Raw genomic sequence first — 144179 nt, 5'->3', positions numbered from 1 at the left:
TTAATGGCTAAGAAATGGACGCTTATGAAAAAGTTGAGGACAGAAAAGACCAATGCCCTATTCAGTGGGTGAAGTTTGCACCTATCTAACTAGGGTTGTCTAATTGCTGTTATTTTTGGTCCATTGCCCTGCCTACCAGATCGAAAGTTTTTGTTGTTCCCATGTGTATTCCACGTGAATGGTGGAGATTGAGACAAGTAAGCTTCCATCTCCAAAGAGGCCGTGATTTTGTCCAAGAAACCTGTGGAAAGGAAACGGGAAAAACTACAGTTGCACGTTATTGTTGCTATTATGCAGTGCTGTCTATTAGAAATTTGAATGATTAGCTATACTTTTTTAAAAAAAACACGCACTCACACCCCACACACACCCATGCACTCACACTGCAAGGATTAGTTATACTTGCTTACCATTAAAAAATGAAAAGCTTTTTAAAAGGGATTACTCATGCATACTTGTTGTATGGAGTGATTTCTCCCATATGAAAGTACCCACTTGCATTACTCATGCACACTTGTTATATGAAGTGATTTCTCCCATATGAAAGTGCCCGCCTGGCACCTGCATTACTCATGCATACTTGTTATATGAAGTGATTTCTTCCATATGAAAGTACCCACATGCCCATTTAATACACCTTTTTAAGAGAGATGCCATCACAAGAAGTACCATCATCAAGCCCAAACATGAATGCCCAACACGTGCCAAAGTGACATAGGTTGTTACATCTGGGACATTCATTAAAAGAAGTTTTAGGGGTCATTTGAATGCATGGAATCATAAAGGGGTGGAAAGAAAGCTTTTCCTCTAATCAAAACTTTGAAAGAAAGCTTTTTCCTCGCATCAAAACTTTGAAAGAGAATTCTTTTTATTGCGTTTGGGTGACAGGGTTGTGATTAAATGGAGTCACGAGTCACATTTGATTGAAGAGGAGGAATGATACCAGCATGAATGATCGCAAAAAGCCAACGATGAAGATGGGAGCCCCAAAAGGCCAATTTTTGGATCCAATGGCTTGTCCAGCGGGCCCCACTTGTTAATTTGTGGTTAGAGATTTTTAAGAGATAGGGATCCTTTGTATTTCTCTAGCTTGTTTCTTTGAGATTGTAAAGATTTTGAAGGATCTTCAAAGGGATATTGAGGCATTAATGGTTTTCTGTTTTGAGATAATTCTGTCGTAGGAGATCCTTGATAAGATATATGAATTAAATATCTTCGGGGATATTTAATAAGAGTCTTGTTAGGCCTCAAGGATGGTTGTGAAAATTTTAGCCCAACTTTTCTAACTCGTCAACTTAATTTCTCATATCATAACACTCCTATTTTGAGTGGACCACCTTTACCACTGGGCAATCTCTTGTTTAATTTGGTTCAATCCCTCCTTGAAACTACAAATCACATTCTGGTGATGTTCCAATGTGATTTGTTGTACTTAAATGTTATGGGCTGCATTTACCTCATTTGTTGTGAATTGTGACATGTGACAACCTTTTCTTTTTTAGGTGCATCTGTTACTGGCTGAAACTCTCTCTCTGGGGTATCTTTTTTGGGTAATATCCAATGGGCCCTTCTTGATGGATGTCTTGGATCTCTCACATGTGTGCCATGTCGGCATTGGTGTCATGATTCATGTCTTCAATCTTTGTTCATCTTAATACTGATTGCCATGGCCCAATCTTTCCTCTACATCACTTGAGTAGCTGTCTGCAAAATTCATGCAATTAGTTTTTGAGATGCCTGAACTTTGCATTATTTGAGAGTATGGGAAGAGTTTTTGGCCAAAGGAAAGGCTATTTCTATAATTTAGAGGTAACTCAGCCATATGTTTCCTAAGGGTGGGACCCAACTATATATGAAGTGTTGTCCCCAAATTCAAATTAATTAGACAATCCTGGTCTTTTATCACTGAACATTTGTTGATTGAATTTAAACTGTTGACTATTTTGTGTTTCACCATCCACTAGATGTTCAATAACTAGCTAGCTAGAATCATACCTTCGATCATCATACTTTGGCACTGCATCATTTTGTCAATTTTCTTGTAGACTCTCTCTTGGTTGAAAACATATCCCACGGCAGCATCAATTTCAATATGCATGGTTGCGACATGTGTATTAATGATCATAATTATTTAAGAGGTGGGCTCCACCATGGATAGGTTTGGTCTTTGTGGTCACACCAAGAGAAGCCAAACATATGTCATGATAGAAATGCCATGACTGACAATTAGAAGCAAAGATATTCAATGGGTTACATTCTACTCCATTTTCCCAAATGATTAGATCTTCTCTAGGTAGTGGTGTTATGATCATGGCCTCTCCATGTTGGACTGGCCAATTGAACTGTACCAAGCACCCATGCACATGCCCCAAGACCATGGGAGTAAACATCAGTTGATGATCCCACATCAGGTTTTTAAGGTAGAGGAAAGAGGACATGTAAAGGAAGAGCAGTGCTCCTCTCCCGTATATTTAAGATTGTATGCCTTCATCAGGTTGGTTCCACCATGCATGTTTAGTGCCAGTGGCATGCAAGTCAGCCTGGTTGACTCCTCAAGTTGGCCAATTACGTACACTGAATGCAGATTGTTGATCAATCTTTTTCAATATTTTCTAAATTCTAAGTATCGTATTTTCTCATATGCATGTGACCCAATTGATGTCTAGACCAACCTACTTTTGGGGCATGGCCACACATTCCCAATCCGTGACCCACATCTTACACGTGCTACATTTGCATGTTTGAGGAGAGTGATGGCTACTCCTAGTAGCTCCAGTTCTCCATGACAGAAATGTGTCCACCAAGTAAGACAAACAGCCAATTTTAAGTTGGTGACCCTCCACTGTATACACGATTGTAGTGAGGATTAATCCATACCATTCATGATGTGGACCCTGTCATGGATGGCCCCATGGTACAAAAGCACACCGAACATGGTTCCTGCTATCTAATTTTTCACCTGCAAGTGAGCAATAAAAAAGAAAGGGGCCAAGGTTATCCAATAGGCGTGTGTTATTGATGTTGGGCAATCATTTGCAGGGCCCATCAGATGGGAGAGTCTAGATTCATTCTAGATGCGTGTTGCAGGGGCAATGTATAAGACTGATTTGGTCTGCAAGAAACCTGGAAAAAAAGCTTCAACAAAATGGTAAGTGCAGTGCATTTTGGATGGCAAATGAGACTTTGACTAGGTGTACAAAAGAAGTCTTTCTGAAATTCAAGTATATATGTATTATTTTATTTGGATTGAATGAAATGTGTAGGGGTAAATAGCACTAAATTATCGATGCACACCTGTAGTAAAAAAATTTCATTCTACATCACTAACATGGTCTGGCATCTTCTTTTTTTTTTTGTAGAAAAGAGTTTTCTAACCTAACCATGGTTAGTTTTTCTGTCCAAACAATTAATCGCAGGGTGGTTTTTGACCCTATTTGGAAAACAGGTCTAATTTGGGAAACCTCACAAGAGAGGATGTTATTTGTCTTTGGGCCAAAAGGCTGCGCGCTATATGTTAAAACCTCTATTTTCTTTCATGGATTCCTTGACCAAATCTCAGGCTGCGTTAGAAGATGTCTGTTCTGAAGGATCATCCCTTTTCATGATTTTCTTGTCTGCATCTGTTGGAAATTTCCCCAACTCCATCAGAAGAAAATTGTTTTTTGGCTGCGGTATTGAATTGAAATGCAATATCAATATCTGATGAAATAGAAATAACTATATTATGATATCCTAAGCATTCTTATGGAGGGTTTTTTGGCTGCGGTATTGAATTGAAATGCAATATCAATATCTGATGAAATAGAAATAACTATATTATGATATCCTAAGCATTCTTATGGAGGGTCTGGGCCCGAATTGCAATTGCATTACTTTCAAGTCAGATGTATCTTTAACTTCACTACATTGTTGTTACTTCCTCTTGATTGAAATTAATGTTCACAATCACCTGTGCATCCAAACATGGCCAAATATCTTGAGATGGAGCAGAGTCTGATTCTGTCCCTCCTCTTCAGTTGCATTATGAAGAATCTGAGGCCATGGAAGTTTGTTCCGGGAAATGAAGGAGAGGCAGCGCTGGAAAGCTGAGGAGGACGCTCTCTTACGTGCATATGTGAAGCAGTATGGCCCACGGGAGTGGAATCTCATTTCCGAGCGTATGAATGTCCCTCTCAACCGGGACGCGAAATCCTGCCTAGAGAGGTGGAAGAACTACCTTAAGCCCGGCATCAAGAAAGGTTCGCTTACTGACGAGGAGCAGCGCCTTGTCATCCGTCTCCAAGCCAAGCACGGCAACAAGTGGAAGAAGATTGCCGCCGAGGTCCCGGGCCGCACTGCCAAGAGGTTAGGCAAGTGGTGGGAAGTCTTTAAGGAGAAGCAGCAGCGGGATCTGAAAGACAGCAAGGTAATTGAGCCAATTGACGAAGCCAAGTACGACCACATCCTTGAGACATTTGCAGAGAAGCTGGTGAAAGAACGGCAAGGCCCATTCCTCATGGCCACCTCCAATGGCTTCCTTCACTCCGACCCACCCCCTCCACCGCAACCGTTACTTCCCCCATGGCTGTCAAATTCCAACGGTCCATCCTCTGTTAGGTCGACATCGCCTTCGGTTACTCTGACTCTCTCACCGTCGACTATTCCTTCAGCTCCCATTCCGTGGATTCAGCCGGAAAGAGGATCAGATAATTGCTTGCTCTTGGGTAGCTTACAGCATGGTGCAGCCCCCACTGCAGACAGTCTGATGGTTTCTGAACTGGTGGAGTGCTGCAGAGAGTTGGAAGAGGGGCATCGGGCCTTGTTGTCGCATAAGAAGGAAGCAGCCTGGAGGCTGAGGAGGGTGGAGCTGCAACTGGAGTCAGAGAAGGCGTCCCGGCGGCGGGAGAAGATGGAAGAGATAGAGTCGAAGGTGCGCGCACTCAGAGAAGAGCAGAAGGTGACCCTGGACCGGATTGAGGTGGAGTACAAGGAGCAGTTATCGGGCCTGAGGAGGGATGCAGAAGCAAAGGAGCAGAAGCTAGCAGAGCAGTGGGCCACAAAACACCTTCGGCTGGCTAAGTTTCTTGAGCAGGTGGGTTGTCGGCAGCGGCCCACTGAGTCAAACGGCCGGTGAAAGAGATCAACCGTTTAAGGCTTTAAGGTTAGTTCATATGATATTTCGAGCTTCTTTCTTTCCCCCCCTCATCTTCCATCCTTCATCTTCGGTGTCATCTTATGTGTATTCTTATATGCTGGTAGAACTCGAATTATAGTGTATATTTTTGCTGCCTTGATAATTACTCCCAGTATTAATCTTTTGCATTTTAGCAGTTTTTGTTAGTGGTTGAGATTCACCATGCTTGCTCGCAGATGAGCTTTTCCACGTCAAGGAACGGGTCTTCTGGCTTCATTGCCATGTCACCTCCCTCGATGTGATCATACAATCGATGACCGGGGCTCTACTGTCTATGAATTATGGTATGAAAACCAACAGGGCTGCAACTTGGGTTCAGGTCAGCCCAAGCCCAAACCAAGTTTGGGTCCGGTCGTCTTATGGTCTTCGAGTTAGGTCAGTCAGTTCAGATTGGGTTGAGTATAGAGGAATTTGGGTTGGCCACCTTGGTTTGGAATTCAGGTTGGGTCTTCTTGATGTCAGATTGGTTTTCTTTGATCCTCAGCCCGACCCAACCCGCCTGAGTTGCACCCTTAGAAACCCCTCAGCCTGACCCAATCTGCCTGAGTTGCACCCCTAGAAACCAATGCTGTTTTTCCCGTTTGAATGCCGCCTTTTGGCATGAAGACTGCAGGTTGGACCGGTTATGGAGTGGGACACTATTACAGTTCAGTTCACAAGATGAACGGTCATTAGTTGTTCCACGGTTAAGATTGGTTGGGCAATGAAACAAGATGTTTCATTGCACTGAGTTAGGTCTAGGACTTGAAAACTAATGGTAGTTTTCATGTAAATGGTTTTGTTAAACTTCAACATGCACATTTGGGAATGTCACCCGTCTGATCTGGGCCATCCATAAGATAAAACTACTATTGCTGTAGTGGCCCCAACCATGCAAAAGCAGCTTATGTTGTCCATTAAGTGGACGGATGAGATTGTATTGACGGCTATTAGGCCATCCAATAACATGTGGGTATTGGGCAGCGAAATCTCCAAAGAGGTGATCTGTAGAACGAACGGACCTGGATCAGTGGCCGCATTCACAAATGAGCGGAACTAGTTTGTTGGATGTAAAAAACTGCCTGGGTTTGATTGTTTGAGCTTTGAATGTATACACACTAGCAAGGGGAAGGGATTCGGCGGTGATTGAGAAAGGGATTCTGGGTCACACGTGTGACATGTGTAAACATCCCCAGATCCAGAAAACAGACCAAGGTCAACCCACTCCCCAGACTTGCTGCACGCATGGGAAAATGGGGAAGCGGATTGCCTGCGTCTGATGTGGGCCCAAAAAATGAGGCAGATCCAAAACTCAAGTGGGCTACAGCCTACAAGACAGGAAACAGTGAGGATTGAACGTCCACCGTTGAAACATTCATGGGGCCACAATTTTTGGATAAGCCTGGTGTTTTCGCATTATCAGTTCATCCTAGCATGAATGACCTTATGAACGGTGTGGATGGCATATAAACATCATAGGGGGCTCCAGGGAGGCACTTCGCAACCCACCTTTTATTATTATTATTATTATTATTATTATTATTATTATTATAGATGGGTGGATTTCGCACAAACATCATGGTGGGCCCCACCTAGCTTCCTGTCACAGGAAGTTCGTGCAACGGTTGCCGCAGGCAATCTGTTTCCAGAAAATGGACGATTCCTGCACCTGATGATTGGCCTGGAGGAGCCAGGTTGGCATGGGTGCAGTCAATCTGATAAGCCTTTCTTCACTTTGAGGTTCTGCCCAAAGCCCTTATCCTCAGGTGCACTCCGGGTTTGGGGGTCTAGGCTCGGTATTTATCTCATTGTAGGATGGCCCACAAATTTCCCATCTTGGAATATCCTAATCCTTCTAAATAGACGGCTAAGATGGGGAAAAGAGATTAAATCCGCCGTTGGCATTCAAATCTGGGTTACAAAATGGTATGTGGTACTACTACCCTTGAATTCAGTTAATATATCCTCATCGATGATTCTTGATATGTGAGGCCCATGGTCTTGCAACCCAAACGTTGATCAGGTGGGCTTTATCATGTATGGTGTTGCACGGAAAAATCTCGGATGTCTTAAAACCATTCCACGAATGGCTGAGAAAAATAAGATGAAGTTGAAATGGTGGTAGGATCTTCCAGTCTAGGAGGTTTTAATGTATTCCCTATCTAGGTCGTTGTCAGTCCGATCAGATCAATGGTCTGTATAGCTGAACCACAGATCTGGCCCCTTAACAAACTGTACTTGAGAAAAAAGAGAATTAAAATTTTAAAAAAATAAAAATAAAAACGATAGGTTTGGAGTGATAGTTGAGTTGCCTTCTTACCCATACGGATAGTGTAACTTATACATGGTTTGATAACCACCGTTGCCTTATACAACACTACTTGGAAGTTGATTTTAACCTTATATTCCCTGAGGATGCTTGGAAAAGCTCTGTGAGCCCCACCATGATGTATGTGTTTTATCCATGCCATCCATCCATTTTTTTGGAATCATTTTAGGGCATGAGCCCAAAAATGAGGCAGGTCCAAATCTCAGGTGGATCGCGCAGGTATGAAATAGTGGTGATTGAACACCTACCATTAAATTCCTAGGGCCCACTTTAATGTTTATTTCCCATCCAGCCTGTTGATTAGGTCACACCGACCCTGTATGAAGGGAAAACACAAATATCAGCTTGATCTGAAACTTTTGGTCCTAAGGAAGTTTTTAATGTTCAATCACTAGTGTTTCTTGTAGTGTGGCCCACCTGAAATTTGAATCTGCTCCATTTTTGGGCTCATCTCCTAAAATGATTTGGCAAAATAGATGGAAGGCATGGATATAAGACGCATACATCATGGTGGGCCCCACAATCAAGGGTTCACCGAACGTGTTCATGTACTTGCCGTCAAAACTTTTTTAAGCGGATTCCCAGGGACGTGATTTCACGTATGAAGTTCTAGCGATCAGAAGCTATGTGGAGCCCTCTGTGATGTTTTTGAGAAATCCACGACGTCCATCTGTTTTTTTCAGCTCATGTTACAACATGGGCCTAAAATGAGGCAGATCCAAAACTCAAGAAATGAGTAGGAAATGGGAAAGGATCTGACGATGAAGACCAGTCGGAGAATGATAAAATTCATAAATACTACATAAGAAAAGATCTCAGTCCAAAAATAGTATTCTCATTTCACAGTCAAGATAAAAGATTTTATTCTCAAAACAACTGGGTTAATAAAAGAAGAATCATTCATAAGATGTTTTCTAGTTGCATGCATGCTAGAATTTGGTTTTGTCATAACCCTGGATTATTTTTTTTAATACATTCATGTATGCTTGCAACCCGAGTCGCCTTATCTAGTTCTCATTTTATGGGAATCTGAAAGCATTTTCGTGGACCCTATGGGGTAGACCCCACAACAATCTCCCAAGTCGCAAATAACACATTGTGCTTCGAGTGCGTAGAAACCGACCTGCTAATGTACAACTGTATTTTTAAACTCCCATCTTCAAAAGAAAATGTGGTTAAGCAGATTGTGGGGGAAATGCTGCATGAGTGTATAATCCAACCAAGTGCAGGCCCTGTGGAAAAAGATGGGTCATGGTGCATGTGGATCACTTACAAGGTACTATTTATTATAAGTTCATAACCATCAAGAACATATTTCCAATTTCAATCATCAACAAGTTATCAGATGAATTGCATGGTGCAAAGTACTTCTCCAAACTGGACCTTCAATCTATTATCAGATTCATGTCCATGAGGAAGATATTCAGAAGCTGTGAAACAGTAGTCGTTAATTCTTAATAATGCTATTTGGGTTTACAAAAGCAACGGCCCTTGTTTAGAGTCTAATGAACATCTATTCAAGTAGAGCCGTGCATTGAGTCGAGTTGGACCAAGTTAGGGTTGACCCGACTCAATCCGGTTTTGAAATAGACCTGACCCAAACTCGACCCGACACAGTACCAAGTACAGCATGCCTGACCTGCTCCGAGTTCGGGCCTAGCCTGGACTAATCCAGACCAAGTCCAACCCTGTCACAGATACCGAGTTAGGTCGAGTCAGCACTAAATCGGGTCGGGTGCAGTGGGTATCCGTGGGCTGAAATCATAACTCAGAACCAAGGTGCAGCTGCCGGAATTGCAGCCTCTCCATCAGCTACATGGCATAACCTCATTAAACCTCCCGAGCCAAATTTTTACTTTGATCCAAAACTTTGGTGGGCCATGAAAAGTGAAAACGGTTTCCTCCATTGATTTACATTTCTCTTTGCTATGGCCCACCAGAATTTTAGATGAGGATGAAAATTTGTGTCTTGGGATATCATGGGATTCCGCATCACATGGACCGTTCAGATTAGACGCCTATGACACGTATGCAAAGGTGCACGCGCACATGAGCGTAACTCATATATATATATATATATATATATATATATATATATATATATAGAGAGAGAGAGAGAGAGAGAGAGAGAGAGAGAGAGAGAGAGAGAGAGAGTCAGGTTTTCAATGAGTCGAGTTAGTACCAAGTTGGATTTTGAGTCAAGTCGAGTTAATGGGTGACCCCAACTGGAATCGGTTTGAGTTTGGATCGACTAACCCACACGGTTCGGGTCGAGTTGGACGAGTTGAATCTGCGAGTGCAGTCGTCCCATGCCCAGCTCTATATTCAAGGCGTGGTTGATACATGTTTATTGATCATGAATTGTTGGCTCGTCTGAGTCAATGCAACTCACCTGAGTTGACTTAGAGTCCGTCAAGTCCTGTCCGATTAAGTATTCGGGAGCTTGGATAGGCTGAAGAATGCTTTCGTACAGCTAGTTATTTTGATGAGTGATTAGGGTCAATTGACACACACAAACACAAAAATGAAAAGAATGAAAGAAGCAATGAATGAGATCTTAAATATTCCAATGGGTGATGCTTATTGGGCAAATGTCATCGAGGGCCTGTTTGATTTTCCAATTACATGTAACTGTGTGGTGATATCACTTACATTGGACTGCAACAATGATTTTGCTACATTGTTTCTTTCACCAATAAATCATTATAAAAATGGCAGTTTTATAATATAAATATAATAATTATAATTTAATTTACCTACTTTACAAGTGTATTTGACTCTCGATTTATAAGCCATAATTCCTATTTAAACAACCACTTAGAAATGATAATGATGGCTCATTTACTTTACATTTCATAGGAAATTGGAAAACCAAACAGGCCCCAAACTTCTAGTCCTTAGTTTGATGGTAATACAAAACCAACTGTGCCCCATTAGTATGAAGCAATGGAAAGAACAAAATAATCAATCAGGCATAGGAGCTGAAACTATCAAAGACTGAAAATTCATTGAAAAACATTAACTAGCTGAGTGATTCGCTCAGGTTGCATCGAGTCAACCTAATATTTCGAATCTAAGTCAAGCTTGTCATCTTGTTTCCAACAGACTCAGCTTCAAATCTTGTAGATTCGAGTAAACTCAGCCAAATTTCAAGTCGAGTCACCGAGTTTTAGAACTATGCTTTCTTCAGCTTTCACGAGTTGCTGCTATCTGACCATGGCCTTCTCATGCAACATACTTGGGAGCTCAACACAGTTATCTCTTGGTTGGTTAAGCAAATGCATGAAGGGATGTTCTTAACTACCTACCTACTATCTCACTTGGAATGGTTACTAAGACAAAAGGGTCAGCTAAGCCTACTGTAGACTACGATGAGTGTAGCTCTAGGAAGGTTGAGAACATCCAATCATATCAGTTGTATGAGGATGCTTTCTACATGTATTACTGACTCATTTCTTTTATAGCTTTTACTCAGTTGGACAATTATGGGGATGATGCTCCTAATCCCAAAGAAGTGCCAGTGAACGTGGATGAAGGTCTTGAGTAAAACGTGTTCTTCTCTTCATTGGATTGAGAGGAATTGAAGGACATTCTCACCAATTGACACCCAGCCAAGAAACAAGCTAAAAATGGAAAAAGTCGAGAAGTTAGTGTGAGTGATAGTTTCATGAAAAATTACTTAATTGTATGGGTCCATGCTTCGATCATTTTTTGGCTTATTAAATGTTATTAGTCAAATACTTATTCAAAATATTTTCAACACGATGGGTTGATATTTATTATAATTTATGTCACACGTTAAGTAAATTTTATATTGAAAATAGAGTTGGTAGTTCTTTATTTTTTACAAAAAAATTTCTACATTCTATTACCTTTTTAGTGTTATAAGAAAAAGGGTGCGACTCAACCCAACTTGATCGAGTCACCCACAGCCCGTCCGGTACTGGATTTGAGTGAGTTGTTTTGAGTCGCCAAATTTGACATGCCTTGCACTCATAGTGCATGCATCCAAATTCCAGCCCTAAAATCAATTAGGACAGGGCAGCCCTTTCATCACGTGACCAACACATCACTGTTGATTTATTATTTTCCTTACCATCCACTTCTGCATTCATGCAGCTGACCCGCTAAATGGATTTTGCACTGAGGATCGGTCACATGGGGACCAACTCATCACATGCCCTGTTGCATTTGGTGCATGAAGATGGTGCATCAGGAATTAGTAGTCATTTAAGGACAGTTTCAGCAAGCAGTAGAGTTTCAGTATAATGTAACCCTTTATTGATTTTGTATAACTCATTTAACTATTCCATCTTTTTTTCTAACCTGTCTAAAGAGACAAACCTTTCTACAAAGTTCTCCTCCAAGGATTTCAAGAACTCCAGAAACTCATGATCGTTCGTCATCGTCTGCCTTTCGAGGCCTCCTTTTGTACTCTTATGGTGTTTGATTGAGATGTTTTATAGGATGCACTGACCTGCAGAAGAACAGACTCCAGATTTTTGCTCCAACCTTCCATTGTTATAAGATTCAAGCATTTTGCTTCCTTTGAGTCACCTGCAAAACCAATGATCTACCTTAGCCAAACAGGAGTGATAGAGGAATGCTACTTCCACTTGAGATATGGAATGCTACTGACAGTAGAAGCACATGTACAAACACCAAATAAAAACACCCCAAATATACAAAAGAGGAACACATTTTAGGATGGCTCATTCACCGGCGAGCCTGAGCTCCACAGTAAATGTGACCGCATCTGATGGCCCACGCACATATTTCCAATGTGGAATAATGATATTAACCTTTTTTCAATGGCCTGTTCTTTTCTCTACACATGGGCTGCCGGAGAAGCAAACCAGCTGGCTTTTGGGCTACAAAAAATGCACAACCGAGGACCTCATATGATGAACTGAGCAGATCTCGTGTGCACGTAACTTGTGGGCCATTTGTATTCGATGTTTACAGGTTGGTGCTTCCAGGCAGCATTCTCTTGAAAAGGTTAAAAAAAGGTTATCATTGAGAAGACATCTCTCTAAAACACTATTTCAGAATTCATATTACAGAAATAACTGGGTAGACAGGAAGATACTCTTGAAATTTGCCAGCACCACTGCTGAGGTATTCAAGGGCAGTTCCCCATGCTTTCTTACTGGAGTCCGGCACCTCCTCGCCACAGATGAAGGGCTTCCATGACCCTTCAGCAGCATTGCTAAGAACCCATCTCACCTTTTCTGGACAGTTGACAAAATCAAACCTCGAAGCATTCTTCTGTTTCGAGCTAGAACGATCTCGCTTACGAGGCCTAGAGCTGGGAGAAGGCTACAATGCAGAAAAGGAAAACAAAGGTAAGCCTCACAAAAATATAAAATGAAGTAAAATAAAACCAACTGCTAGATCTCTAATTGAACAATTATTGAACTCACTGTATTATTTGTAATGTTTGCAACGGATTCACCAGTCTTTGTTTTAGGCGTATTGTTGGTATTTGTTATCAGCATATTGTTCGCATCAGATTCACCAATCTTTGTTTTAGACTTGTATCTTCCAAGTTTTCCCGTCTCTAGAAAGCTGAACACCTCTTTCTTCGAGCGGAAACGGCGGCGTGAAACAGGATCATAAAAATACTGCACAATCCACATGATACTCCTTATCAATTATGAACTGTGTCATCAACAGTTCTCCATTTAAAAATCTACAGAAACTACTTATTAAGCCATTCCCAAATTCAGCAGATCGCATGAGAAATTATAGGTACACATTAGAAAGAAACAAAAAACACAGTTTGCTGACACAAAGGATTTCTGAACGTGGGGACCATGGAACGGTGATCCAAAATGATAATCTGATGGGCTTCGTAATGGATGAGGAATTCTCTCATCTCTGTGACAATCCCCTCCAGAAAGAAACAATAGGTTACCAGTATCTTAAAGATATCTAAGACCTTGTGCGTTTAGAAACAACCCAGGAACCCCCTCATCCTTCCAAATGAGGAATGCTAATATGCAGAGCCCACTGCATGACATTTCTTAGCACCCTCCTTGCGGTCACATTGCAAACATCCGGTGATCAGAACTGTTGTTGTAGTGGACCAGCACAGGGATAGGCAATCTCCCAGAGTCAAGGAGATTAGACTTTTGTAGCCATCCAATAAGTAACCTGCAAAACAAATAGTTAGAACAGCAGTCCACATTCAATTTTTAATCATGGCAAAATGGATGCTTAAAATTGTCCAATCACAGCGATTTTTGTCTATAGACTACCACAAAATAGCTTAACAAATCAACAGTCCCAAAAGTCATATATTTAGGGGTGAAAGTTGGCTGCTGGCCTGGGCACAACCCATGGACATTGATCTAGGCTAGGCTGAGGTTATAGGCTGCAGCCAGGGTTTGGGCATGACATTCAAGGTCCAATAAATAATCAGGCCAGGCCTGGGTTTGGATCTGCATGAAGGCTCAAGAAGAAAGCCCAGTCTAGCAACTTTTTAAAAATATTGGAATACATTCTTATGTAGCAGTTGAGGCAGGCTTGACCTAGATGTTCATCTTGTCGCTGAGGCTAGCCTGGGCTTAGCCAAGCCTATGAGCTGGCTCATTTACGCGCCGATCAGGCCCACATGATGGTACAGGATAGCTTATGCCATTTGACAACATCGTTTACGCTGATATGTATCCATCGTTGAGACATAGCATGAAAAATCGGCTAAACAAGGAAATTTTGATTAATCAACGTGGCATTTCACCTCACACATTAGGAAAAAACATGAATGATGTGCAGAAGCTTGCTAAAATGCTATTAGATCCTCTCATCAGATGTTAGAAAACACAAAGAGAACTAGCCGAATGTGGCATCTCAGCTCACATCTCTATTATGTATAACATGAGCAGTGGGGACAATTTTAACCGCGCAATTAATTTTCCAAGATTGCCTAACTTTGAATATTGAAAGGATATGGAAAGATATTTGAATCACGCAATTAACTTTCCGAGAATGCCGAACTTTGAATTTAAATAGTTTTCCAAGAATGCCGTACTTTGAATATTTAAAGGACATGGAAAGAGATTTGAATTAATGATAAGAGTATTTTGGTCATTTGGATAGTGTAGCTGCTTGGAAACCTATGCGTAAGATTTCCCACAAAAAATCCATTGATGGCCAAAATTTACCCACTCAATCTTTCTATGAAAATAGGCTGCAACCTTTTTCTCTCTTCGCATGTAGTCAACAAACCCATGTTGTGCACCCCCTTTTGACTCCATATCTGTCTCCTTTCCGTCCTCTCCACGTGCATTGCACGTGCCATTTCCCTAGTAAGGAAAAAACGTGCAAGGCTAGACATGGAAAAATTGACTAATTGACGTGGCACCTCCCCTTGTGTATTGGAGAGAGATAAATGATGTGCAGAAGCTTTGCTCAAATCCTATCAGAACCTCTCATCAGAAGTTAGACCCAAGAAGTCGAATATTCAATCTCTGCTAAATGTAGAAAAAATTGGCTACGTGTGGCATCTCAGCTCACATATTAGAAAGAATGTGAATGGCTTGCAACAGCTCACTAAATTGCCATCAACTCTCAACGGATGTCAGACCCCAAATTTCATCCATTCCATCCTTAACAGATAGCATGAAAATTGACAAAACGTGATAACAATGGCAAGGCATGGCATCTCAGCTTACACATTTGGATAAACACCAAAGGCATGCAGAACCTTGGGAAGATGAAACTGAATCTTTTTGGTTCTAGGCTTTGAGAAAAGTATTCACCACCGAAAGTTAGAGATGAGTTACACCCTCAAGTCATCAAGGTTCAACATTTCTAGAAAGGTGATATCATATTAATTGCCAAGATTCGACCAAAGATTCTCAAAAGCACTCTTAATCCTACATTCCCACCAGTTTTGGAGTTCTACAGGAACATTTCTCGATTCCTTTCCTACTATATGCAAAGGACCCCGCTAGCATGACTTGCGTCCGTGCCTAACAAGCACCATAATGGTGGTGAACTTTTATGAGATCCACCCTGTCCATCAGGTAAGCTACCTCATTCTCACCCTAGAACCCAAAAATCATGACAATCCAAAACCAAGGTAGGCCCCACCATAGAAAACAGTTGTGATGATCATGCCCACCGTGGTGACTATATCCCATCCAATCCATTCATCTCACATGCCTCATCAGGATGGAAGCATTCCCCATAAATCAGGCTATTCCAAACCTCACGCGAGCTATATCACGTGAATTTAGACGTTAGGCATAGATTTAAACTGTTCCCTATGGGGTGGCCCACCTGAGTGTTGAATCAGACTTCGTTTGGGGAACAAGGCCAAACAAGGGTTGTTGTACCTGATGGACGGGAGGTGGATCTCGTGCACGTAAAAGTCACCTCCCCATTTTAGCAGCGGGCGCGTGACATGCATACCTGCGCGAGTCAGGCGAGAGATTCGATATGTAAATGACATTGCTACTTATGGCATCTCGAAAAGAGACAACAGCAGATCCGACAAAGATGCGATCATAGATAATCACATAACTGAAGATGTGTTGTTGGTAACTATCATAAACAGTTCCGACTTCCCATTTTAGCAGCAGGCACGTGACATGCATACCTGCGCAGGCAGGAGATTAGATATGTAAATGACATTGCTACTTATGGCATCTCGAAAAGAGACAACAGCAGATCCGACAAAGATGCGATCGTAGATAATCACATAACTGAGGATGTGTTGTTGGTAACTATCATAAACAGTTCCGACTTCCTATTTTAGCAGCAGGCACGTGACATGCATACCTGCGCGAGTCAGGCGAGAGATTCGATATGTAAATGACATTGCTACTTATGGCATCTCGAAAAGAGACAACAGCAGATCCGACAAAGATGCGATGGTAGATAATCCCATAACTGAGGATGTGTTGTTGGTAACTATCATAAACAGTTCCGACTTCCTCACTCATGAGTTGCCCATCAACACTCAGTTGAATTCAGTTTGCACTGGTAACTAAATAGGCATAACCAGATAAGATTCCAGCAACTCAAAGATCAAATACATCCTCCATAAACAATTTTGCACTACCGAGACCAATTACAATCATAAATTACTCACATGCTGATACCAGAAAAGAAAAATCAGTAACCCAGTCCTTAAAACCCTTCCTTTTAAAAAGATCTAAAACTACTGTCATACTAATTCACCAATATCAAGAAAAGAAGCCAAATCTCATTTGAACTAACTTCTACAAACAGTAGAAATTCTTTCTCAACCTGAAATTTCTCACATTTCCAAAAATTCCAAAACCTAATCATAACAACAAAGAAAATTTAAACCAAAAAATAATAATAATAATAATAAATAATAAATCATGCAGACAAAACAACAACATCCAACTATAAATGTACCAACCTTACCATCATTCTGGAGTTCTACAAACCACAACAAACATAATCATCTACAAAAATTCCACGCATTGGATTTGAAAGGTTTCAACTTTCAAATAATATATTATATGAGCAAGTTATTAAGAAAAAATGCAATCTTTAGGTTATTTCAAAAGCCACAAACGCTAGAAACACAAAATCATCTCCAGAATTCCAATTCAAGAGTTCCAAATTCGAAGAGAGTGAAAGAAGGAAGGCGAATTACCTTATCTTTCGTTCCTGCGGTCACACCAGAGGTCCTGACCTTGACCTCCGTCAGCCACCCAGGCGGCAACCAATCCGGCGTCGATGACGGGACGACCGCCAGCTCAAATCCCCTCTTCGGCTCCTCTGAGGCCTCCTCGGCGGCGGGCGGGGTCCGTACGCCTCTGTCGACGGAACTATCAACCCCTAGACCCGGCTCGAGCTTCACGTCTGCTTCCACAAACAGATCTTTCCGCGGCGGAGGCGGAGGAGTAGGTGGCGAGCGATCTTCGACGCTTTCTGACTTCACAAACAAATTCTTCGCCTGGCGTTTTTCTCCTTCTGCTGCTGCTGCTTCTTTGCCCGCCATAGCTTCGAATGGGGCTTTTCCGTCGGGGACGTTGGATGACGCGCGGGCGTCAGATTCCGGCTCGGGGTCGGACGGGCCCTCAGTGAGGTTTCCGGCGAGTAAGTCAGATTCCGAGGGCCTCGGGTCAGATGGAATCGGCGACGGTTTTCGGTCGGGAGTTTCGGAGGCAGACATTTCCAGTTAGAGGGAGTCGTTGAAGTTTCAGTTCTTTTTTATATAGAGGAAGGGGGGGAATTCTAACATGCGCCGGTGGGTGGCGGGTAAGAGCTCAGAGGCGGAGGGATGTTTTATCGAAGCTTGGGGTTTGTAATGGTGGGTGTGGAAGGTGCACTACCGGCGCATGTTATAGAGGAAGGAAGAGAATGACCGGTAGAGTGAGCTGCGTTTGCTAATTTTGGAGGAGTTTCAGCCGTTAGAAGCTTCAGATGAACTGTCTGTATGTCTCTAGTCTTGTGAAGAAACCGAGATTAAAATAGCTTTCAGAGTCCCTGAACGTGGCATGCTTACCCTGACTCGTGTATGGGAAATCTGAATCCTACAAAGGTGGCCACGCGTGCTTAAGTGTCCCAGGTCTTACAGCACCTGCACCCAACCTCTGTGAGGCCCACTAAGTGATACGTGCAAATCCATACCGTACATCAGGTTATGATTATTATTTTAACCGTACGTACAAAACATCAACCTGATAGAGAACTCTGATGGGCCACACCAATTAGAACAATGTAAAATTGTTCTTAAAACCTCTAAGTTCACGTGTGGCTGCACAGGACCAGGCCAATTTTTATATTTTCACTTCATCCTGGTGAGTTACACCTGATAAACGGGTTTGATGAAAGATACACACCATGGGCCCCACATGAAAATCTATGGTTGGCATCCTATCCCCGTTATTTCCTTTGGTATGGCTCGCCTGAGTTATCTATACGGATGATTTTTTATATGAAGATCTAGAATAAAATATGGAATGTGATAGACGGAGTGGATTTTGGATATACATCATGGTGGGCCAGCATGGCTTCGGTGTTTTACGCACTGCATAAAACAGGTGCGGTAGACGACACCGGTCCGGGAGCTTCCTGGACGCGGATTGGGGGTCCCTAGCTCCGAACGGGCAGGTCTGTGGGCGGACCCACCGTTATGTATCTGTACATCCAAACCGTATATCCCTTTTCTCATATTATTTTAACGCATGAACACAAAAATGAGGTAGATCCAACGCTCAAGTGGACAACACCAAATAATAAGCTTGGTTGCATCATTAAATGTCAGTTGCATTAAATGCAAGAGTCATCTGTGGTGTGGTCCATTTGATCGTTGGATCTGCATCATTTTTAGCTTTTTACTTAAAATAATCTGAGAAAAGTGATAGACGGTTTGGATGTACAGATACATCACGGTGGGGCCGCCCACAGAACTGCCCGTTCGGGCGGGGGTAGTACGCAATCCGCGTCCGAGCTTCTTTGCTCGCTCTTTTCTTTTGCATGCATGGTGACTCGCCTACGAGTCGGACGGCCTTGGATGACTCGATGAAACGAACGGCCTGATTTGTCTCCAAGTCATCCTGTGGAGCCCCAGCACGGGTCAGGTATTCCACACGTGCGCCAGATGTAGAGGAGCTGAGAGACGTTGTAGTCTACGACGGTCCGCTAGAGTGCATCTCGGTTTTCAAGAGTCTGTACGGGTGGGTTTTCACCCGGATTGACTCTTAGAGGATGATCTGAACCGTTCATGTTCTCACTACTGCCTGAAGTTAGGACCTTATTACCATATTTCATTGATGATCGTAACCTTTGACTCTTGAATTTGAATATGAGCCATTAAAACTTTGGTCATCTCCATGTACAATCATCCGTTCACCAAATGTTCTCATTGTGGGCCCTGCGGCATAGAATCCAGAATATGAACGGTTCAGATCATCATCTAAGATGCAGTAGGGGTGAAAACCCTGGGCGACGGATTGGCTGCTCCCCCTGACACCAGCCCGGTGGCTGGTGGTCGGTGCTATGTGGGCCCCACCATGATGTATGTGTTTAATCCATTCCTTTTTTACAGATCATTTTACGGCTTAATACAAAAAAATGAGAGGTATATAAATCTCAGGTGGACCACACCACAGGAAAACAATAATGATTGGATATCCATGATTAAAATCCTCCTAAGGTCCAATGTGCTTTTTATTTGACATCCAATCTGTTTATTAGGTCATAAAGAACTAGATGAAGGGAAAAAAATAAATATCAGCTTGATCCAAAACTTTTATGGGCCCAAAACGTGTTTGAAGGTCAACATTCATTCAACACTATTTCCTGTAATGTGGTCCACTTGAGATTTAGATATATCTAACCTTTTTTCTATAATACCATTAAATGATCTATAAAAATAGATGGACCTAATGGATGAAACACATACATCATGGTAGACAATCCGTTTACCCCCTACTGTAGCTGTGACACGTTTGGCACCGTATCGTAATATGATATAGCTATCTCTGCTGGCCTGGTGAGCCTAGAACCATGCATGCATCGAATTTTCCCAGGAGAAAAAAATCTAGCCATTGAATGTTCGGCCCTTTTTCGGCTAAACGTGAACTCCTGGCATGATTTGTCTTTAACTTCCATTTAGCAGCCAGTTTTGAACGGTTATGATTTTCCTGATCTTGGGGGGTTCTCGGCCATCAATTGTTTGGTGATTGAAAGATGGGTCCCACTTTTAGTGCAAGCTGAAAGCCCGAATGATAGTTTCATGCATGGGTTCCCACCCCCTCATGTGTCTACCAGCTGGGCGAGGGTGACCCCCGATAGGCCATCCACATCATCTTCTTCTTCTTCTTCTTCTTCTTTTATTTATTTTTTTATTTTTTTTATTTTTTTATACCATAAGTATGATCCTAACAGTTAGAAAAAGAAAAATTTTTATTAAAAAAAAATACTTAAATGTAAACTATTAAACATTGGATAATTTTATTTGTACATTGACATTATACCTGCTCATGTTCAATATCTTCATAGAGTATAAATAAGTAAAAATAATAAAAATAACAATAACAACAACAACAATAATAATAATATAAAAGGTATAACAATAACAACAACAATAATAATAATAATATAAAAGGTATCAGGTGCAACTATTTTGACCACTGCATTTAGAGTTTAAGGATTAGGGTTTATGGGAAGTTTAACGTGTGAATATGGAGAATTTCTAAGTTGTTAAGTGCATGTGATATCTAAACCCTTCTAATGCCTTTATCCCGTGACGAAGATGTACTTAGTGCAAAAATCAGCTTTATTCACTCATCAAGTGGATCATATTAAAGAGTATAAATTTTATCATTGATAAACAACAAAATACAAGTGTAGTCCACTCAGTGAGTGACAATGGCTGATTTTTATATGAGAAGAACCTCGTAATGGGCTAACTAATTGGATGGATGGTCCGTGTAAAAGGTAGGAAGTTATCTATGTGGTGAACTGTAACTTATGGTCCAAAATTGATGACAAGAACAACAACATAAATTTATACAACTTACCAGGTGCTTGCGAAAAACTATGATGCCTTCAAGATATTCTTGCATGTAATTATGGCGTGATAATTAATATATATATATATATATATATATATATATATATATATATTCATCGATCTAGGACCCATAGTCACCATAATCTATTGACAAAATTATCAATATTACATTTATGTTATTCATAGACAAATTTTAGAATTGATTTTTTAAGCCCGAAGCCAATATAGATCCATTATTATGGGGGAGAAAAAAAAAAGTAAGACTCTACCAGCTCATTTAATCATTGAGGAGGACTTCTTTTTTGGATTCATGTTATGATTAATTGAACATTTTTGCAAAATTTAGGCTTACCTACGCTATTCAAAATCAAATTTATACCGATCTTGGGCTAGAGTTGGAGCTTACCAAGCTCGCTTTGATGTATCACAAACAAAAAGCTTACACTTATCTATTATTTGGCACTTTGGAGGATCTTTTATCGCATTGCTAAGATGAAGCATAAAACAAAACTAAGTAAATGAATGTGGATGGGAGGTTGAAATTGTTCCATTATTATGATTTTTTTAAATATAACCTACTTGTATTTGACACAGGGAAGGGTGTGAGGAGGAACATTATCAACTACCTCAAGTTTGTAAAACCCTAAATTTATAAGGTTATTCTTGAATCCAAGAAATAAAAGAAATTTTCAAAATTTTATTATTCAATAATGCTCAAAGTTCCCAATTACATCACTTATAAAGGGGGAAAAAAAAAACCCCTCATTATGAGTCCTAATCCAACTAAATTAGAATTTATTCGAAATAGTAATTTTTACTAAAAATAAAAAATCCTAAATTAATAATGCTATATAATTCATAGCATAATTAAAAGCAATTGATCCTAAAAAGACTACATATGCTGAATTTTTAAAACGAATGAGATACGTCAAAATTAAAACTTATTAAAAATAATAAGTTTTTCCTAAAATTATGATTTTAAATTGGAATAAGGTTTTTTTTTTTTTTTTAATGAAACATATTGACGAGGCTCACTATGGGGTCAATTGACCCCGAATGACCTATTACACTATAAATTTACGGGTGTACGTCCCATAGAGATATCCTGATCAAATGTTATGACCAATTTATGGTTTATACTTCAAACAACAAGTTCTCCTTATCTAGAATGAAATTCTTCAAACTGGATGCCCTTGAGGCCCAATTACGTCATGCCCTATGTAGGACTGGGCCTAAATCTGATAGACTACATCCACTTCCATTCAAGCTTCTTTTTTTTCCAATTGTGCCAAAAATAAATCTGTTACACGCTCAACATCTGTATTTACGGGTGCGGTACTCTAACAATTACTTATTTCATGCCTACCATAGCGGTGAATCTCATTCTAAGTAATTTCTTTTCTCATAAATTTTTCAAAAATTTTTAATTTTTAAAGGATTTCTTGAAATATTAGTAAAAAAAAATCTCGTTACAAAAAATCTCGTCAAAAAATTTATTTAAAAATAAGCATTATGGTTTATACATAAATTAAAATTTTAACATAACTACTATATATAACGTTAGGAGCAAGCAAACATTTTTGTCATTCTAATTAATTTTAAGAGAGTTGCAACTTTTGAGATTTTAAGTAACATTAAATGAGATTTTTAAGATAAATAAAGATATTTATGCAAAATTTAAAATCTAAATGCGTATAAAGTAATAACTTAAATTTATCTATGTAAACAAGTAACTTTGAATGGTCCTACCTTTTTGTGCATGAGTAACATGCTCTTACACACGACATCCTTTCCCTCAATTATTTTTATCTTCCCTTTGAAAATTTCTCTTGATTTTCTCCCCCATGCCACTACCTCTAGTGTACGTCGATATATGAAAATTTCCATAAGGTTCCCATGTTTTTTCGATTTAATATGAGATTAAAATTGATTGAAAATTTTAAAAATCGTGATAATACAGTTCGATGTATTTCATAATCGTGATTTTCAAAATCTCAGCAACAATTGTCACACTATGTAACTAGAATTATACTGCAAGAGTGGGGCTATTAATGGCCAAGGCTGTCAGGTCAGGCCTATTTAAAATTTTGATTTTGGTAGGCCTAAGCCTGGCACTGTAACATCCTGGATTTTCAGTGTTTTGGATTTCCAAAAAAAATCCTTGAAATTTTTTTCTGTTAGTTAACTTATAATATCACCTAATGACCATTAGCACTCAATGTTAGTTTATACAGAATTGGTACCAGTAAAGAACGGCACAAGTCCGATTAATCAACCGTAGGAAGCCAACAAATCCGCCGATCACTTGAACATCAGGTGTAGCCCCATGATTTACTCACATAGGACTCAAATCTAACTGACTCATCACTAACCAATTAAGACAATCATAACCAAATTAAAGATCTAACCGAAGCCGAGTCAGATAAGGCCCGGATCTTGGCTAATAGACCAAATCAACCCCGTTACTCTTTTAGCCTAAAATCGACGATTTAGAGTAATCATGACCAAATTTTCACTTTTACTAGTTATAAATAGACTATACTATGAACATAGTTAATTCAAACATTAATCATTGCCCATGAGAAATCTCAATACCTAATTCATTCTAAAAATGCCCCGATTTTCCGAACAAGTTCTAAACCGCTCGTTGGTGGGCCACTAGTTACAAAACTATAGAATAATGTACGTCTCACTGGGCTTGATATCCATCGCGGGAGTCAAACTTGGGTACTGTTCAGAACCGCTTAACTTGAGCTGAAGGACGAGTGCATGAGAAGTGCAAATGCCCTAAACAAAGAAGCTGAAACTTAAGTGAATTGAGTCGTCCACTCTTATGCAAAGTTGAGGATTTCGGACCGTTGGTTTACAATCAAACTTCACACGTGGAGTAAGGATATTTTCCTTCTCATATCCGTATAGTCGCGGGCTCGATCGATAGTCGGTGACCATTAAACTGAATTCTGATCCTACCCATCGATCGACACATCCAAATGACAGGACGTTTGTATCTATGGGTAGATCATCGCTAGGGCCAACTATCCAATGGTGGGTGTCGACTCCCACGCCCCCATAGTGGGCCTTAGAGCCTAGAAAAATTCTCTCATACGCCTAGTATAGTAAAAAATCCAACACTTTAGGTCATTTGCACCAAATCTGGCATTATAAAAGGGGCTTCTTTTGGGCACCCCTCTCCCCATACGAATTTGCCCTATAAAAGAAAAAGTGAGAAGAGAGAAAATGGAGAAAGAAGAAAGGAAGAAGAGAGGAAGGGAAAGTGAAGAAGGGAGAGAAAGTGGGTCATAGTTGAAGGTGGGGCCCAAGGGAAGTCGATCCTTGCAACTCCTTCCTTCTTCCTCAAGAGATCCCACACCCACCGCTCTAAATTCGAATTCCAACCGATTGGAGAGGTAAGCACCCATCTTCTTGAGATCATTTGTGTTGAGTTAGATGTTGCATGTAATTCTAACATGCAAAGTTCCTTTGACTCAGGATCTCTACGAATCCACTGCGAGTTTGGCAACCCTAGATCATTTCCTAGAGCTCTCAACGATTCATAGGTGCGGACTATTATGCTTAGGTGGCCTAACACCAATTTTAGTATGAATTTCATGATTATGAGTGTTTGGGTGGAATGTTTGAGTAGCATAGGGAGAACCTAGTCAAACCCTCACATGATAAATCATCCGAATGATATGAATGATTTTGTATTGCTTGTGTGTTCCTCAGACATGTTTGGGCATGAATTTGGTGAGTGCATTGTCATCTCATATATGTATTCTTATTCCATGTTTCCTTGTAGTAGGTATGATACGTTTACCGTTGTTATATTTTTGTGCTATGAAATATATATTCTTGATATCTCCGCTAACCCCTCACAATACACATGCACATTCATTTCGTAATATTGTTAGTACTTATATTTATGAAAAAATATGGATTCCTATGTTGATGTATGAGTGCATAATATTATTTGAGTGTAGATGGTAAACCATGAATTGTTGAAGTGTTATTGAATACCATTAAATTTCTAGGTTGGTCAGAAAACTGAGGTGAGAGGAGGTGGCCCCATTGGTAGGATTGCCTTGAAGCTAGGCCGGTGGATTTAGGCGAGTACGGATGGGCGACAGGAGTTGGGCTACATGAGTCATTGTACCCGATGTCGTCTGTCTTGTACACACCCAGACTCGCAAGGTCTAGTCCACGTGCTGACCAATCATATTTGTTAACCATGTTTGCCCACACCTGTATGGAACCTAGAACACCCTTCAACTATTGGAGCCCATTGCCAACCATTTAAAATCGATCCACTGACTCGAGAGTCGGGCATGGTGGAATGGGACACTATGTTTGAGCTGTCGGCTTACGTTGGGGTGATGCGCCTCCCGTAATGACCGCGAGTGTGGCCTCACAACCAGTTTAAGGCATTGATACGTAGGGTGTACCAGTTTCCTCAATCTGCTTGATAAACTGAACTAACTAAATACCCGGTTAACATTTCTCATGCATTGTATTAGTTAGAATTAGGCGACTCGGTAGTCGAGGTCGCAATGAGGGAGTGTTGGTCATAAGTGTTCGTTAGATGGAGTTGCTTAAGGGAGTGTTGTTGTGAAGGCATGCATCATATCATTTCTCATGCACCTACATTAACAAGATTAGTTAGGTGCTCATGAATGTATTGTCTTTCATTAAATTCATATTATAATTAATGATTGAGTAACTTAAGACTAATGACACACACTAAGTTGATCACTCACTCTCACTCTGGGACGGCGTTTTAAAACACCAACCAGACTTTTCAGTAGTTGCAGGTGACGTTGAGTATGAGGGGCCTTTCGGCGCGAGCCTGAATGAGGAGGACGAGCTATCCTACTTCCAGTTGATGGGCGGTTCTCCATCGGCTTAGGAGACTAGATCCTGGATCGTTGAGTCGTGGACTCAGCTCTATTCTTTTGCATATGATATTCTTTTTGTGATTTTGTCGGGCAACGCCCTGTACGACCTATTTACATTCTTTTGGACCTGTATATATTGATCTCTTCCATTTCAGTATACTAGTTGTGGTTGTGTTCCATGCTCCAAGTAATTCCAAGTTGTGCATTTAAACCTGATTAATCATAAAACCATAAAATTAATTATAAGTAATACCCGGGAACTTGGGAGTCGAGTCTATATGTGACCTCCGATTTCCAGGGCGTTACAGGCACATTGACAACCCTGTATAAAGTATGTGACATGGCTTTGAAATATTAGGACGGTGTTTGGCCAATGACCTAATACCACTGTGTTGGGCCTCATCACAATGTATATGTTTTATCCATGTTGCCTGTTCATTTTGCTAGCTCATTTTAGAGCATAAGCACAAAAATGAGGCAGATCCAAATCTCAAGTGTAGTACACGACTGAATTCCCATCATTAAAAACTTCCTAGAGCTCATTACAATGCTTATTTTCTATCCAATCTGTTGATAAGGTGTCACAACTCAGAATTCAAGACTCGAGCATGTGTCCCAAACTCCAATTATGTGTTGCGACTCATACACCAAGTGTACTCTAACCAGTAAGTGGCACAACTATTCATAGACAATAATCATATTTTATGCAACCAATTTAAGTTTCATATATCACCATTCACACATAGTATATCAATTTAAGTCTTAATTCACATCCATTCACATACATTAAATCAGTCTATCACCTATTCACTTCCAACACCACTAATTATGAAATAATATTAACACCATAATTTCAAGCAATACATAACTACTCAAAACTAATTCTAAGAATAATGAGCGAGAATTGAAATGAACAATGGAGATCAATCCAAGGCAGTCAATTTATCTTTCGTTACGTAAGGCCACGTATCCCCGTGGATCATTAATTGGCTCGGTCGCATCTTCACGTCCTTATACTAAGGGTTCAACCTCAATAACATTTTTACAGGTTTTCATCAATAAACGTAAGCTAGCTAGGACTGGTGAGAATTCCTAACATGGTTCTCCACGTTAAAATTAAAATAGTATAATACACGGGATGCACAAAATAACTAGCAAAGCTATGTAAGTGCAGGAAACGAACGAATGCATCAATGTCGTGCAAATGCATAAAATGTATGAATGCACTAAGTTGAATAATCGTCCACTTGCTTGAGTTGGATGACCGTCAACCAGCATATACCACTTGGGCAGGCTTTTACTAGTTTGGTGGGCGTGGGCAACACCTGCATCCGTCGCTTAGGCAAACTTTCACTAGTATGGTAGGCATTTGGAGAGGTTCACCGGGATAAACTCGAGCATGTAGTGTGTATGCAAGAGATGAATGCTTAATTGCAATAACCCAATTGCATATCAATTACTCATATATAGCATTAAAATCACAAATTAGAGGCAACACATATTCATATAAAATAATGATATCATCAACTAAACAATCCTAAAATTACATGAATCAATTCATGTGTTTAACAAATAGTAGATCTGATAATTTCAAATTAATCAAACACATAACATTAAAATGAATCAAGAAATTGAATCAAACAAAAACATAAACGCTATTTTTATTTTAATAGAGATGGAACATGTTGAGATTATTTACCTGTAACTTGATGATGTTGATTCCACTATGTTAACTGAATTAGCATGAATTAGAAATCCCTAATACATTATATAAATGAAATCATTTCGTTGATCACATTAATTCATAGGGTGGGGTCCACCTTTGATTGATCAGTTTTCAAATTAGGGCCCCAACAAAGGATTACACATTGTTTAATTGGGTTACTTCAAATCCAACCCTTAACACAGGTTTGTGATCACCACAACTTAATATGAGATCCACCTAATCTAATCAAAGTGGCTAACCACCATTTAACGACATTTAAATGGTCTGAACATGTATAATTTATTTGAAAATATAATTATAATAAGTTTACCAAATCAGATTTTCAATTATTAATGTTAGTTAGATCCAAACCGACCATTGGCTCTCTCACGATAGATTAAGAGAGGGGTTCATTGATCAGTTTGATCCAAAAGCTCCATGGACCACATCATTCTAAACTAGAAGTTTTATTTAGATTTGTCATTTGATCAGTATGACTCATCTTATGGTCAGATCGATATGATATTTGGGCTCTCAATGTATTTCGACCTTGAGAATCAAATGATCTGTGTGGATTTAATCCCACGCGCTAAGGTTACGAAACACAATTCTATGCACCAAGTCGCAAAGCACTTACACAGAAAATTGTGTTTTTTACTAGATATTCTAGACACATCAATATAATGAATGCATGACTGATCCAAACCATTTATTGTGTATATCTGATGAAAATAACATTATTAAATTATTATTTTTTTAAGAACAATAATCAGATTATCGTCGATCAATACAGTCCATTAGATGATCAGATTGGCCTAATCCTTAAGGTCTTTGCCTATTTCAAACAGAGCTTGTGGCAAGCAAAAGCGGATTGTGACGCCCCGTCACTGTGTGGTCACATGTGGGCGGGCACACATAAGCGGATGCTGATGTGAGCGGGGCTTGGCGAGCCTGAGCGAGCTACCAGTGGTTGGCAGGCTACTGTACCTACAGTGAAGGTGAAACTTTGTCCCACATCGGAAGAGTTGTCCGAAGTTATGGTGGTTATAAGTTGGGTTCCTCCCGTAACATACATGACGCGTTTTAAAGCCGTGAGCTTCGGCAAAGCGGACAATATCATGTGTTGTAGGGGTGGGCCTTATACGGATGATCCGGATTTTTTATTTTTTATCTTTGTTCTCTCATCGGATGGATGATGATTTGGGTCGGACCTCATTTTCCTGACCCCCCATGGGAGAATAATATATTAATAAGACATATTTGTTACGTACTATTGAGATTTAAACATAGGACCTTCTGATTTGATACCATGTTAAACAACCATTTACTCCAAAAGCTTAAGTTGTCAGAGTGTAGTGTATCAATGTATATCACGGGACTTTATCACTTCAACATTACATGCAGCAAAAAATAATTAGGTAGGGATGTGCCTATATTAGTAAAACTATCAGTTATGCATTCGTTGTGAATGAAGCAACATGAATTTACTTAAGATTATCTTTTATTGCAAACAATAAAAAATAAAAAATTGGAATGCGTCGTGCCCCTACCTAGAAGATAATCCATCTAGCTAGAGGCTCTATAGAGCCCACGGTGATATATTTATTTTATCCATGTCTTCCATTCACTTTCTTAGATTATTTTAGAGCATGAGACAACAAACGAGGCAAATCCGAAGCTCAAATGGACCACACAAAAGGAAACAGCAATGATAATGACACTCACTATTGCAACTTAATAGGGGCTGCTGCAATTATTGTTTTCCATTCAACCTGTTCATAACTTCCTAGAGGCCTCGTTGGAAACACAAATATAAGCTTGATCCAAAACTTCTATGGCTCCCAAACTGTTTTTAATGGTGGGAGTTAAATTCCCTTTATTTGATTTACTTGAGCTTTAGATCTTCTTCATTTTTGGACTTGTATTAGAAGGAAATGAAAAAATTAAGATTGTAAGCCCCGTGCACCAGCTCGCTCCCACTAAGATGTTACTAGAAATAGGCATATTCAAAACTCAAGTGCATTGCATTATAAGAAACAGCCAGCATTGAGACACACTCACCATTTAAGCATTCTCGTGGCCCACTTGTGAGAGTTTCGGATTGGGGTGATACTGACTTTGTGGCAATCTTCACGTGAACGGATGCCATAACATATACCTAATGATAAATCTCATTTTCGTCCGTCTCTTGGCTGAAAAATTCTCATAAATCATAAAATTTGAGGATTCTCTCAATATATTGAGAGAAAAATCTCATCAAAAATAAAAATATATATAGAAGTATTTTTTTAGTATTGATAAGTTAATTTTAAATTTATGTACATATATCTTATAATACCAATGGCACAGGACATTTTTGCTCCCACAAGCATTGGTAACTTCATTTATTTAAGGGACATGAAAAAGGTCACAAGCATTTTGAGAACTTGAAAATGTGTGTGTGGTTAACAAGGTGCTAATATGACTTCACTTTCAATTTCAACCATTGAATCCAAAAATCATGATGATCCAAAATCAAGTAGGCCACACTTGGAAAGAATGCCCACCATTAATTAATTTTGTAGAAGGCCCACCACGGTGTTTACATGCCATCTAATCCATTCATCTAATGTATCTCATCACAATTTAAAAAAAAAAAACAATAAAATCACTATTCAAATACTTAGCCATGCCATTTAAATTTAGAGGTTTTAGATATAGTTTTATAAAGTAGAATTTATGCTTATTTCACATGTATTATCTTCCTTTCTTTTCAGGTAAAATGCACATGTCATATACCTTATATAATGAAAATTTTAAACTTTCTACTATTCTCGTGGTATCGCAAATTTATTATGATATTTTAAAAAAATTTAAATTTTGAAAAAATTTGAGATAATATCACAATAATATCATTTAGTATGTTTCAGTGAAATTATTATAAAGTATCAACAATGGTGTATGTGTTTTATCCACTCCATCTATCCATTTTTATAGTTCATTTTAGAATCAAAATAAGGCACATCCAAATCTCATGTGGACCACACCACATGCAAAAGTGACAATTGAACGCCCCACCACTAAAAGTTTTTTAGTGCCCACAAAAGTTTTGAATGAGGATGATTTCTGTGTTTTTCCTTCATTCAGATCTTTGTGACATAATCAACAGTTTGGATGGCAATTAAACATTAAAAGGTCCAGAAAGTTTTAATGGTGGATGCTCAACCACCATTGTTTTCCCGTGGTGTTGTCTACTTGAGATTAGATCTTCTCAAATTTTAGGTTCATGGCATAAAATATTATGAAAAAATAGATGGATGGTATGACTAAAACAAATACATTATATCGGGTCTCATAGAACACTGTCAAGTAGCCACCAAACTATGATACGGCCCACTTGAGTCCTTGACTTTTGATCTGTCTCATTTTTTTTATATATCCTGACTCTTGATCTATCCCATTTATCCTCTTAACAATAACAGTAACTTGATAGTTACAGATCTAACGGTTGGGATCATATGATCTATCCGGCTTCTGGCCATGGCAATACTTTAACCGTTACATGCACCACCTATGTCATGGATGCGCGCGCCAATACCATAAAATCCGGAGGCGGATTGCGTGCTGACAGCGTTATTGGTGCTTTATGGGGCCGCATGATATATATGTATTTTATCCAAACCGTCCATCTATTTTTCCATTTTATTACAAAGCATGGTATCAGAGATCCAAATCTCAAGTGGACCACATCACAAGAATACAGTGGCAATTGAATGCCCACCATTAAAAACTTCCTAACGGTCATTATACCCTAAGAAGTTTTTAACGGTGAGTATTCAATCACAAATCTTTCGTGCGGTATGGTCGATATGAATTCGGATCTTTCTCCTTTTTTTTTGTTCTCATGCAATAAAATGGTATGAAAAAAATGGATGAATGGTGCGGATGAGGCAGGGAGGCGCACAAAGTGCTTTCAGTAGCCACCTCTCTGTCAGTAAGCAATCTGCGTCCATAAAATCCTCGGCACTTTTCTATTTTTAGACAAATGCAATTAACACACCTTCACCCTATGCCTTACACTTGGCGGGCGAGACTGCAGAATCGGACCGTCCGTCTGATGGCTCTTATCCGTGGATATCCAATGGCTGAAAATACACGGATTAGATGCTCTTAGCCATCATTCTTTTGACACTAGGAGTGGACCACTAACCATTTTCATTACTGCCGTTCATTGAATGGCCAAGAATGAATAGAATTGGGATAATCATATTCTTCAACTGTACAACATTTAACGACAGGGCCGACTAGATCAACGGTCTGGATGCACCGTATCACCTATCAACTGTAAGGTACTGATAGATTAACACACGGGATGAGAATTACACGCGTTTGAGCCGAGATTACAAAACCAGTTACGAAATTCATAATCGCGCGAGACGTGATTGAAGAGGCTATTCGCGGCGCGTGTGAATCCTTTGTGGTGGCTCATATGAGGTTTGGATCTGCCTCGTTTTTTAGCTCATATCATTAAATAATCTGAATGGAAGGTGGAATTCGTGGATAGGATACATAAATCGTGATGGGCCCGCAGAGCACTATCAGTGGCCACCTCGCTACTGATTACGTCAGTGCGCAATCCGCGTCCGCAACGCGAGCGCCAACGTGGCTAGGGTGTTCGGGGAGTGGATTACTGCGGTCCGGCCTCACCAAAGACGGTACATCTCATACCATGGGACCTAATCTGATGTGTTTATTCTATATCCAAACCGTCCATTCGTTTTTCTAGATAATTTTATCTCACAGGACCAAAAATAAATTAGATCTAATTTTCAGGTGGACTGTAACATAGGAAACAGTGCTGATTGAACGCCATACCATTAAAAACTTTCTAGGGCCCACCATAGTGTTTCCGTAAATTTTATTTTCTATACAACCTGTTGATAAGGTAACATGAACCTAGATGAAAGGAAAAAATAAATATCATCTGATTTTAAACTTTTGTGGCCATTAATGGTCAATCACCATTGTTTCATGTGATATCTTCCACACTAGAATTTGATCTGCTTCATTTTTAGGATTATGACTTAAAATGATCTTTCAAAACGGATGGACACTGCCGATCAAGATAGGACCTTTCACATGCCTGACTCACGAATCAGGCCGGCCTTTTAAATGGTGGAGCCGCGGTTTTACGAAAAAATCAGACGGTTGGTTAGAAATGACCAGTAACTCACATGTCATGTACACGTGTGGTACGTATGCTGAGTGGAACAGCGTTTTATCTTGCCAGGCAGTGGGTCTCGGTGTAGTCACCTGATTGTATCACACGTAGGGCTGCTCACGAGCCGAGCTAGCTGGAAAAACTCGAGTCAGCTCGGATTGACTTGGCTTGAATGGCCGGTTGGGGCCGAGTCAAGCTAATTATTTGAAGTTCGAGTTGAGTTCAAGCTGAGTTCGACGAGCGGGCATTTCAACTCGACTCGACTCGAAGCTTGAATTCGAGCTCGACTCGGCTCGATTAATAAATATGTTAGAGTTGTGGGGAATGCAGAGAAAGTTGAAATAGGATCTCTTTGCTTTTACCTCAATAATGAATAGTTGGATGTTAGTGTTGACAATCTCTTGAATCCAAAATGGTATATTGTATAAAACACTCACATGAATAGACATATCCTTTCTGAATATGTTGTGAGCTACAAGTTCTCAGATCATCTGCAAGGTAACGAAAACTACGCTTTTGTCTGAACGGCAACAATACAGATGGGTCTGACTTTTCTGTGGTCCCAGGTCTGTTCAAAATCTTATCCATTGGAAAATATGGCCCTGATGATGGGTAATTCAAAACATACAAATGAAAATGCTTTTGGCCCATGGTTTTTCTATCATAGGGCTCATGCATATGGATTTTTTGGACTGTTGAAATATGGATTACAACCTGTTTCGGTTGTCGAGGCAAACTAAAAATGAATTTCGCTTGGTGGAGTGTCATGTAAAATGGCTCTTTAAAATTTTTTTTATTTAGCTTCTCTTCTAAATCAATGGAGGAGGATCAAGAACATAATCCATTACTCTCTCACCCAACAAGCTCGAGCTCGACTCGATTCGAACTACTAGCTCGACTCAAACTCGACTTGACAACTTTAACTAGAGCTTGGCATTTCATAACCGAACCGGTGGATCCGGCCCAATCAGACCCGATCCGACCCGATTCGAACAAAATCGATGGTCAGGATCGGCCAGAATCGGATAGCGGAATTCATATCCGAATTATTTTCGGGTCGAATCCGGATAGACCCTGTTCCGAACCGACCCGATCCGGACCGTGTGTGTGTGTGTTCTTTTACTTTTACCGCCTAGGATTTAGGTTCGGCGCCAAAAAAATTCTCGCCCATTCTCGTCAACTCTATCTCTCTATTATATCTGTGATTCTATCTCTTTATTGTTGTTGAAGAAGAAGGTTTTGGAGCTTGATTCCTCTGCTGGAGAGATATACTGAGAAATGATATGTAGGTATATACAGAAGAAAGAAAGAGGGAAGGAGAAAAAGAGTTGCAGCTCTCTCGATCGATGAATGGTGTATGAAGTGGTTTTTGTGGGTCTGATCATGAGGTATGTTTTATATCCAAACCGTCCATCCATTTGGCGAGCTCATTTTAACGCTTGAAACAAAAAATAAGATAGATCTAACCATCAACTAGACCACATGCAAAAACTAGTGAGAGATTGAACGTCGACCATTAAAACCCTTTTCAGGGTCACCGAAGTTTTGGATCAATATCAAATTTATTTTTCCTCTTCGTTCGGGTACGTGTGACTTTATAAGATTTATTTTTCATTTTCAATCTGGTACTTGTGACCTTGTGAACATATTGGATGTAAAATAAACGTTATGGTGGGCCCTACAAAATTTTTAACGGTGAAAATCATTATCTCCGCCACTATTTATGGTGTGGTCCATATGATCGTTGGATATAATTTATTTTTTGGATAATGCTCTAAAATAATCTCTAAAAATAGATGAACGGTGTAGATATAATAAATACATCACTGTGGGGCCCATGTAACTTTGATCTCCTTTGAACCGTTCTCACAACTCGAAGCTCGAGGAGCGTCTGTGCTGTCTTCGCACGACACGTACTACAACAGTTGTAATACAGTTGTGCTAGCTACGGGCTAGCTACAGCCAGGTTGTACCTTTATGATAATGGGTGGCGGATTGCATGTTTAGTAACTCAGTGCATGAATAAACTCTGTGGGGCCCACCGTCATTTATGCATTTTATCCACTTTGTCCATCCATTTTATTAATTAGTTTTAAGTGGTTAGCCCAAAAAAGAAGTATATTCAAAGATCAAGTGGACCACACCACTGGAAACAGTGTGAATTTAACGTCTGCCGTTGAAAAGTTCTTGATGGCCACTGAAGTTTTACATCAAGCCCATGTTTTTTTTTTTTCCCCACTTAATCCATGTCTTTTTAATCTTACTAACAGGTTGGATGACAAATAAACATCATTGGAGTCCTTGGAAAGGTTTCAATGGTGGAAATCAATACTTCCACTATTTCCTGTGGTATGGGCCATTTGAGCTTTGGATATGATTCGATTTTGGGTTCAACCCTTAAAATGATTTGAAAAAACGAATGGACAACGTGGATAAACCAAATGAATTCACAGTAGGACCAACAGAGTTTACTTAGTACGATAAGAGCGTATTGACACAGTTCGATTTCTCTATAAAGATTCTTGGAGAAGCTACGTAGCTGGTGTAATGCTTCTTCAGCAGGTTATACAGCTATACATTTTTATCTGTGTGGGGCCCATCTTGAACTTTTTAGTTTATCCACACCGTCCATTAGTTTTTTCAGATCATTTTAATGGTTGATACTAAATTTTAAGTATATTTAATAATCAAGTAGATCGCATCATAGGAGACGAAGAATAATGATTTTCACACCGTTGAATAAAACGAATTAACCGAGTCTTACCCAATCCGATCCGACTCGGTTTTTCTGACCGAGTCAGACTCAGATCAATTCAAGCTAGCAGGAGTTTGGATCTGTTCGGGTTAGATGACCCGGACTCGGCCCCAGATCAGATCAAGTTCGGGTCAGGCCCTGCAAATGTCGAAGATGGCCAGGTTGGACCGAATCCGATCCGACTCGGTCCGATGCCCAGCTCTAACTTTAACAAACAAGCCAAGCTTCAATGTTGAGATCGAGCTCGAACTCGAGTACAGCATGGACAAGCCGAGCAAAGCTGAGCCCACCTCGACTCGACTCGGCTCGATGCCCACCCTTACAAAGGAAAGAGTGGTGATTGAACACTCGACTTTAAAACTTCTTAGGGCTACAAAAGTTTTAAATTAAGTTGATATTTGAGTTTTCTCTTCATCTAGGTGTGCATGACTGGATTAACATGTTGGACGACAAATAAACATTAGGTTGAGCCTTAGGAAGTTTTTAATGGTGGGCATTCAATTCCCAAAGTTTTCTTATGGTGTGGGTCCTCTCGAAATTTGGATCTCCCTGATTTTTGGGCCAGTGCTCTGTAATGATCTGAAAAAATTAGATGTACAGCTTGGATAAAACATGTATATATCATGAGGCCCACATAACATTGCGTGTCCAATTGGCTGGTGTACCACTAGGGTTGTACATTGAGCCGAGTCGAGTTGTGGTGGGCCAAGCTTGGCTTAATTCGTCCCTGCTCTTCTCGAGCTTGAGCTCGGCCTCGAGTTGACCATAGGAGTTCAGCTTGTTTGTTAAATCTTTCGAGTCGAGCTAGTGGATCAAGGCGAGGCGAGCTTACCTCGAGTCGAGTCAAGCCTACTCCCAACTCGCACTCGACTCAACCCAGCAACACGACCCAATCGACACCTGACTCAACCTACCCACCCGACTTAACTGACCCAACCCACACCGATCCAACTCCCAAATCAAATATTCAATTAATAATATATATATAAAATATTTAACTTTTAAAAAATATAATATAATATTCGAGCTGAGCCAAGTTGAGCTTGAGTCGAGTCCAATCAAGTTCCACTGGGATCGAACTCAGCTCGTTTTCAAAACGAGCTGGGTCATTTGAAGCTTGGCTCACCTTAAGTCATCATTTGAGTCGAGTCAAGCCGAGCTAGATTGAGCCGAGCCAAGCAAGCTTTTCGAGCTAACTTGAATCTTGTACAACCCTATGTACCACACTCCACCAACCAAAGACGAGCGCTACGCTCTTCGAACTTCAAGTTGTATGAACGGTTCAAATGAGATTAATTATGGCTCCACAATGATGTATTTATTATATCCACGCCGTTCATCCATTTGGCAAGATTGTTTTAGACTATGATCTTAAAAATGAGTCGTGCCCAAATATCAAGTGGATCACACCACAAACACAAACACCAGTGGGGAGAATGATTCTCACAGTTAAAACACTAGTTGGGCCGACCATAATGTTTTTTTTCCATCCAACCCGTTCAAAGGTCACACAGACTTGGATGAAGACGAAAAACAAATATCATGTTGATCCAAAGCTTATGTGACCCCTAAAAGTCTTTCATTGGTAGACATTCAATACCCCACTACTTTTTTTGGTGTGGCCCACTTAATTTTTGGATTTGTCATATTTTTCGGGTCAAGCTTTACAACAAGCTCACCAAATGGACGGATGGTTTGGATATAACACATTCCTCATGGTGGGACCCACAAAATTTAATGACGTCAACACAGGGCAGTGGTGTGTGGAACATTAGTCAATCTGCTTCCTTGCATTTCCATTCACCCCTTAAATCTTGAGTAAGCGGATTGCTTACTGAGTAGAGCTGAAAGTCAGGCGGGTCGGGTCGGGTTGGTGCTCAACCCTATCCCAACCCAATGTTCCTATACCTCAACCCTAACCTAACCCAACCCAACATCAAGTTGGGAATTCTCAACCCAAGCCCATCCCAAGCGGGCTCGATCCGGTGGATACATGCTAATATTTTCATTATTACATTAGTTTATTATATTTCATTACACGTCTTATTTTTTGTACCTATGATTTTATTAATTATATGTAATTATTTATTATAAATAACTTCATTTTTTCCAAATAAACAAGCTAAAATACAAGACAACCACTCATTTAAAGGTCGTGTTGTGTAGCACACAATCTATTTGAGAAGAAGAAATCTGGCATATCTTGTTAGCTTGAGTCATTGGAAATAACATCGACTAATGAGACCCGACAACATTGAAATTTCCCGTGCTTTCAACATAGACGATCCACACTCAATCATATATTGATTGGGTTCGGGTTGGGTCGGGCAACCCGAGACCTCAACCCAAGCCCAACCTAAGTTTGATCGGGTTGGTGTTTGTATAGCCCAAGCCCGAGACAAAACCCAATGCTTCCTACTAGAGCCCAACCCAATGTCGGGCCGGTCACGGGTCAGTCGGGTTGAACCTGCTCGACTTTCAGCCCTACTACTGAGCTACTCCGATCGTATAGAGTAAACTTTGCCAGGTCCATCATAATTTGTGTATTTTATCCACTGTCCATTCATTTTAAGAGATAATTTTAGGGCTTGATTCCAAAAACAAGGATATCCAAAAAAGCAAACCACCCCAAGAAGACAATGTGACTGAACGTCTACAGTTGGAAAATTCACGAGGCCATCAAAGTTTTCGATCAAGTTGATTTTTTATTTTTTATTTTTCCATTCATTTCTGTATAATCTTATGAATAGGTCAAATAACAAATAACATCACTTTGGGCCCTAAAAAGGTTTCAATGATGGAATGTTTCGTGTAGTGTGGTCTACTTAAGATTTGGATATGCTTCATTTCCATACTAAGGGTGGGTTATGCATTCAAACTTTTGTTCCTACTTGAACCAAATGGATGATGCTGTCTATAAATAGAAGTCTTGGGCTCAACCCTTTAGATGAGTTGAAAAATAAAATGAATGGTGTGGATAAACCACATATATTCACCATGGCCTTGAGAGAATTTACTCAGTATGACAATCCAAATTTCCTTCCTGAATTAACAATCAGATATTGATAGATTATTATCTCAAAAAATAAGGCTGATCAAAGTCTTAAGTGGACTATACTACTGCGTTGAGGACACCCACCATTAAAACCTTCATAGGGTCCACTGCGTTATTTATTTTTCCATCTAAAGTGTTGTTATTTTCATATAAATATAGATGAAATTAAAAAATAAATATTATCTTAATTCGAAACTTCTATGATCCCCAAGGAACTTAATCTGCAATGTGGTTCACTTGACCCTTGAATTTTTCTTATTTATTATTGGATCATAATTTAAAACAATATAGAAAAGTGAAGTACGGTGTGGATGAAATGTGAGAAATTTCCGACTGTAAAACCCACCTTTTACCCAATGTCTTTTCCAAATGCTCCCAAACTAAACCATTCTGTATGGGCACACTATTCTCGGATGAAAATACCCTTGGATTCAACACGTTTGCAAAGTCCATACTTTTAGACCTATAGCTACAGATTATAACCGTAGCTATTGGTAGTGCAGGTCTACAAAGACCTATGAACTACGGTTATAATCCATACATCACCGCGTTCCCTCGGAGTCAGGTAGTACCTAATCTGCGACCAGGAGTTACATCCCGACATGGGGCCCTGCACATTTTACACGGAAGCGGATTGTCCACGCGTGCAAAGTCATAAGACCCACGCTAAAAGGGCAAAATGGTAGTTTCATACAAAGAATAAAAGATTAGTGAAAAGCAAAGATTATGATATTGCCACAATATGATAGGTACATGGGGACGTTTTTAGTATAGACCCAACGGACTACCTATGTTTTTTCATTCGACTCGAAAAAACCTTAAACACTAAACTAGACTTTTATTCATACTGACGAACTCAGAAAGACAAAAATACTCTTATTTTTTTCAGCTGCTTTACCTTAATGGATAAGGGTATTTTCGTTAAAAGACCAACATCCGTACCCAAAAAATCACTTTCGGTGAGATAAGTTTTCGTGCAGCGAAAAAAAAAAAGAGCATTGTATGGACTCGTCTCACCTTAAGTCATCATTTGAGTCGAGTCAAGCCGAGCTAGATCGGGCAGAGCCAAGCGAGCTTTTCGAGCTAACTTGGATCTGGTACAACCCTACCACGCTCCACCAACCAAAGACGAGCGCTACGCTCCTCGAACTTCAAGTTGTACGAACGGTTCAAATGAGATTAAATATGGCTCCACAATGATGTATTTATTATATCCACGCCGTTCATCCATTTGGCAAGATTATTTTAGACCATGATCTTAAAAATGAGTCAAGTCCAAATCCCAAGTGGATCACACCACAAACACAAACACCAATGGGGAGAATGATTCTCATAGTTAAAACACTAGCTGGGCTGACCATAACGTTTATTTTCCATCCAACCCGTTCAAATGTCACACTGACCTGGATGAAGATGAAAAACAAATATCATGTTGATCCAAAGCTTATGTGACCCCTAAGAGGCTTTCATTGGTAGACATTCAATCCCCCACTACTTTTTTCAGTGTGGCCCACTTAATTTTTGGATTTGTCATATTTTTCAAGTCAAGCTTTACAACAAGCTCATCAAATGGACAGATGGTTTGGATATAACACGTACCTCATGGTGGGACCCACAAAATTTAATGACATCAACACAAAGCAGTGGTGTGTGGAACATCAGTCAATCCGCTTCCTCGCATTTCCATTCACCCCTTATATCTCGAGTAAGCGAATCGCCTACTGAGTAGAGCTGAAAGTCGGGCGGGTCGGGTCGGGTCGGGTTGGTGCTCAACCCTATCCCAACCCAATGTTCCTATACCTCAACCCTAACCTAACTCAACCCAACCGCAGGTTAGGAATTCTCAACCCAAGCCCATCTCAAGTGGGCTCGGTCTGGTGGATACATGCTAATATTTTCATTATTACATTAGTCTATTATATTTCAATACACGTCTTATTTTTTGTACCTATGATTTTATTAATTATATGTAATTATTTATTATAAAAAACTTCATTTTTTCTAAATAAACAAGCTAAAATACAAGACAACCACTCATTTGACAACATTGAAATTTCCCGTGCTTTCAACATCGACGATCCACACTCAATTATATATCGATCGGGTTCGGGTTGGGTCGGGCAACCCGAGACCTCAACCCAAGCTCAACCTAAGTTTGATCGGGTTGGTGTTTGTATAGCCTAAGCTCAAGACAAAACCCAATACTTCCTGCTAGAGCCCAACCCAATGTCGGGCCGGTCACGGGTTGGTCGGGTTGAACCCGCCCGACTTTCAGCCCTGCTACTGAGCTACTCTGATCGTATGGAGTAAACTTTGCCAGGTCCATCATAATTTGTGTATTTTATCCACTGTCCATTCATTTTAAGAGATAAATTTAGGGCTTGATTCCAAAAACAAGGATATCCAAAAAAGCAAACCACCCCAAGAAAACAATGTGACTGAACGTCTACAGATGGAAAATTCACGAGGCCATCAAAGTTTTGGATCAAGCTGATTTTTCATTTTTTATTTTTCCATTCATTTCTGTATAATCTTATGAATAGGTCAAATAACAATTAACATCACTTTGGGCCCTAAAAAGGTTTCAATGATGGAATGTTTCATGTAGTGTGGCCTACTTAAGATTTGGATATGCTTCATTTCCATACTAAGGGTGGGTTATGCATTCAAACTTTTGTTCCTACTTGAACCAAACGGATGATGCTGTGTATAAATAGAAGTCTTGGGCTCAACCCTTTAGATGAGTTGAAAAATTACATGAATGGGGGATAAACCACATATATTCACTGTGGCCTTGAGAGAATTTACTCAGTATGACAATCCAAATTTCCTTCCTGAATTAACAATCAGATATTGATAGATTATTATCCCAAAAATAAGGCTGATCAAAGTCTTAAGTGGACTATACCACCGTGTTGAGGACACCCACCATTAAAACCTTCTTAGGGTCCACTACGTTATTTATTTTTCCATCTAACATGTTGATATGATCATATAAATATAGATGAAATTAAAAAATAAATATTATCTTAATTCGAAACTTCTATGATCCCCAAGGAACTTAATCCGTAGTGTGGTTCACTTGACCCTTGAATTTTTCTTATTTATTATTGGATCATAATTTAAAACAATATAGAAAAATGAAGTACGGTGTGGATGAAATTCGAGAATTTTTTGACTGTAAAACCCACCTTTTATCCACCGTCTTTTCCAAATGCTCCCAAACTTTATTTTCCCAAACCAAACCATTTTGTACGGGTACACTATTCTTGGATGAAAATACCTTAGCATGGTTGCAAAGTCCATACTTTAGACCTATAGCTACGGATTATAACCGTAGCTGTTTGTTCAGCAGGTCTACGAAGGCCCATGACCCAAGTGGCTCTGTTACTGGCTACGATTATAATCCATACATCACCACGTTCCCTCGGAGCCGGGTACTACCTAATCTGCGCCTAGGAGTTACATCCCAACATGGGGCACCGCACCTTTTACACGGAAGCGGATTGTCCACGCATGCAAAGTCATAGGACCCACATTGAAAAGGGCAAAATGGTAGTTTCATACAAAGAATAAAAGATTAGTGAAAAGCAAAGATTACGATATTGCCACAATATGGTGGGTACGTGGGTATGTTTTTAGTATAGACCCGGCAGAATACCTATGTTTTTTTATTCAACCTGAAAAAACCTTAAGCACAAAACTAGACCTTTATTCGTACTAACGAATTTAGAAAGACGAAAATACTTCTATTTTTTTCAGCTGCTTTACCTTAATGGATAAGGGTATTTTCGTTAAAAGACCAACATCCGTACCCAAAAAATCACTTTCGGTGAGATAAGTTTTCGTGCAGCGAAAAAAAAAAAGAGCATTGTATGGACTCGTCTACAATGCTAATTTCTTTTGGGTACACTGGTGCTGAGCCGAGTGGGCATGGATTACCCCACCAGTACCAAGTTAGAGATGAAGAGTCATCTTGGATGATCTGTGAGCCTACCATGATCTATATCTTTTATCTATGTCATCCATCTATTTTGACATATCATTGGAAGGGGGAGCCCAAAAAGGAGGCAGATTTCAGGGTCAAGTTGACCACACAACATGAAGCAGAGGGACTTAAGCCTACCGTTGAAAAATTATTGGGTTCATACAAATTTTGGATCAAGCTAATATTTATGTTTTCGCTTCATAAAAATTTATTTCACATTATGAATAGGTTGTAATGTAAATAAACATCATGGTGGGCCTTAAGAAGTTTTCAACGGTAAGAGTTCAATCCCTACTACTTCACGTCGATTGGTCCACTTGAGCCTTGTAACTGCCTAATTTTTTAGCTCTTGGATTAAAATGATCATCCAAAGCTGATGGATGGCGATAAAACATATAAGTCACAGTTAGATCTCGTTTGGTAGTGACCCTCTTATCCGCGCTGGAAATCCTCTGTGGCCCCACCATTATGTATATTTCTATCCACGCCGTGCATCCATTTTTCCAGCTCATTTGAGGCCTTAGCTGAAAACGAGGCAGATCCAAATATCAAGCAGACCACACCTCATGAAATAGTGGTGATTGGGCACCTATCATTGAAAACTTTTACTGGGACCTAAAAAATTTAAATGAAGTTGATATTTGTATTTTCCCTCCATCTAAATCTTGTGAGCTTATTAACGGGATGAATGATAAATCAACATGACAGTGGGCCCTACAATGAGCTGGCAAAATATGAGGACAAACTGAATAAAATACCTCATGGTGGGCCCCACAAATTTTCTTGCTCGAGGGGTCATTAGCGAATCCGATCCAAACGGGCATGCATTGTTCGTTTTTATTGTTTTTCGGATGGAGAGCGTCCAACTCCAAATAGGCCCTGGTTAAAAAATCCACACCGTTTTGGTCCGTTGATTCGTCATCATTAATGGACCAAGACCCAAAAAATCCCAAACTAAACGATCCTATCCATCAAACTTGTACATTTTAAAGCTAAATATGGACCACTGCCAATTTCTCTTCTCGAACCGTCTATCTGTAGTTCAAATATAAAGGTTATGATTCTACTGTCAAGACCATGTTCCAGAAGATAGACCATCCACTACCAGACAGAACGAGCTAATGGTCTTGATTACTGATTCGTGGGCCCCACTTATGAGAACCGAGAACCCGAGTATACCAGGACCCGAGAACCGGAGAACCTGAGAAACGCAATATGCTGCATGCAGCGCGCTGCATAAAAGTTCTATACAGTTCCCTTCTCAAAGTGCACGTGGAAAATATTTTCTGATCGAGACCGTTGATCTGATGGTATACCGTGTGGATATTAAATAATCACAGTGGTTGAAAACTCTGGCCATCCATTTCTGGTGAATTTCAATGGCTCAACTTGAACCTTTCAATCACCGTTCCTTTCAGGTCACTTAATCGGACCGGAAATATAGTTAGATCTCCTTTAATTCTAGAATATGGTCTATCCAGGTGATGGCCCAATAGATAAATAGAACCTGATAACGGCACGTTTGACACGTGCACGCGAGTAGGGCACTATACAGAAGTTTCATCCATCGCGCGATGCGTCCTACCAAAGTTACGGTTCTTCCCGAGGCGGAGATCCCCCGGCTGAAATTAGCTCAGCCGAAGAGAAAAGGCGGTGCACAGAAGCGGCCGAAAAAGGCCTAAAAAGCCTCTTCGAGAGAGGGCGCCGACTTCCGAGCATTGAAACGTTATAAATCTCTCAGAGCTTCTTTGAAAGGCTTTGATTTCTTCTCTCTCCATCCGTTTCTCCCAGCAACACTGGGGCGGGAACAGCTAAGATCGGTCTATTGGAGTTTTGCAAGTTGGCTGCGGTTCGTGGTAGCTGGAATGGACATTGATCTAGGGCCCGATCCGAAGATTCCCCTCTCTCCGAAAGATCTTATTGTTCGGGTACCGATTCCGATCCTCCAAAATAGAATTATGCGTTTTCCGATGATCTTCTCGGGCTGATTCCCGTATTTATTCGCCTGTTTATGTCGCGTTTGGATGCACCATTTATCGCGATAATTCGGGATTTGATATCGGTACTGTTTGTATTTGGGGGATTTTGAGGTGCATTTCTTGTGTTAATTGATGGTTGGATTCCAAATGCAGTGATCATCAGATAATCTGAACTGTACACGTGGCGGAGGATGCCTTGGATTGGTCACCGTTCAAAAATCACTCTTGACTGTTGATTAGAGGGCTCATTTTTAACCATCCATTTAAACGTGGCCAGTTGATTGTAGTTTCAACCGTCCCTTTCAATGTGGCCAGTTGATTGTAGTTTTGGGACTGTAGCCCATACATGGTCATGCCTGCGAGACGGATGGTTCTGATCATGGGAGTGTGGCTGCATGTCGGCCCCATCCAGAGATTAATGCTGGAGGACCCTTTGGTGATTGAACAATTAACATCCTGCTCCCTTTACCACGTGGGAGCCGATGCAATTCTGAGTTTTGAGTTCATGACAAAAGAGATTTCTATCATTTATTTGGGTGGGATTGTAATGTTATGTCTATTTCAAAAACGAAAAAAAGAAAAAGAAAAAAAGAAAAAAAGAAAAAAGAAGAAGTTGTGTTCACTTGACACTAATGGTATCTTTGGGTCCATACCGTGAATTTGTATACCATTTGATCTCTATTGTTTCCTCCGCAATACCATAATTTTCTTCAATACTGTTTAAAACATTTTTGAATTTTGCATTTTGGTTTCAAATTTACTGTGAATTCATTCACACCATTGGGAGCAAGCCATGGTGAGAAAATCATGCTGATTCGGTGATCATAATCATGTGATCGATAGCATGAAAATGGACAGTCAAGATTGAGTGTGGAAACAAAATAGTTCCGGGTAACATATTAATCTCGAAATGTCTATTCAATAGGACTTGCCACGCATTAATGATGCTTCCAAAGAAGCACTTTGGTTTGATGATGCTAACCATCCAATCTATGACTTGTAAAAAATGGATGGTTGCACAAGATTACCCACATTGAAAGGGTCAGGCTTTTGTAATTGGCCTCATTTTTGGACCATGGCTTGCCCCTGATGGTATGAATAAATGAATGGTCCCAATCGTGTAATGGCCATGCCACTCGCCACTCAGAAGCTTTGGTGAGCTATACTAACACAACTGCACAAATAATTTAATTTTAAAATTCCGGAGTATATATTGTTGGGGATTTATTCGATACTTTGGCTAAGAGAGAGATGCTTGGTTAGAGGTAGAAGGACAAATTCAAGACGAACCGGTAGACAGTGTTTTTCTCATCGACCTGAAAGGTGGAGGCTCTGTTGTCGCAGAGAGATCTTCGGACGATTCCCTGTGGAACATCCGCTTTCATAATGACATCGCCAAACCTTCTAAGATGGTTGTCCTCGAAGGCCCTCCTAATGGAGGCACGAATGCCTCCACAGGTAGCTTTTGGAGGATGGAGTATATGGAGAGGATCAAGTAACAATGGCTTCGAAAGGCAAAGGGAAAGGTATCCCTGACTCTTTTCATCCTAACGACAAGGATAATGCTCCCTGGACCCTCGTGTCTTGGAGTCACAAGAACCTAAAAGTTCTAATTCATAAACCAAGCCAGCTTTCGGAACTCCTGGCACTCTTCATCAATTAATTCCCTAAGGAGTGGATGGAGATCAACTTCCAGTGTGTATTCGTACACATTGAAAAGGTCAAAGAGGTCGTTATCGCTAGGAGGGAAGGTTCATCCTCCATTCGAGGCTTTGCTTTTGTAAGGATGGAGACTGAAGAGGAGTTGCTTAAGGTAGTGGAAGGGATGAATGGCAAAAGATTCAATGGTAAGGGTATTTGGGTGCATTAGGCCTAGTTTGGCCCGATGTAGGTTTGTAGGGAGGGCCCCGGGACTCGTAATCCACCTCGAGCTTCTCGCAATAGCAAGAAGAAGACTCCGAACCCCCCCTTCGTTCTATCAGACTAGGACGGGATCGTCTTCTGCCACCGGTGAGTGTGTTTCGTTCAAGGAGGCTCTTGTTGGGGTGCAGCCTGGTCCTGACATCTCTATAGGTAATCCCTCCCCTGCTACTCATCCTCCGGTTAAAGCTCTTCCTACTCATGTTATCCTTGCCTTGCTGCATGTTATTGTCCTTGAACCCATGGTTTCCTTCTCCACCCTTGTTATCAACAAAATCAAGGAAGGCCTTTATTGGAGCCTCGTGGCTACCATGAAGAGAGAAACCTCTAAGTCTGATCTTCACTCTTGGTTGATTAACATTTGTAGTCTATCGAAGGTTGACTTTCTTCTTCGACAATTGCCCGATAGAGTCTTCTGGGTTTCTCTCAGTCCAGCTGAGAACATTGATTAGGTAGTTCTAGTAGGGCTAATATTTCCCGATGGCCCTGTTCTCTCCCTTTGTAAGTGGGAGGAGTGGTCCGTTTTTGGTTAGTCCTTTATTTGGGTTCGTCTTCTCGACATCCCTCTCGAACTCTAGTCAGAGGAGGCCTTGGTGGCCATGGGGTCCATTGACGAAGTTGTATTCATCGATGAAGCTTCCATTGGATGGGAAGATCTCAGATGGGTTAGAATACGAGTTCGTATCAGAAATTCGAACGTAATTCCATCGTCAATCACAGTCTCAGTTGGATAGGTTAAGTTTAAAGTAAGAATTTAAGAAGAAGGAGAGTTGGGAAGATTTTCTGTCGAAATCCATGGTGAAAACCTGGTGGGAAAGCCTAATCCAGTGGCGAGACCATCGCCCTTCGGTGGTCCTAGATAAGAATACTCTGGTGGATCACTGATCCACCCCTCCCAAACGTGTGTTACGTCACTTGAGGTGGGCACGCGTGTGCCAAAGGAGATTCTCCTGGGATGACAGGTGTCATCCCCTCCTCCATCCATAAGAAGATTGCGGTGAGCCCTATCCAATCCAATCCTCGTGTGTGTGGATCCTTCCTTAGGATCTATCCCATCCTTGGCTAGGCCACCTCTATCAATGGCCATGATCGATATCGCGAAGGCCCTACCTGATGATTCATCCCAAGATACACCATGTGCTCTGCATGACTGCATCTCTCCCCTTTGCCTCAACCTTAGAGAGAATCACCCTCTGAAATTATTAATTGCAGTTGCTCAGATTTCGTAGTGAGCTGCAAAAAATTTACTACGTCGGAAGACGTGGCATCTTCTCCTTGAGCCATGCTCGACGAATCTGCGGAAACTCATTATGGAGAGAGAGAGAGAGAGAGAGAGAGAGAGAGAGAGAGAGAGAGAGAGAGAGAATCCGACATTAGCTAGCCTTTGCATTCATGATTTAGAGGATGACGCCAACTCCCTTGTCTTGGATGTCGATGAGAGGATGACGCCAACTCCCTTGTCTTGGATGTCGATGAGAGGATGACGCCAACTCCCTTGTCTTGGATGTCGATGAGAGGATGACACGTGTCTTGGACAAGTTAATTTCGGATGGGTTTGTACCTTCGCGTGGTGAAGATTTTTCGTAGATGGAATAGGGGTTCGACAGATGTAAAGGATCACCCCTATTCACCGCTCTCCTCTCACTAGGTTGTGAGTTGTCTCGAGATCCGTCCCCTCTTAATATCTCCTCCCTCACATGTGTCTCTTCAGCCGCACATCTAGTAGTCTCGGATCATTTCTCTCGTGTTTCGGTCTCACATGCATGCAGTCTTGAGTATTCTCCCTCCTTTCATCCAGATCCACTGCAAAACTCTTCTTTAGTTTCTTAGGACATCTCAAATTTGCCCAATTCTTCGTTGCCTCTTGATTCAAAAATCTCTTTTGCCCTTATTCTTTTTGAGAACCCTTATCCATGTAGGGATGCTAGGGATGAAAGGCAAGGTGTTGATGCTAACTGGGATAAGGTGTTATTTGTGGCCCCTATCCTGGCTATTTTCCCTACTGCCTCCCCTCACCCACCACCGTCGTGCGTTCAAATATCCCCTGCCTTGTTGTCAGAAGTTCTCAAGGACCTCGCTGCCTTGATCAGAAACAAAAGATGGGTGAATGATGCGCTCTCTCATGTAGCCCAAAGATTGGGGGTCATGTTCGGTAACCATGATGAAGACTATATAGCCCTCTTTCACTTTATGGAGCAGAGAGGATCTAATGTGCCATGTGAAGAAGTCTTGAGTAGATCTTCGAAATCTCCAAGAAATTACAGAAAACTCAACTTAGTAGTGGATCCCGAGTCATTAATTGAAGTTCAGCCTCACAACAAAAGGAAGGTAAGAAGGGCCAACCCTATGGTCCAATGAAGATCTTATGATGAAATGTTCGTGGGCTCGGATGCCCTAAGAAGCGCGTCCAAGTTGAGCCTATTTTGTAGAAGGTCCAAGGCTAGTATCCTAATTCTTCAGTAATCTAAGTTGGTGGTTATTAATAAAAGTATTTTATGGTCTGTTTGGGGCAAAAGGGATGTCGAATTTTCCCCCATTGCTATCAGAGCTTCAGGGGGCATCCTTGTTGGAATCCTTCTTCCCGGAGGAAGGTAGACTATTGGGTTGGGGTGTTCTCTATTAATGTAATCTTTGAGGTTTTATCCTCTGGTTTCAAATGGGTCCTTTCTGGGGTATATGGTCCTAACAGTCCCTCCTTTCGGGACTCCTCCTGGAATGAGCTATCATCAGTCTCTGTTAGATGGTCCGTCCCATGGTGTATTGGAGGGGATTTTAATGTTATTAGATTTGTCCACGAAAAACTTCATGGTTCCCGGGTCTTTGTAAGCATGAAAGGCTTTGCAGATTGGGTCATGAATCATAGTTTAGTGGATCTCTCTATGGGATTAGTTAAATTTATTTGGTCAAACAATCGGGCTATCCCAACTATATCTTTACTGGATAGGTTCCTTGTGTCTTTTGAATGGTCGCAAAAATTCCCTCTCGTTCATCAGTCGAGCCTCCCTAAAACGGTCTCCAATCACTACCCCGCCCTTCTTGAGGTTGATACTCTTAACTGGGGTTCGAGACAATTTAGATTTGAGCTTGCTTGGTTGGAAGTCAAAGTTTTCAAACCGTTGTGGCTAATTGGTGGCCCTCCTAAAAAGTAAGAGGGAATGCTGGCCTTAGATTGTTCAAAAGATGAAGCTTTTGAAATCTAAGCTCTGCCAATGGAAGCGTGAGGTCTTTGGCCTAAGGGAAGGGGAGATGGAGGCTATTTTAGCGGACCTTCAGGCTCTCAATATTAAAGAGCAAAGTGATATGCTTTCTAAGGAAGAACGCTTCATAAGAGATAAGTTGAATCTTGATTACCAAGCTTGAATTAAAGAAGAGGAAATAAAATGGCGTTAATGCTCGGTTGTTTGGCTTAAAGAATTCGACAAAAAAACTAGATTTTTTCATGGTATTGCCAACGCCAAAGCTAGATCCAATTCTATTTCCTCCTTATTAGTTGATGGTAAAAGGCTGACTGAAAGGGTCCTATTTCCCAGGCTGTGGTTGAATTCTTTCTTTCCTTGCTCACGGATGAGTGATTCTAGAGACCTTCTTTGGACAATCTTTACCTCCAATCCCTCTCTTTGAAGGACGTAAACTCTCTGGAATTCTCGGTTCGTTTGGAGGAAGTTCAGGAAGTTGTTTGGGATTTGTGTAGGGACAAGGCCCTAGGTCCAAATGGTTTCCCTCTAGCCTTTTTTGGAAGAATTTTTTGCGTCTGGTTCTTTAACTCCTGAACTGGAAAGCACTTTCATTGCTCTTATTCCTAAGGTGGAAAGTGTAGACTGTTTGAAAAATTATAGACTAATCAATCTTAATTGGTAGTCCTTATAAAATTTTGGCTAAGATCCTTTCCCAGAGGATTAGGGGAGTCCTCCACAAAATTGTCTCCCTTTTGCAGAGTGCTTCCGTAGCTGGCAGAGAGATTTTGGAGAGTGCCCTTTTAGCCCATGAAACTTTGGATGCCCATGTCAAACATGGTAGTCAAGGGGTTATTTGTAAATTAGATCTTGAGAAAGCCTATGACCAGAATAATTAGTCTTTTCTTGGTTATATGCTTCAAAGATTGGGGGTTTTGGATTGAAGTGGAGGTGTTGGATTCGAACATGTGTTTCATCCCCCAATTTCTCAGTCCCTTATTAATGGCTCTCCTTTTGGCCTTTTCAAATCTTCAAGAGGCCTCAAACAGGGAGATCCCTTGTGTTGAATCTGAGCATTCCAATGACATGGTTTCAGGTAGTTTCTGGTCTAAATATTAACCTTTCTAAAAGTGAACTTCTTGGAGTTAATATATCTTTTGGAGGAAATTTTCAGATTTGCTGAGCTGTTTGGGTGTAATTTGGGTTCTTTCCCCTCTTCTTATTTAGGCCCCCCTCTTTGTTTGGGTAAACCTCCTCTTCACTTGTGGGACAAAGTGATAGAGAGAATGGAGAGAAAGCTCTCCCCTTGGAAAATTAAGATCCTATCCCTTGGTGGGAGAATTACACTAATCAAACATTCTCTCTCCAATCTACCTGTCTATTTCCTATTCATGTTCAAATGTCACAAATCCATCGTTGATTGTATTGGCAGATTAAGGAGGGGCTGAGGGCAAACAATTTCATCTTTTGAATTGGGCTGAGGTGTGTTGACCCATTAGGGAAGGGGGGCTGGTATTCGACTGGTATTCGACAACTTGATGCTGTTGATAAGGCCTTCTTAGGCAAATGGGTGTGGCGTTTTGGTGTTGAGGAATCCTGTTTGTGGAGAAAGGTTGTTGAAGCTAAGTACAACTCTTCCCAAGAGGGGTGGTGGACTCAGGATTCTTCCCTCTAATAGGGCTGCCTTTTTGTGGAAGTTGGTGGCTGCAGTGGCCCTCTTTCATGTTTCGCGGCTTTAAATTTTCCCTTGGAGAGGGGACCAGAATAAGATTTTGGGACAATGTCTAGTGTGGGGACACCCTCTTATGCCTTTCCTTTCGTAGATTGGCCTCTCTTTGCCCAAATAAAAATCTATTGGTTGCCCATTGCTACCTCCTTTCAAGAGTCTAACGGAGCTTGGGTCCCCCCTGCCATAGGAATATATACGATCTAGAATTTGACGACTTGTTGACACTCCTCTCTCGTCCACAGGGATTTCAGCCAATCCTAGGTTCTTAAGATTCGATGGTTTGGAGACAACTTTCTCAGTCAAGTCCTGTTACTCTGTTCTCATAGGAGAAGGTCAAGGAGGAGGAGAATGCCATACAATAATGGTCTAGTCCTTTGGATCTCCTACGAAAGTTGCTGCCTTTACACGGCTTGCCGGGAGAAATCAGATCTTGACCATTGACAATCTACGAGAAAGAGGGCTTTGTCTTCCTAATGCCTGCCCCCTTTGTTTGAATGCGGAGGAGACAATTGACCACTTGTTCATTCACCACCCTTTTTCCTCATCTATTTGGTCGGGCATCTTTCGTTTGGCCAATTTGTCCTAGGTGATGCCTCCTTCGATAGAATCTCTTTATCGATCTGCGGCGCTGGATGCATGAGAAACTCAAGATGGAAGGTTGCTTTGTTGGCTTCTTTGTGGGTTGTTTGGCTTGAAAGGAATAACAGTTATTTTCGTAATTTTTAGTCATCTTCTGAGGGTGCTTTTAGGGGGTTGGTGATGTATATAAGGGAGTGGATTCCTTGATTGTTGTTCGGGTTCGGGTTTGTGGTGTTGTAGTTTGTGCTTTTCTTTTTCTTTTCTTTTCTTTTTGTTGTTCTTTTTAATCTTTCTTGGCCTTTTGGCCCTATTAATGTATTCATCTTTAAAAAAAGAAAGCTAGAATTGTTTCCTATATTGTAGTCCGCCCGATGAGCAAATGGGGCTGATTTTTGAACTAGGCGATCCTCAATAGGTCTTGAGCAACCATTAGTTTTGCTCACTTGTCTCTCAATCACCGAATTCAGCTCCCGCCCGCCTCCACTACACTAGTTATGGATAGGATTCGGGCCAGACGGAACGGCGCCTTTTTGAACCATAACTTGAATCAAAGTTAGGAGCCCCGTGCAGATTTTGCTCGACACTGTTGCTGGCACATCCTTTTGAGACCTCAAAAAATGGACAAATTTGACATGGAACTTTTGTATTCGAAAAATGTTTCAAAAGATATCTCCGAAATAGAGGGGGATTGATGGAGTAATCCTTGATCGTAATTTCCAGTATGAGTACTGCGTCCAACATGAAACTTGTGATTGATAGTAAAACATCGATTTTCCTGTTGAGACCCAATTCTATCTTTAAAGATTTCTTGGTTGGGCCAACCTGTTCGAAGGGTTGGATATCTCATGCTCTTTATTGGTTGAAAGTTATCAGTTGGGCAGACTGTAACTTGTGGTCCAACTGGTTGGACTTGAAAGTTACCACACACGCACACTCTCTCAAGTCCAACCTGTTAGACCATACAACCACTTTGGTAAGTGGTGAAGAATTAATGTTATTACAGGTAATAAATGAGAACTAATAAATAAAGGGAAGGAAAAAGGGGTGGCGGTCTCAGGTAGACCCCACCATGGGGTTTATATGAAATCTACCTTGCTTGCCAGGTGCATTACCCCATGTTAGGCCCCAAGGCCCAAAAATCAGCCCCATTTGTGATTACGGTGGACCACATGATTGGAAAGTGTATAGGGCAAGTCTTACCCTGCAAACTTTGTCCCTTAGCGTGGCCCATCTGAATCAAAGATGGGCCTTATTTTTGGTCTCTAGGCCTATATTTTGGTGTGACATCTAATGGTTGGAGTGGATTTCATATAATCATCGCAGTGGGCCTTATAAAAATCAAGGGTGGACTTCCTCTCCCAATTGTTTTCTTTTGGTGTGTGTGGCCCACCTAAATAAGGTGTTAGCCTGAATTTTTGGCCCTAAGCATAATGTGTGATTACACATGGAATGGTCGGCGAGTGAATTTTACACACATCACGATGGCTTGTCACGCAGATGTTGCGAACCAACTCAGATTGCGAGTGTGCCAGGCAACACCCATGTTGGTACCGTGTGCTGCTAGAATAGCTCCATGGCCCTCACCATGATTTATGTGTTTTATCCACGCCGTCCATCCATTTTGCTAGCTCATTTTAGGGAAAGAGTCTAAAAATGAGGCAAATCCAAATATCAGGTGGACCACACCATAGGAAATAGTGATGATTGAGCGGCCACCATTAAAAACTTATTAGGGGCTACAAAAGTTTTGGATCAAGCTGATATTTGTGCTTTCCCTTAATCCAGGTATGTGTGACCTAATCAACGGGTCAGATGGGAAATGAACATTATAGTGGGGCCTAGGAAGTTTTTAATGGTCGCCGTTCATTCGAACACTGTTTCATGTGGTGCTGTCCACCTTAGATTTGGACATGCCTCATTTTTGGGCTCATGCCCTGAAATGAGCTGGAAAAATGGATGGACGGTGTGGATAAAACACATACATCATGTGGGCCTCTAGAGCTTTTCTAGCAGCATAGTGCAGATGTTGGTGCTGTGTGCTATGCAACGCAATGGATTGGTGGGTATCTACTCTCAACCGTTGTCTGATCCACATTTTAGTGGATGGGCTGGATCCTGGATGTCTGATCCACATTTTAGTGGATGGGCAGGATGTCTGATCCGCATTTCAGTGGATGGGCTGGATCCTGGATGTCTGATCCACATTTTAGTGGATGGGCAGGATGTCTGATCCACATCTCAGTGGGCCCTATAAAGAATCATGGAGGTTTCAATTGGTGGGTATCTACTCTCAACTGTTGTCTATGGTGTAGCCCACCCAAGGCATTGATTGGCCTGATTTTTAGGCCCGTGGCCAACCATGGAAGGGTGCATCTGATTGATGGGGTGGATGTTCGACATAGATCACGGTGTGGCCCACATAGCTTGACCTCATAAGAAGCTTCCCATGAAGTTGACCTCATAGTACCTTTTCCCATATATATGTATATAAATCTTCACACAACACACACGGACTTTCAGTTCTGTATGGCAGCATGGATTTTCAGAATCTTGGATTTAAGAAATTGTCTGGAAGCCTGTCTTTTGACTCGTGGTTTTCTAGAATTATTTTGTGGTATATTAATAGGATAATGACTTTGATGAATTAAAGGCCTGTTTGAAATGGTGTAATTCATGTGAATTGTTGTGTATTTTACCCTTTTTAGCATTAATTACTTACCACAGGAATTTCTAATGGAAGGGAGGTTGTATGACTGTGACAACAACAACTTTTAGGCATGGAAAACGAGACGGGACTCTGTGGGTCCTACCATTATGTGTGTTTTATCCACACCATCCATTAATTTGGTTAGATCATTCTAGGGTACGCCCCCCAAAAAATGAGGCAGATCCAAAGCTCAAGTGGACCACACTATAGGAAGAGCATTTAAATGGTTATCATTCAATCTCCACTGTTTTATGTACCATGGTCACTTGAGCTTTGAATCTGCCATACCCTAAAATAATATGTACTAACAAATGGATGGCGAAGATATAACACATGTATACCACAAAGTTTTGGCCTCAAATCACGTGTTATGTCATGAAAATTGATCCAATTTTTGAGGGGCAACTCCTCATTTTCAAACACCTGCTGTATTGTTTGGTGTATGCATTTATTGCTGTTTTGAGAGAAATCTCATGAAAATACATGTAAATACATCCAACCAAACATGGTCTAAATGCTCTCAAATATTCTAAACATCGCATATGCAATATAAGATGGTCATCGCACTAAGCCCATTGTAAGACAACCTTGGCCTAAAAATAAGGCAATTCCAAGCTTTTGGTGGCTAACAAAACTGGGCGCACTTTCATATTTGAAACTAAATCTTATATTTGTTGTTGGTTGTTGTGGCCTACATAATGATTGCATAGGCTTGACTTCCGTAACATCCCATCATTATAGTATGAATGCAAGTTAAAACATTCAACGGTGTTAATAATTTAAGAGAGGAGATGGTAGTTATGGTGGTTGGAGAAAATCTTGGATTTTGCAAGCCAGCGGTCTCCCTTGGAATTGGAAGAGGGCAAAAATCCTGGAATTGAAATCCAGGATTCAAGGGGTGCCAAATGACCCCCTTTTACAAATCCTGGATTTGAATTCCCAACTGCCTAAAATCCAGGATTTTGGGACTGATAATGATCTGAGAACAATCTATTTATCAATGACTAAGAACCTTCATAATATTACTTTGTTGACAATCCAGAGACTTGTTAAATGTGGTGTTCCGAAGGAGGATCTAGATAATCTACATGCTGGTTTAGTGGCATTTGCAAAGAAGAACAAGTTCCTGCTATGCCAGCTGGTACGCGCTATCTTACCCTCCAATGAGGACATGTCCGAGTCTCTTCTTGCAGCAGAGGTAGAGTCTGGTGGCACTCCAAAGTTTCCTAGTATAGAAGACCAGTTCCGTGAAAGCTTTGTGTGGCTACAATGGTTGATGTTTGAGGATGAACCAGTGGCTTCCCTGAGTAGTTTGACGAAAATGGGTGTTGGCCAACGTGGCGTGTGTGGGGCAGTATGGGGTCAAAACGATATAGCCTATCATTGCCGCACTTGTGAGCATGACCCCACATGTGCAATTTGTGTTCCTTGTTTCCAGAATGGTGACCACAAAGGTCACGACTATTCTATTATGTACACTGGTGGTGGATGTTGTGACTGCGGAGACATGACTGCATGGAAGCGCGAGGGCTTCTGTTCGAAGCACATAGGGGCAGAAAAAATTGAACCCCTCCCTGAGGAGACTGCAAATTCTGTAGGGCCGGTCCTTGATGCCTTTCTCATATGTTGGAAAGACAAGTTGTTGGCTGTGGAAAATTCTGTTCTGGCAAATCCTAGAGAAGGCAATAGTAGTGATATGAGTAGAAAGGCTGCAAATGAGTTATCTTCTACTGCTGTTGATATGCTGCTCAATTTTTGCAAGGTCAGCGAGAGTCTGCTCGCATTTGTTTCAAAACGAATGCTTATATCAGTTGGTTTATTGGATGTTCTCGTGAGGGCAGAGAGGTTCCTAGACATGAAAGTTGTGAAGAAGCTTCACGAGGTGCTCTTGAAATTGCTGGGTGAGCCGATCTTTAAGTATGAATTTGCGAAAGTCTTCATAAATTATTATCCGACTGTTGTAGCTGAAGCGATAAAAGATTGCAGTGATTCTGTATTCGACAAGTATCCTTTGCTATCAACGTTCTCTGTGCAAATTTTTACAGTGCCAACACTGACCCCAAGATTTGTTAGGGAGTTAAATCTTCTGGGCATAATGTTGGGATGTTTGGGGGACCTTTTCCTCTCTTGTGCTGGCAAAAAAGGTTATTTACAGGTAAGTTGCTATATTTACTTTCTGATACCATGCCATTTGCAGGTAAATTGCTGTATTTTCTTTATGATACCCCGTCAATCACACACACACACACAGACACACACACACACACACACACACGCTCCCACACACACTCACACTCACAAGCCTCACACTCACGCACTATACATATAATGCAGACATTTTTGCCCCCGCAATTAGTTTCCTAGGGCGGGAAATCTTTCAATATTTAAAGGGCACGGAAGATATTTTAAATGAAGGTTGATTCTTGGAATTGGAAAATATGTCTGCCGTCTAACTCACGGTTCAGATTTCATTTGCAAAAAGCTTTCACTGGCTTAGATTTTACCTGCATCTTTTCAATTCTTTGATGCGAGTAGCCTGTTTGAACTTCTTTTTTTTGCATGTAGCTTGTGTTGAGCGTAGTAGGAGGAAGACCATGCCAAAAAGGCTCCATGGAGCCCAATGTGATGATTGTGTGAAATCCATACCATACACTCGTTGTGCCAGCACTTCTTAGGACAATCGCCCATTGTTATAAACAGTGTTCGAAATATCAGTATTGCGCTATGTATCGCACCCTTGGGATACAAATGCGTATCGGTTATCGCATGGGATATATCGTTTGTATCGCATAATTTATCGCACTTTTTGGGAAACATGGGGAAACATTGGGAAAATGGTTGAATTTTTCAATGTAACTTCAGGGATTGTTAAAAAAGATCTTAATATACACTTTTAAATCATAACATCTCAAAAAAAAAGAAGTGCATGATAAGTTTCCTTTGTATAGGGTCCTCAGTTGTGCCGTCTGACTAAATTAATGCAATTATATTAAAACCTTCTTGCCAACTCATTTTAGGGCATGGGCCCACAAATAAAGCAAATCCAATTCTTAGGTGGACCACACCACAAGAAACAATGGGCATGATGGACGTTTAATCCTCATTGTTTCATGTGTTGTGGCCCACTTGAGCTTTGGATCTTCCTGATTTTTGGGCTTATGCCTTAATATGCTATGGAAAAATGGATGAAGGTAGTGAATTTCTCACAAACATCATGGTGGGCCCCACCATGAGCCCCACATACCGTCCATTTCTGGCTAGGTCCTGGCGGACGTGGATTGCTTAATGATGATGTCGGTAGTTAGTAGCCACTGGATGGTGGTCTATTGGCCCCACCATAATGTATGTTTTTAATCCATGATAATTTTATACCATAATTCAAAAAATTAGGCAGATTCAACTCTCATGTGGACCACACCACAAGAAACAGTGGTAATTGAACACCCACTGTTACACACTTCTCAGGGCCACAAAAGCTTGGGATGAAGTTGATATTTGTGTTTTCACTTCATCCAGGTCTTTGTGACTTGATCAACAGGTTGGATGGCAAATAAACATTACAATGGGCCCTAGGATGTTTTTAATGGTGTTTGTTCAATCACAACCGTTTTCTTGTTATGTGATCCACTTGACCTAAAGTAATCTATCCAAATGGATGGATGGAATGGATATACAAAACATAATCAAGGTGGGCCCTACTGTAAGGGCTGCACTGTCTTTGCTACAGCTGAGTTGCACCAAATCAAGGGGCATGGATTAGGTGTTACCCGGGTAATAGATTTGTCGGTGTTACCCTTATTGTACGACCCATCTTCATTATATGTTGTATATCCACTCCATCCATTTGTTTTTCCAGCCCGTTTAGGATAGTCTTAATGATTAAGCACATCCAAATCTCAGGTGGACCACACCACATAAAACATTGATGATTGAATGCTCAACATTAAAAACTTCCCAAGGCCCGTTGCAAGCAGATCCGTAATGTTTATTTGTCATCCAACCTGTTGATAAGATCAACCAGAATTGAATGAACGGAAAATTCAAAGATTAGATTGACCCAAAACTTTTACGGCCTACAAAAATGCTTTTAATGGTGATTCACAACTTTTTCCAATGGTGTGGTCCACTCAAGATTTGGATATGCGTAAGTTATATAATAACACCCTTAAATGATTTGAGAAAACGGATGGGCAGCGTGGATATTAAACACACTCATCAAGATGGGCCCCACATGGTGAGGTTAACACCCACTGAGTTGTTGCCTACGTAACACCTGATCCCCTCCCTAACTTAAAGGGAAGCGGGTTGCGTAGTGTGTAACTCACTGCGCTTAGCGTACTGACTAAATTTTGTGAGGTCCACCTTGATTTATTTATTTTATCCGCTTTGCCCATCCATTTTCCCAGATAATTTTAGTAGTTTAGCACAAAAATGAATCATATAAAATGTTCAAATTGGCCACACCACAAGAAACTATTGATTTGAACATCTACCATTGAAAATTTCTTAGGGGCCATAGAAGTTTTGGATCAAGCTTATATTTGTGTTTACTGTTCATCCATATCTTTATGATCTCATGAACATGTTGGATGACAAATAAACATCACTGCGGGGCCTAGCAAGGTTTCAATGGTGGAAATCGTTATACCCACTGCTTCTTGTGGTACGATCCACTTGATCTTTGGATATGCTTCATTTTTGGGATCAACCCCTTAAATTAGATGGAAAAATGGATGGACGGCATGGATATTCCATATACATTCAAGGGGGGCCCAACTGAGTTTACTCAGTACGATAGAGCGTATGGAGTAACTCAGTATGCTATCCGATTTCAACTTAAAGACCGAGAGAGAGAGAGTTCGAAAGACTCTCTTCTCCGTCAAAGACGGCCGCAAGTCCGCAACCCTAATCTATCGAAAATTCCAACCAAAGTTTCCAAAAATCTCTTCGAAGATATTTTATTTGGCAAATCCTAACCCAAATCCCATAATCCTCGGCAGAAATACAATTTCCTTCCAGAATAATTATCTTCAAACAAAAAAGAGTCTTAGGGTTTTTGTTACATGATCCGGGGATGTCGATTGCTGCCTACCAAATCCAGTTGAAAGCCACCTCAAGCATATCACAAAGGTAAGAAATTTTTTTTCCATATATATTTCTCTCTCTCTCTCTCTCTATATATATATATATATATATATATATTTATATATATTGCAATTTCTGGATGAGAGATGTTGCCTGTAATATCGCGTATAAAATCACACAAAAATCTGGAATATCAAGCATTATCGTGCGATATATAGTCAATATTAGCGATATCTCACGATATTTTGCGATATATCTCACGATACACGGGATTTCAAGATTTTTTAAAAATTTCAGGAGACTTCTGAGGGGTTTCGTATCGCTGGCATGCAATAACGATAATATCGGCTGATAGTATCGATATTACGAACACTGGTTATAAACATAAGTGTCCTTGTCTCTGTCTCTGTCTGTAGCCGACACTTTTGCTACAATTTCTCTTGTTTTTTTTAATCCCCTTTTCTGATTTTCTTACTTTTCTCAGTTCCATCCTCTCCGAACATGAGTTGCATGTGCCACTTCCCCTAGTATATATAATGTGTAACTCACACATAAGGAGCTATGGTTAGGAAGTTTGTTCTGTTGATTTTTAAGATGTTGCAATTTTAACCCATTGTGGAATTTCACTCAATTAATTTAGGCTTTTGGTTCCTTTTAGTTGTCGAGCCTTAGTACTATTTGCAATTCATTCTTTGGATATATGATCTAGTTCTTGTTATATTCTAATGCACTATTCAATGGTGGCACATTATTTCTCGTAAGTGCTGGATCTATCCTAGACTTGCATTAGTCCAATTAGAAAATGATCAAACCATGTTACTTTCTTCTGGGTCATGTTATATATATTGTCATGTATAATTTGATAATAGATGGCCTTTCGAGGATAGTTGATTTCTTGGTAGGCTAAAGAAAAAAATCAGACATTTAGGAAGAATGAATAGCAGGTATTAAGTTGCTTTAATACCATATAGTTGCAAAGGGGGAAGAAAAAAAGAAGAGCGGAAAATTTCTGGAAGGAACAAGAGATGACCATGGTTGACAGCCATAATCACTGCTTTATTAATATAGGTAAGACAACATAATTGCCCTTTCTAAGGTAAGAGCAAAGCTAAAACCTCAAGTATACCACCTGAACACTCTCCACTATACGCATGCATGGGCACTCGTGTTCACAGCATGCATAGGCACAGAAGCACCCGCATGCACACAACACACATACGCATGCAGGCACACGTACTCACACATGCATCTCATTTTTTGTTCCATAATTCTAGTTACAGAATTCCTGATTGTTTTGATATCATGTTGTGGCACAGTTGATCTCAGGTTTCTTAACCTTGTTGCAGATTAGTAGATGGGCCAATCTATGTGAAACCACTATTCGCCTAGTTGAAGATATTCGATATGTTATGAACCATGTTGAAGTTCCCAAGTATGTGGTTCATGAACTGCCAGATATCGCCAGAACTTGGATGGGACTCTTGACTCTTGTGCAAGGCATGGACCCCCAAAAGAGAGTAACGAGCCTTAATGTGGAGGAGGAAAATGAGATTATTCATACACCTTTCATCTTGGGGCACTGTATTTGCAACATCCATTCACTGTTGGTTGCCGGAGCTTTTTCCATAAATGATGCCAGAGAAACGAAGGATAGCACTCTCTGTCACATGGGTGTACAAGATTTGGACGACTGTGATAGCTTGCGGCATGCAAAAATAGGAAGGCTTTCTCAGGAAAGCTCAGTATGTAGCATGATGGGGAGTAGTAGTTTGGTGGATTGCAGCTCACAAGTGACTGACGTAAAGGTTGATACTGGAAGTTGCCTTCCCATTCCATCTTCAGCAAAATGGTTAACATTTGAGAGCCTGAAAGCTCTTGACAGTTGGTTGGGACCAAGTGCTGCTAAAACTACATCAACCTTGAGGCAATCGTTATCTAAGATCAGGAAGAGAAGAAATATTTACCCAACATCATCTTGTTCTGAGGCTGTTATAACTGAAGTCGGGCCGAGGGAACTTGATAGGAGTCTTGATCCTTATTCACCGGTCTGTCATGAATTTCATATGGTTGCTAACATGGAGGATGAAGGGCGTGTAGTAGGAGGACATATTAGTAACACAACGGTCCCTGACATGGAATCTGAACATGCCTGTACAGCTGGAGATTTTGATATAAGTGGCCAGGAAGCAGGTGGTGTCGTCGAATTAGATGGCCTTTGTGTATTGAATTTAAAAGTTTGGCCAGAAATGGTATATGATGTCAGTTCACAGGATATATCTTTCCATCTTCCTTTACATCGATTACTCTCACTATTGTTGCAAAAAGCTCTGAATATATGTTATGGTGAATCTGGATTGCTAGAGATTGTGAATGCTGTGTCCGGAATCCCTTCATCTGGATGTTATTCAGATTTCTTTTCGCAGGTTCTAGGAGGTTGCCATCCACATGGGTTTTGTGCCTTTGTGATGGAGCATCCCCTGCAGCTGAGAGTATTTTATGCTGAGGTGCGTGCTGGCATGTGGAGAAAGAATGGTGATGCTGCCATATTGAGTTTTGAGTGTTATCGTTCTGTTCGATGGTAAGCTAATGATGTCTTCAACTAGACATTTTAATACCAACGAGGTGCTGATAATAATTTTTTATTAACTGTTCTCATGAAAGAGGGAGTTGATCTTCTGGGTGATTTTCTTTGTTTGGTTCTTTTGTTCAGGTGGCAACAGGGGTTAGAGTTTGATCTATTTCTGTTGCAATGCTGTGCTGCTTTAGCTCCCCCAGATTTATTTGTTGAGAGGATTCAAGAAAGATTTGGGCTGTTAAACTACCATTCTCTAAATCTTGAGCTGTCTGACAAGTACGTGTCTTGTCTCTTTGATATATTGTTGAAAGCATTGGTCTCCTGCTTTTATTGCGTATATGCTTTTTAGTGCATGGATCCGTGATACCTTTCTGGGAGTTCATACATGTGCTTTCTATAGTCTATCCCTATATTGCACTTGTGGAGAGGGAGGGAGGTAGGGAGAGAGAGGGTTAGAAAAGGTGGGAGTGATTTTGATGCGCTTGCATGGTGTGATGAGTGGAGGGAGGGAGGGAGGGAGGGAGAGGTTGCGAAAGGTCAGAACGATTTGATACACTTGCGTAGTGTGATGGTTGATACCTAACACACTATGAAATTGTATAAGTGGCATACATTAACTCAATCAAACCAACCCATGTCATGTGATCCACTTTATATGAATCATTATGTGAAATCTAGATTTATTCAACTATCACAACCTCTTATTAATAAACACTTGGATATTGAATTTGGACCACTGAGAGTTTTCTTTTTGACTGTTCCTTAAATATCTACCCATCAGCTAGTTATGAAATTAAATTAATGAAATTTTCTGTTTGATTGCCATCAAAGGGCTCGCTTGTCTGCACAACGTTTGCATACGCAATTGCTTTACGCTGTAAATTATTTCCATGTGCATCTGTTTACATAGGAAAAGACGTTTCGAAAGTTTTTATGTAAGTGTTTTGCCTTGTTTGCTATTTTGGTGTGTTTTTCCTATTGAAGTCATTCTTCCATGTTTGTTGATGCCACATCACATGAGTGTGAAAATCTCTTTCAACCTAATTTTTGACCTAACAACATGGCAAGTACACATACTTAGGGGTGGGAATGGGCCGGGAATGCCCGATGAGTACTTGAGCCCAGCCCAACATAAGCTGGGTATGGGTATAGCTAAATGGTGGGGTGCAGGTTTGGGTGTTAAATTGAGCTCGATTAATAATTGGGCTAAGTGAGGGTATAAATACCGGAAACCATCCATAACCAGTGTTCGTAGTATCGGTATCGCTACAAGTTTCATTGGCCAAGGATATGGAAACAATATCGTATCGCCCATAATATTGCCAATAACTGGAAATGTAGAAACAGTAGGGAAACATGGGAAAATGGTAGAAATTTTCAATGAAACTTCAGGAGAAGTTAAAATACACATATTTGCATATTTGGGAATTAAAATTTTACAAAAAGAATGCATGCATAATAAGTTTCCATTTAATGGGGCCTAAAAGCATGTGTTGTTGTAAGAAATTAGTTCAACCATCTCATCCATCCCATCTATCCATCCAACCTTCCATCCAAACATTCATTGATACTTCAGAATAGAGACAACACACAATATTTTGCCGAGAAATCATCGACAACTAGAAAGAAAATGAAATATTGTGGTCTCGATATCGCCCATGTTGTGATAATGATAATATTGCGATATTATCAATATTATCATCTACAAATTGAAAACTGCATGCAACCATGTGCTCATAAAAAACTTTGAAATGATTTTTTTTTTTTTTTTTTAACAAACAGATTTTTTGCGATAACATCGAAATATTGCTGATACACTAGCGATACAAGCAACACTTGGAATATGCCTAGTCAGAAATATTAGCTATACATTGGGTGATATTGATACATTGGCAATACAAGCGACACCTGGAATTTACACGGTCGAAAATGTTGGCAATATCGATGCATTTGTGTTACATCACCAACACCTAGAATTTCTACCAGTGTTATCAGTATTGCTACCAGTGTTATTGGTATCACTGAGCTAGAGATAGAGATAATATCGGAGATAATTTGAACAATGTCCATAACCCAATTGTGTTATATATTATACATTTGCATGTATACTCAATGATCCATTCAATTGAAATGAGAGATGCTCCAATGCTTTTAGAGCGTTACAAGTTATAGTGATCCAAGTTGCATTGGGACACTTAGATAATCCAATGCATTGATCCTGGGCATGCGTATGGGTGTGGTACCCATTGGGAGGTATGTGTATGGGTACCCCAATATTCAAGGTATTTAATAATGGTAGCAGTTGCCATAATGACCAATCAATGTATTGAATAATGCTGTAGCGTAGCGTGTAGCGTATGCTATGTAGCATAGCGTACAAAAAACGCTACGTAGTGTATGAAATAGCGTATATCCGTAGTAGCATACGCTACAAGGGTCGTAGCGTACGCTATACATAGGTAGCGTGTAGCGTACATCGCGTACACCTCAGGACTATGGTATGATTTTTAAAATAAAAGTTCTATTTTATTATGTTAGTTAAAAATTTGTTTTAAAATAGTGGTGGCTGAGACTTTTTCCCTTTGAGTAGATGGCGGGAGACTCATATTATAAGAGTTTATTTATTTATTTATAACTCAAGACCATCGAAATAGGGCCTTCGAACTGCCCTATCTCAGTGCTGCAGTAGCCGCAGTTGCTACCATTTTGAAGCTTTGATTCCAATCTATCAAAAGGCCCCTTGAAGATCGGAATTTTGGCCTTCAATTGGACCTATAAGAGTATCTTCTTGCTGGATTTTCAGGAGCATTGAAGCCCAAACAAGGGAGAAATCATGTTTCCCTCTTTCGCAGCCGCGTGGACATGTAGTTCCTAAAAATCCATTTTCGGTTAATTAAATCTCTATTTAAGGTATGTTTTGGCCTTTTAATCATTGCTAATGAGTTTTCTTTTTATTTATGCTGAAAAGTTGTGGTTATTTTTTCACTTTTTTTCCCTTTTAGGAGGTCAATTCTCATGTATGGGGACTGTGGTGTGTATGGCATGGATTTGACCCATCCAACCATCACGTGGGACACATGCGTGGGGTCCACTATGGTGTTCTATGCCACGACCCACATGTGTGGGGTCTTCTGTGGTGTTTTATGCCATGGCCCACATGCGTGGCTATGTCCCACATGCGTGGGGTCCACTGTGGTGTGTGTATGGCATAGCCCACATGCGTGGGGTCCACTGTGGTGTGTGTATGGCATAGCGCACATGCATGGGGTCCATTGTGGTGTGTGTATGGCATGGCCCACTAACATGATGGTTTTTTCACAGTTAATGTTGATCTTTGTGATTCACTGATTTGTTTGTGACGTGTTTTTTTTTTTTTTTTAAAGTAGTGAACTAAAGAGAGAAGAATGTTTTAAGAAAAAGAGAGATTTTAAAAGGAAATATGTGGATGATAAACCGCTTGGACAATCTCAAAGAAATTATGTGCAATGCAAATTTTGTGGTCAAAGGTGTACGGGAGGCGTGACTCGCCTAAAGAATCATTTGGTCAGAACCCACAATGGGATAAAACCGTGCCCAAAAGTGACGGAAGAAGCCAAGGAGGAGTGTGGAAAGGCTTTAAAGGAATATCATAACGGAAAAAATAAAAGAAATGATGTGTTTCAAGATATTGGGAGGGGGGACCGACATATCTTTCCGGTTCTGCAAGTGATAGCGTTAGTGTGGGTAATGATGCTTTCATTGGCAACTAAATTGGTAGTGGATCTCCTGGTAATCAACCAATGACAAGAGTAAGGGGTCCTATGGATCAATTCGTTAGCAGTGAGCAACGTCAATCCACATTGAATTCAAGGTGGAAGAAGGAAGAAAGAAAAGAAGTATGCAGGGTGATTGGAAGATTTTTTTTGGGGAATGCTTTGTCATTCAACCTGTGTAATAGCCCGTACTTTTCAGCATTGTGAGAGGCTATTGGAAAGTTTAGACCGGGATTGAAGCCACCATCTATGTATGAGTTGAGAACATGGATTCTAAAAGAGGAGGTTGCTAATACTGATAGTCTAATGAAAGCATACAAAGATTTCTAGAAAACTTATGGATGTTCAATTTGATGGTTGGACGGATGGAAAGAATAGAAGCATCATTAACTTTTTGATTAATTCTCCAATCGGAACAATGTTTTACTAGTCTATTGATGCTTCAGATTTAATAAAAGATGAAAATTTGTTATTTAAATATCTTGATGAAATTGTGAAAGAAATTGGGGAAGAAAATGTGGTCTAGGTTATCACGAATAACCATTCAAGCTATGTGAGTGCTGGGAAGAAGTTGATGGATAGGAGGAAAAGGATATATTGGACTCTGTGTGCTGCACACTGCATAGATCTAATGTTGGAGGATATCGGAAAAATGAAAATGTATTATGAAATGCTTGAAAAGGCAAGGACAATGACCAAGTTTATTTATGGGCATGGAATTGTATTGAGCATGATGAGAAGCTTCACGAATAATAATGAGCTTCTACGGCCAACAGTGACACAGTAGTGACACGCTTTGCAACATTATACCTCACCCTCCAAAGTATTTATAAGCAAAAGAATGGTCTTATAGCCATGTTCGCATCGGAACAATGGTGCTCATGTTCTTGGGCTAAAAACCTTGAAGGAATAAAGGTACGAGCTATTATAATGTTTGATCAGAAGTTTTGGCCGAATGTTGCCTTATGTGTTAAGAGCACCATGCCTTTGGTAAGCGTTTTAAGAGAAGTAGATTTGGAAGAGAGGCCAGCAATGAGGTTCATTTATGAATTGCATTTAATTGCAATAATGTAAAAAAGAGAGATGTTCCAATTTAGAACAAAATAGATGAAAGATAGACTCCTTAGCTTCATCGTCCTCTACATGCAGCCGGGTACTATTTGAATCCTCAAATACGGTACTCAGATAAGTACTCTACACACCCTGAGATAAAAAGGGGGTTGTTGGAGTGCATGGATAGGATGATCCCCCATGAAGAAGCATGCTGATGTTGATATTCAGTTGGATGAATATGAGAAGAGGAGGGGATTTTGGCTCTCGCCTTGCACTTAAAACCATGACAAAGCGTTCCCCAGGTAATTTATAATTTTATATTTTGATATTTTTATTTTTATGTAAATTATATTTTTATAATTGGTGAAAGTATTTCATTAATTTATAAATTATAACTAATTTGTGTAGCTGATTGGTGGGAACACTTTGGAGATAGAACTCCACAACTTATGAAGTTTGCAATACGAGTTTTAAGCCTCACATGCAGTGCTTCTGGCTGTGAGAGAAATTGGAGTACTTTTGAGCAGGTGACTTTTGTACCATTCAATATTATAAATTGGCTAATTTTTATTTAGTAGATTAGCAAGTGTTTGATAATTGCCTGACATAGATCATCATACGATCAGATCCACACAAAGAAGATAAATCGGCTAGAGCAACAAAAGCTCAACTCTCTAGTATATGTGATGTATAATATGAAATTGAGAGAAAGAAGCATGAAGAGAAGGGTGGCAATGGATTCAATATTGGTGGACCGTATTGCTTCAGATGATGAATGGATTGCTGAGAAAGAAGACCTTGTTCTCCTAACTGATCCATCATGTCTCGAAGATTAAAATATGGCCTTTGATATTAGTGCCATTACAACTATTCTGGAGTTTGATGATCCAGCTGACAGCAATGCACCATCAACATCTAATATTTTTGAAGGAGTTTGCCCCCCACCTTCCTCAAACAAAAGGAAGGCAACTAATTTAAGTAAGTGTTTATAGTTATAGACTAAATTACATGAACATTTTTAACAAAGAAAGTAAAAGACCAATGAATCTCTCTCTCTCTCTCTCTCTTGATATATTTAAATGTGTAGGTGGTCCTATGGGAAGATTTCTTACTCCTATAAGAGAAGAAGGAGATATATGAATGATTCTTCATGGTGTGGATGATGTACATGTAGATGTAGATGCTGATGCTGAAGATGAAAGGCCTAGACCTGGTGATGAGGTGAATGAGGATGACGATGACGATGATGATCTATTAGATGTAGATGACCTTTAGACACTAGAGTCTAGAGACTATATCAATTGAGAATATGAGATATTGATTTCTGAGGAATGTGACATTTATATATTTTTCTTTTTTCTTACTCTCTCTCTCTCTCTCTCTCTATATATATATATATATAAATAGAAGTATTGTGTAGCTTATGCTACACGCTACAGAGGGTTGAACGCTACGCAACACGCTACCGCTATTTAAAACACCGCGACCAATCTTATGGCCATTACGATGGGGTCACGTAACATGTAATGGTCGAATTTTTATTTTTTATTTTACCAAGGAAGAAAATGTATCAGCCCTATATCAAACCATTATGGGCCCATTACGGGTTGTTTTTTTCCCCTTAAGAACTTGTGTTACAACCCATATCGCGTAACGGCTCCCACCATTATAGTTATGTAACGATCATTATGGTTGTTGCATAATTGTTTTTGAATACCATGCTTGTACTGACCCAAACCTAGCCCATTATCGCCCCTACTCATCGTGGACATATGGGGTCCATTGTAGATATCCCAAGTGTTTTAAATATCGACGATATCGGTTGATATATCTTCTATCCCACTCATGCGATACAAAATGCATAGGTAGTGCCGACATATCCCACACGTTTGATTCTGCGAGCACTTTTAATTTTAGACCCATTTTTCCTTGTTGAAATTATGTTAAATCAGTGTCAAATTATTATGAATTCATTGGTTCTTCATGTGTTCCATGAAAAATCATGGAGTTAGAGATTTGATTTAGATATCCATTGGTTCTTTTTGTTCTCTATGTTTTTTAATTTTTTTTGTTTTTTTAATTTTTTAATTTTTATTTTGAAATTCGTTCAACCAGCTGTCAATTGAGACTAATTTCAAAATATTTAGGAATATTTGATGAAATGATGATCACCTACACTTTAATTTTGAAATTTGAGTGTAGGTGGTCTGATTTGGGGGAAATTTGAGGAAATTTCGAAAATTTTCCCTATTTCTCCCAAATTGCTTGCAATTTGCACTCCAAACATGAAATCAAGTATGTATGAGAGTAGATCTACTGATTTGTTAAGCTCTTGTCAATTTTTGAAAAATAAAAATCATTTTTAATTTTTATATATATATATATATATATATATATATATATATATATATATATATATATATATATATATATATATATATATATATATATATCCAAAATTTCCATTCAACTAGCTGTTAAAAAATTTGGGAGCTTGTAAAGGGTGATGAGATGGGGGTATATAAATGAGTTCTATGATAAGGGATCTCTATCTCCGAAGTTGGGTGCGGTGTTTATTGCATTAATTCCAAAAAAAAGAAGGTATGGAAAGCTGAAAGGATTTTGAACTTTAATGGCTCTTCGAACGGTTTTTTCCCTTCTTTACGAGAATTACATTAAGGGGATCCATTGTCTCCTTATTTGTTTCTCGTGGTGATGGACGCTTTTAGCAGAATGATTGATTGAGGTGCAACTGTGGGTCTTGTGAAGGGTTTTAGAGTTGAACCTTAATGGCTCTTTGAATGGTTCCCTTCTTTACGAGGATTACATTAAGGGGATCAGTTGTCTCCTTATTTGTTTGTCGTGGTGATGGATGCTTTTAGCAGAATGATTGATAGAGGTGCAGCTGTGGGTCTTGTGAAAGGTTTTAGAGTTGATAATTCAGAATTTCGTATATACCGTTTACAGTATGCGGATGATACCCTTCTGTTACGTGAGGTAGATGAATCATTGGTGGACAATTTTTGCATGATTATAGTATGCTTTGGAGTGGCTCGGGTTTGAAGGTTAATATTGGCAAGAGCAAGCTACTGGAGGTTAGTATTTATAGGGAGGAGGTGGCTTCATTTGCCTGTATATTTGGGTGTAGGGAATGATATTTTTCGTCCACTTATCTTGGTCTCCCCTAATGTTTAGGAAAGCCACCTAAACATTTATGGGATAAAGTCATGGAGAGAGATGAAAGGAAGCTATCACAATGGAAGAGGAGTCTATCGTTGGGAGGGAGGCTAACTCTAATCAAGGCGGATACGTCAAATCTTCTAATCTACTACATGTCTGCCTTTAAATGCCCGAAACCGATGTTGGCTAAATTGGAACAAAATTAGGCGGGATTTTCTATGGAAGGGAGCGGAAGAAAAGAATAGGTTTTATCTTATGAAGTGGGAGGATGTTTGTGAGCCATGGGATCAAGGGGGGGAGTCGGTTTAAGAAGCTTGGGAGTTATGAATTTAGCGTTGCCAAGGAAATGAGTATGGAGATTTGGGGTGGGAGAGGGTAGTTTGTAGAGAGAGGTGGTGGGTAGGAAGTATGGGGTGGATGAAAGGGATTGGTGGACACAAGCCTTATCATTGTATAGGGCATCTTATGTTTGGAAATCGGTGGCTTCGATAAAGAGTAAGGTGTGGGAAGGGGTAAGCTTCTTTTTGGGTAATGGTTTGAAGATAAGGTTTTGGGAGGATATTTGGGGAGGGAGCAAAAATTGTGTGAGGGTCTTCCCTCATCTAATAAGGCTCTTGATAGAGGCGAATGTTTTGGTTGCCTGTTGCTTCAATATACAAGGGGAAATGGTTATTTGGGCCTCGCCATGTAGAAGAAATTTATATGGTGCTGAGGCTGAGGAATTGGTCTCATTGTTGAAGCTTCCATCCAAAGTGCATCCTGTGCTATCGGATTCAGATTTGTTGCTTTGGCCCTCAGAGAAATCTAGTAAATTCACAGTTAAATCATTCTTCACTATGCTTAGTGACGAAGGATTGTGTGCCAAGGCCAGTCAGTCTACTTATGTCTGGCATTATGGTGCTCCTCTAAAGGTTGTTGCTTTTGCTTGGCTTGTGGGTTGCAACAAGGTGTTAACGGTCGATAATCTTCTGATCATTGCTCGTTCGCGAAAATGATGTGGGAATATTTCTTCACACTGTTCGGAATTGCATGGGTTTGGCTGAGGTCTTTTGATCAATTCTTCTTGATGTGGCATTGAGGAGGCTTAGGAAAGATAGGGAAAAAAGTTTGGCATTTATGTTTAGTGGCGGGTATGCGGTTCTTATGGCTTGAAAGGAATAATTGATGCTTCAAGAATCGAGTGGGGCGGGTCTTGGAGGTTTTCAGTAGGGCTAAAAGGCATGTAATGGAATGGGAGGTTGCATTAAAGGTTATTGCCCATTTTCCGCTCAGGTGGTAAGAGATGTAATTTTCCTTTTTGTGTTTCTTTTGTTTTCTTGTATACGTTGGCTGCATCCTGCTTTAATAAAATTACAATGTTCAAAAAAATAAAAAATAAAAATCCTTCTTGCTTAATGGAATTACATTGTTTTGGGTGTTTGTTGGTGCTAAAGAGTGGCTGATACATACTTTGTGATTGTGCATTGTTTGAAATGGCCGCAGATTTATTTATTTTTGTTGGCACATTCTGAACTCAGCATACATCTTCATAGGCTATAGGCTACCATCAATGCTTGGAGTGGTAAGAGCAGCTCACATTGGTGACGGATGTGTGAATTCATCCTTTTCTAGGGGATTTATTAATTTACTTATTTTTTTAAGAAGAACCTTTTTAGGAGCAAGTTTACTAGCAACATGAAGTGTTTGGAATGAAGAGTATTGTTGCCTGATGCGTGACTGCATCTTTTCTAGATGCATTTGTTAACTATCATAGTGTTTCAGATCTTTAACCTTATTCTAACAATAGGCTTGGTAATTATCTGTTGCAAAGGAGATGGACCAAATAGTTTGTCTTGACAAAAAAAATAAAGAACTCAAATGTCACAAGAAAAATTGTGAAATCAATGTGGATCTCACTGCAGAAAAGAAAAACCAAGTATGTAATTTCTCACTGGTACTATGGAAAGTGAGTTGCCTCCTCCCCTGGACAAAAGGATCCCCATAAAGTGCCATGATAACAAAGAGTTAGAAGAAAGAGTGCAAGGGAGTAGGGAGCACTTCACCAATCCACTGGAGGAGTAACAAGGATCCTTTTTGTACAATTGAAATTGGGGGAGAAAACTGGAAAAATAGGGCGACATGGTTTTGTTTATAGATGGGGTTTCTATGTTTGGAAAAACCCACAAAAAAAGGATGAAGGGATTTGGAAGAATCGTGGACAGGTTGTTTCTGAACTGTGTGGTTTTTGGAAGTACAAGTACAATAGAATGATTATTGGTAATCATTGCTGAAATGCTGAAGTGTGCAGTATGATTCATAAGATCTAAAGCAACTAGCAATTAAAGATTCTTAGGAGATCTTATGTAGTTTCTTGGGCTTAATCTTGCATTGCTACCGTTTCGGAGCATTGCAATGTTTTTTGCATGGTTTATTCTTTGGACATTCCTATCATTTCTCAAGTGCTTTATTCACCGATGTCTTGAAGCACCTATCTTCCTGCTGGGTTCTGACTCGGACTGTTTCCTCATATGCTGTAGTCTAATTTCTGCTGCATGTGATTGTAGTCAGGTGTTCTTACTTTTTGAAATTGGTGAATACCTGTTGGCTTGGCAATCTTTTCTCTTGAAACAAATTCCAAACATTCATATACATGTATAGTTCTTATGATATACTAATGTATTTCTCTTTTAAGCATCATTCAACATTTTACCAAGTATTTAGCCAATGGAAGGAGATACTTTCGTCTTTCTTGATATTTTTTTGCTTTCTTCGACTCAATTGCATATAGAGGGATTCGGAGCTTGATATTCTTCTTTTCTTGTTTTTTCTTGGAATGGAGATCATCTGCTTTCCCTGTATTCATTTACTGCCAGAGAAAATTTTATTGCTCTGGTTGCATAATGTTTGCATCTACAAGGGCAATCCAGTTGGAAAACTTAAATGCTTTACCAAAGAACATTCGGTTTTCAGGTATGAACCAGTTTTAGTGCAGGAAATGCTTACTCTCATCATACAGATAGTCAAAGAGCGGCGATTTTCTGGGTTTTCTGCAACTGAAAATTTAAGGAGAGAGTTAGTGTATAAGCTAGCCATTGGAGATGCTACTCATAGTGAGCTGGTGAGAGCTCTTCCCCATGATCTTTCCAATAGCGATCAGCTTCAGAAGACGGTGGACACAGTCGCAGTATATTCCAATCCATCTGGCATGAAGCAGGTTTGGATGCATATTCAAATGTCTACTAGCATGTTAGAATGATCAGCCAAGTATTTTGGTTTCCTTATCTTTTTCTGCATTTCAGGGCAAATATTCATTGCGCAAATCATACTGGAAAGAATTGGACCTGTATCACCCTCGATGGAACTCGAGGGATTTACAAGTCGCAGAAGAAAGATATCTACGGTTCTGCAAGGTTTCTGCTTTGACCATTCAGTTGCCTCAATGGACAAAGATTTTTTATCCCTTGAGTACTATTTCTAATATAGCTACATCAAAGGCTGTACTCAAGATTGTTCGGACAGTGCTATTTTATGCTGTTTTCACTGATAACTCATCTGTATCACGTGCTCCAGATGGAGTTCTCCTGACAGCATTGCACTTGCTTTCATTAGCTCTAGATATCTGTTGCGTGGATAAACAGGTCTCTATGAGTAAATGTGGTGGTAATGTTGACATGTCGTGTTCAAGTGACCATCCAGGCATGAGTACTTCATGTGCTGTGGAAGGTTCATTTCCTGTACTAGCATATGCGTGTGAAGAAATTGATGTGGGATCAACTAGTGGGCCTGCTTCATGGAAGCATCAAAGCATGATTACACTTCTGGTTTCATTGATGGGGAAATATAGGAAAGAAAGTGAACACATCCTTGTGGATGCAAGCCAGTGCAACTTCTCTTCTTTGATTGAAAATATATTGAAGAAGCTAGCTGAGCTTAATGCTGGGTGCATGGCTGAACTGCAAAGACTTTCCCCTGATGTGATCAATTGCTTGTCACAAGACACTTCTAGTAGCAGTATACAGATCTCAGCAACCTCTTCTGATGCCATGGGGCGAAAGGCTAAGGTTCGAGAGCGGCAGGCTGCTATTTTGGTGAGATGTTATTTTCATCTTTTTCTTTTGTGTCATTCCATTACTGCATTCAAGATACCCATATATCCTCAGGGTACTACTATCATACTTTGTCGATGCCAAAATCTCTGCTGGTACATGTAAAATAACATGTAACAATGTCCAAATGCATTAGATTTGTTCGTTTATGTACTCCTACCAAGTTTCTAATGGGATAATCGCATCAGTATCCTCATCTAGTGTTACACAAGATTTAAAAGGGTGTTTTAGTTGCTTTAATAATACTCTTATTGTACAGTAAAGGTCTGCCTTTCTTTCTTTCTTTCGCCCTTTTCTTACGACAGTGATTTTATTAAAAGAGGAGAACAAAACTACAAACCACCCATTGCAAGTGTCCCTTTCGTCACTCATAACCAAGGTGAGGGGAGAAAAAGCACTTGACCAACCCACAAGATAGTGACCCAAACTGAATACAATTATAAATCACCAATACCCCAGGAGATCATTCTTAGAGTGACCTCTAAATTCTTTGCTTGGGAGGGCCCACTCAATAATCGCGAGGAAAATTCTTCTTTTCACTGATGGAAGCAACCTTGCCCTCAAAGATTCTATTGTTACACTCTTTCCGAAAACCCCATGAGGTCCCAAAGAATATCATCTTCCAAAGAATTGTCTTCCTGTATTTGAGAGGACCACCCTGCGTTTCCATAATTATATTGCCAATAGACTAGACTCCTGAATGAGATAAGGGGGAACCCAAATTTCCCTCGCCATCCAACAAGGAATAAACAGGTGGTTGGCATACTCTTCTTCTCTCCTATGCACAATGCATACGTCTGGAAAAGACATGTTCCGTTTCTTGAAGTTATCAGTTGCGAGGGTCTTATTAGCTGTAGCAACCCATGGAAAAACTCAAACCAGATCCTTCCACACTCTTGCACAACAAGGATATTCCACCTCATTCACAGTTAGCGCTTGGAAGAAGGATTTAGCCAAAAACTCATCATTTTGGTGACCATCTTCACACTTTCTTATTTTTTGACACAGAATCAACATGCACAAAAGCTGATCTTCTTAGAGGGCTAGCAAAAGACCTAACTTGTTAGAGAGATTAATCTAAAGCTCCAAAACTGCACTTCATCACCTTTTCCAATTAAAAGGCCCTTTTTGAAATGCAAGGTCGAATAAGGCAGGGTAAGGTGATTCAAAAGCTTAATTATCCAACCAAGCATCCCACCAAAACTGCACTTCATCACCTTTTCCAATTAAAAGGCCCTTACCAAATTCTTCACCAACCCTAGTGGAGATATCTCCATTTTTGCTAGAGAAACGGTTACCAAACTTGCTACTAGCTTTCCCTACCACGGACCCTCTTCATCTGTGGCTAGGGCATGGTAACCACCCTCCCTTTGATGAACCATCTGGAAGCCACCACCCTTCTCCACAAAGCTTCCAGTTCCTACCCAAGTCTCCACTACCATTTGCTTAGAAGAGCCCAATTACGCTCCCTAACATTGCCAATTCCAAGTCCCCTTTCTCACAAAGGCTTTTAAACCTCTTTTCAACCTTTATTTTCTTCTCTTCTTTTTCTCCTGTTATTTTTTTAGTGTTTTTTTTTTCGGGGTTCGTAATAAATCCATTTGAGTGCTTGAGGGGTGTAAGTGTCTTTCCTTATTAAGCCTTCTTTCCCTTCCCTTTGGCTCTTGAATATGGGAAAATTTTAATTGAAAGCCATCTGGGATGTTTGGTAATTCTCACAAGGACTTGGCTAGTGTAACTTCCACAAAGGCATTTGAGCTTGGTCTATATCTTACAGTGTCTTACACACATGTAAGATAATTGGAATTTGAATGTTTTGTGTAAATTATGATTTCAACATCCCCATCATGTCTGAGAAATTTGTGCTTGATTTTGTAAATAGCAGTGTTTTAAATAGCTATGCTACGTAGCATGTAGCTTATGCTACGTAGCTCATGAAAATAACTTAAGTCACATGTAGCCTTGCGCTACATGATAATTTGCATACTCTATGCGCTACATAGACCACAATACACGCTATGTAGCTCACATTACAAGTTATTTTTTAGTACAACAATAAAATTAATTAATGTTTTCAATGGATTAAGTAAAAGTAATATAATTAGTAGTATTAATTTAATTAATATTTTTAATGATTTGTTACATTTTTCTATTTTTAATAAAAATAGTTCATCTTTTCAATATATTTAGTAAAAATAATACGAGTAACAATATTAAATCAGTTTCGTTGCTCTTTCTTTACCTTTATACTTAATGATTACCCTTACATATTACTTTAGATTGCATTTGGTTCAACAAATATCATAAAAGTCTATTAAATTTCATTATTAATCAGTCTAGTTTGGTGAATATCATGAAATTGTGCAACAAAGCGCAACCTTGATTAAAAATCTAGAAGTATTGTGTAGCATACGCTACACACTATGTAGCTTATGCCTCACGCTTCAGAGGGCTGAATGCTACACTACACGCTATTCGCTATTTAAAACACTAGTCAGTACAGTTACAAAATCGTTTGTTTTAATTGGATTTTTTCTTTGATATTCTTTTGTATGATGGCCACTGAATTTGATTTGCAGGAAAAAATGAGAGCTGCACAGACCAAATTCATTGAAAGTCTCAACCCCACAGCAAGCAGTGAGATGGATTTGTCAAAATCAAAGCAAGAAGTATCCATCCCTGGTGATAATTGCGTTCCAGAAGAGGCAGCACCGGTTGTTTGTTCTCTTTGTCGTGATCCAGATTATAAAAGTCCAATATCTTACTTGATTTTTCTCCAGGTAAGAAACTGTTTATTGGATGTTGGTTGTGTGAATAATGGTTTTCATTTGAAGGGAAAAAGAATGTTTTGAACTTCTACTTTGGATTCACATTTTTTTTCCCCCTAATTTCTCAAATGGCACAATAATCAAATAAATCTCATTTGTTTTCTTTGTAATTGAAACAAGAAATCTCGACTTACGAGTTTTGTTGAGAGGGGCCCACCATCATGGGAAGAAGTTCACCTATCGGATAAGGAGCATCTTTCTATCATGAAGAGTGAGATGACTGATCCATCTGTAAGTAACATGTTCACAAGCAGTTCGGAAACTATCCCTGCTTCTCACCCGGTACACTTGCAACAGAAAGTCCTGAATGAGTTTCCGCGTGATGGGCGGCAGGCAGAAGTTTTTGCGCTTCTTGACTTCATCAAAGCTCGTGTTCCTTTAATTAAATATACTGAAGCGCCCAATGCATCTTATGATACAAGCACGGATATGGCATCTTCTCCTGAGACATTGGAAGATGATATCTACCAGTCCATTCAGAGAGGCATTCATGATGTCATATTGCATTCAAATGTTATTGAGGATGATCAGAAATGTTCAATTTCATGTGGACTTGGTTCTACAAAAGACAGAAATGCTGAATCTGCTGTATTGAGAGAATATATTGCATCCCTAGCAAGTGAGACATCAAAACATCCTCCATCTTCTCAGAATGGGCTTTTACGCAATGAAAATGTACCACCACAGGCTGCGGTCCAAATTAGAGCATTTGATGGATTTGGCCCAACTGATTGTGATGGAATTCATGCTTCTTCTTGTGGGCATGTTATGCATCAGGAATGTCGAGATCGTTATCTATCATCCCTGAGACAGAGGCACGTTCCTTCACAAACTAGGAAACTAAATGTTTTTAAGTATTTTAGTACAGCTTCTTTAAAAGGTGCATTTAAAATGCACGTGTTGTATGTGATATCTTATCTCTTTTGGATTTTTTATTTTTTTTTCCTAGTTTGTTTATATGCTATGTGCTATTATGATAATGCTCAAACTGAAAATTTAGAGAATAGATTGGCTGTTATACTGTAAATTTTATGAGAAGAGTTTTTGAATGATTCTGAGTGCTACCAGCTGTATGCTGGGCTGTTTGGGCGAGAGAAACAGAATTAGATTTATATGATACAAAATACATAATTTTATGAGAAGAATTTGCATGTGTATAAGCTAATGCCCAAGTTAGAATTGGCAGTAGTCCAGTTTGAGCTGATTTAGGTTTGTGATTTTTTAAAATACATTACTAAACAAAAATATAGTATAATCAGAAAAAAAAATGTATAAAAATGCACGTGAATGAGAAATGAGTTGGTAATGCAAGTGACTTCAACATTCCTTTACAATAATAAATCTGTATATATTCTAATTTGATAATATGGACAAATGTCAAATAATAAATTAACGGTTATGATTGAAATTTACTAAATTCACAAAGTTCAGAATAAATGATATAAAACCAACAAGCATGGTTTGCCATAACAATGGCCATTATGTAATAGTAATGGTGGCAACCGTTTCGTTATGGCCTGTTAGCCAATACAAGTTTTCTTTTGTGTGTGTGTGTGTGTGTGTGTGTGTGAGAGAGAGAGAGAGAGAGAGAGAGAGAGAGAGCCTTTGGCTTTCGTCTCGGTAGGTGTATTATTCTACATTTTCCCAAAAGGACATTCATTCATTTCTTTCTTCCCCGTTGACCACGACGACTGAAACGACGTGACAAATCAAGACCCGGAAACGTGAGAGGATGGGTGGCAGGGAAAAGAGTCGAGTCGATCAGGCTCGACGACCTGGAGAGAGAGAGAGAGAGAGAGAGAGAGAGAGAGAGAGAGAGAGAGAGAGAGAGAGAGAGAGAGAGAGAGAACCAACTAGTTTACAAATTAATTATGTATTTTGTATTATATAAATCTAATTCTCCTTCTAGTTCACATGAGTACAAAAACAATTATTAACAGCATAGCGAGTAAAATGTCCTTGAGTATACTATTAACAACTCTACTTCAGTTTTGGGTGATAAGATGATATGGAGTTTGGAGAAATCTGCCTTCAGCTTTGATTTGGCACTATCGTGCTCCCCCTAAGGCAGCAGTTTTTGGGTGGCTAGTCTGTAGGAATAAGGTTCTTGTGGTGGATAATCTTCACAAGAAGGTATGGTGCTTCCAAACGTGTATTATGTGCGTCCAGGATGAACAATCAATAGATCATCTTTTTATCCATTGCCCGTTTGCGAAAGCGGTTTGGAATAGCTTCTTGAATCTCTTTGGGATTTTGAGGGCAATGCCAAATTCAATGGAGAGCTTCCTGCTAGCGTGGCATGGCTGGGGAGTTAGTTTAGTCAGCTAGGCAGTTTGGAGAATGGTGATATTGGCAGGCTTGTGGTTATATGGGGGGAAAGAAATAGCTGGTGCTTTAGAAATAGAAGAGGGAGGGTATCGGAGATATTCAATTGGCAAAAATTAAATGTAATGGAATGGGCTTGGGTGTCTTATATTAGGAAATAATTTTGTGTTTCCAGATTCTTGGTCAGTGTTGTAATTTTTTAGACTGCGGCCTTTTATCAATGAAATTATTAATTCTAAAATAAATAAATAAATAAATAAAAACAATAACTGTTACAATTTTTAAAGAAATATTGTACTGCAATTCATGTTTTGACCATTTTGAGTCATAATAATCCATTGATAAACAATCTTAGCTCTGATTCCCCAAAGACTGTAGATGGAGAGAGTGGATTAATATTAAGAGCTTTATGGTTCCCATGAAAACTGTGTGAAGCCCATCCAAAGCTGTCAAAAGAAGGCACATATATTGCTTCTTCAGCAACCTTTTAGGTAACTGTGTCGCCAGTTAAACAAGGTGGCTCTACATATAAATGTTGTATGTATCGGTATCACATTATATACCACACCCTTGGGATATGGAAATACATGGGTAACAACAGGAAATACGGCACGTATTGCAATCTGAGGAAAACATTAGGGATGCTTTAGGAAAATGGTGGAATTTTACCGTGAAATCACGGGAGATGTTAAGAGACATACGATTACACACTTAAAACTCAACCCATTATACACAGATACGCTCTCCCCCCCAAAAAAAAAAAGCACAATAGTTTTCCACTGTTTAGGAGCCAAAACAATGTGCAGTTGGGCAGAACTATGCTCTGAGAGGGTTTCATCACACCAAACATTTAATGGTAATTTTTATATTTAAAACTGATTATTAATTAATGAGTTTTGAGCATTGAGCTCTTCCAAGTTTGTCGCGAGTCTCTGAATCTAACCAACTCAATGGACTTTTCCAGTTTAGTTGAGTTGTTGGGTTTCCGAACCATTAAAGATTTGGTATGAGCAGTGTTTGAAATATCGGTATTGTGTTACGTATTGCACCCTTGGGATATGGATATGTATCAGTTATTTCATGGGATATATCGGTTGTATTGCGTAATGTATCGTTGTTGTTGGAAACATGGGGAAACATTGGGAAGTTGGTTGAATCTTTCAATGAAACTTCAATGATTGTTAAAAAAGACATCAATACACGCTTACAAATCAAGCCATTACAAAAAACAAGTGCACATAATAGGTTTTCTTTGTATGGGGTCCTAATCTATGCGTTGTCTAATTGAATTGATGCAAATATATTCAAAGTCTATTCATAAAATTTATAAACGTAAGAAGACATGTGGAAACACAAGAAATACATTCAAAAGCAAAAGATGAATCACTAGATCAGGTTACCTACATCTACATGTTTGATTTTGTTTGGATACAAAGATTGCAACCAATTTGCGAGAAATTGGGAAATTTTGATTTTATTTTATTTTTACCAATTTTCTGCAACTCAGACCATCTCCAAACCTCGAAATTGAAGCTGATTTAACATGATTTACTGAAAACAAAAAGGATTGAATATCGAAAATGCTCACCTGGGTTGAACATGTGGGATATATCCCACTACTTGTGTGTTTTGTATTGCACAGGTGGGATACAAGATATATCGTGGGATATATTTGCTGATATTGTTGATACTTAAGACACTGGGTATGAGGTATGTGCTAAAAAGGTGACCGTACACACCAATGTTCTTATTCTGCACTACTGCAAACAATCAGCGTCTTTCATAAGAGGTTGGGTTTGTGAAAGATGCTTGCATAAAGAAAAGAAAGTTGTTTCTGAAACACTATGCCAGATATAATTTGCATCAAGAATCAATTAGTCATGGACTATGTTTGCCTTAAAAATGCCTTAACCTGAAGGTTTCCTTTCCATTCTTGATTGACACTGAGAAAAGCTGTAAACAAATCTCTGGGAGGTTAGCTGTTTTGTTATTACTTGACTGGATGATTGATTTGTCTGCATGTGGTACTAAAACATTGTAATGTATAATTCCTATGATTATGCCTAAATCATTAACTCGGCACTATCTTGGCACAGATTTATAAGGAGAATGGTTTTCGAAGGAGGGAATGTCGCAGATCCAGATCAGGTATGGTTCTCTTTCCAACTGGCAGTTTTGTGCAGTCTAGTGGAACCTTTCAGTCCCTCATCTTTATTTGCTCATATTCATCAGGGAGAGTTTATTTGCCCGGTATGCCGCAGACTGGCAAATTCAGTCTTGCCTGCATTTCCTGTTGATTCTAATAAAGTTGGGAAGAAGATACTGTTATCAGATGGTAGTTTTACATCAACCACAGGCTCTTCATCCACATCACATTCAGATAATTGTGTTCTTCATCTTCCGCTTGCTTTATCTCTCCTTTGGAGTACAGCTGATGCAATTCAAAAGAGAAAATTCCCGGAAACTTCCTCACAGTCAAAGGGAAGTATGAGAGCAGATATTGAACCTGTCTACCGTATGCTATGTAGAATGTATTTTCCTGACAGATATGATACATTGTTAGCATCTGGTAGGGTAAGTCACTCTGCGCTTATGTGGGACACTCTTAGATACTCCCTTATAGCAACAGAAATTGCTGCGCGTGGTGGGGAACCTAAGGGTTCTGCTGCATGTTCAAGCTCTCGCCTAGAAGCTTTATATAGGAAAATTCAGTCTTCCTCTGGATTTATACTGTGCTTGCTACTAAAAGTTGCTAATGCTACTCGTTGTCAGAATCACCTTCAAGTGCTTCTAAGGTTTAGAGGCATTCAACTTTTTGCAGGCGCTATTTGTTCCGGTGTTTCTTTGGACGGATTTTTTGAAGGCCCAGGTGGTCAAAAAGGTAGTGTCGGATGCTGTTGTTTCCCTTGATGCATTTCAATGCATATGAAAGAACTATGTTAGTGTTCAAATAGAGGTCCACCCATAGCATTCTTTCATGAAAATGCATGCACGATAAAGCATTATATTTATTATATGAAATATAGGCCCTGTTTGGTAGATGCATAAAAATGAGTTCATTTCATTTTAATTAACAGTAATTATGCATTAGAGATATCGATCTCTAATACATAATTACCGTTAGCATGAACTTATTATGCATTAGATATCGAGATATTGAGATCTTGGATACATAGTTTCTACTAACTAAAATGATCTCATTTTTAGGCGTCTACTAAACATGTATTAGAGTGCTTCTAGGCATCTCTATCCATAAATTATGTCCTTGCACATTAAGAGTCATATTAATGGTTAGTGGAACATCTGTGCTTACTGCAACATTTTGCCAGTTGGACATGCAAAGGGAAGATCCTTTCCAATCAAAATTTGATGATGTGTTCACTGGAGTGGAGTGGAGTGTAAAGGGGAAGATCCTTTTCAATCCATTATGCTAGTGTTGAGGAAATGTTCTTGAATATTTCGCATGATAAATTAGATTTCAGAAGTAGGTGTGTGATTATATCCTTTTTGTGCTATAATCAAGGACCGACAATTATTGCAGTTCAATTTCATATGATGAACACTACTTTTGCAGAAAAGCAAATAGATGAGGGAAGTTTGTGATTTAAGGCTCAAATATGATGTATTGCAATGCTTTGTTTAGTAGTAGACAATGTTTTAAATATCGACGATAACGGCTGATATATCCCACGATATTTCTTGTATCCCACCTGTGCGATACGAAATGCATAAGTAGTAGGATAAATCCCAAATGTTCAATCCAGTGAGCATTTTTTATTTCCAATCATTTTTTTATGTAAATCATGTTAAATTAGTGTCAAATTGTTACAAATCCATGTTTTTTCATGTTTTGCATGAAAAATCATGGATTGGGAGCTTCGATTTGAGATTTGGAGGAGAAGGACCAAGTTGCGGAAAATTGAAAAAAATAAAAATTTCCCAATTTCTCGTAAATCGGTTGCAATCTGTGTCCAAACATAAAATTAAACATATATGTAACCTGATTTAGTGATTCTTCTTTTGCTTTTGAATGTATTGCTGGTGTTTCGACACGTCTTTTATATTTATAAATTATATGAATAAACTTTGAATATACTTGCATCAATTCAGTTAGACAACACATAAATTAGGACCCCATACAAAGAAAACCTATTAATGTGCACGTGTTTTTTGTAATGTTTTGATTTGTAAGTGTGTATTGATGTCTTTTTTAACAATCACTGAAATTTCATTGAAAAATTCGACCAATTTCCAATGTTTCCCCATGTTTCCAACAACAACTATACATTACGCGATACATCTGATATATCCCATGCGATAACCGATACGTATCTGTATCCCAAGGGTGCGATACGTAAAGCGATACCGATATTTCGAACACTGGTAGCAGACAACAAGTTTGGATCTCTTAACAGGACATACATATGGTTCATCATCATCAATCATCTAAGGCTTATCCCAATTAATTGGTGTCAGCTACATGAATCATGTTCTGCCATTCCACTCTATCAAGGATCATAACTTCAGTTTACCATAAGTCATCAAGTCTTTTCTTTCTATCTCCACCCACGTCCTTTTGGGCCTTCCCCTTGCCCTTTTAGAGCCTTCAACTTGTACCAACTACTCCTAACCTGCACAGTTCTTGGTTTCCATTGCACACGACCAAACCATCCAAGTCTTCCCTCATCTTTTTTTTTTTTTTCCACAAAGTATTTTCCATATATGGAGGAAGATGTACACGGCATATTTCAGGCAGGCCCATAAACAAAAAGAGGAATAGGCCCGCCTATCATATGAGAGTGCAACAAGAATCAAAAGAAATTACCCCTCCCTTAGGCAACATAAGCCAACTCTATCTAGAAAGAGGAGGCCAATAATCGGGGAGGGGAGCTCCGTCGGAGATTGGAAGAGCCTGTGCGATTGGCTGCCACTTCCCCTGCGAGCTAGCGCGTCGGCCACCGCGTTACCTTCCCTATGAGTATGGGATATGACAACTTCCATGTTGGCCATGAGAGATTTGATCCTGGCCCACCAGTAGCACATGGCCCAAGGGGGAAGGAATCTTTAGAGAGGGACCTGATCACTGCTTTGGAGTCGCTGGCCGCCACCACCTCAGTAAAGCCCAAATCAGCACAATGGGAAAGGCCCTCCCAGATCGCTCTAATCTCGGCCTGAGTGTTAGAACCGAAGCCATAACCGGAGTAGAAAGCAAATAGAAGGTCGCCTGCATTGTTCCTTCCCACAACGCCACCCCCGGAGGGGCCTGGGTTACCTAGAGAGGAACTGTCTACGTTGATTTTGACCCAGCCCAACTGCGGTCTGATCCATTTGACCACATGGACTGACCTCACAGCCGCTACCGCCCCATCAATCCCCAGCGCAGAAAGGGCAGTGGCTGAGGATCTTCTGATCACCTTAGGAAAGGGAGGGAAGGACCAAGATGGATGATCCAGAGATAGATCCTTGCGATCACATTCATTGAATACTTATTGGTGCTGCTATTAAGTTTCCCTCATCTTATTAGTTATTGGTGCTGCTATTAAGTTTCCTCGAATACATTCATATCTAAACCAGACATATGGTTTGGACACCACAATAAGTCTGCAAAGTGGCACCTTTCAACACACAATAATATGTTCTGCTGTGAATATCCTTGACAAAATGTTTGAAAGAACAACACATGTAACACCTATCTTGATGTAAGAAGCCTACAATTCTGCAACATAGCAACCTTTTGAAGATAAGCCGTTCTGTGAATATAATTTCATGAAATATTTAGGGGTTGTTTGATTTTTAAGCTTCCCAGTAAATACGTGTAAAAAAAGTAATTATTGCTAAGTTCACCTGTTTGAAATCGACAAAGGAATTACATCTCGAAAATCGGTCCAAAACTCATATTTTTGCTGATTTAAACTTGTGGGATCCATCGTGATGTATGTTACTTATCCACACCATCCATCCTTTGTAACGGCACATTTTAGTGTATAAGTCCAAAAATGAGGAAAATCCCAAGTTCGAGTGGGCCACACCTTAAGAAACAATGATTGTAAAGACGTGAACTGTTGAAAGCTATTTTCTCCCTAGGGCCCACATTGATGTTTATTTGTCATCCAACCTGTTCATAAGGTCACATAGTCACAGAAAAAGGGAAAATAAAAATATCGGTTTGATCCAAAACTTCTAGGGCCTCAAAAGGCTTTCAATGGTAGGAGGTCAATTTCCATTATTTCCTATAGTGTGGTCCACTTGAGCCTTAGATCTGCCTCATTTTTTGGCTCATGCCCTAAAATAAGCTGACTAAAGGGATGAACGGTGTGGATCATAAACTTATATCATGGCCGGCCCCACAAAAGCAATGTGTGTTAGTCTTGGGTAACGTGAGGTGCTATAAATGAAGGCGGCTGTCAACATCACCTCGAAAATGCAGCCTTTAATACAAAGGTAAATAATTATTACTCATTTACCGTGAATTACCACTGTCATTGGAAAATCAAACAGCCCCTTAAAGAACATACATGTAAAATATATCTGGATGAAAGTGGCCTGTGTAACTCATACAAAAATAACAAAAGAGAATGGGAAGAGGTTAGTCATGTTCTTTTCATGATTGTCATGTTGATGCCTGTATATGGCACAACACTTGCTTTTAAAAAAAGGAAGCATGTCAAATATTCAGCTTATTCATATAATCTTAAAATAGAAGTACTTCATAGTGCACAGATTTGTCTCAGCAGTTATTATTCATATTGACTCTCTGCTTTGCAGGTAATATCTCATGCATCCTGCAACAGATAGACAAAGGGATGAACTTTCCAGACGTTGAGTTTTGGAAACGAGCTGCAGACCCTGTCCTTGCTCATGATCCCTTTTCTTCATTGATGTGGGTTCTGTTTTGTCTTCCGCTTCCATTTGTATCGTCCACAGAATCTTTCATATCTCTTGTGCATCTCTTCCACGTTGTCTGTGTGGTTCAGGTATAATAACAGCAGTTCACCTTTAAAGTTGTCACATATGCTCAGATGTTTAAATTTTCTTTTGGAGCCTGATATTCTGTCTATTCTATCTGATTTGTCACACCACAGGCACTGATTACATGCCTTTTAAGCCATCAATTTGATTTCTTTAAATCAAGAGTTGGTGGAAGCCTTATTAATGGCATTTGCAAGATTATGGGAGAATCTGTAGTTGCTCGCCGGTACTTTGTCTCCAAATACATTGATGCCTCTTGCCCTCTTGAAGACATGATTCGCAGATTTACTGCTCCCTACTTGCGAAGGTGTGCGTTATTGTGGAAGTTGCTTAAATCTTCTACAGCAGTGCCCTTCAGTGGTAGTTCTCATGGCTCGGATAGATCAACTCCTCGCTTAAACAATGGTGTATGGGGAAACACTGGTGATCTTTCAGTAGAGCTTAAGGAAGTCACTGAGCTGGAACATATGTTTCAGATTTCCTCGTTGGAGAGGATTCTCGAGGATGAGGCGGTGCGTGCTTTAGCTTTAAAATGGTGTGTGCATTTCTGCGAGGAGTTTGGAGTTCGTAATTATGGACGCATTTTGCACTCCACCCCAGCCATTCCATTTAAGCTGATGTGCCTGCCTCAACTTTACCAGGATCTCTTGCAAAGGTTTGCACCTGAACGTTCATCTTTGAACATGCTTATATGATTCCTTTTGTTTATTCAACTCCTTATTTTGATTTGAAAATCATTTAATTGAAGTAACTCATCAGGTATATAAAGCAGCAGTGCCCTGACTGCAAATCTGTTCTTGATGAACCTGCATTATGCTTGTTGTGTGGTAGATTATGCTCTCCAATCTCATGTTGCAGGTTTTAAAGTCTACCATTCATTTTTTATTTTATTTTATTTTATTTCAATTTATTATTATTATTATTTTACACAATCTTCTGTTTATTGGAAGTTGTAGCTATCTATCTCATTTTTGCCACACTTTCACCATATATGCACTGAGTTTCTTACTGCCATTTTTAAGGGACAATGGATGTCAAAGTCATTCAATGACCTGTGGTGCTGGTGTTGGTGTGTTTCTGTTGATTAGGGTACGTTTTCTGAGTTAGTATCATTAACTTAGTTTGATAAGCTTGGCCAGTTGATGTTCCACCACTGCTCACTGTTCATGGTTGTTGCTTAATGTGGCTGCTGAAATGAACTTTTTGGCCTCTCCTTTGTCACAGGGAACCACAATCTTGCTGCAGAGGTCTGCACGTCAGGCACCTTGGCATTCTCTCTATTTGGATGCCTTCGGTGAAGAGGTAGGTCAACAGTTCTGCTGTACTGTTGACTACGAACCTCTCGTCTGTATTTGTCGCCTTTTCTGGTTTCTTAATGATTTCATGATTGCAGGATATTGATATGCTTAGAGGAAAGCCATTGTACTTGAATGAGGAACGCTATGCGGCTCTTAATCAAATGGTGAATAAAAAATTACTTTCCTTAGTTTGGTAGTCGATGTGGTTGCTCGGTAGGAAATTGTGACCATTAACTACAAGTTGATAAATCCGTTAGTCTTACCTATTTTATTTGCTCATTCTTGCAATTTCTGAAAGTTGATCAGGTCTTTATGGCAGAGCATTTATTGATTTATATTAATATTTTGAGGGTTAATTTTGAAATCTGCTGCACTTTTTTTTTTTTTTTGTAATTAATATATCTGAATCACAGGTTGCGTCTCATGGCCTTGATCAGAGTTCTGAAGTCCTTCGTCAGACAACCATCGACATGCTCTTCACAGTTTAAGATAGAATTCATTTTTAAGATAACTATTTTAAAGGTCTTAGCTCAACCCCAGCATGTATTGCAGTTATGTTGTTATCTTCAAATTTGCTTAAATTTATAATCATTGCCAATTGAACTCGTGAGCAATGGAATCTGAATATTTGCGAGCCATGGAATCTGAATCAGGTGGACATGAAAATGATGGCAATAGAATCTTCAAAGGTAGAAACAGAATTTGAAATGCAGAGACATAAGGATACTGAGATTTTGGCTTGGAATAATTGAGGTGCTGCAGTCAAGGAAGGGAGCAGCAGCATGCGTGCTCATTTGGTTGGCACTCAGGTAAGTTTGGTAGCTTTTAAATTTCCGGTCTTTATATATGTGATATGGTTATTCATGAAATTTTATTTTTATTATTAGCATATGAACATATTTGATCCAAATAGATATATATATATATATATATATATATATATATATATATATATATATATATATATATATATATATATATATATATATTAAAAGAAAGGTTGCAGTCAAAAATACAACAAAGCTAAGGACAATTACAACTCAACCCAATGCTCGGGAAACTGCTTCACAAACTTAGATGCATACACCCATTCCTTAACTAGTGATATTGCCTTTTAAAAGATCAATTGCACCATTCATTGCTTATTTCTGAAACATTGATCGTTTCTTTCTAGCCATATACACCAAATGCTCGCTAGCATCAACATGCGTCAAACATATTTCCCTATCCTTCCTTTTCCTCCTCTGTGCCATGCCTAAAAAAACCTATCAATTGAGCCAGGAATCACCCAATCCATCCCAAACAAACTGAAAATCCCCTCCCACATCTTACCCTCATAGGAACAATGGAGGAAAAGATGATCCACCGATTCCGCATTTTGATAACACATGACACACATTCGGAAGGACAATCGTTCTTTTTTGAAGATTATCCACTCTAAGAACCTTCTTAGAGCCCACTAACCATGTGAACACCGCCACCTTCAGAGGAGTGCCATAATGCCATAAAAAGGAAGTTGGGCTAGGATCTTCTGCCTGAACCCCACCAATTAATACCTTATAGAATGTCTTGACCGAGATTTTTCCGGACCTATCATGCAACCATTTCAGAGAATCCTTTTCCGAAAGCCTCGGTCAGACTGTAGAGAGTAAAACAAGCAATTGGAGAGCTCAACAATCTCTTAATCATACAAATGCCTCCTATAAGGAGGAGAGCCCAAACAACTTGCTCACCTTGGATCGAAAAACATTGATCGACAAGCGTTTCTCTAACCACCGCAATGTTCGCTAATCTTGGAAACAGATCCTTAAGTTTTTTTTCCCAACCCATATATCCTCTCAAAACCTTATGCCCTTCCCATCGCCCAACTCAAACCTCCTTCCCATGCTTCTCTTTCCAAAGCTGCCACCATGCGCCAGATATATGATGCCCCATACAAAGATGACGCTTTAGTTCATCTTTCTGTAGAATTAACCCCATATTTCCTTCCTATAACCTCCCTCCACAACGAGCCCCTCATTCGCAAATATCCACACCCACTTGCCTAAGAGGGCTGAGTTCATGGTCTCCAAACTCGTAAGACCAGCTCCCCCTTGTTCCCACGGCTTGCATACTTCCTCCCACTTCATTAAATGAAATTTGTGTTTGCCTTCTGCCCCTTGCCATAAGAAATCTCTTCTCAGCTTTTCCAATCTATTTAGCACCGATTTCTGACATTTAAAAAGTGACGTGCAATACACCGGAAGGTTCGACATTGATGCCCTGATAAGGTTTAACTTTCCGCCCGAGGATAAGCATTTTTGTTGCCAAAGTGCTAGCTTGCTTTAGAATCTCTCCACCACCTTGTCCCATAATTGTTTCGATGGCCTACCTATGCATGACTGGAGACCAAGGTATGTGGTGGAAAAAGAACCTTCCCTACAACCAAACAAACCGGCAAGATATTTGACTTCCTCCTTCAGAATCCCCACCCCAATAATTTGATTTTAGTTATATTCACCTTTAAACCTGAGATCGCATAGAAGCTAATAATGATGGCTTGTAGAATGCTAACTTTACATAGGTCAGCTTCACGGAATAACAATGTATCATCTGCAAACTGAAGGTGCGTAACCTGAAAATCAGAATTATCAACCCCAAAGCCTTTTATCAACTTTGCATCTGCTCCTTTTTTAATCATTCTACTTAGAGCCTCCATGACCAATATGAATAGATAGTGAGAGATTGTATCCCCTTGCCTTAAACCTCTAGAAGTTGGAAAGAAACCTTCGTCGAACTGTTGACCAACACTGAGAATTTGGTGGAGGAGATACACTTCTTGATCCACATCCTTGACTTCTGACCGCAACCCATCCTTCGAAGCACATAATCCAAGAAATCTCAATTGACATGGTCATAAGCTTTTTCGATCTCTAATTTGCAAACAACTCTCGGCCCTCGTCTACTATAAGAATTGAATCATTATTGCGCCACCAGCACCAAGTCCACTATTTGCCTCCCTTCCACAAAGGCACCTTGCGCTAATGATATTGCATCCCAATCACCACCCTAAATCTCGAAGCCAATATTTTATAGGGGCCTCCTAAGATACTAATAGGCCTAAAATCCCGAAGCAATTTCGCTCCATTTTAAGGAATCAAAGCAATGAAAGTAAGTGGCTCCAAGCTCCGGCAATCTTACCATTATAGAAAAATTCCTGTACAAAACCAATCGCGTCCATTGTTGTCAAATGAGACCGCATATGCGCATACCGTGGATCGAATCACATATGCGATGATGGCATATGCGATCCTGGAAAGTATGCCATGGCATACTTTTATATGCAATCACATATACGAGTATGCAATCGCATACTGCATATGCAAGTATGCGATCACATATTTCCCAATATCCAGAGTAGAAGCAATTTTTTTTAATTTTTTTTAATTTGGAGAACTTTTGCCTATAAATAGGCAATCACATCCCCTCCATTTTCACTATTCTTTACTTCAAAGCTCTAAATCTCTTACTCTTTCTCTCTTACACCTCTCTCTCGTACTCTAATCTCTCTACAATTATTTCAAGTATGTTTATTTTTTGTATTTTATAAGTTGTGCTTACTTTTTGTAAATTAAGTTATAAGTTATAACTTGTAATTTGTTTCAAGTTATCCATTTATCAGTAAAATTTCTTTGTTCGAAGTTTTTAATAATTAATTTTCTTTTAATGTAGCTTGTTGATTGTTTTGTTAAAATTTATATAATATGTTATAAGTAATTAAATATATAACTTAATGAAACACTCAAACTATAATGAAATAAGTAAAATAATTCAATCCAATCATGTGTACTAATTAGGGATATGAGGATATCCCAGATTTAACATAAGTTAGCCCACAGTCAAGTTTAGATCTGATTCTACTGACTAATCATCACTCTTTTCCGTTTAAACTAGAAATGGAATATCCAAAGAGGAAAGAAATGGGTGAAGAATGAAGGGTTCAAGATGAAGAAAGTACAGGTCCTTTTGTCGTCAAAAGAAAAGGAGGATGATTTTTACTTTTTCCTACACCTCAAAGATTTACAAAGAAGGAAACCTGAAATCGGAGTGGAATCCTCAACACCCAAGAGTCAATCCTGAAACTCTAATCTCTTGAATAAAGAGGAAGAAAAGAGACGAATTTTTATTCATTCAATAATAATGAAAATAGGATTTCTCACAACGTATATATAAGCTATGGAAAAAGTAAAAGTGCACCAAAGCTCCTGAAAATAAGAAAAATAACAAAAATAAATAAAAAGTAAAAAAAATAAATAATTGCAAGAAAGCCCCTGAAACAAGAAAGAAGAACAAAACTCCCTAAAACTAAAACACCCGTGTGGTAGGGTGTGAAATCCGACCCATGGATCTATGGTCAGGGTGCGGTCATGCCACTCCTGCACTCGTAGTGCGTCAAAAAATGGGTCCGATGGACCCAACGTCCATCCACATCAACTCTTCTGTTGCGGTACCTTGTCGGCGACGCCTCCTCTTCTAGTACACTCTAAAGGGTGCACCATTGATGTCCGCATCAATCTAGCTCTTCTAGGCAAGTAGGTTTGGAAATTTGCAATGGAAAAAGATAGTCTACAGAGGGTAGTGGTGTAAAGAAAATATGGAGTTCAAAAAGCTTCATGGTGGACAAAAGCCTCTTCACTACATAGGGTGTCGCCTATATGGAAAGTGGCAGCTGCACTCAAATCCAAGGTCTGGGAAGGAATGGGCTTCTCTTTGGGTGACGGCGAGGACATCAGATTTTGGGAGGATATCTGGATAGGAGAGCAGAGATTGAGAGAGGTGTTCCCTCGGCTAGCGAGTATCTCTCCAAATGCAAATTTGAAAGTGGCGAGTTGTTTTTTCCATCATAGGAGGGGAAGCGGTAGCAGAAGGAATTTGGACGACTTTGAGACAGACGATTTTACGAGACTGCTACGCTTGCTTCACAAAGCGCGCCCAACTTTGTCAGAAAGGGATTCTCTAAGGTGGTTAGAAGACAAATTGGGGAAGTTCACTATTAAATCCTTTTACAACAAAATTAATGGAGGTGGAAACAATGTAGAAGCACTCAATACTGCTTTTGTTTGGAAATAGATCCCCCCCCCCCCAAAAAAAAAAAAAAGAAGAAGAAGAAAAAAAAACGCAGCAGCTCTAGTTTGGTTGGTGGGCAACAACAAGGTGCTTACAGTCGACAACTTGTAGAAGAGACAAATGGTTCTACCAAATGTATGCCTTCTATCCTATCAGAACAGGGAATCAGTGAACCATCCCTTCATCCACTGCCCTTTAGAAAATTTTGGGATTGCATCCTCAATAAGTTGGGCCTCCAGTGGGTTATGCCTGCCTCTATAGAATTAATGCTATCATCTTGGCATTGTGGGGGCATAGGAAAGGCAGGAAAGAAGATTTGGCACATATGCTTGGTAGCAAGGATTTGGGTCATTTGGTCAGAAAGAAATCTCGTGTTTCAAAAGTTTGCATCGCGACCCATCTGAGGTCTGCACCATGGCCGAGGGCCTCATCAAAGGCTGGTTCGCTGAATTCTCAGCCCCGCTTCAGTTCCCTGAGTGCTGGGCTGTCTGTTTCTAAGTTTCTTTTTCTTTTCTTTTCTCTTTTTGTTTTCTTTTGCTGTTTTGGCTTTCTGCAATAACATTACCTTTTCTTCAGGTGATGCACCCTATCGTGGGATGGGCCATGCCTCAATAATATCTCCAAAATAATATGATCCCGGCCACCTAAATGGTGGGCTTCAAATGGATAATAATAGCTGTTGGTTCCCATTGAGTGGGGACATAGACTGGCCCCATTGACATCCATTGGAGGGGCCCACTCTATGAGTGACGTGATTCAACAAGATAATGGGTAGCAATTGTATGGTCTGTCTGGCTGAATGAATTCCTCAATTAGACAATGTATTTCCTCCTTGACATATGCTGTTGTTTGTTTTCTGAAGTCCACCATGCTCGGTATACTTGTATTTGCATTTTCCGTCAATGAGGTTTGGAAAGAAAGAGATCCCAATTAGTCTAAATGTCATCCTTCATCAGTTTGATTGATTGGACAGTATTCTAACCTGTTCTTGCCATTGCCAGATTGCTTAGATTCCACCATTCCTAATGAGAGTTTGGGTTCAAATGGATGAAAGGCTGGAAGGCTGCTTGTTCACTGTCCGGTGTTCAAGAATGTACAGTTACATTTCTTTGTGGGTAACCAACAACTTCCGGAACCCACTCACCTCGTTATTGTATATTGCGAAATATTTCAAAGCATCATGTTCATGAAAACCCTATATGTGAATGCATCTGGAACCGTTCATTCAGACCTTGAAGAACCTAGTGTATACAGGTATTTACACACCTCGGGTATAGTTTACACACCTCCACTTGATGTTCTTGTTGGTTGGCTCGACTCAAAGACTCAACCCAATTCGACTTGTAGGCTTGATAGTTAATAACTACATTTAGATTACTTATCTTTATGTAAGTATTTATAAAATAAGAAGAAGAAAAATTACTTGTTGTGTAGCAAGTTGGATAGGTGCTCTTGTTTCTCTGAAAGAGGTTTTGAGGGTTTGAATCCATTCCATCTACTTTTTTACTTTTAATTAAAAACTGCTCCAACGAGGCCAGTCACTGCCTGAGTTGCAGTCGCATCGAGTTAACTGAGTTAGTGGATTGACTCAACTGAGTCACTCTCAGATTGGAGGGTCTTACAAACACAGAGCTGGGCATTGAGTTGAAATATGCCTGACCTACTCGACCCGACTCGGTACTGAGTCCGGCATGCCTGACTCGATCTGAGTCAGGGAGTGGCCTGGACTAATCTGGACCGAGTCCAACCCAGTCACAAGTACCAAGTTGGGTCGAGTGCAGTGGGTAACCACTGGCTGAAATCACAAGTCAAAACCTAGATTCACTTGCCAGAATTGCCACCTCTCCATTAGCTACACGGCATCTTGGATATGAATTGTCAGATCTGAATTTTTTTTTAATATATATGTACGGGTCAAGTTTCAGATCGAGTCGAGTCAGTACCGAGTTTCATTTCGGGTCGAATTGAGTCAGTACCGAGTTGGATTTCGGGTTGAGTCGAGTCAAGTTACTGGGTGACTCGAACTCAACTCGGTTTGAGTTCGGATTGGACGAAGTCAACTCAATTCAGATTGACGCACCCACTCGCTTCAGATCGAGTTAGATTTGAACAAGTTTGCCTGAATCGAGCCACTTGAAATCTCGGCGAGTTGAGTTGGCTGGGCCAAGTTTTGATCTGAGTCAGCAGGTTTTGAAGTTATGCTATTTGGCCAATAGGTGGTCCAGTACATTTGGGTTTTCCAGTTTGTCCATGGATGGCTGATTCAGACTTGATATGGTGGGCCTTGCATCAGTAATCCCCTATATACTAAGATCCTAGCCGTCAAACACAACTATCTATTGAAGAGTTCGTGTTTTTCAATCTGAGATGTTTTGGATGCATCGGCCACCCAATGAGGCTCATAACAATTGTTCAGATGGTGGGATGATGATGGGCCCACATGGAACAAACTGAAAGCCCGAAAAGTAGCTTACAAAAGTGTATTTCTAAGGTCACATTGATTAAGCAATCCTAGCCACCCAATTGATTGCCATCAACTGGATGGTCCGAATTAAATATGTGAGGTACCTGTTCGGGGACAACCTCCTGGACAGGTTTGAGACCTAAACACCATTTTGATCCAAGCCGTTGTTTCTATTGTGCGTTTGGACTCACTTTGCAAACCCTGATCCAATCTCCCACTCTACAAAAAGGTTGGTTTGAAACACCCTTTTGAAGAAGTGCATCCAAACGGGCCCTAAATTCCAGGGAATGATTTCTACCATCTTGTGTAATTTTTCCATCCTACTCCATTCACAAAATGGCTGGACGGTTTGGATAGTGACGTGGACAGGTCAGGAATACTGAACAGCTAGATGCGGGGAATGGATGGGTTTTGCAGTTAGGGCTGGGGCCTTTGCTTGGGACATGATGAATGGCCCAGATCACTGGTCCAGTCCAATCATCGACTAGGTCATTGCTGTAAAAAAGAATGGATGATTTAAATACACTCATGGGTGGTCCTATTTAACGCTCATGTGTAATTAAAAAGCATTTTTGGATGTGGGGTATTGTTTCAATGGCCAACGTCATTTTTATATAATGGGATTCATCGTGATGAAAGGAAAACTGGAAGATTTCTTTTAGATCCCAACGGTTTCAAACGTTAGATCATGTCATTCTTTTCCTTATAGGGTTAACCTGCCCAAGCTGGCCATGTAGGTGCAATGCCTTTTTAGCCTGATTTGGACCAAATCCATGGCCAACCCCGGTCCAGCCCATTGCTTGCTGCCCCAAGTTAAATGCTTCTTCCATAAATGGTTGGACGGTATGGATAATGATTTGGATAGGCTGTTGTAACGTTGAATAGTGACAGCCATTGTATGGTGGTGAGCTATTGCAGGTGTCTAGTGGCCCAGCCGGGTTTCTGATCAGGTCTCGAACTTTTGCCCACTCTCACGTCAGGTCTTCCATGTCCACGCCCAGACCGAATCCAGCGCTGAGACGACTGGGCATGAGGTAGCTCACCCCACTTCAATCTCTAGGTGGCAGTGGATAGGCTGAGATCTGATTTAGGGCTGATGTTTGAGCTGGGCCTTAGCATCAGTCTGCTCTCGCCCGCTGTGATGCATAACCAATACTTCAGTGTTTGGAGCATGAAAAGAAAGCGTTCCGGACATTTGACTTAAACTCCTTATGGATCCAAACAAGCCGTCAAAGGCCCATTTCTATCATGTTTTTTAGGGATATTAATTCATGGATCCCACCAGTAATTTCATACAGGTCAATGTGATAACCATGATTTGTCTCATTTATGTGTTCTAGCCCCATTGCACGGCTTATCTCTGATAGCGGTTCACCTGGTGGGTCCTGCTGTAGAGTTCACCGTGACACAAAAATGATCCGATAATCATAGCGGTTGGGATGGTGGGCTCAATCAACCCCATGCTCGCAATCCACCGCATGCCACCGTAGGCAGCCAGGGTGCAAACCATTTGATTAGATGATCGCGTGGACCCCACCGTGGGATACAAGAGCACAGCCGGAGCTAAAAGCGCCAATGGTTCAATTGATGAGATGTCCAATAATAAATTAGTCTGGTTAATCAGATTATTCGGTCTTTGTATCTTGGGCATAAATATTGGGGCCATTTGTATGATCAGTAATGATCACAAGGGGATCCAGTGGGCCCACAGACTACAATTCCTTTTCTTTATTGATGCCATTCCCCATGCTCACATTGGCCTGGGACCAAGCCTAACCCACTTAAAAATCAGGCCTGCAAATTTAGGCCCAATGCCTGACATGGGAGTAAAAAGAGGCACCAGACTGGCAGTTTTAGCCATGGTGATACAGATGAGTCCAATCAGATTTGGTACTAACTGATCTGGTTCGATACCACAACTCGCCTCCCGAGTCACCCCAGAGTTGGTTTAGTTGGGCTGAAACAGCCCCCAACTCGGGGTGAGTCACGGCTCATCTCATGTACTAACCATGGTTTTAGCCCAGAAAGCTCAGCTAATAAAAAAGAATGCTAGAAACAAAAATTCTAATACTAGTTTGGACTTGAAATCAATTTTCTCACAGCCTTTTCTCCATTTTTGAGAGGCCTTTTATGTACACTAATGCCCACAACAATCTGAATATTTTCCACAGTAAGAATACACTGCGACCCATTTTTATTCTACAAGTGCATGGTGTCATGAGATAACCCTTTTTTTCTTTTAAATGTCATCAGATATCATATTTGCATTTTGCACATGAGATATGAGTGATCGAGCCGCACAAGCACGATCGCAGAATGATGACGACGATGACCATGGCAAACACTGAATCTTCCAAAAGAGGGTTGATTTGTCCTTGCTTCGTCTGAGTTACAGACGCTACTGTGGAGAATTCTTGGAGTTCTCCAAATGCAGGATTAACTTGGAATTCGCCTTCTAAATCAACAAAGCAGAAGGACAAAAAAACGACAGAAAACAAGACAAGTGTTAGCAAATACTATTTGGAAAATTAACGAAAAAGGAAGAAAGCCAAATACACAATCACATTTTGCATGCATGCTGAAACATTATTTTCGGAAGTGTTTGGATGCACTATCAATTGAATTGCAAATCCACCTTCTCTCAAGTTGGATTTGATGCCGAAAAAGGAAGAAAGCCAAATACACAATCACATTTTGCATGCATGCTGAAACATTATTTTCGGAAGTGTTTGGATGCACTATCAATTGAATTGCAAATCCACCTTCTCTCAAGTTGGATTTGATGCCAATTTAACTCAGGAGCCTCAGATATTTCCTTATTATGAATACAAAGGCAAGTAACAAACGTTGGTCGTTTCCTCTCTAATGAACTAATTTTGCAAATTCAATTCCATAGAGCATCCAAACATGGCTTTTACTTTTTTCAACATTAAGAGGAACGATCTAGTTCTCTGCATACACACCATCATCACACTATTTATGATGGTGTGGGGCCTACCCAAAGTCCATGAAGTTGTTTGATATCTGCAGCATAATTGCATCATCTTTTTTCATTTGCTTCACCTTTTCTAGGTAGGTGGTCCCCTATTACTCAAAATTATGTTTCTATAATGCATGCGGCAAAAGGGGCTCACTGTAGGGTATTCGAAAGAGGCCCACTGGTTGAAGAAGGGGCTCGAGCAGGGTACTGGAAGAGTTGCCGAAGGTGATATTGTTTGAAGTTGACGAATGTCTCGGAAAATCAGTTTCGCTTCATGCTTGGGAGGTCTATCACTGAAACTATTTTCTTCAGAGGATTGATGGAGAAATAAGGGGAGAGGAGGAACGATCTGTATATAGTCTTTATCGACTTAGAGAAAGCATACAATAGGGTCCCTAGAGAGTTAATCTGGTGGATGTTGGGAAATGAAGGAGTTTCAAGTAGATATATTGGCATGATTAAAGGTATGATGAGGGAAAGGTAACAAACATGAGGACCATTAGGGGAGAGATAAGTGAGTTCCTAATCACTATAGGCTTGCGCGAGGGGTCGACATTTGAGTCCGTAACTTTTCTCATTGGTTATGGACAAGTTAACGAGTCATTGCAGGAAGAGATGCCATGGTGTATGTTGTTTGCATATGACAGTTTCGATCAGCAAGATGAGGGAGGACATAAACACAAAGCTAAATTTATGGAGGGGTGCTTTAGAATTTAAAGGATTAAAAATTAGTTAGACTAAAACAAAGTGCATGGAATGCAATTTTAGTAACAATAGGAGTGAAAATGAGAAATTAGTTAAGGCTGTTGACCAAGAAGTTTCCCAAAATGACCACTTTCGATAGCTTGGGTCAGTAATTCATGAGAGTGGAGAGATTGAGAAGGATGTTGCCCGTAGAGAATTCAATCTGGGCGGAAGAAGTGGAGAAGTGCCTTTGGAGTTTTATGTGATTGTTGTGTGCCACTCTCAAAATAGAAGGAAAATTTTATAGAATAGCTATAAGACTAACCATGCTTTATGAGGTAGAATGTTGGGCAATTAGAACAACAAGTTCATAGGATTGTAGCTGAAATGAGGATGTTGAGACGGATGAGTAGCAAGACGATGAAGGATAGAATTAGAAATGAATGCATTTGAGGAAACTAAGGAGTAGCACCAATAGGTAATAAGATGAGGAAAAGTAGACTTGATGGTTTGGTCATATGCAATGGAGACCATAGACTTGATGACCTATGGTCTAACTGAAGGTATGGTTCTTGATAGAGTGGAACAGCGGAACAGAATTCATGTAGCCAAACCCTGTTAATTGGGATAAGGCTTAGATGATGATGATGAATTTATATAAGACACCTTCAAATAACTTCCCCGCTGCCAAGGTTCTTACTCTTGCCCCAGTGGTAGACTCACAAGAGTTTCAACACCAGGTCAAGGGTTCGAGTACCCATAGGTGGCGAAATCCCACTACAGCGTGTGTGTGGGTGGGTGTGTGCATGTTTTTTTTTTTTTTCCACTGCCAAGACGGTTATTAGAGATCATGACATGGGGACCACAATAAAGAATTCAATACAAGCACTATAACTAGAGGATAAGCATTGGAGATTTCTTAATGGTAACAATAGTCACGTGGCAGAAATAAACAAAGCAGAATGAAGTAGAATCACATAACGTGTGAAAGGTACTGATCATTGACATAGGAAAACAAAAGGGCAAAGAGTAAGCACGCAAGTTGTGAGAACATTAAAAAATAAATAAAAATTGTAAAATATAAATTGATTTTTTTAAAAAATCAATATGTGCCAATTGAATGCCTAGTTCTATTCTTTTGAGAAAAAAATTTCTACTAGTGTCCGGAAGAAGACTAAATTTAAATAATTTCTTCTACTAAGAATAATCATCAAACATGAACCCTCCCTCCTTGTTCCACTTTTTTTTTTTTTTTAGAGGTTACCTCAAAATACATGATGGAGGAAAAACATTAAATAAAACCAAATTTCAATGGTTCAACAGAGAAAAATTGCTTTGAGTCTTCCCATGGTTCGAAAAATCTTAGCTGCGTTAGTTTGAAATGATGATAAGGAGAGATTTTGAGTCAAATCTCACCAAGGTATTCAGCCAAGTTCAGAGTCTAATCTGAATATTTTGAACACCAGACCAGACTGGAGCACCAAATAAATGGCAGGAGGACAATAAAAATAACAAACAAATCCACCAAATGGGACTAGGATGACAGTATAAGTGAAGTGTCTATCATCATCATAGCCTTGTGGCCTAGCTATTTGGGTCAGCCTTACAAATCCTGCAAAACAGGGATTCTCATGATTGCAATTAGGCTGGGTGATGGCCTAGAAAATCAAATTTTTCAAGAGGCTCAGCCCAACCAGTTTAAAAGTTAGGCTTAAATCAAATCCAGGCCCGACCATTCCTGCCTGCAGCCAAAAATAGTATTGCATGCTAACGTGAGCTCGAAAGAATGTCTTTAGAAAGTTATGGTTCCAGAATACTTACAGTTTACATACTAAGTCACTCCCATCTTAGTTGTTTGTGCACGCTCGCTGCTTAAACCTTCTACAACTAGATGCTCGCTGAATTTCCCCCCATGTATTCTTGATAGGTCGGCAGAAGAATCAGTAGCATAGGAGTGTGCTGTAATTGCCAAGCTCATAGGGTTGGAATTACCACCAAGCTTCTCTTTATCTAATGTGAACTTGAGCTGCCTCTCCACAGACTTGAAAATAGCTGTACGTTTCGACATCAACCGATAAGGTGGAGAGACATTGAAAGACTTTACATTGCATGGCTCGACTCCCCCACTACCGTAACAAGCAGGACTTTCACCAGAACTTGCATTTGACAATCCCATCTGTCCTTGATTAGCCTTTTCTCTTTCTTTTTCTTCAGGAGTACATGAATTGTCATGGATCTTTAAACCAGTTGTTTCCCTCTTTCTCTTTAATAATATGGAAGGAGTATTTGGAAAGCTCTTAGCTGCATTCTTTAATATAGATTCTACGCTTTGCTCAACTGAACTGGTACCCTTCGTGAAAGGAGTGAAACAACCAATGGGTGACATTGGCACATTTGAGTCAGAAGGCTGCGGCATACGATAATGTACAGCATTTATGGGAACATCATAACTCTCTAACGAAGGTGGCTCGTAGCACAACGAACCAAAGGTAGAAGATGCAGAATGCAGCAATGTCCCAGTAACATTGTTGTCTCGATCAATTTCACCATTGCTGCCACATCCCCCGGAGCTTAGTCTTGAGTCAGATTTATTGCAGCAAATATCAAATTTTGATGCATCTGGCTTGCACTCAGCAGCATCAGAATTATTGGATCTGTTAACTGGTGCTCTTAATGAAGCATCTGTATCGTAAAATTGCATGGATGAGGATTCCAACTGATTATTGCAGTTGTCTTCCGATTTGCACAAATCTGCAGTCTGGCCAGCATGTGTAAGAACTGCAGTTTCTGAGTAATTTCGAGGACTTGTGTCCGATCCTTTATTAGAACAAACCAATAAATTCCCAGAAGGTTTTACTAGATCTTTGGTGTCAGTTTGCATGTTTGTCTTTGGCAGTGGAGGAAGTTTCCCAGTGGCCAAATAGAAATCTAACTTTTTCTTTAAGGAACTGTTCCAGTGATTCTTTATTGAGTTATCGGTCCTGGAAACACAAAAGTCATCTGTTAACTGAAAATCAAACTTAAAACTGAAAGTAAATGAGTTAACAAAAATTTAAAGGGACAGATTTATCCAGCATGAACAGAGTTCTGTGTGCAACTTCCAGAAATCCTACACATGGTAGATGTTTATGAGGTACAGATTGTTCATCAGGTGGGTCCCACTGGGCGGTCTATTAGGTAATATAAATCACACAGATTAGATTGCCCTAGTCTTCAATTGTGAAGTTTTTCTCATTGGATGTGGTCATTTCCTTTTCTTTTTATTTTATATTTGTCCCTTGCCATCCATTTGGAGGTAGTTGATCGGATGGTTAGGATTGTCTAATCAGCACCTTTGTCTATCAACCCTTCATGGTAAGGCCCACTTAAGTAGATTCCAGATCTCATCCACATATGCCATAAGTATGGTCTTGGATATTGGGCATAGTTCTGTGACGCATGCAGAAATCAGGCCAGAAAAATTAATGCCATGCACATTTTTAATCAAGATTATCAAACAACATAGCCTTCAACAATCAATTCCCATAAGTGGAAATAAACATGTCGAGAGAGATGGTAACCTCTGTGTCTGGCACCATGTGAACAAACAATGTGATTGAGAATGCACTAATAGTAATATCATAATGGTTGAACAAACAAGAAAGGAATACATAGAAGTGCTACAGAGAAGAAGTAGTGGAAAAATTAACCCCAAAGAACAAAATATTGTAACAAATATAGAAGTGAAAAATTAGAAGATACAGGTCTCTGATTTCTCTAATTGGTGCAAGGGGAGAGATAGTGCACAATTAGAAGATGCAGACTGGTCTCTTTCTCCATTTCTCTGTAATTGAAAAAGAGAGAGAGAGAGAGAGAGAGAGAGAGAGAGAGAGAGAGAGATGGGCGGGGGGGCTAGAATAAAAGACTGAAGCAGCAGTCAAAGAATTTGTCGCTAGTCATAAATATGCAAGTGACACCAATGATTTTGAGAATAGATATAATGCAAGGTTCATGTAATGCTAACACTTTCGGGTATATGTAATGTTATGGAAGGTTTCAGCAAGCAACTGAAGTCCATGTCCATGTTTATCAAATGTGAAATCACATATTTATGATGTAACACAGACAAAATTAAAACACATGTACCTTGAGCCGAGGTGTGGGCTCTCTTGTTTTTTCATTGGCCCAAGGTGTGAGCTTTTCTTTCCCTTCGTTGGCCAAGGAATATGTTAAGAACCTAATCAATATGGCAAAAGCCCTAGGACTGATGGAACACGTCAAACTAGCCTCTTTAAACCATTGGGATTGTAACATTCCACTATGCTCCACAACCAACATCCGCGGCAGCCCACACGGTGGCAGCACTTACTCTGGCCTCTTTTTTACGTAGCCCTTTCCACTAGCTATTGTCCAGTTGGAGAGGGCATCACGGTTGCACTCTAATTATCCAGGTAGCCCTTTCCACTTGGCGGCTGCACTCTTAACTGTCCAAGTAGCCCTTTGCACTTGGCGACCGCACTCTAATTCTCCAGATAGCCCTTCTCACATCATGGCACTCGAACAAAGGATGTGGTAATGCATGGGTATTTTTACACGGGGCTCAAGTGGGGTGGCCTTTGTGAACCGGAGGCACACTCGGGGTTGGCAACCCGTGTGAGCTGTGACTCATGTGAAGTGGGGCCCACGAGGGGGTTCGGCCGAGGGCCTGACTTGGGCATAAAGGGATTGATTCGCCACATTCTATCGGTTAGAGCTTTTAGAGCAAGTGATTAGTTGTCCTACGTCAAAAATGGTATCAAAGCGGGAGGTCTCGTGTTCGAGACTCCTCACCAGGGGTGATTAATGCAGAGGCATTTTTACACCAGGCTCGAGTGGGGTGACCTTTGTGAAGAGGGGGCACACTAGGGGAGGGAGGCCCGTGTGAGGCGGGACCCATGTGAAGTGGGGCCCACGAGGGGGTTCGGCCGAGGGCCTAACCTGGGCTATGAGATAAAGGGATTGATTTGCTATTCTCTATCAGTTCTAGCTTTTAGAGCAAGTGGTTAGTTGTCATGCGTCATGTGGTGTTGACTTTAACACCAATTGTTAAGAACCTAACCAATATGCCAAAAACCCTAGGACTAACGGAACGCATCACACAAGGCTCTTTAAAGAATTGGGATCATAATAGAATAGTCTTTCTAGTCCGAGGCTAGGGGCTCTTCCCTACTTCCTCGGAATTTTTCATTAGGCATTATCCTGCTTTGGTCGGTAATAAAATTTCTATTGCCTTCTAAAAGATTGCTAATACTACGGATATTTTCCTAGACATGGGTTAATCCAAAGGCAATAGGGTTTAATTCAGTAGTTTAAACTTAAGCTACAGTACAGTACATAATACCTTGGGGGTGGCTAACAGTGAAGTGTGAACTGACAGTGGGGTGTACTAACAAGCTAACCCAAAAAAAAGCTATAAGTACAGTACATAATCCAGAGAAACTGCGGGAAAAATCGAAACACTATCAAAAGAAGAATCAGTTGGCGAAGAAGATCGCAGAAACTACTCCAAGTATGCAACTTAAAATGTAGACAAAAATATTTCAAAAACATTATATTGCAAAACAACTGGTACCTTCCAGGTAAAACCTTAGCAATTTCTGCCCATTTATTCCCATGCACTTGATGGGCATGCATGAGTGCAAGTTCCTCATCCAATGTCCAAGCATCTTTCTTTATAAGTGGGTTCAAATGATTGTGCCACCTGAAAAATAGTTTACAGAATCTTCAGTTCTTTAATGTGACGACAAGCAACTAAGAACGTAATCCATCCCAAAGGATGCGTTTCTTAACACAATGTTCTCTAACTTTCAGGTTCTGATGATGTGATACTACTGAAGAGGTATATTCTTTGACTGTCCTTATTGCATATAATTGAGAGTGTAACAACATCAAACTAGAAACAGCTTTCAAAGAAATGGTGCAGATAGGCAACTAATAATGTAATCCTATCCCAATGGATTAACATAGTTTCTTAACACGATGTTTTCTAACTTTCAGGTTCTGACAATGTGATAGTACTGAAGATGTAATCTTTCAACAACAAAAAAATACTGAAGACATGTTCATTGACCGTTCTTATTGTGTATAGTTGAGGTTGTAACAACATCAAACTAGAAACAGCTTTAAAAGAAATGGTGCAGATAGGCAACTAATAATGTAATCCTATCCCAATGGATTGACACAGTTTCTTAACACGATGTTTACTAATCTTCAGGTTCTGACAATGTGGTAGTACTGAAGATGTATGTTCTTTGACTGTTCTGATTGTGCACAGTTGAGAGTGTAACAACATCAAACTAGAAACAAATAAAACAAATGTTGCAGGACAAGGCCATGATGGTGATGATGATACACAGATGCGCAGATAGGCAACTAATAATGTGTACAGTTGAGGTTGTAACAACATCAAACTAGAAACAGCTTTAAAAGAAATGGTGCAGATACGCAACTAATAATGTAATCCTATCCCAATGGATTAACACAGTTTCTTAACACGATGTTTACTAATCTTCAGGTGCTGACAATGTGGTAGTACTGAAGATGTATGTTCTTTGACTGTTCTGATTGTGTACAGTCGAGAGTGTAACAACATCAAACTAGAAACAAATAAAACAAATGTTGCAGGACAAGGCCATGATGGTGATGATGATACACAGACACACGCACATGCACATTTATGTACATATGTATGTCCGTACGTGCCTGCATGTGTGGGTGGGTACATGTAGGTGTGTGTGTGTGTGTGGTGGGCTGTACGTGGGAGTCAGTGGATGGGTGGGCGTGGGAGGGTGCTTGTCTATATATGAAACATTCGCACAGACCTCAATGGACAGTTGTTCCCTTCCACATAGTGCACGCATACCATGAAGTACTTCGCCCAATAATCAAGCCAATCCACTCATCAGATGGGCCCCACTACATGAAAATAATGGATAGAAAACAGTTTGATTCAACTAGACATGTACCCAACTTGATGGATGGATAGACCTGCTTCTGCCAGGTGATCTTCATGGTAGAGCCCACCTCCTGGATGGCTCGGATGTCATACACATGATATGTTAACACGTACACAAGGTGGACAGTGACTTCCCATCCATTGAGGTGTTTGGGAACCATGGTTTTAGTTGCAGCTCATTTTGGACCAAATCTGAGTCAGTCGAATGAGTTGACTCGGCTCCAGTTTGTCTTGGATGAGTCAAAGCCTAAACTAGCCTGTAAATAGCTGAAACAGGCTGAGTTGGGACGAAACCAACTTGGCTCATTCAAGACCCATCTGATATTTAAAATGAACCCTACTACATATTCTTGAGCATACGTGCCTGTCAGTGTGAACCTTCATGTGCATAGCAGTAAAAGGTTGAGAACCTTCAGTCAGAGTCGAACTACAAAATGCTAACACAGCTTTACAACTTTCTAATGCAACTTGAAACCATTAAGCCAAATGAGCTTTGCTAAGCCCACATGCATGTACAAGGCAGCTTCTGCACACACCACCACGTCCACCAGCATGGGTGCACAGGTGGAATATCAAAGCCGTCCATCAGTTTGGGTTTGACTGTGTAGATATCCTCGCATGAAAATAAATCTGGTCCATTCAGCATGTGGGCTACGATTTTAGAAGCAGTTGAACAGATTAAAAAAAAAAAAAAAACTCCAATCAAGTTTCTTCAGCTTTATATTTGTTTTATAAACTGTGGCCCACCAGACAAGTGGACAGACCTGATCCTTGGGCAAGAGCATCTACATAGTGGTATCGCTCTAATGTATGGATTGGATCTCATACCATTGTGCCGTGGCAGATGTGCGGCATGTACATGGGCTGCCTTGCACACGTGCATGATCTTAGCAAAGTTCATGCCAAAAAAAAATATTGTGAAGGTCACTATGTTCAACTTCTTGTAACAAATAGATTCACCAGGTTGCAGCTAGAAAATACTCAACATACATGGTAACTCCATTGTTCTGGAAGGAATTTGAGTGAGTGAGAGAGAGAGAGAGAGAGAGAGAGAGAGAGAAGACCACAACCAGATTTTTTCCAGGTGTTCATTTGGTTCTCCAGATATTTTTTCAAGTTTCTGTTTAGTCACGCCCAGGTCGTTATACACATCTTAGGAACCATATGTCGATCACTAAAATTTGACAGAGAGATGTTGAAAGATTGAGCCCAAATTTCATTAACCTAAAATGAAATCTTAGGTACCTACCTATACATGACCACTCAAATTTGACAGAGAGATGTTGAAAAACTGAGCCCAAAATATCATTACCCTAAAATGGAAAACAGGTCTATCGACTCTATCCTGTGCAGCTATGGATCAGAAGTGAAAACAAATAATCATTCGTTGAGACACCATGTAAGTGATACTGTGAGATCGCATTTCAGTCAAGCCACAACATAAAAAAATCTACAATTATTAGATGATAGGTCAAACCATTACCTCTCCCGACATTGTTTCCCAATGCGACCAGGCAAGGACTTTGCTATAACGGACCATTTCGTTGGCCCATACTTCGATACCAGTTCCATGATTTTTTCATCTTCCTGTGAAGCAACCATACAGTGGTAAAGAAAACCTAATTTTGAATTGCAATTCTTCTGCTACTGGTACTATATGTACATACGAGGATAGCTAGAATTAAACCTCTTGGGTCCAAGGTCCCTTAATAAGTTCTGGATTAAGAACTTTTTGCCATCGATGCAAGCATTGCACTTCCGATCTATCTGGAAAAGATTCAGCTGCATACAGGCATCCAACTAATCATAAGACAAACCACCAGTCCAAACATGGACAAACCCAGTAATGATAATTTAAATACTTGAAGAAATCAAGTATTTGAGGAAGGTTAACTTTCTAATTCGCAACTTTGAGGTTTGTATTACAGAAAGACATAAACCATGTTATTGTATTAATCACTGAATAAATGATTGACAGCTAGAAGCTTCAAGAATAATGCTCGCATACAAATTATTTCTTTCTACATCATCCACAATATAAAAAGCATATTGTTCAGAAGCGAAGAATAGTTTTTAGTGGGCTAGCCATCAATGCAAGTATTGCACTTCCGATCTATCTGGAAAAGATTCAGCTCATACAGGCATCCAACTAATCATAAGACAAACCACCAGTCCAAACATGGACAAACCCAGTAATGGTAGTTTCAATACTTGAAGATATCAAGTATTTGAGGAAGGTTAACTTTTTAATTCGCAACTTTGAGGTTTGTATTACAGAAAGACATAAACCATGTTATTGTATTAATCACTGAATAAATGATTGACAGTTAGAAGCTTCAAGAATAATGCTCGCATACAAATTATTTCTTTCTACATCATCCACAATATAAAAAGCATATTGTTCGGAAGCGAAGAATAGCTTTTAGTGGGCCAAATGTTTTTAGCAAGTATATTGTATTTGTTTCATTTATTAATGTTATTTCATATTTATTTTACATGTGCATCAATGAGGGCTGAAAGTGGAAGGATAAAGCATGAATGAACCACACATATCGAGAAAAAGGTGGGCCACAACGAGCTGCCACGTGGGCAGAGGTGTGGGCCCCATACGCTGTCCACATGGACAGCCGTGTGGGCCACACACGCTGTCCACATGTGGGCAGCGTTGTGGGGCCCACATGCTACACACGTGAGTTAGCATGGTGGGGCCCACCTGCTGTCCACATGGACAGTCAGGTGGATCCCATGCACAGTTAGGTGGACCACATGCATAGGCAAGTGGGCCCCACGTTCAGTAAATTGAAGCCTCACGTGCAATCGGCGGTTGCACAAAGAAGAAACGAAGAAAATAGTGGAAAAGTGGGGAACATATGAGAAAGATGACCCCGCATTAATGCACATGTACAAATTTGATGGGTCATGATTTTGTTTCAAATTTATTTTGATCAGCCCATAATTATTAAAGTTAATGAGTTTTGTAATTCAGGTATTTTGATTTGAAATTTTGGATATATTAGCCACATAATGATGAGATAAATTAGTGGGCCATAATTGGTTCTTATTGTACATGTGGGTCCCGCCCTTGTTAAGGAGATTTTGATAATTCTAAAAAAAAAAAAAAAATTAAGAGAATATACACCAGTTGGGATAGGCCCCGCATACTCTAAAAACCATAAATCCTATTATACAAAGAGATTATAAAAAGTAATTTGAGGATCTAAATCATTTAAGTTATGAATCGAACATTTAATCCTTCTTTAGCGGTATCTAATTGAAGAATTATCCAATCCGAATTTTTGGAGTTAGATTTTAAAATGGACGGTTGGATTTAGGAAAGACCATTATCCGATAGTCCTACGTCAGATGTAATTACCTCTTGACTAGTGGACCTATCGCAAGGATTTAATATCAAATAAATGGCTCAGATTTAGAGTATGGTATTTTTCTTATATTTACCAAATGCCAAAAAAAAAAAAAGGGGGGGAGAGAATGGCTAAAAGAAAAGCACAACGACCGACTAGAGGAGAGGAACTTAGGTGATATCAATTAAATGTAGAAAACAAACACCATTCACATGCGAATTTCTCAATTTTGGTAACAGGTGTTTATAACTAGTGCTTTTTTAGCTTGTGTATCTCTATTGAATGCTCATTTCATTTCATTCATCGCATCCTTGGAAGATGGGTACAAGGAGTGGCGGAGTATGTGGTGTATGTGTGCACTTGTATGATGACAGAAGGTGAGATCTTTGGGATGTGTTCCCTGTTCCCTGTACTGCAACCGCGATCGGTGGATCAGGTAAAGAAACCGTTAATCAATTTGAAATGGTTACTATTGAAATCAAATAGTGATGCGGACACAGGTGCATTCAAGGTGTACCAACGAAGAAAGCGCCAACCACAAGTGCCGTCCTTGTGGATAGGCAAATATTGAGGAGCTGAAGACCTTTCACATGTGATTGGACATATAGAAGACCCCACCTAGGGAAGACACATGTGAAGGAAGATTGGAGAAAGAGGACCGAGTGCCCAAACTTTCCCATACTTATGTTATTTGCACATTTTTTGACTTAGTTAGCGGTCTTTTAGTAATCTTATATCTTTATTTGCTTATCCTAGGGGTATTTTAGTAATTTTATGTCTTTATGTGCTTATTTAAGTGGGGTAAAGCCCTAAACACGAATTTCAACTATTGATGAATGAAAAGCAAGCCCTTTGGTTGCCTCCTTCCTCTCTTCTCTCTAATGGTGCTTCTTCTCTCCCCTTGATCTTCTTCTTCTAATTTCTTCTTGTGCCCCTCCAACTTCCTCAAGGTAATAACTTTCTTTCTTCTATTTTTTTGTTTTGGCTAATTCCTCTTCGATCAAAATCTTGAGAACTGATCTAAACCCTAAATCCCCAAATTCTCAAATCCCTAATCCAAGAAACTTCTTGGTTCTTCGGACTAGTGATCTTCATTGATCGATTGGGTGTGACCATGCAAGATCGGGAGGTCTCATCCCTCGCCGGATCCAACCTAAGTAGTAATTGAATTCCATACTCCATGGTTGTAGTGATGGCCCGCTCCATTGCATGTTTCCTTTATGATTTTCTCAGTTATGATGATTATTGTTAGAATTTTAGATCATTTATTCCTTTTATTTCCGCTGTTTAATTATCTCCATGAGCATGCATCATAATTAGGGCTGTCCTGCGTCAAATTTGGTATCAAAGCCTAGGCTTGCATGGTTTTTGTCTAGATCGAGTTATCAAATTAGGGTTTTGATTTTTTTTAGGTTTAACTTAGGAAAGTTCCAGGTTTAGAAAGTTTTCAATTTTAGAAACTTTTCAATTTTAGAAAGTTCCTAATCTGGAAAATTTTCAGATTTGAGTTGTTTCCTGTTTCAACTTAATTGTGTCAGTTCATAGTAGTTTTGCATTCATCGCATTCATCTTGAAAGTCATAACACCTAGTAGTCTAGTTAGGTAGAGTTTGGTTCAAGTCTTCATTGTATGCCCACGAGAAGAGGTAGAGGTTTCGGACTTCAACCTACCATGAATAACGAGCAGTTATCTGAGCAACTTGCTCAATTGATACAAAAGATAACCGCTCTAGAAGTGGGTCAAAGGCGTGAGTTTGCCCGCCTTGAGAACCAAATTACCATTACCATGACTAAGGTGGAGCAACTAGAGGCGTCCCAAAAGGAAAACCCCGCTGTAGGGGAAGATGCGCACTCCCAAGTGGAAGGAATCATTGAAGAACGCGCTGCCACACGTGGTGGTAGTGAGGATAGAGATCGTGGTAACGGTCGTGGTGTGGTGCGAGAGGCACGAGCCACATATGGTCATCAAGACCGTTATGATCCAGATGAGCGTGCGATGAAGAGTGTGAGAGTTGAGGCCCCAAGTTTTGATGGACGCTTGGATCCCAAGGCATTCCTTGACTGGGTTGCTGACATGGACCACTACTTTGAGTGGTATGGCATGTCAGAAAACCGTCAAATGCGGTTTGCTAAGATGAAGCTTGTGGGTCAAGCCAAGCTCTTCTGGACCAACACCGAGCGTAGGGTAGAGAGAGTTGGTAGAGCCCCTATCACACATTGGTATGAGATGAAAGAGAAGTTGAAGGAGAAGTACCTTCCTCTCTCATACCGTCAGAAGCTCCTTGACCAATGGCAATCCTTACGCCAAGGGTCAATGTCTGCCGCTGACTACATCGCTAAATTTGAAGAGTATGTGATGCGATGTGATATCCGAGAAGACCCTCTAGTAACGCTCTCGCGTTTTAAGACGGGCCTTTGTGCGGATCTTCAGCGTGAGCTTATCACTCGGCCCTTAACGGACTTAGATGAAGCATATCAAGTCATGCAGGAGTTAGAGCAGTATCTGAAGGCTCCTGTCGTTCGTCGTTTTGAGTCCCGAGACTCCAATACTAGATCTAGTTCCCAAGGAACTAGACCTAATATTGGTAATCAACCTAGGGCACAGGCGACCATTCCGCCTAGGCCTAGGGAGGACAAGGGCAAAGGGGTTCTTGGTGCCGGTCCTAGTAACATGAGCCAAGTGAGGTGCTATGAGTGTGGCAACCTTGGCCACATGTCTAATCAGTGTCTTACGAAGAGCCGTGGGAGAGCCTTAGTTATAGGCGAATCCCACGAGGGTGGAGATGACCAGGGTGATTATGAAGTTGAAGAGTATCACCCTGAAGGAGGACTTACTGATGAAGAAGTGGATGGAGAAGCAACGCTTGCAGTAGTCAGGCGTGTGTTAGCTCAGTCTAGAAGTAGTGCTGACTGGCGTCGAAGCACTATCTTCTACACTATTGCCAAGTGTGGTGAAAAGAATTGTAAGGTGATAGTGGACAGTGGAAGTTGTCAGAATGTGATTTCCACTAGCACCTTAGATCGCTTAAAACTGAAATCCACACCTCATCCAGACCCGTATAAAGTTTCTTGGGTTGACAAGACATCCCTACCCGTCACCCAGCAATGTCTAATCCCCATCGAGTTTGGGTCATACAAAGAGTCCCTGTGGTGTGATGTTTTACCTATGGATGTGGGGCATGTTATCCTAGGTAGACCGTGGCTATTCGATAATGATGTCACGATCTTTGGCCGTTCGAATGCGTGTACTTTTATGTATAATGGTAAAAAGATCAAACTTAATCCCATGCCACCTGAGAATACACTAGGAAAGAAGAAGGATGAGAAGGCAAGTGAGCCTAGAGAAATGGGGAAATCCAAACCTAAGTCTTTACATATAATCAGCGCAAGAGAGTTTGAAAAAGAGGCTAAGGAGGATTCTATGGTGTATGCCCTTGTGGCTAGAGAAATTACACCTGAGGTTCCATCAGAGTTGCCCTGTGAGGTGATCTCGGTCCTGAAGGAATACAGTGATGTATTTCCTAAAGACTTACCGAATGAGTTGCCACCTATGAGGGACATACAACAGCATGCCATTGATCTTGTCCCAGGTCTACTCTACCGAACCTTCCTCACCACAGGATGAACCCTCCGAGCATGCCGAGTTGAAGAAGCAAGTTGATGAGCTTCGCAAAGGGTTTCATCCAAGAGAGTATGAGCCCGTGTGCCGTCTGCATTGTTGACGCCAAAGAAAGACGGCACGTGGCGCATGTGTGTGGACACGTGCCATAAACAAAATTAATGTCAAGTATAGGTTCCCTATACCTAGACTTGATGATATGCTTGACATGATGGCCAAGTCCACTATATTCTCTAAGATAGACCTCAAGAGTGGATATCACCAAATTCGTATACGCCCCGGAGATGAGTGGAAGACGGCGTTTAAGACGAAAGATGGGTTGTATGAGTGGTTGGTCATGCCCTTCGGCTTGACTAACGCACCCAGTACTTTCATGCGGGTGATGACCCAAGCTTTGAGGCCGTTCATGGAAAAATTCCTAGTGGTGTACTTTGACGATATTCTTATTTATAGTACCACTAAGGAATCACACCTTGAACATTTAAAGAAGGTCTGTAGTGTCCTTAGGAAGGAAAAGTTGTACGCTAATCTTAAGAAATGTGCATTCATGTCTAGCCAAGTTGTGTTCTTAGGATTTATAGTGTCATCTGAAGGGATGCAAGCAGACCCTGAAAAAGTCAGGGCCATAGTTGAGTGGCCAGAACCAAGGAACATTCATGAGGTGCGAAGTTTTCACGGCCTAGCAACTTTTTATCGTCGGTTCATTAGGGGTTTTAGCACGATCATGGCTCCCATTACCGAGTGCATGAAAAAAGGAGAGTTCGTGTGGTCTAAAGCCGCCGTCAACGCTTTTAAAGAAATTAAGGGCAAGATGGTGGAAGCTCCTGTCATGCGTCTACCTGACTTTTCTACAGTCTTTGTAGTAGCGTGCGATGCGTCTGGTGTCGGTATAGGTGGAGTGTTGAGTCAAGAAGGACACCCAGTGGCCTATTTCAGTGAAAAACTGAATGAGGCAAAACAAAAATACTCCACTTACGACAAAGAATTTTATGCGGTAGTGCAATCCCTGAGACATTGGCGACACTACCTCCTACCGCAAGAATTCGTTTTGTTTTCTGACCATGAGGCTTTGAGATATTTGCATTCTCAAAAGAAACTCAACCCAAGGCATGCCAAGTGGGTAGCGTTTCTTCAGGAATATTCGTTTGTTTTGAAACACAAGGCCGGGGTTGAAAACCAGCGGATGCCCTTAGTAGGAGAGTGGCGTTGCTCAACTCCTTGAGTGTAGAGGTAGTCGGATTTGAGCAACTGAAAAATGAATACCCCATATGTCCTGATTTTGGGGGTACTTACACGTCGCTCTCTAGTGACCAGCATATTATGGGTGGATATGTTCTTAAAGATGGCTTTCTTTTCAAGGGAGACAGACTTTGTATTCCCCGTATGTCCTTTCGTGAATTCCTCATCTGGGAGCTTCATTCAGGAGGGATAGCTGGCCATTTTGGTCGTGATAAGACCATTGCCCTCGTGGAAGATCGTTTCTATTGGCCAAGCCTCAAGCGAGACGTAGCCAAAGTTTTAGGGCAGTGTCGAACATGTCAGTTGGCAAAGCAAAGAAAGCAAAATACTGGGTTGTACACGCCATTGCCAGTGCCACATGCTCCGTGGCAGGACATTAGTATGGACTTCGTGCTCGGGCTTCCCAAGACTATAAAAAAGCACGATTCCGTTTTTGTCGTTGTGGACCGTTTTTCTAAAATGGCGCATTTCCTCCCATGTTCGAAGACGTCAGATGCGTCTCATGTTGCTCGTCTTTTTTTTGATGGTGTGGTGCGTCTCCATGGGTTACCTAAAACCATAGTGTCTGATCGTGATGTTCGATTTACTAGCTATTTTTGGAAGACACTGTGGCACATTATGGGAACTCATTTGCAATTTTCTACTGCTTACCACCCACAAACAGATGGTCAAACTGAAGTGGTAAACCGTAGCCTTGGAAATCTTCTACGTTGTCTAGTGGGTGAACATGTTAAGACTTGGGACCTAATTTTACCAACTGAACTTGCTTATAATGGGTCATATAATAGATCTACAGGGTTGAGTCCTTTTGAAATTGTAAGTGGTTATAAACCTAAAATGCCCATAGATCTCTTACCTATGTCTGTTACCCAAAGGTCTTCTGAGTCAGCCGATGCATTCGCACGCCATATTCATGATTTGCATACACATATTAGACAGCGGTTAAATAAGAGCAATGATGATTATAAAGTTTTAGCTGATTCTCATCGTAGAGTGCAAGAATTTCAAGAAGGAGACTATGTAATGGTGCGAATAAGGCCAGAGCGATTCTCTCAAGGATCTGCAAAGAAATTACAAGCGCGTAGTGCTGGACCATTCAAGATATTACAAAAGGTTGGGTCCAACGCGTATCGGGTTGACCTTCCATCTGAAATGAGCATTAATCCAACTTTTAATGTGGAAGATCTAGTCCGTGCCCATACTCCTATTGTTGATACATCGTCCCTTTCATGGCCTTTTTCTGAGTTTGCTACCCAACCCCTTCCACCCCCTCCTCCACCCATTACCCATAAAGAAGCAATTGAGGAAATCTTGGATGACGAGATAGTATCCACGAGAGATGGGGGTTTCCAAAGGTATCTTGTCAAGTGGAAGAACAAACCATCGTCTGAATCTACGTGGCTGTCGGGCAACGCATTGCAGGGAATTGATCCAGATCTACTTGAGCGCTACAAAAGTTTTAACTCGTCGGGGTCGAGTTTTTCTCACCCGAGGGGAATTGATGCGGACACAGGTGCATTCAAGGTGTACCAACGAAGAAAGCGCCAACCACAAGTGCCGTCCTTGTGGATAGGCAAATATTGAGGAGCTGAAGACCTTTCACATGTGATTGGACATATAGAAGACCCCACTTAGGGAAGACACATGTGAAGGAAGATTGGAGAAAGAGGACCGAGCGCCCAAACTTTCCCATACTTATGTTATTTGCACATTTTTTGACTTAGTTAGCGGTCTTTTAGTAATCTTATATCTTTATTTGCTTGTCCTAGGGGTATTTTAGTAATTTTATGTCTTTATGTGCTTATTTAAGTGGGGTAAAGCCCTAAACACGAATTTCAACTATTGATGAATGAAAAGCAAGCCCTTTGGTTGCCTCCTTCCTCTCTTCTCTCTAATGGTGCTTCTTCTCTCCCCTTGATCTTCTTCTTCTAATTTCTTCTTGTGCCCCTCCAACTTCCTCAAGGTAATAACTTTCTTTCTTCTATTTTTTTGTTTTGGCTAATTCCTCTTCGATCAAAATCTTGAGAACTGATCTAAACCCTAAATCCCCAAATTCTCAAATCCCTAATCCAAGAAACTTCTTGGTTCTTCGGACTAGTGATCTTCATTGATCGATTGGGTGTGACCATGCAAGATCGGGAGGTCTCATCCCTCGCCGGATCCAACCTAAGTAGTAATTGAATTCCATACTCCATGGTTGTAGTGATGGCCCGCTCCATTGCATGTTTCCTTTATGATTTTCTCAGTTATGATGATTATTGTTAGAATTTTAGATCATTTATTCCTTTTATTTCCGCTGTTTAATTATCTCCATGAGCATGCATCATAATTAGGGCTGTCCTGCGTCAAATAGTATGTTACAAAGAGAAAGAATTCCATGTGTGGCAGAGAATAAATGCGATCATTTTGGGCCATGGGCCAAAATGATATGGTAGAAATGGGATGTGGGTCGTGGGCCAATTGGAGTGGCTGAGCCGTAGGCCAAATGTTGTGGTTAGGCTTAGAATCTCGTGTGGACTTCTTAGAGGAAGATTGGAAGTTTTCATATATTTGCATAATCATGCTTCATCATGTATTTTTAAAAATTATGAATTCTGAGAATGCTTGTGGAAATAATGACGTGTTAGTAACTGCTTGTTGAGCTTTACGGCTCACTCCTTTGAGATCTAAAAATGCCAAGATAGGGAATATGTGAAGAGACTGCGGAAACTACCATTTGACTTTGAAAATATTCCACCCAAAGCAAAGGCAAAACATGAGGAAATTATGCGTGCCTACGAAGAGAGGAAACTTCAAGAGCGGGATGCGCTCAATAATAATGATTAGAATTTTCTTTTGTTTTCAGTAGGAAGTATTTGGACAAGTTAGATACGTTCATCTGGTTGAATAATTTTTCCGAGGATGGATTGGATTATTTGATTTTATTTTTTATTTTTTTTATAAAGGAGCAGTATTTGATTCCCTTCTACTATAAATAGGGTTGTCAATGGGCCAGGCCTGGGGTAGGTCTCAGCCCAGATTTTGAACTGTTTTGGGTTGGGCCGTCAGGCAGGCCTATTCAAAATTCTGATTTTTCAGGGCCAAGCCCAGATCATTGACACCCCTAACTATGAATGTGTGAGTGTAAATGAATGATTGAGTGGATTGCAAGTTTGGAAGTGAGTCACACAGCACCTGGTGACTAGGTGACTGAGTCAAGATGACTCGAGATCCAAAAACTGGAGTGTGACATTTGTGGTTTCTTTTTATAGTGTTCATGAGGGTTTAACTTTATAGTGGATAAGCTTTCCCCAAAGGTAGGGATTTTGCAAAGCTGATTTTCATGCAGGGGAATCTCTAACCCTTCTTCAATATATCTTTTCTAATCTTCTGACCTTAGGGTGGATAAGCTCTCCCCAAAGCTGGGGATTTTGCAAAGCTGATTTTTATGGAGGGAAATATCTAACCCTTCTTCAATATATGCATTCAAAGGAGGAGGAAGAAGAAGAAGAAAAAGAAGATGCTGAATTGGTTTACTCATTTTTTACTTGGAGACTTTTCTAGAAGCACAGAGTAATGGCGTTTGTGCTGGTAAGATACAGTGATGTGTGGCGTATGAGATGCCAATATGGGTGTTCGGTACAAAGGGTGCTCAATTAGACTATAGTTAAAGGAGGAAGTGAGCTGAAATTTACACTATATCAGTAACCAAAAAACACCCTATCAGGAGAGAAGTTTTGCACAAGTGGTGGGACTTGCCGTTTCTACTACCTAAGCTAAACTTGATCGGTTGCAAAAGGTAAAGGCTTATTTCAGTCGGGGGATGCAGGAAAGAAATAAAAGGAGAGGATGATTGGCATCACACAGGCTGACTGGAACTCACTGAGTAACGAACAGAAAAGACCACTAGGACTTTGAAGTTAGGCAAAGTTCCTTGGCAAAAGTGCATCAAAAGAGGAAACTCAGAATTACATCTTGTATTTGGTCATGCCACCTCTTACAGAAATAGATTATGTAAGTTTGGTACCAATGCCACCTTGGGTACTTGGAATGCCAAGAGATGTCTAAAGCATTATTGGAAATATCACAACTAAAGGTAAGTTGATATTATCGATGAAACCAACGGAAGTTTATCAAGTTGAGTTGAAAATCAACTTAATACACCTTTCACAATACTTTTTTTATGGAATATCTTTCTAAGATTATTCTAATTCAGCTTAAAAACTAGGATCCAACTGATTGTACTATAAGCGGGAACTTGTTGAAATTGAGTAAATGCATTTACATTGGATAGATGGAGATGTCAACCTCTCTTTTTTCTTTCTTTTTAGAAAAGCATGCCAACCTAAATTATTGTGGAGATTAAAATTATGAAAAGGAAACATTTTACGTTTTCCATAGAGAAGTATTGAGAAAGATGTATGGTATCTTATGCTATGGAAAATGTGTAATTTTTTCAAAGATAACAGAAGTACATATATTTCAAAGATAACTTAATACACCTTTCTCAATACTTTTTTTATGGAATATCTTTCTAAGATTATTCTAATTCAGCTTAAAAACTAGGATCCAACTGATTGTACTATGAGCGGGAACTTGTTTGAAATTGAGTAAATGCATTTACATTAGATACATGGAGATGTCAACCTCTTTTTTTTTTTCTTTCTTTTTTGAAAAGCATACCAACCTAAATTATTGTGGAGATTAAAATTATGAGAAGGAAACATTTTACATTTTCCATAGAGAAGTATTGAGAAAGATGTATGGTATCTTATACTATGGAAAATGTGTAATTTTTTCAAAGATAGCAGAAGTACATATATTTCAAAGAATTCCCATTGTTAGTGTCAAGATGAATCAATTTGATGCTTTTTATTATGATTGTTGAACTTCAAGAAATTATGGGATATCTTCAGGTTTGTACTATGTTCCAGTTGATAGCACTATATGAACGGGGTTTTTTTTTGAATGGTAACATGGGCCTGAACCCATGACCTCAATGTTGAAATGCACTCTGTCTACCACTGAGCCATGGTTGGAACCCCTATATGAATGGATTTTTTTTTATTTTGAATAAATGCATTAAACAGTATCAACAACTGAGAGATCAACCTATGCAACTAACTTGATAATGAGAAAAATAAAACAAAACTCATGTGAGGAAACGATTGCATGCAATATCAATATTTAATGAGGCGGTTAATTATGGAGATGAAATAGAAGTAGGGAATAACAATAAATTTCTCATCTATCATGCTTAAGATAGTGGTATAATACATAAAACTGCACAAAAAAAAAAAGACTAAGGCATGGAGTCGAGCAAGCAAGAATAATCAACTTGAGCCTTAGCTAGTGAAATTTTGCCCTTTCTGTTTTGTCTCTCTTTCTTCTAATGAAATTTTAGTGATCTTTCAAAAAAAAAAAAAAAACTTTAGCCTTAGCTAACAAGTCAAACCAAGGCAGGTTTAGGCCAGAATTTGAATGTATATCAAGAAGCATTATGTGCTAGTAGTGGAGAAAAGGAAGAGGGACAAACCAATTTTCTTCCAGCATTTTCCCTTGAAAAGTTCAACAGCATTTCTCAATGTCTCATCCTGTAGCAAGTTTGTTGAGGTCAAGGTCAGCAGCCAATGATATGTGTCCATGCGAATAATGAAAATACATTGATCCTTGCCCAAAATGAGATTCAAAAGCAGTGTTCTAAATAGCTTTCATAGTGTAGCGCATAGCATACACTATGAAGCATAGCCAATGTTTTAAATAGCAAATAGCATGTAACATTCACCCCTCTGAGGCATGAGGCATAAACTAGATAGTGTTTAGCGTAAGCTACAGGCTACTTCTAGATTTTTAATCAAGGTGGCGCTTGGTTGCACCAATTTCATAATATTTTACAGCAAATTAGACTGCTTAATAGTGAAATTTAACAAAATTTCATGATATTTGGTGCAATCAAACACAGCCTAAAGTAACAGAAAAAGTGTAATGATTAAGTATAAAGGTAAAGAAAGAGCAATGAAACTGATATTATTTTTAGTAAAAGCATTGAAAAGATTAACTAATTTTGGTTGAAATAGAAATTTGTAATAAATCATTGAAAACATTAATTGATTTTAATGTTGCAATGATAAACAACTTGTAATGTGAGCCACGAAGCATGTAGGATAGTCGATATTGCATGTAGCATATGAAAATTATCATGTAGCATAGGCTACACGCGAATTAAGCTATTTTCATGAGCTGCATAGCATTAAGGCTAAGCTACGCTATGTAGAGTAAGTTACATGCTATGTAGAGTAGGTATTTAAAAGAGAGAGCTAAACACTACATAGCATAGCCATTTAAAACACTGAGTGCTGCATAGCTATAGTGCTACTTAGTGCAGATAAATAGCCATAAGAACTGTGTAGCGTACGCTACTTGATGTGTAGCATACACTATACAATGCGTAGCATGTAGCGTAAGTCACATATGCTATGTGCTATTTTTAGTTTAAGCTACAAAATCTATTTTTGTGATGTTAGTTCAACACCTATTTATAGATGGTGGTGACTCGTCCTCCTCATACATGGCACTAAAAGTACAAGTGCCTAGACCTTCCAAACTTTGGGTACTATTGTGGAGGGAGCATATCTCTAGAATTGCACCTATAATCACATGTGGCAATATAGTACAGGCATGCCAAGTGTACAAGGGGCAGAATTACAACCATTGTAAATGGTGTAAAACTGACATTGCAATCTAGCTTTTATGAAACGAAAGCTATTCGAAAGAGGGCTTTCGAAAGCCCTAAAATTCCACCACAAGACACCTTACACCACATAAAATGCGATTTAATTCTCTCAGTTCAGACATCCATTAAAGATGAAATTACTATGGAGTAATCAGCCCCATGAGAAGATCCTGTGACTAAATTTTCATGGGCATTGAAATTGAAGCCCAATCAAAGGAGATGTTTGAGATTCCCCCATTTCACATCCATATGGCTATGGAGCTGAAGATTTAGAATTTTTCTAATGATTTACAGTTGAAAAGAGGTACGTGTCTCTTACTCTTGATCTCGATTAATGAGTTTTATTTCATTTTGATGGATTTACTTGTTGATTTAGGGTTTTTTTTGCCTTTTTTCTTCTTCTTTTTTTCTTTTCGGGAGGATGGTTCGTATGCAACGTTGTGGAATAAGCTTGTTCTACAATCGTTTCTTCTATGGGGACTGTTGTGGTGTGTGTATGGCATGGCATCAAACCCATCCAATCCATCATGTGGGCCACCATGTTACAGTGGTGTGTTTTCAATGGATGTGCATTGTTTTCTGTGTTGCAGCCCACATGATGATTGGATGTATGATTTCTTTTCCAATGGATGTGTTCTTATAATTTAGTGAATTTTTTTAATATATAAATAATATATTATTTATTTTTATTTTTTTTTAAAGCAAGGGGGTGGGACATCCAATGCTAGTTATCCTTAATTCTCTTCCATTTTCTTGTCCTCTAAACTCTCTTTTCTCTCTCTCTCTCTCTTATACCAAACTGCAAATACAAATGGGAAGGCTGAAACCTTTGAAATGGTTAACGATGCAGCCCATGAAGTATGACAAGAAATAGAAAATGAATGAAAACATTTTAAGTGGTCGTTAACCACAACCGCTTGTACGTTGGAGTAACATCTTCTAACTGCCTTGTGATATGTATAGAAGCATTTACAAACGGGAATTAGTAAGTAGCTACCTCCTGTGGTGTCCAACCACCCTTCGCCCGCCTTATGGGACCAGTTGTCCTTCTGTAGAAGGTTAATTAATATTAGGAAACATAAAGAGTGAAAGGAAGTACAAATCCTGCCAAATATACAAGATATAGTTAAGCTTTAAAGCAAGTAGATAGTAGACAATATTGTAAACAAAACAAATGGCAATACACAATGTTGTAAACAAAACAAATGGCAATGCGAGGTGTCCCACAAGGGGGAAAAAGGATAATGGAAAAGGAAGTAGATAGTACAGAGTGCACGTTCACAATTGAATGTCCTAAAACAGTTAAGATATTTTTTTAAGGCAGGTATAGACCACGTGCTAACTACAATTCCCCTCGTGTTCCCAAAAGGCTGAGACAATTACAAGATTTACATATAGAAAAACTTCACTGGACTTTGTACACCAGCATACACTAATGGGAGCAAGTTTTCTCTACCTTCAATTCTTGGATCGCCTCACAATGGAAACAGAACCAAGGTTCTTAAAAATCAGAAGATTCCAGATCACCAACTTGGAAATTCTCTCGTCGATTTGGCAACTAAAAATGAATACTTGGCAATTAAAAATGCCTTGGATGATTACTGGAGTAAATATTGAAGTCACTGAAAGTGGGCAATTAAATCTGAAAACAAAATATTATTTCTGTTGGTGTAAATAATTAATGCTGAAAAATGTTTTAGAACTTGTGTGCTTTAACTCGACTAGCTATTCATTAATAAGTAGTCCTGATACCCTACCAGTTGATTATTTTGAGTCCTTCACAATTCTTCTTCTCCACGGGAGTGAAAATTCACAATTGTGTCATGAAAACATGTTATGATCAATTAACTAGTACAGTGGAGAGGTCTAAATATTACAGCCACCAGCAACTAAATTTGGCAGGGGATGATGAGAATTGACCATGCAGAACAGTTGCCTAAGGAGACCTCCGCCTTGGCGGGGGATGATGAGAACTGATACCCTACCAGTTGATTATTTTGAGTCCTTTGCAATTCTTCTCCACGGGAGTGAAAATTCACAATTGTGTCATGAAAACATGTTATGACCAATTTACTAGTACAGTGGAGAGATCTAAATATCACAGCCACCAGCAACTAAATTTGGTGGGGGTGATGAGAATTGACTGTGCAGAACAGTTGCAAACAGTTGCCTAAGGAGACCTCCCCACCCCCCCGCCCCCCCCAAAAAAAAAAGAACCATTGTTGCCCAAGGAGGCTTTACTTTTGAGGTCTCTGGCATGCAATGTATGAATCCTGTTTTAGCCATTTGTTTCTGCCACCAAGATCATCCAGGCAGTGGGTAGTGAGAGGACTGCATTGGTAACAGTGGTGCAATAGAGTTGTTTAAGGTATTTGAGATCTCTCCCAGACCGGAGCATGAGTCTCATCAAAATGTGAGTGCTCAGACTTCATAAATAGCAGTTTATGAGAGTTACAACTTACAAGGGCCACCTAATTATTGCAACCTTACACTCATTTTTGTTAGCTCCTTTCTTTTGGCTGAATGAAATGTGTCATCTCCAAATTGTGATACTTCGCATTCTTATTTCTCCTTCAGTTCTTTAAACCATTTAGTTATATGAATAGGTCTTTCCCATGTTACCTGAAACTTCAAAATGGATGTGTACAAAGGTCCAACACATCTTTTAAGTGTGAGGATTAGGGATGCTACTTGCAAGCATCGATATACAGACACCAAAATGTAATTTCCACAACATGGCAACATTTCACATTTATACAACTCTGTCATTCATCAGCCAGGCCCTTGGTTTTGTGTATAGTCTAAAAATCAGACTTGTCCACCCTTACGTAGGCCACATGTACAAGAAGGTGATGGTTACATGTGCAGCCCACCTAATGAGCAGACCCGCTTAGTTTTGGGCTACATCACATTCACCACATGACCACTTGAAGAACACCCTAGATACCTCTCATGCTTGCCACATCAGCACATGTGGGGCGCTTGTGCTTGCCATTCATCAGCCAGGCCCTTGGTTTTGTGTATAGCCCAAAAATCAGACTTGTCCACCCTTACGTAGGCCACATGTACAAGAAAGTGATGGTTACATGTGCAGCCCACCCAATGAGCAGACCCGCTTAGTTTTGGGCTACATCACATTCACCACATGACCACTTGAAGAACACCCCAGACACCTCTCATGCTTGCCACATCAGCACATGTGGGGCGCTTGTGCTTGCCATTTGCAGATGGGCAGTTGCAACTAGCGTTCCTGTCTCAGCATCAAGTATCTACCCAGAACCCACGCTGTACCAGCGTAACCTAGATCTATTCACATCACAAGTTTTCTAAAGTATTAGAACGAGACCTATTCCAACGTCCCTATTTTGCCCAAAATTTTGAAGATGAGTATCCACCACTCAAAGAATTCGCCACAAGGAACTCTAGCATATCAAAATTGACTTGTCCTAAAATCCAAACCAAACAAACAGCTCATAAAAAGATTTAGAATCCTAATCGACCAAACTGCATCCCATAGAACTATCAGACACCACGAAGATCTAAAAGAAGATTTTTTGTTTTCTTTTAAGGAAAAGGGGAAAAAGAACCCGAATTCAGATAAAAGGACGTTACCGATGATAAGATGGAGACGACACTGTCACCGGGCTGCAAACCCCTGGCGATTTCAACCCAAATCCGCAGCTTCCTTCAGAAACCGACGAACTCGAAGCTGCAGCTGATTGCCTGTTCTCAACGCAGCTCGACTCGATTTTCACCGCTCCCATTTCCACCTCCATCTCTACAATCGTTTCCAAACCACCACATCCTAATCAGGAAATCAAAAATCCAAAATCAAAAACTGGCAGATCTCCAAAACAAACCAAAAATTACAAAACAAAAACCTAATTTCTAGGGTTTCCGAATAGAAACTGAGAAGATTTTCTGAACAGAAACGAATCGGGTGAACAAGAATTCTAGAAAATCGAACGTTGGGAATCCAGATCAGTTAAAAACACGGAAGAATTTTGAAAATCGGTTACCGTCTGGTGCAGAAAAAAGGCGGGAATCGGAGAAGAGCTCATGAATAGAGAGAAAGGAGAGCTAAAAATACAAACCCTAGAATGTACGAGGTAGCTATGTTCGGAGCCGTTGAAAGAGAGAAAGGAAGGAAGAAGAAAAGGAGAGGAAGGAATATAAAACGGACGGACTGACGGTTCCGTTAGTTGACGTTAACAAGGGGTACGTTTTTCATGTGGAATATACTACACTCACGTATCAACCATACGCGTGGCATACGTGTACCTAATCCAGACTGTCCATAGGAGGCATCTATTTTAGGCTGTTAATAGCCTAAACACGTACTGTTAGTTTTATCATATTCGTACGATGATTTGATATTGGGAAAATAAGTATGATCTATGAATCACTTCTTGTTCTGGACGTTCATTCAGCATACACTGATCCGATGGTTTTGATCATCGTGTCCTTTGAATTTTGAGTTGGGATTTAAGGAGATTGGTAGGTCCACTTTAGACGGTCTGGATTTCGTAAATTTATGTTTTTTTTAATGGTTGAATAACTACATGTGTATGATTCAATGTCCTCTGTCAGAGTATAATAATATTCCTCCGTCTACTTGGCACTCCCTTAACGACGAAAGACGGCTGGTTTAACAGTTGTAAATAAAAGTTTTTGAACCTCAAACGGCACTCTCCCATTACAACCGCTTTTCGGTTCGTCTCGATGAACCTGTCACGGTTCGTTCCTATTCAATGAATACTTACTGCTGTTGGATCCGGACCGTCCTTTTATTGGGACATAAAATGGACGACCGACGAACAGAAACGGTAATGATTGGACCTTTAAAACCATCTGGGTGATGAGTTTTGTCCTTTAAATATGGACCAGGATTTTTTAATTTCAGCCGTCTGTTTTAAGGTTTTAGATCGGGTAGATGAGATTTTCTGTTCGGTGCGGTTTCACAGCCAATAAATTCCAAGGTGGGACCCACCAGGTGAACGATCCAGATTTATCAACGGTATATCCATTATGTACTTGTAGTGGCAATGAACTAGGATATGTTTGTGGCAAGATGACCCAGAGACGTCCAGTAACCAGCTAGTTAACCGTCCACCAGGTTTTAAGCCGTTGATTTTTCGACGCTGGAGTTGTTTAGGTGTATCCGGCTTTAAGGTGCGGCCATGATATGTCCATTCGAGCCAATGGACGAATTAGCGAGGGGTTTTTTTTTTTTTTTTTTGGTAGATCGCGAATTTCCGAGCGAAGGTTAGGAAACAGGTGCTGGAGATAATAGAATTGGACGGTGGAGATCTTTTAAGGGTCTTGGGGATATTAATCTGGTGTGGCCAATAACATCATAGACAATAGTTAGAGCTCTATACAGCAAACAAATGTAGACGGTCCAGATGAAACACAAGTTGTCATCAGTTAGCAGCGTGTACAGTCCAGATTCTAAATTAGAGTCTCTGGACGCCAGTCAGGTGTCTTGTGTTCTTGTCAGATGACTAATTAACAAGTGCCCGGGCTTGGACGCGGTTTGGCGGTTCCCCGCAACACCAGCCATCTAACTGGTGTCAAACCTCAGTGGGCCCACCACGATGTATGTATACTATTTATACTGTCCATCCATTTTTCCATCTAATTTATGACATTGGAGTAAAAAATGATGCAGATTCAAACCTAGAGTAAAAAATGATGCAGATTCAAACTTTAAACAAACTGCACCACAGGAAACAATGGGGATTGAGCAATTACCTTTAAAAGTTTCCTTGGGGGCACATTAGTTTTTATTTTTCATTCATCCAGATCTACATGAGCTTATGGAAAAGTTGGATGACAAATAGACATCATTGGATTACAAATAAACATCATTGTGGCCCTATCCAAGGTTAACTTTGGCGCCATTAACCCACTAGTTTCTGTGGTGCTGTCCACTCATGCTTTGGTTATACTTTAATTTTGAAGTTATGCCCTAAAATGCACTGAAAATAGACAGATGGAAAAAACATATACATGATGGTGGAGCTCACGATGATTTGACACCAGCTAGCTAGCCCTACCCTGCCCGGCTCCAAATGATAACAGCCGGGAGCTTTGAGTGGCCACCGTGATGCCATCATGGGTCTCATACAAATGCGTTCATCTTTCCTCCTTTTTTTCTTTTCTTTTTAATCATCTTAAGATATGAGCCCAAAATTGAGGCATATCCACAGCTCAAGTGGATTAGGGCGTGTTTGGCCAGGCGCTAGATGTGATATTACATGGGATTAAGAGGGATGGGATCGGCAATATCCTAGGATAAGCATGATGAGCCAAACAGATCCGGTGAACTTGTCCTGGGATATGAGCAATCCCATGAATCTTAAGATAATCCACTGACATCACCATCATTACCTTAAAATTGATCCTATCCCTTGGTTGGATGGATTGGAAGGTAAAATCCCGGATATGCAGGGCGTGCCAAACAGACCTAGTGAACTTGTCTGGGATATAAGCAATCCCATGGATCTTAAGACAATCCACTGACACTACCATCATTACCTTAAAATTGATCCCATCCCTCCCAATACCATGGGATCTGCCCGGCCAAACAGGCCCTTAAGGATTAAACTCTTACCTTTGAAAACTTTCTAGGCCTACGGAAGTTTTGGATGGAGCTGATATTTACGTTCTCACTTCATTTAGGTTGTGTCTATGTAACTTTATGAATATATTGGATGGAAAATAAACATCGGACCCTGGAAAAGTTTCAACGGTGAGAATCATTATCACTGTTGCTTCCTGTAGCAGGGTCCACTTGAGCCTTGGATCTGGCCTCATTTTTTACCTTATGCCCTAAAACGCTACAAAGAAATGGATGAATGGTGTGGATAAGACCCATACATCATAGTGGCCACTCAAAGCTCCTACCCGTTCCCAGCTAGAGACCACCGTCGTGTTGGGATCCAGTTAAACTGCATCCCCTGGTCGGGCGTGGCTTCGATCAATACCTCGATGCAGAGTCCAACATGATGTATATGACTTGCATCCATGTCGTCCGTCCATTTTGACAGCTCATTCTAGTGCAGGCCAAAAACATGAAGCATGTCCAAATCTTAGGTGGACCATACCACAGAAAGGGGCAATTGAATACTCACCCTTAAAAACATTTTGGGGTCACCATTTTTTTTATTTGCCATCCAACCTATTGATATGGCCACAGGACCTGGATGAAGTGAGTACGTAAATATCAGCCTCATTCAAAACTTTTGTGGCCCATGAGAAGGCATTGATGGTCAATCATCATTGTTTCCTACAGTAGGGTTCACCTGAGATTTACATCTACTTCATTTTCGGGATCATGCCGGCTTTCAAAACTGGTAGACATTGTAGATGTAAGTCACATACCTCACGATGCCCTTGCATTAAGGGTCTAGTAATCCAATCCGTTGATATATATATAGTAAAACACAGACTTCACATATAATAGAATGTATGAGAAAATGTAAAACTTAGATGGCGACAGGTTTGTACTTGTGCATGCGCCCCATCTGATCATATGTATACACGTGTAGGATGCTTGAGCTTAGAGGGTCAAAAGCATAATATATTGAAACATGTTATGCATGTGTAAAGATACATTAAGATCTTCATATACACTAAAATCATAAAAGTATGGCCGAGGAATAATTTCAATTCTTATGTAGAGATGTCTGGTCGAAAATGTAAAAGTGGCATATTCATTACTACTCATCCAAAGGTACACCTCACTCCAATGCCTTTCAACGCTGGGATTTACTGTGTCCATGTGATCTGCTCAGCTAACTTAAACACATGTTATGAATTTCAGTGATGAGGATGGTGTATGTCTATGATTGACTTGATGATATGGAATAATTAATCACTTGCTCTAAAAATATCTAATTGATATAGTATGGTGAATCAATCCCTTTATTTCATAGCCTAGGGCCCTGCATCCCATGGGTTAGGACCATCGGCGAACCCCCTCATAGGCCTCACTTCACATGAGTTTCGCTTTACATGTGTCACCTGCCTTGATCGGATGGGGCCTGCCTCACAAGGGCCACCTACCCTGAGTGCCCCTACATTCCATATGCCACCCCACTGGAGCCCAGCATGAAAATGCCCCTACATTAGTTGACTTAGCTAGTGGAAATATGTAGGGCTTGTGATAATCGGATGAGTCAACACCATTCAATATTGACCCTATAAATTACTTTACCACAAGACCACATAAATTAACAACTTAATTTTTCACAGGCTCATGCAAGTTGTTTTGGCCTAGGAGATTTTGATTGAAAAAGCCATTTCAAAATAAAACAACAATATTTTTAAGTACATGTTCCCTTTTCTTTTATTTTCTTTTCTTTTTTTCCCTTGGCAATAATTCAATCATTGTCCGTGACAATTGTCGAGCGGGAATCATAATTGGGACTGGGGTCATATGATGGAAAGGCAATGATAACATGGAAGAAAGTACGATGATGCATGTGTCTCTATGCAGAGAGTTCATGTGTAATAAGCCATCTTGATATAAAGTGGTAAGTAATGGCTACGCAACTAAAGAAAATGCCATTTCTATGCACTAGTTATCCTAGCAGCGTCTCCTGAGTAAGTTTTGGACATCGTCCCTTTCTCTATACTACCTAGAGGTGGGGCTAAACAGTAAGAGACCGCCCCCCCTAGTAATTATAAAAAATCATTTGATGCTTGTAAAGTTTAAAGTTGTAAATACTTTATATAATAGAAGAGTTTCAGGTGTAAATAACTTACACTTTATTCTATTTGCTTGTAAGTGGCAACTGTCAAATATATTATGTTTGGCTAACTCATAAAGTGTTTATAATAGACAAAAATAAGTATTCATACCACAGAGCTTGGGTGGTAAAACCTTTCAAAATATGCAAATCACATAAGAATAGTTTGATTTCTTTTTTGGGATCCTAAGAGAGTATTAAAGCACGCACACACTAGACGGATTTGATATCTTCCACTCATCAAAATGAGCCCTACATTCAATTTAAAAGTTTTCAATGGTGGATATTCCATCCTTCCCTTGTGTGTTTCATTTGATAATTAGTGATATGGCGTTTTAAGATTACAGGAGAGCATTAAAGGAAGTACATGATGGACAGTTTCAAATATAGATATAGAAGCAACTTCTAGAATCTTATTACCTATCATTCCTTTACAACTTAAGGATTCTAGAGGCATCCAAACGATTCCAGACTTTCTTGAGTACTAAAGGCTCTACAAGCTTAGGATGTTTAGATGCTGGATCTCTTTCAAAAGAGTAGTTGCTTTAAGAATTAAAGTATATAGGATCTTTGCTCTTGCTTGGGTGGTAGACGCTCAGGAGTTTTAACACCTGGTCAATGGTTCGAGTACCCACAGGTGGTGAAAACCCACTGCCGCATAAGTATGTGGGGCTGTGCGTGCATGTGTTAAAAAAAAAAAAAAATGAAAAAAGAAAAAAGAATCAAAGTACATAGAATCTTTTCCAAATCAAATAGGCATTCTCTAAAACTGCTGCAATTTATCCTCCTCCCCTCATTTTTTTTCTGTTAGCTTGTTAGTACACCCACCATCAGTTCCACTTCACTATTAGCCAACCCCTCTAGGGAATTAATATCAAAACCTCTGTGTTGAAATGAGGTATCTTTCACTCAGTCTACCACTTGAGTTATGGATCTAGGTGTATCCTTCTCCCCTCTTTGAACTGACTGCACCCGATCTTCCGTGCGCCTGGACGTATGATGCATGGGCTGAAAACCCAATACATTTTCGTACCATATTTTTGACAAGGCCACTAATCTAAAGGAACGCATCATCGTGGAAGAACTTTGTGAATCCCCATGCATGATGTGGGCCCACTTAGTCATGTTCAACTAACCCAGGACTCTCCAGCAGAAACTGATTAGACAAGGGACAGCTACAGATGCATCACAAACAACGGTGTAACTCTTTTTTTGGCGCTATCTGACACCATTTGATACTCTGGTTGCCTGTTACACTTATGCTTGGCCACTGGCGCTTAGCGTACAATGACTCAAACCAAATGGATTACATTATGGAAATTATCGTCCCGAGCCACTATCCTAGAATCAGAACGGTTGAACAGCTGTACCCATTGAGCTGTGGGAACTTATTTGTTGAAATAGGACCGTTGGATAATTTTCGTTTCTAACCGTCCAATAAAAGCCTCCAAATCCGAAAGATTGGATACCTAAACAAGCGTGATTTTTTATTCACCATACATCTAAACGGAGCCCACAGTTTGAGTAGCTCAAATTAAATTACTTCTATTCCATGCATGCGATTTGCAGGTAATTTTTAGTGCATGAGTATCATCCATCACAGACTGCCGGAGTAACGAGCTTTTCTCACTCCAGCACGTAGCCGTGTGGAGTCCGTCAGCTTGAAAAGGGAGCGGATTGCCCGTGCGGCCGTGCCTCCGGGCACAGAAAGCTGCGTGGGGTCCACAGAGATGTCCGTGACAAATCCACTCCGTCCATCTGTTTTCAGAGACCACAATAGGACGGGATGCTAAAAATTAGGCAGATCCAAAACTTATGTGGACCATACCACACGAAAGAGTGTAAACAGAAACATGCACCGTTGAAACCTTCTGGAGCTGACCATGATGTTTTTATGCCATCCAAACCGTTCATAGAATTATAACCACTCAGATAAAATGTGTGTGGCCCACCTGATTTTTAGATCTGCCTGATTTTTAGAATCTTGCCCCGTTGCAGTCTTTCAAAACAGATGGACGGAGTGGATTTGTCACGGACATATCTGTGGACTCCACACAGCACCCGGAAGAGAGATATCTCTGTGACCGGGGTCACATTCAATCCGCTCCCGCTTTAAAATGAAACCTGAACCCCTGATCTCACCCGCGGCGATCCGGGCCCATCGCCATCTGTTTTAAAGTTTTAGATCGGATCCATGGAATTTTCTATTGGGCGGGTTTTATGCGATGACAATCCAAAGTGGGACCCACCAGCTGAACGGTTCGGATTCATCAACGGTGCATCGCTTCTGTACATGGAGCGGCAATGAACCTAGACTTGCTTGTGGCAAGGGGAGCAGATGAGGCTCGGCCCGGCCTTACCCATCACGGTGCGGCCCTGACTTTTGGGACTCACCTTGATATATGTACTGTACATCCACTCCGCCTATTAGTTTTTCCAGCTTATTTTAGAGCATGAGTCCAGAAATGTAGCAGATCCAAAAATCTAAGGTGAACCGTACCCTAGTAAACAGTAGTGATTGAACACTCACCATTAAAAATTTTCTAAGGCCCACCATAATTTTTTTTACCATCAAACCCGTTGATAAGGTCACAAAGACCGGGATGAAGGTAAAAAGAAAACATCAACTTGATCCAAAACTTTTGTGGCCCACGAAAAGTTTTTAATGGTTAATCACCACTGCTTCCAACGGTGTGGTGCCAATGATATTTGAATCCGCTTCAGTTTTGGTCTCGTGTCCTAAAGGGACCTGGGAAAACGGATGGACAGCGTGGATATACAATACAAATGTCAAGTGGGCCCCACGTTCAGGGCCGCACCTAATCTGCTCCTGTGCCGAGATGACCCCGAGCCGTTGATTTTTCGTCGTGGGAGTTGATTGGGTGCAGCTAGTTTTAGCTTTTAAAAGGGGTTTATGACATGCACATTTTAGGTTTTTCACATGGACCAGTGTCGTGGTATTTCTTTAACCGTTCGTTTGAATGTCCATCAATCTAAAGGGGCAGTATTATCCAGTCATAGTGAGCTTTGGGATCATCCATCCACAGTAGGACTCACTCGATCAATGGTCCTGCTCAGCAAACTTAGGGGTCGTTTGGCGATGTGGATTGATGGGGATTGGGGGGATTGGAGGGGGTTTTAAATCCCCTTAGTTGTTTAGCAGCATAAAGTAAATGGGGGTTTCAAATACAGGGGTTTCTAATCCCCTCCTCAAGGGGGTTTGCAATCCATGGTAAGAGTTTGGAGTACACCTAAAATCATCTTAATAGTTGCAGGTGTAACATGTGTACCACTGTACACTATCATTCTATTCAGCACATGAGCTATTAATGATGATCAGTACTGTCCAAACACATGTAAATTAACACTATTCAAATATTGTGTAGCACCGTCCAAACATTATTCATGTAAATCAACGATTAAAAATTATTGGTTAGTCACTCCAACGTGAACTTGTACTCGTGGCCCATCCGAGATTTAAAATTTCATCATTTTTGAGCAAAGCATATATTTCAGCGGGCTTATCACAATCATTGTATCAAAAATTACATATCTTACTAATCAGTAATAATGAAGTTGATTTAGTAATTAAATTCAAATCCCTGTAAATATATCATGAACAGGTACTTTTGTATTAAAGTTGATTTACTCTCCAAGGTGCTAAACACACTAGGAGGATTGCAAATGTAGGGGGTTTATAATCCTAGGGGTTCCGAATCTAGGGGGTTACAAATCCAAGCTCCCAAATAGGTCCCTAGGCCTCACTTTCATAAACTGATGTAGGGGGATCCTTACTCTTACTGGGGTGATAAACTCTTAGCGGGTGTTTGGCACATGGGATTGGGAAGGATTAAATTGTCACTTGTTACCATGAAACAAGCTTAATTCAATGCTATGTTTGTAATACGATGGTACATTAAATGGATATACCCACCGTCATTTGAAACTATTGAGAATAACACATGTGTTATATTCCAACAATGCATCTGTTTTGTAACCTCATTTTATGGCATGGGCTTAAAAATGAGGTAGAACCAAAACTTATGTGGCTCCAATGAAGCTTTCAATGGTAGGTATTCAATCCCGGTGCTTTTTATGGTGGGGTCCACTTGGGCTTTAGATCTACCTGATTTTTTGGCTCATGCTTTAAAATGATCTCGAAAAATGGGTGGACAGTGTGAATATAGCCCACACATCATGGTGGGACCCGCACAACTTGCTAACATTTAGTGGAATTGGCACGACCCAGTGCACTTCCATCTAATCTAATTCCAAGCTTTTCCTATCCCTCCAAACATTGAGTGGAATTGGCACGGATCAAATGCAATTTCATCCCAGCTAATGTCATCTAATGCCATGCGCTAAACGCACCCTTAGGGCTTGTTTGATTTCAAGGGAATTGGGAAATACCCTTGCAAAAGTTCATTATTACCTCTTCTCATGTTTGGGTTTTTAAATGCAATTCCGCCTCGAAAATTGGTCCGAAAAAGTTGACTTGTATTTGTGGACCCCACTGTGATGTGTATAACATATCTACACCGTCCATCTATTTTATCAGAAGATTTTAGGGCGTAAGTCTAAAATTGATAAAAGATAAACACAAATATCAGCTTCAGCCAAAACATCTAAGCGCCACAAAATTTTTATACGGTAAACATTAAATTTCCACTGTTTTCTATGGTGTGGTCCATTGGAACTTTTGATTTACCTCATTTTTGAGTTCATGACCTGAATGAGGCCGACATACAGGATGAACAGTGTTGATACATCATGGACATCACAGTGGGCCCTATATTCCTTTCACAGCCATCCTTGATTTTAACGCTAAAAGGCTACGCCGTCAACATCAGCGCACAGGAAACGAGGGGCAATTCGCTGGTAAGTAATTATTACTTATTTCTCAGCTAATTCCTATTTACTTCACAAATCAAACAGGCCCTTAAATCCCACTGTCGTGAGTGTCTGCGTGTTAAAAAGCAAAGAAGTAAAAGTAGAAAAAAATTGATGGTGCATCGCTTTTTTAATTGTGCCTGTGTGTTAAAAAAAACAAGAAGTAAAAATAAAAATAAATTGATGCACGAGACTATTAAGATTTTTTTGTTGGCTTGTTAGTACACCCTACTGACAGTTGACACTTCACTATTAGCCGCCCCATGGATACCGGACCTCGGTGTTGAAACGATGTGTTCTCCACTCAGTACGATGGATGGGACATATTCACCGGGATATACACGTCGGTGGATAAATATCAAAATCAAATCAAATCCACTAAATTGTGGCACTGATAGTCCCCAACCGTCTGGCAACTGTCAGTTGTCACTTCACCGTTAGCCACCCCACAGGGTGTCTGATGTACGGACCATATTTACCTATGTCCGGAAATACATCGGTGGATAAATACCAAAATCAAATCAAATCCCAAAGCTCAAATCTGCTAAATTGTGGAACTGAGTGTCTCCAACCGTCCAACAAATATAAATTTATACAAAAATCAAGTGATCGGAACAATTTTAACCTTTGATTTGTGGGCACTTGATTAAAATAGGACCAATGGATATTTTTCATTTTTAACCGCCTACAAAGTTCCCACAAATCCAAAAATAGTGTAACCAAACAAACGTCATGTTACATCCAAATTGAGACCCACGGATCTAACGGTTTAGCTTGAATTACTTGTAGAGAGAGCATCCTAAGTTATAGTGCTCTTACTTGTAGCGGGTAGGGGTGTACATCCAGTCGAATTGGGCCGAGCTGGCCTCAGCTCAACTCGACTCGGCCACTAGATAACCTCAACTCTAACTTAGCTCGGATCTATCCTCAACCTTGATTGGCCAGCTCGGCTCAGTTTAGTCAGCAGCTCGGCCCAATTCAAGCTGAGTTTGCCATTGCAGTATTTTCACCAACACCTAAACTGTACTTTCAAAATCTTTTTATATTTGAGACAGCAATAATTGTTTTGCCGGTATTTTATCAAATACCTTGTAAACAACATAAGAATTTAAAAAAAAAAACATATTGGTTGCATATACATACCTTCATTGCCATCGGCCACAATCCCTTGGGTCATCAAATACTTGGTGAGCAACATCAATATTATAGTAACAGAGTCATCAAACTAGTTCAATCCAAGTTTGATTCGAATTGGGCTTGATCCGAGTCGAGTCAAGCTAGGCCAGCTCAAACTCTTCTTGGGCTGAAAAAAACGCAGCTCAACTTGGCTCGAACTCAGCTCCGAATCAAGTCGAAGCTTTTTTGAGTTGAGTCAAGCAAGCTAAATGAGCTAGCTCAGTTTGTATACACCTCTAGCAGTGGGACAATTAGACAGCCAAATACATTGATCCATACCGAATATTAAGCTGTTGCTCTTATTTTATACACCATCATGTAAACGTCACTTCGATCTAACAAATAGAAACTGTTTGATCCATGGTCTTTTATATGGATGGTCAAGACAAATTTCACAAAAGTAGGTCCAAGCATCAATTTAAATAGGCCCAGTCATGGATTACTTATGGCTTTGAGGATTTACTTTTGTAGGCAATTGTAATAATCTCATTCATCGGTTTAAAAATGGATGGCCGTGAAAAATAAGGCTAAATAAAAGATGGATTAGATCATCTGAAAGTAAGATTTTTGGATAATAGCTTTGTGTTTTGGACTTAACTGACAGTTGAGATCAATTGAATGGACTCCCCATGTGAATCCATGCAACTAGGAGCACTATAGCTTGCACTGCTCGCAGAGCACTGGAGCATTTCTCTTACAATTCTATTCACGTGTGCCATCCTTAAAAGTAAATTCAAAGCGCCTGAGTATCATGCATCGCACGTTCCCAGAGTAGCAAAACTTTTCTTGCTCACGAAGTAGCCCGAAAGCAGCCCGTTAGCTTTTAAATTGAACCTGATCTCACGTTGCGCCCTCCAGGTCATCACCACCTGAGGCCCACCTGCACACATGTGGGTCCCAGCATCGCAATGACACGTGGCACCTGTCAAGTCGGCATCTGCGTCCGTCTACACTCCTTCATTCTCTCTTCGGCTCTTCCCCTTCCTTCCTCTCCTCCTTGTCGATCATACCTGAAGTTTACAAACCCTAGCCTTTAGAAGACAGCACTCGGCATACAAGAAGAGGTAAAAAAAGAGGAGAACGAGAAAAAGAAGGAAAAGGTGAGTTTCTAGGGTTTCTAATTTTTCTTTCAGTATTTTTTCATTCGTTGGATTTTCTGAAAGAGAAATGATCAGATACAGTGGTTGTATCAGAAGTTCAGATACATCATATTTTTATCCAGCCAAAACGTACCTGTAGAATATCAAATCCGTTCAAAAGGTGGGTCACACGATGATGATCGCATGATATGAAAATCAGGCTGATCAGTCATTGAGTGGCCCACACCAGTGCACTGAGTCATGCCATTTGCTTTCCATTGATTTTCATATCCATTAATCATCATCGCGTGGCCTACCTTGTGCGCAAATTGGACATTCCACATGTTTCAGACACCCCACTACGGTGGGGTTTGGATTATTTGACTTAATCACTGTTCCCTGATTAGCCTAATTATAGCATTATGGTAGGGTCCAAGCCCTATCAAGTCCACGTGAAAGAGGGGGAGGGCGTCCTTTTGTGCAAAAAACAGGTTAATGGCAGAATGCAACTCCCAATCTATTCATTCTAGAGAAGAATAAATACGTGGCAAATCTTTATCAATTCATTAAGATAGGAAATTGAAATTGAAATTAATTAAAATTAAAATTGAAAATTCAAATTTAAATTAATTATTGGATGAGGGCATGAGATGTAGCATCCCCCAACATGTCCTCATGGTGTGAAAATAGGAAAACGTTGATGGAGATTATGCCATAGTTCCACGTAGCCTCTTTACTCGGCATGCCAGGAAATCTCCACTATCAAATCAGGGTTAGATTCACCTAGCAACAAATCACATGGTTTCTGTAACAACCCATTTTTTTAATGGTGGGCATTTCACTCATCACTATTTCCTATGGTGTGGCCCACTAGAGTGTTGGATCAGACTTATCTTTTAGCCCATGTCGTAGCATGGCAAGGCAGAACTGATGGACGGAGGGGATCTGCCACGCCATCTTATGAGGTTCACCATGTTTATTTAAAAAAAAAAAGAGAAAAAAGAAGAAGAGAGAAATTAGGGACGTGCATGAGCACGTCACTATTCATACCCAACTCCCTCGATTTTCTCTCTCCTCTCCATCCTTCTTCGTTGTGCTAAGCATTTGCACGACTTGAGCCATTTGTGCACACCATTCTTCATGGTGGGACCCACCTCACCGATCCAAATCGTATGTTGGAATCGTACCATTGTGGAACCCCATCCGTTGAAACTCCCTACCTAAAACCTTTCAGTGCGGCCCACTATGAACGCTCATTTACACCGTTTTCAACACCTCCTTGCATCTAGGTCCGTAAAGACTGTTAGACGGTTTGGATTTCCTTCTCATTATCTCAATGGAACCCACCTAGCTTTGCCAGTGCCCTTAAAACCGTTTGAACTAGGAATTCCTTCCGTTTTGAGTAGTGGCAATGCCGCACACGTTTCTCATATTCTCGATTATTGTCAAGCTCTCTCCCTCAAATTTCAGCCATCGAACCTCTCTCATCCAATCACTATCCTCCAGCATTCTTTACTTCGAGTAGCTAATTAAAAGGCATTAAAGTGCTATATTTTCGTCTCCTTCTTCGCAATAGAGTATCGTAACCAAAATTTTTCAATCTTATAACCCACCAACCAAAATGCTTCCAAACTCTGATCTGAGGCTTCCATGAGTTCCTACAACTAATCCAAATAGTCCATGAGCATTTGTTTGTAGAAATACTCTCTTAGTCAAATTTTGCCCTTGAAACCGGCCCTTCTTCTCCACCGTGAAACCCCGCCGTTGATCCTGTTGTAGCATCGATTCAACAATCCAAACCAATCGTCGTGTGGCCCTCTCGATGCAGAATCTATCTAAGATCGGGTTCTCGGAACTCCACCGCTAAGCTATTTAGTTTGACCCACTGGACTCAACCAGGTTGAGTTAAACTCAGTAGTCAAGACTCTTGTTGGATGTCTCTATAAGTAGAGGAAAAGAAGAAGAAGAAGAAGAAGAAGAAGAAGAAGAGAGAGAGAGAGAGAGAGAGAGAGAGAGAGAGAGAGAGAGAGAGAGAGAGAGAGAGAGAGCTTGGCAACTTGCAGCTGACCGAGTCGACCCGTCATTCAACCGCCGCTGCCATGCCCAATCAAAGTGTCAAACTGATTGCAAGAGCTCTGTCCGTTCATCCATATTGACCCTGAGGGGGGCATCCGCCTATTACAACCGCATATCATTTTTGTACCACATCAGATTATTTACAAGTTATAACAGGTAGGTGATCTTTCCTGTTGAAAATTTTAGGTTAACATATAGATTGATTTAATTACTTGTTATGTATTAAATTTATTTGATCATTGTCATTAGTTGTATATTATTTTATTTGATTCTTGGTTGTATATTGTAGAGATAATTTATTTGAGTTATTAATTGACTTCATTTTATTATCGTTACGTGCTTAAATTACAATCATTTCCTTATTATTACATGATGTATAATGTATTTAAATTTACCGGTGCTCTGCCCCAAAAGGATCACTATGCTATTTGTTTATGAGTGCTCTACCCCAAAAGGATCGTTGTATTTTTATGGGTGCTCTGCTTAGGGTCATTCCTGAAAGGATCGGCACAAGTGCTCTGCCCTGGGTGATTCTCTAAAAGGTATGTACACACGGGTGCTCTGCCCTGGATATTTATCCTAAAAGTCTATTCACCAGGTGCTCTGCCGAGGGTCATTCCGTAAAAGGATCAACATCGGTACTCTGCACTGGATTGAACAAAAAAGGATTTTGTAAAATGCCAATTCAATACTTGCAATTGATCATGTTTATGTTATTGAGTTATATTGATATCATCATAAAAATTTCAATTTTGGGAAGGGTGTGACCTTATCAGCTGTCGCGCTCACACACATATAGATTGTTTTGCAGGGTTTGTATATGAAGAACCAGTCGGGCAAGATTGAAGATAATACTAGTTCCTTCCCCTCCCTGTTTGCCCTAAAATTGCATGGAAATTATATGGGTTGCGATTATATTTTATTTAAATATAACTCACATTCTTGGAATTTGGATTCGGGTTTGGCTAACTCAAGTACCGAATTTCGGGCGTGACAGTTCCGGTTCCTCAATCATGAAGATCTGCATTTGTTTACAACAATGGCATGGTGTAAAGCATTCTTCGGAGTAATAATAAAGACCTTGTTCATGTTGGACCCTCATTTCTTTGGGCGTGATCTTTTTATAATAAGAATTGTGACCGCTCCAGGCCAAGTTTTTGGGTGGGACTGCGTGGGTGCAACATTTGAACTCACACTTATAGACCCTCCCAAATCTGTCGGCATTGGCACATGATTAGGTGTTGATGGTAGAGACTTTCTCAAGTGTGCAAGCTTCTCTTCCTAGTGACGAGCCAACCCTATTGCCTCTTGCAGGGTAGAGGATCAAAACATCAACATTTCTGGGCCAACATCATCACGCATCCCTTGAATGAATGTGCTTGTACCCGATATGACCATCCTTCAACGCGGTTGGCAAGGCGCTCAAATTCGTCTTGATAGCTTTGGACAATTCATGTTCCTTGCCACAATTTCACCAACATACCGTCAAGATTCTCGTAATTGGTTGGCTTAAAATGGATCAACATTGCCTCTATCATTCCCTTCTACGAGGTGTCAGGGTTCACATATCTATACCATTGAAAGCATGTTGACTTAGGTCCATCCATGTGGAACAAGGCAAGGAGAACCTTCTCATTTTCTGTTGTTTAATGGTAGTGGAAAAATTACTCAAATTTGTAAATGAAATCCAATGAATCATGCCCACTAAAGTGGGAAAAATCAATCTAAGTGAAAACACAATTGAATCCTTTTGTCGCTTTTCTTGTTTGGATTCGCAACATTGGATTCTCCGATCTTCGGGTGCTCTCCATTGGTGGTGGGAAGAAGCTGTAAGATGAGGCACTCTAGCGTTTGTTGGATCAATTCAAACTTGGTATTAATATGATCCAAAGCTTCCTTCGTCTGCTGCTTCTTTGTCTTCCTTGGCATGCCCTAGGAAGGGTTGCTTTGATACCAAATTATAGGGTCCAACTCGATCAAGCCCATGTGAAAGAGGGGAAGGGCGTCATCTCATGTAAAACGCAGGTTATGGCATAATGCAACTCCCCTTCTATTCATTCCAAAGAAGAATAAATACACAGCAAATCTCTACCAACTCATAAACATAGGAAGTTGAAATTTAAATTTAATATTGAAAATTTATATTTGATTATTAGAAATTTAAATTTAAATTAATTATTGGATAAGGGCATGGGGATGTAACACCTTAATTCATGTCTTAATCCAAAGTATTTATGATAAAATAAGAAATTGATATGAAGAAAATATGTGTGGGATCCAGTTGTAATGGGCTTCACACTCTTTTTTATGCGTGTGTATAGCTGGCCAGCCTTTTTCCTCTACTAGATTGATTGGGAATTATATCTGGTAGTGGAAATTTGTTTGCCAGAATGGATGATTTGTTTAGAGGAATACGTCTACAGGTCTGGTGGATGAATTGTCTACCAACTTTGGTGTCATTTTGTGCAAGTTCCAATTTATGGGCTTTGATTTCTCTAGTTTCCTAGATCCATTTCATGTGATCTTTAGGTCCATATTTTAGTATTTTGACCTAGCTTTCCAATGGTTCAGAATCACTTTAATTTGATTTATGTACATTTGATGTTGGGCCTTGCTATTGGAGGGTTTGTATTGTTATTTATAGGTTGGCAATGGTTGGATCGACCTATGGGTCAAGTGGCCCAACTTGCTTTTGAGGTGGGTTTAGTCCAAGCTAAATTAGGTAGTGGGTCAGGCTCAGGCTAGGAATGCTACCTAGTAACGTAATGGGTCGGGCTTAGGTTGAACCCCACCTGACCTAATATGCCCATATAGGTTATCGATGCGTTGGGCTAGACGACTGGACCCAACCCAAGCTAAAACCCACAACAAAATATAGGAGAGAAGTATAGATGGAATTTTATTTTTATTTTATGTTATTTTATTGATGTACATATTCACTGTCTAGGCTAGGTTGTGCATAGCCTTAGTATTGTATTCCATTTTAAGCCCAAGATGGATCGAAGCGGGTTTGGATGGGTTAGTTGAGCCTGACATGTTTGCATCAAATGGGTTGGGTTAGATTAGGCCGGGTTAGGCTTGATGAATTTTTAAGTGGGTTGGGTTTGGGCAAGAATTCTTGGCTTGTTTGCTAAATGGGTCAGGCTTGGCCTGACCCTAACCCATTGCGACCCCTCATTTTTTGCTGAACTTATGATTTTGCCCCTTTGAAAGTTTCAAATCACATAGCCGTTTTGATGACAGGCCCATGAGCCTTAAATTCTCCAGCTGTAGGCCCATGGCTGTTTATAAGACCCATCAAATGAGCCCAACAACAAGGTTTTTGTGGTCCTCTATTAAGACCTAAAGTACCATGAGAACTCTTGTTTATTAATTAGTTCTAGAAGTCCTAGTATATTGGTTGTTGTTATCATATATAAGTTTGTCCCAGGAAGTTGAAGTTATTTAAAATTTTCAAGTCTTTGCATTTATGAAAGAAGGTTCTAACATTTATGTAAGAAGGTATTGGAAATTGTTATCATTTATGCGTTAGTCATAAGAAGTTGAAGATTTAGTCTTGCGTTTGTGAAAGAGGGTTGTAGCATTTATGTAAGAAGGTTCTATGAAGTCTATAAATAGTGGATCCTACGTCAATGTAATTCAACTCAAATTTGAAGTGAATGAAAAGTTCTTGAGTAAGGCGTGACTCTCTACACATTTGTTGGCGAGACTCCAACTAAGATATCCATAGAAGTAGAGAGACTCTACTTCATACCTTCTTCTTTCATTCCCTTTCTTTCCTTCCCCTTCTTCTTTCTTGCATATGATATTTAACCTCACATCCCTCGAAAAAAACACCAGCATCATTATTCTGTTCGTTCTATGTCATGTTTTTCCCTCCCAATTTTGTTACGATCTTCTACCTAAGAACTCTCTAATTGCTTTCTAATTACATCCCCTACCAAAATAACTAAATTCTGATAAATTTCCATTTTATCCATATTGGAGCCAAGTTCCCTATGGAAATTCAAATTTCATGTTTACCCCTTAATCAACCCATTTGATTTTCTCAAATTACTGATCTACCATCTCAAATGTCTATAAACAAACCCTTTTTCTCTTGGAGAAGGGTCTTGTTCTTTGAAATCTTCTAAGTACAAGAGATGTTATGTTTCATAATCATCCAATGCTTAGCCAATTTTCTGCACTAGAAGAATATTAGTAAGGTTATTTCATAACCATGGTAGAGAAATTGAGTTGTAGATATGATATCTAAGAGTTCTCCTACCTAGAGAGGGCTAAGGAGTTTGCCTCAGCCATTAGGCTTTGAGAGACAGCTCTCTTAACCCGTTTTGGGGAAGAGAATCTCTTAGATCTCCGGATCTCTTCTCTTGTTCTATGCAAGCTTCCATGGCAATAGAACTCAAGACCCTTCACTGAAGATTGAAGATCATCACTTTGGAGTTCATCACATTACCACTACATTTTTTTCCCTCTCTCTCTCTCTCTTTTACTTCCTTAGTTTGACATTTTCTTTTGAAATCAGTGAGAACATTATACTTGAATTGAAATTTTTTGATGTCATTGAGCAGAGACCAATCTTTGGGAGCAATAAAGGGTGCCTAACACGTACCCTTTTGTCACCAAGCCTCTTACTTGGATACCCAGTTTGATAGACCATTGGAGTACAAGTTTGACAGAAATCCAGTTTCCAAATTCACCACAGGCAGTTTTTTTTTCCCCCATCTTTAGACCATAAGACGTGGCATTTTGGCAGGAAAAAAATGGTTGTATCAGAACATAACTCCTAATATGACTGTTGTATCTTATCGTTTCTCCTTGAAATTGATTATGTAATTCTGCAAAATAAATTTTATTTTATTCCGTTTCTGTAAAATTTTAGCTTAAGATAAGTCGACAATAGCCATTAAGAAAAAAAAAAGATTAGTCGACAATAGACTAAATACACTTGTATGCACATGTGCATGAATGCATAATGTACCTATGTAAAGAAGCACTAAGGTGATTCCTCATATGCTTGCCAATGTGGTATGTGTATTAACAATCTGGTCCATTCATCAGGCAGTGGCAACCGTGTACATGCACTGGACTAAACATCAAGGTCTACTCAATAAGCGGGCCACACATATGTTTAACTATATACTATTGGTCATCTTTTTTTTTTTTTTTCCCCAACTGATTGTCTTTCTTATACATGCATGGCCCGCTTGGTGAGTTAACTAGTTGGATTTTTGTTCCAGAGCA

At 40.1% G+C, this 144179-nt stretch overlaps 4 protein-coding genes across 9 annotated transcripts in view; 2 read left to right on the top strand and 2 right to left on the bottom strand.

The window, feature by feature from the left end:
- Positions 1–5306, top strand: part of LOC131243729 (transcription factor AS1) — a 7715-nt gene extending 2409 nt beyond the window's left edge. Inside the window, exons 2-3 of one of the 3 annotated variants that reach the window (XM_058243261.1) lie at positions 3040–3148; positions 4017–5306. In XM_058243261.1, the coding sequence (XP_058099244.1) occupies positions 4061–5113 (1053 nt within the window). In that variant the 5' untranslated portion in view covers positions 3040–3148; positions 4017–4060 and the 3' untranslated portion in view covers positions 5114–5306. Of the gene's footprint in view, positions 1–2224; positions 3149–4016 lie in introns of those variants that run through there. The other 2 variants (XM_058243262.1, XM_058243260.1) reach the window with 2 other exon arrangements.
- A 6433-nt stretch (positions 5307–11739) lies between these two features.
- Positions 11740–17914, bottom strand: LOC131243728 (methyl-CpG-binding domain-containing protein 5-like). 2 transcript variants are annotated; one of them, XM_058243258.1, is made up of 4 exons: positions 17119–17914; positions 12905–13105; positions 12632–12800; positions 11740–12038 (listed from the first exon to the last, which is right to left on the bottom strand). In XM_058243258.1, exons 1-4 carry the CDS (start codon positions 17638–17640, stop codon positions 11884–11886), a joined length of 1047 nt encoding a protein of 348 aa, XP_058099241.1. In that variant the 5' UTR covers positions 17641–17914; the 3' UTR covers positions 11740–11883. The 2 variants fall into 2 exon arrangements, with proteins under 2 accessions (XP_058099241.1, XP_058099242.1); XM_058243259.1 differs by having other exon boundaries at positions 11901–12038; positions 12571–12800; positions 17119–17913.
- A 26284-nt stretch (positions 17915–44198) lies between these two features.
- LOC131243727 (E3 ubiquitin-protein ligase PRT6-like) lies at positions 44199–94371 on the top strand. Of its 2 annotated transcripts, none has more exons than XM_058243256.1 (19): positions 44199–44511; positions 55713–56825; positions 61102–62333; positions 62466–62606; positions 73265–73508; positions 73594–74382; positions 76980–77180; positions 77349–77459; positions 77562–78043; positions 81650–81701; positions 81786–82434; positions 86319–86527; positions 86636–87177; positions 87282–87611; positions 87747–87824; positions 87916–87984; positions 88234–88342; positions 88474–88629; positions 93928–94371. In XM_058243256.1, the coding sequence occupies exons 1-14, from the start codon at positions 44449–44451 to the stop codon at positions 87385–87387; spliced, it is 5934 nt and encodes a 1977-aa protein (XP_058099239.1). In that variant the 5' UTR covers positions 44199–44448; the 3' UTR covers positions 87388–87611; positions 87747–87824; positions 87916–87984; positions 88234–88342; positions 88474–88629; positions 93928–94371. The 2 variants fall into 2 exon arrangements, with proteins under 2 accessions (XP_058099239.1, XP_058099240.1); XM_058243257.1 differs by having other exon boundaries at positions 44200–44511; positions 77349–78043; positions 87282–87380; positions 87545–87611.
- Positions 94372–97437: 3066 nt separating this feature from the next.
- On the bottom strand, positions 97438–125147 carry LOC131243726 (transcription factor MYB3R-3-like). Of its 2 annotated transcripts, none has more exons than XM_058243254.1 (9): positions 125053–125147; positions 124571–124763; positions 121956–122007; positions 119762–119819; positions 107715–107809; positions 107511–107614; positions 104645–104773; positions 100876–102035; positions 97438–97845 (listed from the first exon to the last, which is right to left on the bottom strand). In XM_058243254.1, exons 2-8 carry the CDS (start codon positions 124732–124734, stop codon positions 100886–100888), a joined length of 1752 nt encoding a protein of 583 aa, XP_058099237.1. In that variant the 5' UTR covers positions 124735–124763; positions 125053–125147; the 3' UTR covers positions 97438–97845; positions 100876–100885. The 2 variants fall into 2 exon arrangements, with proteins under 2 accessions (XP_058099237.1, XP_058099238.1); XM_058243255.1 differs by having other exon boundaries at positions 124571–124736; positions 125053–125132.
- Positions 125148–144179: the final 19032 nt, after the last annotated feature.

The sequence above is a fragment of the Magnolia sinica genome, chromosome 4 (genome assembly GCF_029962835.1).
Source record: "Magnolia sinica isolate HGM2019 chromosome 4, MsV1, whole genome shotgun sequence".
NCBI classification, from domain to species: domain Eukaryota; kingdom Viridiplantae; phylum Streptophyta; class Magnoliopsida; order Magnoliales; family Magnoliaceae; genus Magnolia; species Magnolia sinica.
Note: the sequence above shows the minus strand (reverse complement) of the source record. Positions and strands in the feature narration are given on the sequence as shown.

Coding starts and splice junctions, on each gene's coding strand:
- LOC131243728 (XM_058243258.1), bottom strand. CDS start 17,640: ATGTCTGCCTCCGAAACTCCCGACCGAAAACCGTCGCCGATTCCATCT. Junction 13,106..17,118: donor CCGCAGGAACGAAAGATAAG/GTAATTCGCCTT, acceptor TGGATTGTGCAG/TATTTTTATGATCCTGTTTC. Junction 12,039..12,631: donor CGAGGAGGTGCCGGACTCCA/GTAAGAAAGCAT, acceptor TTGGTTTTGCAG/GTGACTCAAAGGAAGCAAAA.
- LOC131243727 (XM_058243257.1), top strand. CDS start 44,449: ATGGACATTGATCTAGGGCCCGATCCGAAGATTCCCCTCTCTCCGAAA. Junction 73,509..73,593: donor ATCCATCTGGCATGAAGCAG/GTTTGGATGCAT, acceptor TCTGCATTTCAG/GGCAAATATTCATTGCGCAA. Junction 74,383..76,979: donor AGCGGCAGGCTGCTATTTTG/GTGAGATGTTAT, acceptor TTTGATTTGCAG/GAAAAAATGAGAGCTGCACA.
- LOC131243726 (XM_058243254.1), bottom strand. CDS start 124,734: ATGGAGGTGGAAATGGGAGCGGTGAAAATCGAGTCGAGCTGCGTTGAG. Junction 122,008..124,570: donor TCGTCTCCATCTTATCATCG/GTAACGTCCTTT, acceptor AACCTTCTACAG/AAGGACAACTGGTCCCATAA. Junction 104,774..107,510: donor GGGAAACAATGTCGGGAGAG/GTAATGGTTTGA, acceptor ACTATTTTTCAG/GTGGCACAATCATTTGAACC.